The following is a 143,654-nucleotide window of genomic DNA, read 5'->3' on the forward strand; positions in this document are numbered from 1 at the left end:
CACATCCATGCCCTTCCTGCAGCCTCCCGGACACTGGTTCATTGGAATATGAACCAGAGCATGGGGAAGCAAAATATTCACAGTATTTCATAAGTAGCTCAGGGAAAATCTGACCTATATCAGCCAGGAGAGGAGATCATCTGTTCCCCACCATGACTGCTTTTCCACACAAGAGTGGAGTACCACTTTCCTGACCCTGTCTGTGTAGTGTATGGTTTTGTTGCATACTTTACTGGCCACGCACTGAGCTATTCTGAAGCAGTGACTCAGAGCTACATTCGCCCTTAACCTGACAAATCCTCTGTATAGATATAGAAAGGTTTCTTCCACTCTGGAAGTTGCGCTTGGGAGTGCTTGTCTCTAAACCTTGGGATTTGGAAGTAGAGCTTCCCCCCTAGTTCACATCCACCCTCCCAGGCCACAGCCAGTGAAGTTGCCATGACCTGATCTGCAGACAAACGTTTTCCCCAGGTCCAGGTTGTCTCTGTTCATGCTCACACATCCCATCTAATTTAGCTGAAACTCTTCAGAGAAGGGCTTACAGTCAAAACCTGGCAGACCAGTGTATCACTGTAGCACAGAAACCATTTTCATCTATGCAGTCTTTGGCAAGTTTTTCTTCTCCCTTCACAACTCTATCAATCATTTTGAATGATCTTCCTAGCATCTAAATTTACTTTTTTTTTTTAATTTTGCCAATAAGCATATATAGACTTCCTTTTTTACCAAGGTTTCTAATACGTTTTTCCAAGAGGAAAATGACCTTATTTTGCTTCCACCAGCTAATGAATATTTTGGAGTGTCTGAGCTATGCTAACCACAGCGACTGGGGTTATCACTGGGCTATGGGGTTTTTCTTTGGTGGCTGTACAGGTCTCCACTGATGGGATAGTTCCCTTGTAATGTGATTTGTACATTTTTGGCCTTTCATATATGTTTGGTAAATGAAGGTAGACTATTGAAATGCCCAGAGCATACCATTACACTTGAGTCAAAAGACACTTAGACAATGCAGACAGAAGAACTGAGCTTGCAAAGATGTGCTACTGTTTAGACTGGAGCCAGTCATGCAGCAGGTATTTGGTGGTGGAGGTGGCCTTCAGAGATAGTCTTTGGGTGATCAGATTTGCGAGGTGTTACAAGCATTGTAGCACATGTATTGTGGGCCAAAAGGCGCTAGCTCTTAAAATGCTTGCCAGAAGACAACCCCTCCAGTACCCTAATCATTACTAGCTGCAGTCTGATGTTGCAAAACATCTGGACCACGTGAAGGACAGAGGGCATCAGGAGGGTCACTCCAAGAGCACACTAGACTATTGCACCTATGTTCTGAGGATCATTCACCTGCAGCATGAACTTTCCCAGCTGGAAAAAACACTGGAAATATTTATTTGGGACATATGAAAGATGCCTAATTATATCTGTTAATATTAAACATGTTCATTTTAGGGCTACATGGGACTACAAAGATGATTAGAGGACTGGAGCACCTCTCCTATGAAGAAAGGCTGAGAGAGCTGGGCCTGTTCAGCCTGGAGAAGAGAAGACTGAGAGGCGATCTGATCAACGTGTACAAGTATCTGAAGGGGGAGTGTCAAGAGGATGAGGCCAGCCTCTTCTCCGTGGTGCCCAGCGACAGGACAAGAGGCAACGGGCACAAACTGAACCACAGGAAGTTCCACCTAAACCTGAGAAAAAACTTCTTGACTGTGAGGGTGACAGAGCACTGGAACAGGTTGCCCAGAGAGGTCGTGGAGTCTCCTTCGCTGGAGATATTCAAAACCCGTCTGGGTGTGACCCTGGGCAATATGCTCTAGAGGTCCCTGCTTGAGCAGGGAGGTTGGACTAGATGATCTCCAGAGGTCCCTTCCAACCTAAACGATTCTGTGATTCTGTGATTTCCAGGACAACTTTTTCAACTGTTGGGCTGGCAAATGAAAGGTATGAAGGGCTTCTGCCGAAACATTAAGACTTTCAACATTTCTAACGATTAATTTTTGGCAGCACTGTCTCCTTTAAATTTTGTTTCTGTATCTTCTAAACCAATAGCATCAAGACTTACTATGACCTTTTACAGGGGACAGAAGAATTCAAAAGGAAAAAAATATCCTGAGATCTTAGCCCTGTGATAGATACAGGCACAATCATTAATCTCAACCAGATTTGTTCCATAGTTCTCATTTTCAGGCAGCACATAAGAAGACATGTCCTGACATATCCTTCCACTGAAATTGCTTCATGCGTGCCAGGAAGAGCTTTTGCATCCTCAGTGCTTATATAATAATACATTACAGGTAACAAATTTCTCTTGCCAAATTAGAAGGATAATCCAGATCATTTCAAATAAATGTCACACTACCTATATCACAAGTGCACTACAAGTTAGCCTTTCTAGAAAGTACAGCCTTTATCTCTTTTTGGTGAACAGAACTTGGTGATCTTTATTTGTCCCCAAATCTGAATATGGAAAAGTGTGATTTGACAGATAAATAAGCTCACTCACTAGCTGTCTGCCCTTTCAAATTGGTTTGCTTATTCCTGGTGATGTGTGTGCCACGCCTGGTCTAGGTTTGGATAACTGATCACCAGTGACAGCACTGGCCCTCTCACTCAACTCCTGTATTGCATCAGTGTATTTAGATCTATGTCTCAGGGAAGCAGCAAGAACTGGATGCTAAGAGGAAGGTGACTTAGTCTACATGTGCTATTGTTCCTCCAGTGTGTGAGTGGTTTCCAGTTCTTGTGCCTGGGCTTTTTTTTGTGCCAGCCCAGCTATAATGGGCATGGATATACCTCTTCAAAACAAAGCTACACAGGCAGTAATTGTGGAACCAATCTACCCTTGGAGTTCTTAGGCAGTGAAGCAGATCAGGCTTCTTACAGAGATAAAATGGCCTGAAATTGTAGCACATCATAAAACATGGCCAAAAAATATAAATGGCGTATTCTCTCTCCATGATTCTTGCTCCTAGGGAAATTTCAATAAGACCCAGATGAAAGAAATTAGCAGAGAACTGGTTCATGCAGAGACACCTAACAGACATCCCACAGAGTTAATCTTTTAGGAGCAGCAGAAGGGATCTAGTCCCATTGTTCCTTAGAAGCCTCAAATGTATTCTTAGTTTTGTTTTGTAATAAAACAAAGCATTTACTATCAACCACATATGATAATCTTTTAAATTTTGGAAAAGTTTCTATTAGCCTTTTTGGAGTTTTCGCATTTTAAGGTAATGAAGTTTCTACAGCCTTTAAAAGGAGGAGGACCAGGGTTGAACAGGGAGATCTTAATATTGCCTTCATTTCAGGAAAGAATGCAATCCGGCTTATCCCTTATTAGATATAATAGAAAACACAGCAAATCGCAGCTGTGAGATAAACCACAGTTATCTAACCCTGTGGATCACAGACTTCACTGTTGTCTTAAAAAAGTATGTATTTATAACAGCGCTTCACTATCTGAGACAAAATCTTGAGCTGACAAATGGATTCCCTCTGTGAGGGTGGTTGAACGCTGGAACAGGTTGCCAATAGAGGTTGTGGAGTCTCCATCTTTGGAGATATTCAGAAACTGACTGGACATGGTCCTGGGCAACCTGCCCTAAGTGACCCTGCCTGAGCAAGGGATTTGAACTAGATGATCTCCAAAGGTCCCCGCCAGCCTCAGCTGCCCTATGATTCTATGATTTCCATGTGCAAGCCAATATAAGCCTATATGCTTCTGCAGGAAGCAGATTGCCTCCAGGGACCCAGTGTTGCAGCCATTCCCTGTGAATAACCTTCTTGGTTGTCTAAGTGCTTGAATATATGAAGGCTGTAGGCTCTGACTCTATGGCAGGCTAAAGTCTTCCAATGATTAGGACTAAGAATAGAGCCGATTTTAGACTGAAATTGTCTTAACCAGCTTCCACCAGCATCTGGGAGAATGAGAAAAGGGTCATTGCATTGATTGTGTGTGGAGCATTGCATGAAAACATCACTTGTGTGGGAGTTAAGCAATATTTGTATAAATGCTTGCAGTTAGCAGTAATAGAAGCCAGGTGTTACTCTTAACATTACCTTTGTGTTAACAGTCAGTGGGGGTCTCATCTCACAGCACGCTTTGGGTTGTATCCATAAGTGTCGCAGAAGCTGCTAGTATAATTCATGTGAGCAGAGGCTAACAGATACACATATGTTCCTGATCATATTCAGTTTGCAGCAAATTTACCACAAGAATAAGAAAAGGATTGTCCATAAACTGAATGAACTCCACCACTTCTACTCCTCATCGTTGTTTGGCATGAGATTATGAAGGACCATCTCTTGCTTTGTGTTTATGCAGAATGCAGCACTGTGGCATTATAATAATACAATTAGTAACAAACTGATTAATAATAAATATGGTGTCAAAACTAGGTGAAATCATCTGAGAATTTGTTTAGCCAGCATAGGCACAAAAGAGCAAGTCTAGTGTCCAGTAGAAGGCAACAGTGAATATGCAGTTCAATGTGCTTGACCTTAACCAACAAATCCATTAGCTTTGACATAAATGTAACCTGGATGCGTATGAGTAGAACTAATACAGAGGTGTGTAGAAAAACAGTGTCACAGATTAGTGCAAGAGAAGTGCCCTGCCAGCATCTGTGCTTCCTTGGTTTCTGGTGCAATCTGTTCTGTTACCATAGGGGTAACTAATACGACATGCCTTATCTATACATGGCTATCATAAGGACATCTCACCCCTATTTGTAACAAGTTCAGGGATCAGAGGTAATGCAGAGTGCCACAGAATGTCAGGATGCACCATCTGGCCTTGGAAACAGGGAAACAAAAGAACTTATAAATAGGCAGGGACCTCAGTGTTCCCTGGGACCACATAGCAAGAACATAGACAAACTCAAACATATACAGAGAGAAGTGTCTGCCCGCCTCCCTTTGCATGTGCTTCAGTCAAGATGTTTGTTCAAGACGAAAGTCAGTTGAACAATAAAACCCATATGTCAGCTGCTGAAGGGAAGTCTGGAGCCAAACATGCCAAAAAAATAGACTGAAACGAGACCAGTTCATCCTTCAGATGATAAGATTACTCACTCAAATATGCACACCACAACATCCTTGTTAGGGGACCAAACTGATATTAGTAACAGTACAGTACTTGGTACTTTGAACTTTTCAGATAGGAGTTGTAAAGCACTTTATAAACATTGAGAAAGCCTAAAAATATCTCTCTGTGAGATGGGGGGGACCGTACAGAGATTGCTTTGCACACTTAAGGCATGAAAGACACACCGTTCTATTACAACACAAAATAGAAGGCTATATCCACCTGAAAATGGGGCTTTTGATGAATTTTAATGGCATTAGACACAGATAGACTCCAAGGCCTCCATGTTTTCACACTTGCAAAAGAGGGTTCCTGTGGTCTTTTATAATTACATTTTAGTACTAAATATAATATAAAAAATGGGTTCAGCAATCCCCACTTCAATAAATATGTCATTATTTATTCAAAGTGGAATAGTGCCAGCAAGCTAAATGGAGAAATCCTCCCAGATGAAGGACAAATCACTAGCCCCATATCTAGGAAACCTACCCTAAGCTTGGGAAACACAGGTATCTAACTTGAATCCAGTAGTAGGCTAAAGTAGGGTCTCCAGAGAGACCATTGGACTGACCATTGAGTCTGAATTCCTCTTTATACTGGCCAAGACATCCTACCCTTTTATAAACATCTTGAGTAATACATTAAAACTAGCCAGGTTTTGTGCCCACTGCTCCATCAGGAGACTGCTGCAGTGTGTCATTCCTTCGAGGGTTGGAAACATTTTTATAGTTCCTAGCCTAAGAGGATTCATCACCAGTCCAGATGCATCCATCAGCTCTGTCCTTTAGCCTTCAACTGTCCCAATAGCTTGTGTCTTCTTCCCTCCCTTCCGTATGGATATCACATTTGCTGGTTTCCATTCTGGTGGCAGCAGCCTGGTGGGGTAGGTCTCAGAAATCTTTTCTGCCTTAGGAATGGGAAGCATGTCTGGGCTGCCATGTGGCTGCCTACAGGAGGGACGGTTGGGTCTGATTGCCATTCCTGCCCAAAGCACTTCACCCTAGTGAAGGTCTGTTTAGCAGGTAGCCTGCCCTATAAAAAGCTACAAGGCTGGAAATTAGTCTATCCTCTTTTGCAGCTGACTCCTTTATGAAAGGGTATCTGACGGTGGAAGTACAGCCACATCATGGCAAGGATATTATTAGGAAGAGAGAAGGGCCTGAGAATCAGGTTTTGAGGGTTGAGCTGAATGCCATGGCCAGCAGGAGCTGTATCTGGACATCGAGCTACTCCATGGCCAACTCCAGATCTTCACACAAACGCGAATGTGCACTGAAAACCTCATGAGAGCTGAAAGATCTGCCACAAATTCTTGATATTTTCCTGCTATTACTATGGCTGGAAATGCTGCAAGAGCAACTTTTATTAGCAGTTTCTTTGTTCAGGGCTACATTTATTCTGTGTTCAGGGCTTTATTCATCCCTCAAATAATGGAGAGGGAAGGAAAGTGTTGTGGACCAAGTTTGACAAGCCATGACTTGAAACGAAGTCTATGTACTGGGAGGTTTTACATCTGAGTACTTGAAAATCTTTACTGAATTTTTATCAGATTCATTACTTTTGGCTGGACAAATGTTGGCCTCTCATCTGTGTGTATGGGAAAAGTGCTTGCTAGCAGGGCTTTTTTAACATGTAACCCAAATTAATTAGATTGAACTCCTGACCAATCACTTAAGTATTTTAGTCTGAGATGCTGCAGCTTTCCACAGGAGTTGGAGCTTGTAGGCTTTATTTCTGTTTTCTTCTACAGACAGAATTTCCTAGCTGGGCTTCCTTCTTCAAGATGACCTGCTGCCACATGCACTGTTTGCCAGGAAGAGAGGAAGGTTTGTGGTCTACCCAGGGGCCACAGAGTGCAGAGGCAGCCCCATCCATGCGACTTTTGAATATCTCCATGGCTGGAGAGGCCACAACCTCTCTGGGAAACCTGTGCCAGTGCTCTGTCACCCTCACAGTCAAGAAGTTTTCGTTTCCTTCTTGCGTTTCGGTTTGTGCCTGTTACCTCTCATCCTATCACTGGGCACCACGGAGAAGAGTCTGGCCCCATCCTCTTGACACCCTCCCTTCAGATATTTGTACACCATGATGAGATCACCTTCTCAGTCTTCTCTTCTCCAGGCTGAACAGGCCCAGCTCTCTCAGCCTTTCTTCAGAGGAGAGATGCTCCAGTCCCCTCATCGTCTTTGTAGCCCTCCGCTGGACTCTGTCCAGTAGTGCCACGTCTCTCTTGGACTGGGGAGCCCAGAAGTGGACACAGCGCTCCAGGTGAGGCCTCCCCAGGGCTGAGGAGAGGGGCAGGATCACCTCCCTCCACCTGCTGGCAACACTCTGCCTAATGCACCCCAGGATCCCATTGGCCCTCCTGGCCACAAGGGCACATTGCTGGCCTCTGCTTAACTTGTTGTCCACCAGGGCACCCAGGTCCTTCTCGGCAGAGCTGCTTTCCAGCAGGTCAACCCCCAGCCTGTACTGGTGCATGGGGTTTTTCCTCCCCAGGTGCAGGTCCCTGCACTTGCCTTTGTTGAACTTCAGGAGGTTCCTCTCTGCGCATGTTTCCAGTCTGTCAAGGTCCTCTGAAAGGCAGCACAGCCCTCTGGGGCATCAGCCACTCCTCCCCGTTTTGTATCATCAGCAAACTTTTCATCTTTTTTGTCTGTAGGCACCTCAAAGAGATGTTAATGTCCCACAAGAGATCCTGATGCCAAGTTTGTCTATTAAAACCATCTCCAGTCAACAATCAGGTTTGCCACATGCCTATTGTCTCTCACTCTCAGGCAGTTGTGGCATTTCAAAGATTTGAGCTGGTTTTATTCCATGCCTTTTGCTCCTGCTACTGCTGTCCCCAAGTTCAGGAAGGGCCCTAAACGATGAAGGGAAGATGAAGGGGTGGGGACTATATCTTTTTTTTTATCTCATTTGGCAGTTAACCCTCTGCAAAACATATCAAGCCAAAGAAGGAGGAGAAGGGGCTGGTGGTGACATGTGAGATGCGGTGCCTTCAGATGTTGCAGCTTCCCTGCTACATTTCTTTTTCTTTTACATTTATATAGCAATCTTGAGTGAGTGAGTGAGTATGGTTCTGGATGAAAAGTAAGCAGCAAGGTCTGTTACACTCCCAGCCTTGGCACTGACCATCAGAGGTTTCTGGCTTCCTTCCTACTCTGCCTGTATTTTCATAGTCTCTTTAAACTGGCATAAGCTGACGTTGCTGCCAGAAAAGTTGTCCTGGCACAAGGGTTAGCATGGTGAATCCAGCGGGGGAATCTTATCCCAAATAAACTTAACCCAACAAAGTATTTTTAACCTGAGATCAGTTCTTGTCCTGTAAGTGTCTGTGTGTGAGCCAGCTCACAGTGGCTGTCAAACCAGCGCATCTCTCTGCCTTGCCATGATAGAGTCTAAACTCCTTGGCACAAGGACTGTGCTTCAATAACTGCATACAGCCCCTAACACAATGAAGCACTGATCTGAGCAGGGTCCTTGGACCCTATATAATATCACTGATCCTTCGGTGGCAAGGTGCACCTTGCTAATAACAACAGTAATGGTAAAGCAAGGAGCACAGGGTCTTAAGTGCTTTGTAACACTTACACACTTGGGACTGTATGGAGCTGGCAATGCAGTGGAGAGACCTGGGACCATTGCTGGGGAGGAGAAGGAAGGGAAAGTGCAGATCTGTTGTGAGAGGTTTGGAGACCTCTGTTATAAATAGTGGCCCCTGATGAGTGTTTGGCTGCTCTTGGGTTGACAGTGGGGGAGAGCCAAAAACGTTCTCAGTCGAAGACTGGCACAGGAGCTCTTCATGGGGGAGTTTTGAGGGAAGCAGCTCAGAGATACCACTGGAAAGCTCTTCTAGTCCAGTATGGTCCTGTAGGCTGCACCTCATCATAATATAGAAAAGCCACATGCCTCTTAAGATTTTGCTAAGAAAGAGCTGGTTTATATGGGCAGCGTCCTGCTGCTGATCTTACTTCTGTTGTTTTGGTTATCTAGGTCCCCGTAGGATTTCCTTTTAGCTGTACATTGGGGGGAGGCGGGGGGCGCGTCAGCTTCACAACTGGCACGAGCTGGTGTTACTCTGGCTGCACTGAAGTTGTTCTGCTGTACAGCAACTGAGGACTCACTGCCTCCCTGGGAAATGACTTGATGACCTATGTAATGTAAGCTGGTGGTCTCAGATAGTTTCTCCCAACCAATGGTGCTCTCTGACCCTTTTTCCACCACCCTCAACAAAGAGATCAAGGGCTTTACCACACGTGAAAACCCTCCCATGTTGTTCTGTTCCCACATGCCATGTCACAGATGAGGTAGATATCACAGGAGAGCATGTGCTGGGAAAGACTCGCTGTTGTCGCGGCCTCTGCTGAATTTGTCCTGGCAAAGAAGAGAAGGGCTCTGCTAACACTTTCACAGCCCTTGAGCAGCACAGGACATCTCACTGCTGCAGCTCCCAAGCATGCCACTTCCTCTGGGCGTGCAGGCAGGAAGCAGTGGTCTACAGCTAGGAGCAATTTTGGGTGAAGACTTAGCTCTCATGTGTTGTCTGTGTGGCTGCTCTCAGCGGGGCTACTTCCACTCCAAATGTGTTATTGCAATGAATAAATGAGAGACGGGTGGGGTTGCAGGGGCTGTATGGACAATAAAAGGAAATGCTTCTGCTCTACATATGCTCTCGCGAGGGGGGGTGTCTGTGTGTTGGAGAAGAGGGGGTGTTGTGCCAGGGAGAATACGGAGGGAGGTGTCTCCATGAAAACCAGAGGAGAAGGAAGTATTTGAGAGAGAGTGGGTGGGCGGGTGGTGGCAAGGGAGGGGGAAGAGGAAGAAAGAGGCTGTGTATGGCTGTGAAAGAGAGAGTCTGCATGAAAGGGAGCCGGCGCGGAGGGTGTGTGAGCATCGCCGCAGACAGGATGTGAGGCAGAATGTCTGTGTGTGGCACATGCAGCGCCTGCACCACGCTGCCCAACAGGCTACCCCATCCTGGATGCTCTCACTGCCCCTTGTGAGCCTGTGGGTGACACCAGTGTTTTACCCAGTTAACACTCTATGTGAAACCAGGGTCCTCTTCCAAAGCAGAAAAGTTGTGGTATGATAGCCTGGGGAGTACGCCAAGGTTCAGCAAAAGCCATCTATCCCTTCAAATAAATAAACACTGCATCTTTTCATAACCCCCTTAAGGGAACAGGGAGACTTCAGAGCCACCCCAGTGCCTGGTGGTTCAAGGAGCATTAGAGAAAAGCCCCACCTGAAAGGCTGTCCTGATTTTTGAGTCAACAAGCCATCTTCTTCTAATGATAAGGTATATTTACCAAATGTATTCACATATTGCAGGTCTACCATGGGAAAATAAAAGGAAAACACAGGAAAAGCAAAAGCCTCTTCCTTCATTGCAGTAGCATTCCAACGACCCGCTTCCACATGACTTTGACCCTTTGCAGTTCAAGGCTTTGTTTCCTCTGGTTTCAAAGCAGGCATCTTGCGTCGGAGACTGGCTGGTCTGCGTGGCTTGGACCAGGCTGTAGCTGACCCTCAACACCCCAAGGTACTAAAATCTGACATTTAAAATTGGACCCATCTCTAAGTCAATTTTCTGATGCACTGTTGGCATGTGCCAAGTAGGTTGACAAATAAAATGAACCCAAATGAGCCAAAAAGGAGAAAAACATCAATATTGCTGAGAAATATTCTGCAGAGAGAGAAAACATAGAAATAGTGACCAAGTAGGAGACTGTATCCAAAAATCCAGAGGATCATGGTAATTTGATACTTGCACTGACTTCATGAATTTGGAGTCCTTCCGAAAAATCAGACCACAGCAACACACATTTTGTCTTAGCCCCTGCATGTGATCTCCATGCCCACCTGTTATGGTTCTGGCTTGCAAAAAGGTTTCCGTTTGTTCTCTTCGTGAATTCCAGTTGTCCTGGATCAGACTCAAATAGGAGGGAAAATGTTAAAAAAGCACGAAGGGAATCTTCAAAGATCTTGAACATTTTGCCTAGCTGGTGATTTCATGGCAGGAATGACCTCAGAGGTGTGTTTGACTTGGTTCAAATTCACAGAACTGCCTCTTGCCAAAGATATTTTAAGTGGTCCAAAAACATCTGTAAACACACTCATCCAAAAGCACATGCTGCATACAATTGCAAAAACATATCTCATGTAAACTGACGTGCTCCTGATACAAGATGTGGGCTCAGCGCTCATAGTCAACCTATCAGAGCTATTTAGCACACAGCTCAGGTGCCCTGATGAACAACTTGAATGCGAACAAGCTCAGAGCATACAAGCTCATCAGCTTATAACCCATGCTGTACAGAACAGCTGTCTTCTGTGCTGTTCATGGCACTGGATCCCAGATGGGACCCTATTCCCAGTTTCTCTTATTTTTAGTAAAATCACTCCTAGGGTAAGCCATAAGATCTTCACTGCGCTCCTTACAAGTAAACCACTTCTATCAAGTAGAAAGGTATTCCTGGGGGTCCATCAAGGCTTTAATGATAATTCTCTCCCTTTGCCCCACTTATTCCCCTTTTCCTACCGGATAAGTGGTGCAGGTTCCATAGACTCCAGGAGAACTGCAAATGCCAGGGATGCTGCTGTATCAGGAGCAATTCCATGCTGGCCATGGAAGAGAAATCTGACTTTGCATCCCTTTCTATGACGAAAAGATTAAGAACAAGAATTCCTAAACAATGCACATATTTCATTACCAATGTTCCACTTTTATAAGCTACAAAACTGATATAAATCACTCCATCAATCACACTGCAGCTGATCCTAGTTTGTACCTAAATAAGAAGAGACTCAGGATCTGGATTCTGTTTTCTGTTACTCTGGATCTGTATGGGTTTAACTCCAGCTAAATCTCCAGTTACTCCAAATTCATACTTCTCTTGCCTAGAGCAGAGCTTGGCCCTGCATAGCTCATGGACTTTCAGCCTGGACCCTGGCTATTTACTAGGGCATGCAACATGTGTATTTATGCAATGTAACAGAATAATGTGTGTTGCCACCTAATAATCCCAGCACACCAATTAAATGATGTTTATGGATCCACTGCATCACCAGATTAACCTGAGCTGAAACCAACAGCATTCACACTAAACTATGAAGCTTTGTTCATGCTCACAGGCCTTGCCTAGCTCATCTACTGCCTCCTGTCCTCATATAGTATAGGAAAGACAAAAATACATGCTAGAAGCTGCATTTTTGTACTTGAAACAGGTATTTAACTGAACAGAAGGCAAACTAAACTTGAAATGAAAACCAGTCTCCTTCAGACAAAAAGATGCTCCAACAGCCAGTCTTATTATTAAATATTCATGCTGCAGTACACGAGTCCATGCCGCTGAGTCTGTTCACTGTTCTGTACCTATTGTACTAAGCATGGCAGACACAGGCACTAGTAGCAGTTATGTTTACATATTTCTAAGGTCACATTTACACGCTTCTAAGCACAAACTTGAACCCAAATGCTTGCTTTGTGCATCCCCAAATCATGAGAAATGTGGATATCCAGACCTGTATTCCCCACCTGACCTCTGTGTTTATGTGTTTGTAGCTCTGCGAGATTGAAATGGCCCCACATTTAGAAGCAGACAATCCTATAGAGGCCAGAACTGCCATCTAGCACTAATGGGAGAACTGGGACAAATGGTGACACTCAGAAAATGCAGTATTCAACGGAAGCTAAATCTCTGGATGAACACTAGGAGTTTCTTGACTTTATAGATTCAATGTAAAATATTGACAAAATATCATAGAATCATAGAACAATTTAGGTTGTTAGGGACCTCAGGAGGTCTCCTAGTCCAGCCCACCCCTCAAAGTAGGTCCAGCTAGATCAGGTTGCTGAGGGCCTTTTTCAGTCGAGCTTTGACTGTCTCCAAGAATGAAGACTCCACAGCCCCTCCGGGCAACTTGATGCTGTGTTTGGCCACCCTTACGGTGCAAAAATTTTTCTTAAAACTAATCGGAGTTTCCCATGTTGCAGCTTGAATCTGTTGCCTGACATCCTACCACTCTGCACCTCTAAGAACTCTCTGACTGTCTTCTCTTTACCATCCTTAGATATCATAATATTTAGGTAGTTCTGCCCTCCAGGTGACAAAATATGGAACGGAAATTGCAGCCATGTGAAAAGAGCAAAGAAAGGAGCTGGAAGGAAAGCAATCAGGGCCTCAGAAGAATCTGATCCTAGAAGCTGACAAAGAGTGGAAGGGAAAGGATGGAAATCCATGCTTTTTTTCCTGTATATTATGCTTCTTACAGCCATGAGTATTTGATGCTGGTTGCTCAAAACTGCTCCCAGCAATGACTGCAAAGAAGGCACAGGTTGATCCCACAGGGAGGCCTCAGTGCTGTGCCTGTCTAACATTCTTGGTGCTCAATATATGCAGTAAATCATTTTCACAAGCTGCTGTGCATTCCTTTCCATTCACACACAGGATGCACCCATTGCCTGTTTCTTTCTAATGGCTAAATCTTGTGTATGCGGCCGAGGCTGGAAACTGGCAAGAAGAATAGCCCTGTGAGCGTGGGCAGGGTGCTACCATGGCAAAAGCTCGTACTCCCAAAAGCACATATTTTCCCATAAATGGCCAGTCTCTAAGACACACTATGAATGGATAAGGGCATGGGGAGGAGCTCTAATGTCCATTTATGATGAGGGATCAGCTTTGTGACATGTTTGGGCAGCAAGATAATATTTTAGGTAGCTTCTCAGCCACTGTAACGTGCATAGATGGTGTTTAGGGGCACTGCAACTAGCGCTCAGGACTTAGGACCTTGAAGGACAAGGGGGAACCAAGCCATAGTGGTCACTGCTGCAAGCATTTTTCTCCCCATGGGTCAGTCCTGCTCATTGAGCCAATGTGCACTGAAGCAGAAACATGAATTTGGTTTTCACCACCTTCTTTGGGAACAGTAATCCATTGCCACATCTTGTTGTTTTCTCCCCAGGCTGGGGTATATAGAGCAACCAGGGCTGCTTTGGTCTCTGCCCAGGTGGTGGGCTGAGGAGGCTCCAGGTGGTTTCCATTTCTGGTCTATGGCCAGGCTGATTGCACACATTTGCCCTGTGGTCAATGAAATGCAGTTTACCCCACCTTCACTGAGGGATGAGCTACATGGTGCTCACCCCACAGGGACTGGGGCACATGGCAGGGGCAGGCACTAGGGAGTAATTCATGTGCTGCACCTTCAGACTCTCTTTTACTGCGTGTAAGTTATGTAGCGATGCCCTGAATGTCTGAACTAAGCAGTGCACTCCTGCTGATTGCAGTCTCGTTTGCGTGTTGACAAGGTTCTCTAGTTCTATCATCTGAATTAACTAAACCACGTTTAAGCAGATTATAACATACAGGTATACTTTAACAACCATAGCAATTCCTTTCTAAACCACTTTAGAAAATGCATAGCTTTAATTACCTGTTTAAACTATTTTTCAAAATCTTGGGTGCATAGTGAGAGTTGTAAAGGCTCCCTTAGCCCTCTAACATTCAGCATGTGTTCTCCAAGAGTAATGTGTATTCCAGTGTGTTATTATGGCACCTGTCAGCCACTATCAAGCTAAGGTTGCAGAACAATATCTGCTGTCATCCTGAGGCTGCTTAGGATGCTTCCATTGATTTTCGACCACACATTTCCCCTTTTTGGTCTCTCACCAGTAGTGATTGTTTTGTTTGGAAGTTGGGAACAAAACCCAGTAGGTATTTTCAATTTCAGGGAAAGTAAAAAGAAACACCCACCCCCCCTCCCCCACAGTGTGCAGTCTTCTTCTTTAAAAATGTGCAGGCTGTACTGCTTTTCAACAAGCCTTCAGCAAGAAGAGATGAAAGGCAGCTCTCAGGACCAGGTCTGGAAACAGGATTTAATCCAAGGCCACTAAATCTCTGGCTGCAATGTATGTTACAGTATGCTGAGATAGGAGAAGGGTGGAATCTGAAATGAAATTGTTACCAGTGAGTGGAAATCACCTGAATTTGCTGTGGGGCATCTCTTAAAGTTTTGCAATGGACCTTAACAAAGCTTTCTCTCCCCAGGCTTGTGGGCTAACTCACCACCACTTTAGGGCCTCTGCTGGTATCGTTTGCAAACCAGAATCCTCAGAAGACTTGTCCTTAAGTCAGGAATCAAAATGACAGGTCTCCCAACATCCAGGGAACTGCTGCGTTTCAGCTGTACTCAACAAGAAAAGGAATAGTGTGAGAAACGACAGTGCTGGTGATGTGCTCATTTCGGTTGGGAATCAGACTGTGAGTTTTCATCTTTTATTCCATCTGAGATAATACAGTCACAATGTAAATGGACATATTCTATCCCTTTCAAACTAGCTGTGTGACAACCAGTTCCTAGATAGACAATAACAAGAGCAGGCATGTGCAGAGAGCCTTCCTTGTGCCATCACCATTAAAGATCTGAAGACTGGTTCTCTGGTTCTTCCTGTCCTGCATCCCTTCCACATCTGTGCAAAGCTGTTCAGAAAACATGGCATTCCTAATCTGGTGGCATTCTCCTCTGAGGCTGCAGGACTGTAAATATGAAATAGAAACATGGCAAAGCCCAGTTAATCACTTTGCTTGAAATTATGACCCCAATCTCGTTCAATTTGTTCATGTGATTAATGTTTCATTGAGACAGAGGAACAGGGAGCAACTGGGGAGTTATCCCACTGATCTGAGTGGGTCATGGATATTTGCATGGGTATTTCCAGCTATATTTAGGGCTAAATGAAGGCTTAACACCAAACTGAAACTGGCTAGTTCAAGGCACGGAAAGGATGGAAATGCAAAGGATGAGATTCCAAAAGCAACAACACCATGGCCAAATAGCATATCTGAGGTGTTTTCTAATCCTGTCTACCTGATTAGTGGTGTGGCAAGGCACACTGCATGTTTATCTTGCAAATATGAGCACAACTCCAAGTTAAAGGTGTCTTTAAAAGATCTTGAAGTTCTCTGATTGTCTGGGTTAGTGCTGGGAAGGGTGAAGGTATCAGTGGGAGGACACTGCATGTGTTGTTGTGGATACATTTCTCCCCAATCTAGCAGCAAGACTATGTGACATCCCACCCTAACAAATACCGGCCAAGCAGTGAAGGGAGCTGTTGCTAATTGAGCCTTGATTCTTTTTTGCTCTTACCAACCTGTTTGCAAAAAAACTTTTCACAGAGCAGCAAGTCTATTGTTTATCTTGACTTTAGTAAGGCTTTTGACAGAGTCTCCCATAACATCCTCTTAGGCAAGCTGATGAAGCATGGACTAGATAAGTGAACAGCGAGGTGGACAGAAAACTGGCTGAACTGTCAGGCTCAGAGAGTTTTGATCAGTGGCACAAAGTCCATCTGGAGGCCAATGACTAGCGGTGGTACCCAGGGCTCTATTTGGGGGCCAATAGTGTTTAACAGCTTCATTAGTGACCTGGTGATTGGACCGAATGCACCCTCAGCAAGTTTGCAGGCAATACAAAACTGGGAGGAGTGGCTGATACACCAGACAGTTGTGCTGCCATTCAGAGGGACCTCAACAGGCTGGAGAAATGGGCCTTCAGGAACCTTATGAAGTTCAACAAAGGGCTGATGTGCTGCCACTGGGGAGGAACGACACCTTGCACCAGTACGGCTGGGGGCTGACCAGCTGGAAAGCTGCTTTGCAAAGAAGGACTTGGGAGTCCCGGTGGATAACAAGTTAAACATGAAACAGCAGTATACCCTTATGGCAAAAAAGGCCAAAGGTATCATGGGCTGCATTAGCAATAGTGTTGCCAACAGGTCGAGGGAGGTGGTCCTTCCCCTCAGTGTGGTGAGCTCACATCTGGAGTGCTGTGTCCAATTCTGGGCTCCCCAGTACAAGACATGGACACACTGACGCAAGTCCAGTGAAGGACCACAAAGATGATCAAGGGACTAGAGCATCTCTCATACGAGGAGAGGCTGAGAGAGCGAGGACTGTTTAGCCTGGAGAAGAGAAAGCTCAGGGAGATCTTAGCAATGTTTATGAATATCTGATGGGAGGATGTAAGAAGATGTAACCAGACTCTTCTCAGTGATGCCCAGTGACAGGACAAGAAGCAATGGGCATTAATAAAACACTTTTTCAGTGACGGTGTTGAACACTGAAACAGGTTGCCCAGAGAGGCTGTGGAGTCTCCATCCTTAGAGATATTCAAAACCTGAATGGACATGGTCCTGGGCAACCTGCTCTAGGTGACCTTGCCTGAGCAGGGGGTTTGGACTAGATGATCTCCAGAGGTCCCTGCCAACCTCAACCGCTCTGTGATCCTGTGACAGGACTACACTATATTTTGAAACAACTCCATAACCAGCAAAGGGAACAACTGTATTGGAGTAAAGTGGAACCCCTTGGCTGATTATTTTTTAATGTAGATGGGGCCAGAGATGTGGACTTGGGTCAATCTGAGATGCCTCCCATGTGATACTGCACAGCTGTATCTTCCTGCAGAGCACAATGATTTGGAATAACCATTGCTAGGCAATTTATCTTGAATGTCCTTTTGAGAAAAAAGTCTCCATTTTTTTTTTTTTTCCTTTGGAAGGGCTCTTTAAAAACTTGCTTTGAGGGCTACAGTTGATTTTGGTCTTTTTGCAGATGGGCTTCCCTGACGGAAAAGGCTGTTTCAGTGGAGCTCTGACATTCAGTGCCCCTTTGAAAGACATCAGGGACCTAGAGACCATTGATGCTGTCAGGTTTCCAAAACTGAATTCTTCCCTATAATATCCAGGCTTGAGGCCAATTTGGCTAACTTGGAGCAGTCGTATCTTTAAAAAATGCTCTATGTGTATTCACATTTCAAAAAAGGAAAAAAAAAAACATTGTAGAGTGATGGAGACAGGCAGATGATGGAGTGGAGGAACAAAGTCACAAACAAAGACAACCCAAGCAGAGATGTCCTTCCCAAATTCCATGGCACTAATTCTGCTCCATAGAGAGTGTATCAGCATTTATCTTCTAGCTTGATACATCGATTTCCTTTTCCCATATCTGATCCTCTGCAGAGCTGCTAAGATACTATAAAACAAACTACTCTGAGAAAAGGCAGCCTATTTCTGAGCCCTTTTTTATAAAGATTAACTGCTCTTCAGAAATTGGTGCACCTTGCTGATCTGTAAAAGACAGATATCCCAGTACCCCATCCCCATGCAATGAAGGTAAAGGTAAAGAAATATGACTGAACTCCATTAAACCACCACAGGGAGTATAATAAGTTGAGAAGCTCTAATACTTTTGTTAATTACTATAAAGAGCGTTACTCAACTCAGAAGTCACAGGAACTTGCAACTATAAGGAAAGCCTTTTCTGCTGTCTAGGTTAGGAAAGAAGTACTAGAATTTGGGAAAGAAATGCTCAAGAGACTGTATCTGGAGAGCTCCTCTGGAAAAGGCTGTGCCATTTTACTTAAGAGTAGTATTGCTGTAACTAGATAGCAGGCAGAACTCTATTAGGATTGTAGATCCATTTCACTAGGCACAGAAAAATATGAGTGAAAACAAAGGGTACAAAGCATCTTAGTGACCAATATTAATCATATCCCTCAGTGTCCATCAGTAAGCACTATATTGTATGCAGCCTTAAATTTGTCTGGCCCATTTGTATTTTTTGGCTTATTGGAAATGCCTCCAAAGGTATTCCCATTAGAATGAAAGCTGATGGGGAGCTGTGTGGGGAGGGATTACATGATTTGTAATATTCCATTAATACATGCTGGGGGGGAAGTAGCTGATTTATTTTTGCTTTTTAAAAACAAATCACATATATATTTCTTTTGGGAATTTCTATTATTTAAAAAGTATTCAAAAGTATCTCTTGGGTATCTTATACTGGAAAATATTTGTAAATGTTGTTTGGAGACAGAGGAGAGGTGTAACTACTGAAAAAATCTCAACTTTTAAAATCTTATATGCATAGAGAAACATAGAGATGAGACTACAGTGTACAGGCATCCCTCATATTTATTTATTTATAGCTTTTTAAATCTCTTGGTTTTGCAAGGCAGTCCTGTGCGTCTGCGATGTGATGCACTTTTTTAACACTTCAGGTTTTTTAATGCTTCAAATATTTGTTTGCAGCACTGAATCTTTAATGTGGAAGAGATCAAAACAGCAGAGATTAGAGTTCATTCCCCCCACCATAACATATTCTCCCCATAACATATTCTGTTCAGCACATCTCCAGAGAGGATTCTATAGCACACAAATTCCTCAAAGTGACGAAACTGTGAAAGCATCCCACCCTCGCTACGTGTTTACCTTGGAATAGTCTCTCAAGTGGCTTTTTTCTCAGCACAAATAAGACTTCCCCACATAGACAAAATTTCCCTGCAGTGCAAATAGAGAGCTTTCTAAAGGAAACTTCCTACAGGACAAATAAAAACTTGGGAAATAAACTTGGCCCCTTTTGCTTTTCATGTTGTCTCAATGACGAATGGTCCCAGATGCTTCAGCCCATGAGACAGCCACCCAGACAGATCCTACTTCAAGCAGCGCCAGTAGTGAAGGCAGGCAAGGAGCTTGGGCTAGTCTCTGAGGGCCTTTACATACCTCTCCACTCTGTTTATGATGACAGAAGCATTCCCATGATAGGAGCTTTAAAATTCTTGGAGCTAGAGCTCAGCAGAGCACCCCCTGGCTTTAGCTGCCCAGTTACCCTTAACCTGCAGTGAGACCTAAGCCCCTGCTCTGTGGGCTCTTTCGGAAAACCCCAGCCTTGTACATTATGGTCATACTAACAGATAAGTTAATGATAAAAGTCTATCAGCACAATTGGCACTAACTGGCTTCCCTGTAGAAAGGTCCTGGAAGAGGTTGAAGAAAAGTCATAAGGAAGGTAAGCAAGCCTTTCCCACAGCGAGATGGCCTCTCCCCTCCTAGGGTCAAGCACTAAAGGTGGACGATACGGGAGAGGCATGCGTATTTGATCCACATTGTGGATGTACAGTGAGTTCCCCTTACGAGGTCATCTGTCTTGTATTTTCTACAATGCAGGAAGAGATGTTTTAAAAAAAAAAAACTTTAAAAAATGATTGAGTTGCAAAGACACAGTAAATAAGTGACAAAGTGTTCCAAGCAGATATTTAATAACAAAGAAGGATAGAATGAAGGAAAAAATACAGACCTTGTCAGGGCACTTGAAAAGGGCTAAAAGATCTGGCAAAACTGGTGATAAATGATGGCATCCCCACAATTATTCATCTCATAGTCATTAGAAAGGATAAAAGCAATCAGCTGGATTTTTTTCCAAAACAAGAATCTGCATTGCTAAATGCCTTTACTCTTCTGCTAATGCTCCCTTTAAGACCCTTTGTGTTTCTTATCCACCAGCTTTACCACAGGGTTACAAACATGACTCGTACATTTGCTTGGCTTAGCGGGGAGGGCCAGTGGGTACCAAGCTCTCCATGAAAGGCACAAAGAGTGGAAAGTTGGACGCCTGCCACAGCAGGTTATTTCTGATCCCATGAAATGTGCTGCAATCATGGCTTTTGTCGATACAAGGGGAGCTGTAGGAATAATTTCAGAGAGGAATGTACTTGTCAGTGCACGCTTTAATTGTTTTCTGTAATAATTTCTGTAGTAATAATTGGTAGAATTATGGAATTAATATATGGAATTCCTCTCTGGCCAAGGACCCAAGGAGTCATTGAACAGTAGCAGCACCTAGTTAATCTGGTGACAGTGACTGTGGCAATCCTTATGTCCATTTCTGTAAAGTCATCAGGACTCCCAGCACAGAGACAAGCCCCGTCCCGGAGACATCCCAGTCACAGAGCCCTGGGCTTCCAGTCTAGATGCCTTCCAGCAAAGTAGGAGCCCCATTCGTAAGGCAGCCAACATCTGACCAGCCCCCAAATAGCTGACCTGGTCCATACTCACAGGCTCTTGAAACACAAGAGCTTTAGGCAGGTGGCTGAGGAGCCGAGCTGAGCTGTGCTGGTGGAAAAACGGTCCACGCCAAGGCCTTCCCGCACTAGGCTCTTGCCCGAGTTCCACCAGATTTGACAAAATTAACATGTTTCCTCCAAATGTGAACTGTTCATCAGCATTCAGGAAAAAAAAAAAGTTCAACTGGAAAATTTCTTACCATTATTTTTATATTTGTATTGAAAAAGATTGTAATCTGAATAAAGGTTGTGGACTCTCCCCCAAACAGTTGCGATCTAATTAGAGCAAAGACGAAGAAAAATGGAGGAAGTTTGAAAATAAGGGGGTAAAAAAGCCAGAAGGAGATGGGAAGAGTGAAAGTCAGGAAAAGGTCATGTCACAGAGGAAATGGCTGCAATTTGATGGTCCCAAATAATTTGATGTGTACTGCTCAGTTGTAACCAGAATCTTTCTCCCTAAGGAGTGGATGACCTGCTGTGCAGAGCCTGTTTTTTTTGGAGCTCTCTTTGGAAACAGGATGTAAGGAAGGATACAGATAGGCATAAGCAAAGTGGGAAGACAATAGGAGAAGCTATAAAACCAGGTGGGCAAGGCTACTGGTGATGGAAGCTGAGGCAAGAAATCTGGAGGTGGGTTGTAGGAAGACAGCACAGCAGGAACCATGTGTGACACTTTGTAAAACTACTTTCATATTCTCCCACTCAGGTGTCATAACCTGCAGGAGTGGCAAGAACAGGAATGTGGCTGTCTCTACCCCATTGGTTCTTGGCTCCTCCATGGAGTTTGCCCAGAATAAGTATCTGTTAGAAGAATTTTGTGGGCAACTCTTTTCCTGTCTTAGTCACTGATTCTGGTTTTGCACAATGCCCACCGTGGAAAGGGAGGTTCTGCACCAATGAGGGCAGTGAGCAAACCTGCTGGGCCCCCTCCCATAGGTTTGCTTTGCTTTGCTTTCTGATTTTCCAGTCTACAATGACTTCTACTTAAGCCCTGCACAGAAATGCTTATTTTTAACAGGCAAATTCTGCCATGCTCCCCCAGCACAAATCCTTTTCCACGTCCTATTTTTTATCAATGCTTTGAGCAAACGGAGATGACTGAGAGTCGAGCAGGCGGAGGGGTGGGTTCATCCCATCCAAGCTGAGCCAGGAGCATGCCATTCCTCCCCACTTCAGCCATGGCATGGATTTTTCCACTTTGCTTTCCCACCTTGAATTTCTCCCGAGGGAGCACAGGCTGGGAAGCGCCTGCCGGACTCTGCCGGACTCTGACACAGAGCGGGTCGTTCCCCGCGGCACCGAGCCCAGGAGGGATGCGCAGGCGAGGACGGGCGCTGATCCCCCCGTTCCACCTCCACCACCTCCGGATGAGCAGGGCCGGGAGCCATGGGCCGCTGGCTCCGCGCCCGCCTGCGCGCCCGCTGCGCGCCTCTACGCCCGGCGAGGCCCGGGGGCGACAACCCGCGCTCCCGCTCGGGGGCTGCGCCAGGGCCGGCTGCGCGGACAGAGCGGGAGCGCCGCTGCGCGCCCTCCGCGCCCGCGCGGCCGCTCCGCCCCGCTGCGCGCCCCCCGCCCCGCTGCGCGCCCCGCCCCGCCCCGCCCCGCCGCGCTGCGCGCCCCTCGCCCGCTGCGCGCCCTACTCGCTGGCGGCCGCCGCCGCGGCCGGAGCCCGGGCGCGCTGCAGCCGCCGCGCCGCGCACCATGCGCCCCGCGCGCCCCGCCGCGCCGCGCCGCGGGCATGACTGCGCGGCAGCGCCCTGACCTGCGCCGCGGGCTCAGCGCGGAGCCAGGCGAGTACCGCGCCGCGGGCGCTGCGCTCCCCCGGAGACGGCTGCTTTTCGGGGGCCGGGGGGCCGCTGCGCGCTCGTCCGCGGGGCAGCTGCGTCTCGGTGCCGGGAGCGGTGTCTGCTCTGCGCTGCCCGCGGAGGCGGCTGCCGCGGCGGGTCCCCTGCGCGCCGCCCCCCGCGCGGCGGGTGCGGGGGCTGCGGAGCCGGACCGGGCGCGGGGCAGGACGAGAGCCGGGAGGAGCCGCTTCCAGCCCGAAAGGAGGCGACGGTGCCTGGTCCCCCGCCCGGGGCAGCCCCAGGGCCCGTTTGGGGGGTGCGGGTGGGTGCGGGTGGGTGCACGCAGCGGGGTGTGGAGTAACGGCTCCGTTTGGCTTTGCACTGGATCGGAAAGGAAAGAAGCTGCGTTTTGAGAGCTTTATTGCTTGGGCAGATTTGCAGAGTGGGTTTTTCCAGAATGGTGGCAGAAACACAGAGCTTTGGCCTCTGTGTGTTATTTCAGGAGGTCTGTCAAGCGCGTGTTACTTTGCGTTCATGTCAGGGCATAACAACAGACAAAATAGTGCTTTTGTTACTGTGTCATATTTTTAGAATCACCAGGAAAAACTGCAGTCTCTGGCGTGAGGTGAAGAGTATGTGGCACTTGCTCCAGCAAAACAGAGAGCTTGCTGGTGGGGAGGAGATGGTCAGTCAGTACCGAATGGCAGCAGTGCATGGTGATTTTTTAAAATACAACAGAGCAAACAATAGAATATCATGTTAGCAATGAGGTTAGCCTGAAATAATGGAAAATAAAAGAGAAAGCAGCAAAGGTTATTCAGAATGCCAGTTTGAAATTCTCAAACTAATCATCCAAAACAAACAGTGGCTGGGTGGAACAATTTTCTTTAGAGGGAGTTTCCACTGAAATAAATAGCAAGTATATTAAAAAAAACTTTTGACCAGTTGTAATACTAATGGTGCCCCCTGTCTACAGGGGGCTGGTGGGGTCCACAACTGTGTTAGAAACACCTTGCAATCCAGAGCAATGTATTGTTGCATCTTTGCCGTCCGTTCTTTAGAGACCCTTCAGTTTTTATCTGAGAGCCCTGCCTGGAAAAGATCAGACAGGGATGTCCATTTTCCCCCTTTCCTTCCCTTCTTCTACTGCTTTAGGTGATCCCTTAGCGTTCATTTTCCTAATGGGATCCGCTATCTGCTGATGCCTTGGTTTAATACAGAAAAGCTGCTGCTGTGACATGCCAGCTCTGCATTACCTGTGGATTTGAAAAGCGAAGGTCTCAAAGAGTGTATCCTTTGCCTCTGCGTCCTGACCTGCTGTTGGTCCGCACAGCCAGCGGAGGAAGGCCACAGATGGGTGCTTCTGCGAGAGCACGGTGCCACTCCGTTGACTGTGCACTCTGGGATGCGAGGAAACACCTCTGGCGCTGCACCTGAGCCTTCCCAGTGCTTTTTTTTTTTTTCCAATGACCTGATCATTCGTTTGTCCAGCATGACTTTAATTAATTAAGCCACTTTGGTAGGGCTATGTATATAAGTGGTAGTGCTTTTGGTCATGGGCCAACTGCCCCGCAGACTTGCTGAGACCTGGCCCAACCCATGCCCAACTGAGTGGAAGTTCCTGGGTGGATTTTCTGGGCTCCTTCTGCTGTTCCAGCTGTGGCCTGCTACTCTCCAGGACATACCTGAAAACAAGTTAAGCATTACTTTGGGAGCCAGAGAAGGTCAGGAGGCCATTTTGATAGGCATAGGTCTTGGGGAAAAAATACAAGGATTGCAACTAGGCAGTTTTCTCCAAAATCTCACTACTTGTACACTACTTGTGCATTTAATTTGATTGAGAAGCCTATTTGTTTAACGCCCTCTAGTGATGTTTTAAAAATTAGCATAGATTCCTTTCAAGAGGAAAACAAGCATCAAAGTCTATTGGTTAAAAGATGTAAATTTTCTGGAAGTCAGCTGCTTCAGGGAATCCCTATAGAACATCAAACCGTATTTTGGAGAGGAGCATAACCATGCTTTGGAAGAGTGTCTCTAGACAGGGAGATAGTGACAGTCCCTGCCTCCCCTGCAGATTCTCAGCGGTGATCAGTGAAGCTCTTCCCTTCATCTTCTGAAGTGGATGTTTGCTCTTTGTGATTACCCATAAGGGAACCTAGATCCCCTCCTTCTTGTAACATAGGAGGTGCTGAATTTTATAGAAGTGCATTTCCTTGGTAGTTTGTACATGAGCACACCAGAGCTGCTTCCCACAGGACCCTTTTCGGAAGCACTGGCTAGTGATTATTCTGGTCTGCTGAGACTGGCTTCTTTATATAAAAACTGCATCTTGTTGTCAGAAATGAGGAATGTGGCTACTGGGCTAATTTGTGGCTCTGATGCAGAGCTGTTGTCACAGGACAGCCTTTCCTATTCCCTCTTAGACAGTATTACACTAGTGCACCTTATTCTACCTTCCTATCTGCCGCAGGTTCGCCACTCCAGTTATTTCATCCCTCTCTATCGTGCTAACGCTCTCACAAACACCTCCACGCGCCTGTACTTGTTCTAATTGCCTTCATTCCCGTATTACATGCTCCTCCGTGCTTGCCAGTGCCACCAACACAGCATTGTCTCAGTAGATCTGAATACACACGTCTCTACAACCTCCTAGAGCAGCACATCCACTCACACTTTACTGCGGCCTGTGTGCTGCTCACAGCTGTGCTGATCACACCTACATCCGGACTGTAGCCATCACATACGATCACCCCTAGAGGCCTCCAGAGCACCTGAATCAGTCTCCCCATTTGGCAGTGCTGTTCAAGAGGCAATCAGCATCTGTTGCCTGAAAGCTGAAGCACAAATGTCATCTAGTAATGGTACTCAAGCATGGTGCACATCTGAGCTACATGGCTATGCTCTCGGATAAGACATGAAAGTCTAGCCTGCCAGGTCTCCCCCTCTCCATGTCCCTCTGGTTAGGGACTTGGCTTTTCCTCAAGATCTTCTCTTTAATTTGTCTATTAGAGCATCACCAATATGATTACTTAGGCCCTGTACAATACATGGAAAGTCTCCTTAGCAGCGCCTTCTCCATTTCTGCTAAAGGTTGGGATTGTGGCAATAGCTATGATTAAGGAAAAAAAAAAAAAACGAAAAAAAAAACCCCTTGTGTTTGTTTTCCACTTCTCCTCCACTCTTTCTTCCAAGGGATGTTAGAGCTCAGGGAGGGAAAAAGGACTGGCATAAGGATGGGTCTGTTAGGGTACAGGGTGTCAGCCCCCCCTCTACTTCTCCCCACAATGCTGATCTTCCCACATTCCCCTGAGAACAAATGGCAGGACAGATAAGGATGTGAGAGTTTCCAAAACCTGGTGCCCATAATTGGCCCCTTTGAAAACAGGTAGGTGGAGTCCGGCCTGTGGCATGAGACAGAGAATCTGAAGCAAAACAGGATGTTTTTGTGATTAAAACTTATTTTAAAAATTCCTGTCAAAATGTTTGTTTTGGTTTGGTTTTGAAGTTGCCTGCAGCTTTTATTGGGAACTTTGAGTTCCTGTGAGCGTGTGCACATGCATTTGTGTGTGCATGCCCATGTATGTGTATGTGCACATGTGCTTGCACAGCGAAAATAAATGAGGAGGCTGCTATTTAGCCTCAGGACACTATTGTGCCTAAGAAGTAATAAAACCAATAGGGACTAACAGCTGAGCAATGGAAAAGGTAAACCCCATCTATATAGCTCTTCTGTAAATCTTGCTGGACAATTGTTTTCTGCTCTGGTCACCTCAAAATCAGAAAGGTTCTATCAAATTGTAAAATATTTATTGACAACCCACAAAAACGCTCGTGACTGGAGGGACAGGTTTATTCATTGTCATATGTTAAACACAGTTGATAGGGAATGAGGTGTAAGGGACAAAGCAGGAAGCCTTTGGGATCTTCTATAGTCTATCATGTGCCCTATATTTGGCCTAGTTTCGGCTGATCCTGTTTTCACACTATTTCCCATAGGGTTCTACACAGCAAAAATGCCTCCTTGACCTCATCTTGCACCCTTGCAAGGAGTTATGAACAGTCCTTATCTTGTATAGCCTTTGTCTGATTCATTGGAGATGCTGCACCCGCTCCAATCAGTCCCTGGGGTGAAACTGTAGAGCCTGCAAAGCACTGGAATTTTATCACTGTCTTCAATGGAGCAAGAAATTTTCTGCCTTAATCTTTCTCCTCCTTGACTCATCTATGAGATTGTGCAGTAGCTTGCAGCAGTCACTCCCATGGGATAATTTTTACAGACGCTTGTAAGGGACTTGATTGGAATAGTTAAGTTTCACTGCTTATCTTCTTCCACGTCTTCTACCATCAAACTGGAGTAGGTTCTTTCGGTCCATGCAATATAACTTGCATTGGTTCATAGCAAGAGCTTTTTACTACAAGATTGTGTGTATTTCCTCATTAGTCTCATTTGGCCAGTCATCTTCAGTCATCTCCATCCGCTGGCTTCCAGGTTATTTGATCTCTGAGCTCTTTGTCCCCTCTGATTAGCTTTTCTCAGCCTACTCACATATCTCTGGGCTGTGTTTTCAAGCCCCTACTTCACACTTTTTTTTTCACATGGCCTCAGCTGATATAATGTTGCTGCTAACTGTCCAGCCTGCCTTTCCTTTCCTGACCTTTGCCCAGCTGCTCAGCAATGTCTCTCTCTTGGCCTCGCTCGCTGTTCCACCCTTAATGTCTTCCTGCAAGTCCAAAAAAGTTGGAGCAAAAAAGTTTAATTGCTTCAGCCACATTCTGCTCTTATTTACTCAGCTCATGTAACTTTAGACTTCCAGCTCCACTGAAGCTGGTGATGTTTGGATCCTGGTTGGAGGCTGGGATGCCTTTTTTTTTCCATTTCTATCGCCTGCAAAATTCAGGGGGAGATTGGATCCTACAATTTAGCACCAACCTGAGGCAAGTTTTGAGGAGGCATTCCAAAGTGGATGTTACTCATAAGTATGTTGCCAGTCCTGATGCTGACAGGCAGATGAGCAAGCAACAGAAAGAGGAAACTGCCTTTCATGGTGTATGTGTTAGAAGAGGTACTGTTGATTAACTCATTTTTCAGCCAACCAGTTCTGAGAGTGCCACTTAACAACCCCAAGGCTGTATAACACTGACAGGATGCTTATAAGGTATAAAGGGATTAATGTTCAGCCCTAATGAAATCCAGATGCGCAGAGCTGCCTCTTTTCAAGCTCTTTTCCACTGCCAAGTTGTGAATAAAATGATTTAATCATTGTAAATAATGAGGCACACCAGATTCACAATATGCACTAGGTTTCTAAATTCACAGGCACCAAGGCCATTAGGTTGCTGCTAGCAGTCACCTGGTGGAGAGGGCTGGGTCACCTGCAGACCCTCTGCTTGCAACACGATCGTTCATAGGATGGCAACTTGGGACCTTTCTTGGGGACCACAATTCATGCGTGTAGGGCTGGGGGAAGCTGGCTTGGAAATAAGCCTGCTTCTATCCCTGAGACAAAGTCAAAGCAGGTATAAAGGTGGTGGGTGTTTGCTCAGTCTGTTCCAGAGGTGTCGGCGGTGCCACAGCTGAGACGCCGAGGCCTCGGCAGCTCATGGTGAACTCGTGTCCTCCTCTGGGGTGGCAGGAGGGGGAGAGGTGAGGGTTCGTACTCCGGTGGTGGAGTGGTGACTAGAGATGCATGTCTCCTCATTGAACGCTGTCTGCTCGTTGGACCTGAATTTTTTACTGCCTCATAAAATGTTTGTAGTTAACATTTTCTCTTTCTTATACAGTTTATATTTTGTTATTTCACATGCCGAGTGTGGGTACTTTGCATGCCCAGCACTGATAGTTAATCTGGGTCCTAGCAGGAGCTGGACCTGAATACTCGAGCTCAGGGGCCTAGATTTCATAAGACTGAAGTAATTCTGTTAGTGGACGGATACAGTTGTCTATGCAGGAGGAGTTTTAAACCAAGGAGATGGGGAAAAAAATGAGGTTCTTTTAAAGACATGAAGGAATGTGTTACATTCTTCCGTTCCTCAGGTTTGGCTGCTTTGCAGGTTTTTTATTTTGCCAAAGCTTGATTCAGTGAACTATTTATTTGCATTAAAAAAAAATTCTTAATTTACTTTGGCCTCAATGATGAATTTTTACACTGTGAAATCCAGTAAGTTCCCTCCTGATGTTATATATACATCCAACTTTACAATAGGAGCGTCTATTGCAGAGTACCAGCCTTCATTAAATGGTGTTAAGGGCATTTTAGCAGTCTCCTCACACTGATTTCCCACATGACCCCTATTGTTAGTTGCCCTGTAATTGTTTGGTACTCTATTCATTATCAGAGCATGCCACAAGCTGACGCTAGAGATCGTAAATGTAAATAAATTGTAGAGGCTTTCTGTAGAACTAGAAAGGCAAGAAAGTATTCTTTGTGATAAGTTTTTTGGGTAACTTTTGGCATTGGTTCAAAGGAAGGAAAAGGATGAGAAAGAGTCCCTTTACTGTTAGCAGGGGCTATAAAGTTCTGCAAAAAGCACAAAGGGAGTCCATGGAAGTGGATTGTCACCATGGGAATAAGCATGGCAGCAGAATCCCAACAGTCAACAGCTACGTTATCTGGTCATGGTCATGGTCTACATGGTCAGCAAATATTTCAAATTTGCTCAGTTAGAACCAAGACCTTCAGGACTTCATGACCTTCAAAAAAAGATCAAGGTATTTTCCAAATAAGGTTTTACTTTTCCCATTGCTTTTGGCCTATTCAGCTAGCGCTAGAAGGGGAAGTGCTGACATCTTCCTCTAGCAGCTGCTAGTTCTTTGCCAATGCAGAAGCGTGACGTTCAGAAGTATTTCTAGATTGATGTCAATATTTATTGATCTCTTCAGTGTCTATCAACTAGAGCCGCAGGGCGGCTGCTGGGAACTTCACCTGCTTCTGCCACCCGGAAAGCCGCAGGGGCTGTAGGGAGGAATGCATCCTCCAGAGTGAAATATCCCTGTTTGAAAAATACAAACAAGGGTATAAAAACCCCTTTCCAGGTTAGGAAGAAGGTGGAAGAGGAAGAACTCCCTTGGCTCTGTGAATGGAAATGAAAAATCTAGAAGAGAACTTAACTGTTACAAACAACTGAGGGCCTGGACTGCCCATCGCGTCTCGACTTTGGTCATTCCTGTCATTATTGTTGTTTTACACACCGTGCTTTATTGTTGTTGTTGTCCTCTCAAAACATATAGACGCATACCGTTGTGCTGACCTTCCAGTTTACAGAGGAAAGAAGACCCACAGATATTTTCCAGCAGCAGAGTTGCCCGTAATTATCACAGATTCATTCCCCCAGCACAGCATCAATGGGCTGATGCTTGGAAATAGCAGGATTTTTTTTTTTCTTATATTTATGAGTTATCACTTCTCCATCTGCAGTATTAGACACTGTAGTGAGGAAGCACAGAGCTCCAGCTGGATACCCAAGTGCTACAGAGGCACAAATGATGAGCAGGAGCAGTTTGACCTTGTTTTTCTGCTCAGAGCTTCTGGGCCCCTTTTTAGGAACCTGTTCTGCAGTTTGAAAGCCAGTTAGGAATTCCGCTTTGTTTTAGGACCCTAGGCAGTGTCCACTCTTGGTGGAAGAAAATACCATGCAAGCAGTGGTGTGTTCAGTAGCCAGAAATGCGGACCCAAGCCTTGATGATTATCAAGTGTCTTAACTGGGGGTCCAGCCTAGTGTCATTTAAGAATATAGACCATTATACCTGCTTTTGGGACAGATCAGCTTCAATTTGGAAGATCTGCGGTGCTCTTCATGAGACAACAGTCCCCTCTGCTTTTGAGAACATCCTTTTTCTTTGCCATCCTTTGTCAATATTGTTCCAGGGATTCTGAGGAAAGAAGGCCCTGCAGGCACAATTAATTCATGGAAGCGGAAAAAAAAATGACATGGAACAGATTACTGTGAGTCAAACTAATCCCCAGTCACCTCTGAGTGGAAAACCCGGTCGGCCTTTGGCAGCCGAGAGCTGTTTCTCCCCGTCCCCCTTATATGGGATGTTGTAAAATAAACCAGCAGGGTTCCACTTCTTGGAAGGAGAAGGAAGCTTGTTTCAAAGTGTGTCCTTGCAAACTGATTTAGTGCCATCGAGCTCTGCATATTTTAAGAAACGTTTGGGTTTGGTTGGAGCTACTTTTTAGCAGGGAAGGAGAGGGAAGCAATTAGTGAAACAACATGTGAAGAAGAGCTTGTGTAAAACAGCTTAGATAAATATTTACATCCAAGTTTCTTAGCTCTGAGTTCACTTTAAGCCCAGCTCCATCTCTCTGAGGGGACTTGCATCCCCAAATAAAATACTGGATTGTGGCCACCCAACGTTATTTATACTTCCTCCTCTGATGAGTTAAACTAATTATGGATTTAAGGGAGGTCAAAGGGTTAAAGTGGTGACTGGAGAGTTAAAGGCTCTGCCTAGCATTTGCAAGGAAATATTGCTTTATCATATGTCTGTGCTGGCAAAATCTATCCCAAGAGCCCAAAAAGGCTGCAATTTTTTTCCTCTCATCAGTGCCCTGAATATTTGCCCTTTTCAAAGTGATGTGAACTATTAAAATATAAATGAACAGCCACATCTGTCCTTACCTGACTTGAAGCAATATGGAAACACTAGGCTGGCTGGATCAGAGCAGTGTGACATTAGCCAGATAATGCAACGGGCTGCCAGAGTCTCGAGGCAACAGGAGCCGTTAGGGCCGTTAGCACAGTACTGCATGGGCTGTTTGCGTGGTTAGTACTGCTCCTTATGGGATGAGTCATCTGTGTTATGGAACAGGTTCTTGTACCTCCAGTGGTAGGAAATGGACCTGTTTGTTCAGCCAGGCTGGTGATGGCGCTGGTTTCTAGCTATCAATTCCCAATAATGTTCCATGAGATTGATCTCCTCTGAGTCTGTCTGCTCGCATACGTTGTTAGTCTGTGCGCTTGGATAAGTGCCTGGGGCAGGAACTGTCTGTCTTGTTTTCACAGTCAAAACATCGCAGTAATGACTCTGGGGAATATACCGTGTGATTTGAGAAGGGAAACCTGGCTTCTAAGCCTAGTTCTGCCACTACTTTTCTGCATCATTGTGGGTATGTTACTGAAGTCTTCATTATGAGCCATTGTTTCTGTTTTCCAAACAGTCACCTCTGAAGCTGGACTAGAGATACATGGCATAGTGGTAAGGAGCTTTGGTTGAATAGTGGTTGTAAAGCACTTTGAAGTTCATCACCTGGAAACTACTAAGGTAAAAACAAGAGAGTTCTATCAGGAAAAGCAGAAAGTCACTTTATTAAGGCTACCAGCATCCTGGAAACGGGCTGTATCCATCCTCTTGTAGCACTGGTAGTTATCGGCGGTCCTGCAGAGTTACAGCTGTAGCCACTCGTTTGGCAACCTGGTCGTGGGCTTGTGCAGCAGTGGGCATTCCTCTAGACAGATAGAGTTTGTTTGTCTCCCCCTGTGCACCAGCCCTGAAATGTCTCTGGAGCAGCTGTGAAGGCCTGGTGTACCTCTGATGCACACATGGCATCTGTTTGGGAGCTGGGAATGGGCGGTGTCACAGTCCGATGTGTGGCGCTGGTCCTACAGCTGCTAGAAGTGTTGCTGTCAGTGGAATGAGAAGCCAGGCAAAGCAGCTGGTGGGTGAACGCTATGAGCTGGGTTTTTCAGTCTGCTTCGTTTTCTCCTGGCTATTCTGAGTAGTGGGAAAAGGCCCACCTGCTGTCTTGGGATGAAGTATCTGACAGAGGCGTGACGTCTGCCTGCAAAGCCCAGCTCCACTCAGTGGCAGGGTGCAGAGCAACTGCGGCTGTGGATGGCAGTCCTAGAGGTGCTGCAAGCTAGGCACCAAACAGGCGAAGTACATTATTTCTTGGTCTGGCTCCCTCTGAAAATGAAGCATGTCACACTAAGGACCTGAGGGTGCACCCTGCCACCTCCACTATTGTCTGAGCTTGATGGTGAATTGCACCCAAGATTGGCAGGGAGAGCAATAACAGAGGCTAAGGAAGTTCTTATAAGTTTTATAAAAATCAAGAGGCAAAGGGACACCTCAGCCCCATAGCTGGTGTGTCACTGGCCTGCAGGAGCTGATGTGCAAATGGTGGCTGATGTCTTTGGGGCCTGGGATTGTGGGGAGAGGCAATTGGCCAGTCCTTAGCGATGAGCAGTGTTTGCCTGGTTGCCCAGTCCCAGTTAGGCACTGCAAGGGGTGGTTTTGAAACCCAGGTTAAGCTCCCTTGGCAGCCCAAGCCCGGACCGGAGCGCTGAGGGGGAAAGGTTGGATCTGCCACCTTACAGACCAAGGCAGAGAGGCATGTTGGCCAGGTGATGGCCCATTTAACTCTATTCAACCTCTAACAGTCACCTAGTGATTAAGTTGTTCCAGGAAATACGCTGAATTGCACAGGAAAGGAGCATGTTCAACTCTCCACCCTGAGGTCTCATGTGCTTTCTAATAAAGCCAGCCCCTGCAGGCCTTATACTCATGGCCTTCATATGCTGACTTGGAGGAAACCAAGCACAGAACAGATGTGGGAGATCTCCTCTCAGGAAACCGCCTTCCCCTTTCTCCCATCAAACCTTTCAAGCATGTTTTCGTCACCTGAATGTCTCACTCTTGTCTTCGCCTGCAAACTCACTCCTTCAGCTGCATGCCTTACAGCACGTGCTGCAGGTACTACTAACACGTCTGCTCACATCAGTTACTGTTTTCTAAAGTCTGATAGGCATTTCACCACTAGGGATTAGATTTTTAGGCATGGCATGATTTCAGGATGTCTTCTGTAGGCAGTTAGTACTTGAACAGCTCTGTTACTTCCCAACATTTCCAACTAATGTCCCACTAACTATTGCTGTTACTCCAGCGGCAGAAAACACAAGACTCTTCTTACATTAGTATAACTCATTGCATAGTTATTTCACACTACCGTCCTAGCTAAATTTGCTATGTTGTTAAAGAAGCATTGTATAAAAAGTCCCTTAAGCATCCAGTGAGTTTGGATGGCTCTTTCCCTACATTAAATGAGTATAAAGCTTCAGACTTCAGTGCACCAACACTGACTTTCCCCTGCTGGCCCTCTCTACAAGCCCCTGTCCCATCCTAGAGGTGCTCGGTGATGTTCTACCAGTCCCCGGTCCTCCCGCCTGCCCTCCCTCCATGCACACCCCGGGACCTCCGTCGCTGCAGCCTGCTCCTCGGGGCTGCGTTTCCCCTGGCAGCTGGGACCTCGCTGGAGTTGCTTTCATGCTCAGGGGCCTGGGGAGCAAGAGGCAGGGAGGAAGTCTCAGGCAGGCAATCTGGAGCAGGAAGCAGCTGCTGGTGTCAGGAACTGGTTCGCACAAAACATTTGTCAGAGGGGCTGTTCCTGCTCCTTTCTCCCCATCAGGTTGTGCTGGCCTGCCTGCTGGGTGGCAAGTTGGAAGGAAGCTGATTAACAATGTCTAATCGTGATCACCATTGTGACAACGTATTTCTTCTAAATATAGTATCTTCCCCTGACTGAGAACTGGGCAAAGATGGGAAACCAGCACAGGAACCAAGTCACTGCCCAGGCCTTTGTCTCAGTCTAAGGACTCTTAGACTCTCCAAACTCTTCCCTTTTAAGGGACACATGCTTAGAGGAGAATTAGAGAGGGTTTTATCATGGAATCACAGAATGGTTGAGGTTGGAAGGGACCTCTGGAGATCATCTAGTCCAATATCTCCAGGGAAGGAGACTCCACAACTTCTCTGGGAAACCTGTTCCAGTGCTCTGTCACCCTCACAGTCAAGAAGTTTTTCCTCATCTTCCGATGGAACTTCCCGTGATTCAGTTTATGACCGTTGCCTCTTGTCCTGCCACTGGGCACCACGGAGAAGAGTCTGGCCCCATCCTCTTGACACCCTCCCTTCAGATATTTGTACACCATGATGAGATCACCTTCTCAGTCTTCTCTTCTCCAGGCTGAACAGGCCCAGCTCTCTCAGCCTTTCTTCAGAGGAGAGATGGTCCAGTCCCCTCATCGTCTTTGTAGCCCTCCGCTGGACTCTGTCCAGTAGTGCCATGTCTCTCTTGGACTGGGGAGCCCAGAAGTGGACACAGCGCTCCAGGTGAGGCCTCCCCAGGGCTGAGGAGAGGGGCAGGATCACCTCCCTCCACCTGCTGGCAACACTCTGCCTAATGCACCCCAGGATCCCATTGGCCCTCCTGGCCACAAGGGCACATTGCTGGCCTCTGCTTAACTTGTTGTCCACCAGGGCACCCAGGTCCTTCTCGGCAGAGCTGCTTTCCAGCAGGTCAACCCCCAGCCTGTACTGGTGCATGGGGTTTTTCCTCCCCAGGTGCAGGTCCCTGCACTTGCCTTTGTTGAACTTCAGGAGGTTCCTCTCTGCTTATCTTATTCTGGGTGGCAGATTGGGCAGGGAATCAAGGCTGAGAAGATGACAAGTCCTCCAAGGAGCTGGTGGCATGATGGGAGAAGTAGTGCAATTGTTTGCAGTGATCTAGTAGCTTTTCAAACCAGTCTCACCCAAGATGAGGCTGGGAGACAGTGGCACAGGCAGATTAGGGGACAGGTACACACAGGGCTGTGGCTGCCTCCCCATTGGGGGCACCGAGTGCCCTGCAGTGGGTTTCCCCAACAGGGACAAGGGAATGACTCCGAGACAGCAGTCTTTGGAGCCCTGGGTAAAACTGCTGGTCATGGGGTTGGATTCAAGTTTATATGTTTACTCAGGCAACATGTGAAGGCTGGGAACAAGGGGAAGAGGACACAGCAGCCAAGTGAGCAGAGCACGTCAGAGGGTGGGAGGATGTGTAGCAGCCGGTAGTGCTAGCAGGACGGAGGGATGATAGTCCCCATGGCTTCCTCTTCCTTCCCCGCTGCTGGTAAATCGTTCCAGCTGACTGCGTGTGCTGTTCCTCCTGCTCTTATATTAGTCCTGAGCATAATGAGAGAATTTCGTTTATAATGCTTATTATTCAAACACTTTTCCCTAAACTATTTTAAATGCAAATCAGCATAAAATGGCAAGCCCAGTTGTTTTTCAACTCTTTTTACCTAATGCCAGGTTTCCTTTTTTGCAGTGAGACCATCTTCCCTCCCCTTTCTTTATTGCTCTCTAGTTGGATTTTCCAACGAGAAGTGCAGATACAGTATATATAAGCATGTGGTGAGAGCATCTTATGCTCACATAAACAAGGGACTTAACGGAGTAAAAGGCAGAAGTGTCTCACATTGTCTCACATTAAGATACTTCAGGAGGCATGCTGCTGCTAACATAAATTTGTTATTAGATGGAAGGTCAGCAGCAGTTGTTTTCACGTGGATGGATCTGAGCCCAAGCTATCGGTTAATTGTTTCTGTACTCTTCAGTCTTAATTTTTTTTTTTTTTGCAAAATTACCTGAGAGCTAAATAACAATGCTATGTGTATGCAGTAACTTTACTGTGTTTAAGTGAATCACTGAAAAACATGCTTTTTCTGGAGATCAGTTAATTAATAGCAGTGATCAGCTAGCTGCTGACACAACATGCGGATGCTGCAGGGAAAGCACGAGCAGGTAATGTTTCACAAAAATCCACCAGAGAATGAGAATAGTATCAGCCTTGTTGGCTCTGAGTGTTCTGTAATGCTCTAAATAATCAAGGATAGTGTGGCCCACAGTTTACTTCCCTCTGACGGCACCTTTACCAATATAATACTCCCTAGGTGATTTAAGCATTAGCATGCAATTGACTCCAGACTTATGAACAAATATATTACAAATAAAATCAGTATATGATATTCTTTCACCATCTTCACATTAGAAAGTGGACTGTATGTCTAAGACTTGGGTAAAGTGACACTGACAGGCAAATTTTCCGTATAAAATAGTACAAGCCAAGATGGTGTGGGAGAAACAAATTTCCCTGTGGAGCTGGGTGCCTCCAGCCATACCAGCAGCATTTTGCAAGGCTTGCAATCTTTTCTTTCCATTTAGCAGCATACAGAGAACTCATAGCACAGCATCAGTATGCTGGGAATAAGGGTAGACCTGAATTAACCCCCTCCCTATACTTGATCCTATTGCTTTTAGCGCCTCTGAAAATAAATAGGGAAGCCAGTCCAGTGTCAGGTCTGAAAGGTGAAGTTCTCACTTCCATATGATGGTTTCTAATAGAATGCAGCTTCAAACCTCTTTAACCCCTGCTTGTCATGGGAACAGAGTCAGTGCATGGACACATTAAACATATAGGAGGGAATGGAAGGAGAAGGGATTGAGCAAAATTCACAGCTCATTGGGGTAGCTGGACTTTTCTTTCACCACAGGTTAAGTCTGATGGCTGAATGTCCCAGATCTGGAGTCACATCTCAATTTTTAGACTCTGTCCATCTCTAGCAACAGGGAACATTGTAAAATCTGTGCACAGAGCTTCCTTCATCCAAAAAAAAAAAAAAAGTAGGAGATGGCTGTCGTCCTTTCCCCAGCAGAGAATGTTTGAGATGGACATCAGCTAGCTGGCTGATCTTCCTTGCTTTGTGTCCAGTCCTCGTGAAGAGCATGCTAATGCAATGGACTGCAGGGTGGCATGGACATACCAGGCTAGTTTTAAACCTGCTAGGTAGCCCCATTTCTTGGCGGAGTGTGTTAGACTCTGCAGCGCTCCATGCTGCTCTTTCTACACCGCTACTTGTTTTCAAGCTAGCTGCGAGTCTCTGTTTCAGTGAAGACATACACAATGGCCTGAGCCGACCTGCTCCAAAACTTTCCAGTAGTGTATTTTTTTCCCTGGAAAATGCACATTCACTGAAAGCAAACATTTCATGGAAATGCGCTGCTTTGGAGGAGCCTTCTTGCAAAATAAAGGGAGTGCTCTGAAGGAAGTCTTCCTACCACACAGGATTTTAAAGCTTTCTGCTAGGCAACTTTCCACTGGAAAAATGCCCTTGTTTCTTGTCAGCTTTCCTACTCAGCTCCATGCTCTGCAACTTTGCAGCAGCCCTATCATACGGATTAACCCTGAGAATTTAAGTCCCACAGATCGGTCACATCTTACCTTACAGATGGTCCTGCAGCCAAGCAGCCCAGGACTTGCAGAGAGCCAAGCCAACCACTCCTTGGCCATCTAGTTCCCATGTTTGGTCCAGAAGCATCAGGGTTTCTGGCCTGATATAATCCATTCTGTCATAACCTACAATCCTTATAGCACCAGCAGCTTGTGAGTGACAGAGACGTGTTTCCCTGCTGCTTTACACTTGATCCCCAGGGATGAGTCTAACCAGGCAGTTTCATGCTGCTGATAGTGGAGCGCACTGATCTGGTCAACTCTCAGCAGCCACTGGGGTCAGAGAGAGTGCATTGCATTTTTTTGAAGTACAATGTATTGATGTTTCTGAAACATTTTAAATAATTAGTGTTTTGCAGGAAATTTGAACTATTGAAGCAAAAAATCTTATTTCCATTTCTAAATCTGAACTAAAGCAAATACCAGTATTCCAGTGACACATATGTACAAGCTTTGACCTGCTCTCATCAGAAGGAAAATACACCTTGTACTAAGCAGGTGTCGTTATTTTTCAGTTCCATCCCACTTTCACAATCTGAATAGTAGCGTTGTGGCACAGAGGTCAGTGGGGTAAAAAAAAAAAAAAAAAAAAAACCTGCTCATGTTGGCCAGCTGAATCGATATTGTAGGCCATACATGGATTTGGAATGAGGCGTATTAGACTCACAACTTTTCCCCATTGCCAAGAAATACACAGCTAAAATTGGCAGCTCAGGGATGAGTAATGCACAAACACAGTCCAGAGCGTTGCAAGTGCTCGAGCACTTTCGAAGTGTGTTGGCTAAACTAGTATCTGTTTCCACAGCAACAGAGCAGCGAGAGATCATGTCGTGTCCCTTTGACACAGCTCTTGAATCTGAGTGCCTGGTTAATGTGAACAGAGCTAACTTCCAGCAGTAGTATTCCCTGGCTGTGACGCTGCGGGGCGCAGCAAAGCTTCCTCTTCATCTGATAGCAATGCTGTTGTCATGAGGCTGTTACACCTCCTGGTGCACAAGTGAGCCCTGGGCTGTAGACCTCCAACAGCAGCCTCCACCAAGCCACCTCTGAAGTGCAGCCACATGGAGGGTGGGCAAGGGGCCTGTGGCGGCCCCAGAGAGCTCTTCTGAGTGATACAAAGGCCTTACAGCATTTCCTCTTCATAGTGAGATGGGAGGTAGAAGCTGGAGCTGACTGCTTGGAAAAGCGCATGGGAGTGAAAGGAAAACCAGCTTGTTGCTGGTGGAGAGGGTCAGTGAGTGGTTTGAGTGAGGGTCAGTGAGTTCTCATTAATGATAAGAGTCTGTTAGAGCCAGTACAGTATGATATTTCAAGCTTGTTAAAAAAGTGATCTCATGTATGTTAGTAATTAACTGTTAGTTAATTACTGGTTAGTAATTAACTGTTAGTAATTAATTCACTGGTGTAGATCACATGAAAAAAGTGCAACATAATTTCCTGCTCTTGTAGGACATAGGAAAATTCTTATACTGCATTTCAAATGATTTCTTGATATCTCCAATGATTACCTCAAAGAACACAGCTTATATTGCCACCATCAAGTTATTAAGCTTTATCGTGGCTGCATGAGGCGAATAAAAATTCTGCTTCACTTGCTGACAGAGAAATGGAAGCACAGACCAGGAAGATTACTTTATTTTTCTCCCTGTGTGTCTTTAGCAGCAAAGCCAGAAAAAGAACAGAAGAGTTCAGCGCCACACAGCTGTTAACCTATTAGTCCATAATGACACTCACTTGTAAGGCAAGAAGGCTGCTCAAGAGGCCAGTTAAGGTACAGCTTCCCCCTTGGGGTCTGGGAGCCATGAAAGCCCAGTCAGGCTCCTGCAGAACCCAGCAGCATCTCACATGGGGCTCAGCATCCCAGAGGAGGGCTAATCGGTCAGTTCCCTGCAGCAGAGCTAGAGCAGAGGTGCATGTGCTGAATAAAGTGGTGAGTCCTGTCCTGTAATAGGGAAAGTTAAGAGTGAAAAATATGTCAGATGATACAGAGAGCTGTCATATGTGGTATTTAATGTCCTTCCATTAGTGACGTCTGCCCTTAAATGTTGATATCAAAAGTCATATGATATTTAGTCAACGTAGTGTTCATGGGAAAATGGCAGTATTGGGGACCTGGGGTTTCCTGGTCCAAGAACTGGAAGGTCAGGTCAGATAGGGTCTAGTATATTTTCATAGACCCACTGCACCCAGCATTTCAAAGTTTTCATTGAGAGACATTTGACCAGCTCTCCCAATGAGAAGGTTGAGAACTATCGAAGATGCAGTATGAGCGCCGTTTCTACCTCTGGCAGAGTATGATTTTTTTTTGACATTAAAATGACATTGGTCTGTTTGCCTTTTTCTGACTTAACTTCACTGCCTGGTGTCAGCATGTTTGCTCTTCTGTCACTTTGGTCACATTTTTGGTACATTTTGGTTATCCCTCTGATTTTTTTTGCAACAAAGCCATAAAGCTGTGAACTCTTGAAATATGCAGGATGCAGAGCACTTTTTTAGGTCACTGGAATAACACTCAACGTGTCAGAAGACTTTTGACCAGTAACCTCTTGAGGAAACGATCATCTACATTGGCTAGCCCATATAAACAAAATTGCTTAAAAAGGGGCACACAGCTAGGCTCTCCCAAGAAGAGGAGGAGGAAATGATCGACTGTTTTATCTTGCATGTCTACTTAACCCAAAGGCAGAACAATTTATTCTTCCTCCACTAAATATACAAATCAAGTCAGGTATACTAAATGTGAGAATATGTCAATTAACTGTCTGCCCCATTCCCTCAGTAAGGTGCCGCTTGTGTGGCCATCATCTCAGTGGTGTGCTTCCAAGGATGTGTGACCGGCTGGGTCACACAGACTTTGGCTGAGGGCTTGGACGGCCATTTTCTAGTTTGTCTGGGGTCTATTTTAGGTCAGGCAACTGGACCTCCGTGCAACTGACAATCTCAGTATTTTATTTGGAGACTGAGTATGAGGAATAACTTGTGTCTTGTAGTCACAGCATTTCACAGGAAACCCAAGTCTCTACCTTGGTTGTGAGACCTTCACTGATAGGCCAGTGGCTGCTGGAAGAAGTGTCAATGAAAAGGTCACCAGACTCCTCTGGAGAAATGCAATGGGTGGACACAAGCACGGCTTCTTGGAGGGCATGCTTGCCATCATTCAGAAATAGTCTTGAAACCATTCCTAACGATCAGAAGAAAACATACACCAAAACATTTTCTCTACCAGCTGAGAATGAAATCCTGACTGCCTAATTTTTCCCCTGTTTATTCTGGGTAAATTGTCTGGCTACACTACACTTATTTTATGTACGCTGTTGGTATTCCTAACCAAGTTGTACCACAGAGGAAACTGCAGTTCTGGGGAGACCAGAATGATTCCTTTACCTGCAGTAAGGTTTTTATGTGCCGTGGGATCCTTGGGAACAGAAGACATTGTCACTTGCAAGGTATTATTGCAATGCCATTCAAGATGGTACCACAATGTCCCTGGCCCAATGATGCCTCAGGTCTCCTGCATGCCTGCTGTGTTGGTTCAAGTGGCCTCTGCAGCTGACAGCCGCCCAGGGTTTCCCACCACACCCACCCTCTCTTCCTTCCCAAAGATACTGCATGACGGCTGCTTTACTGTATCATGTTTTGTAAGAACATTTTATCCTACTAAGGCACCTCTGAAAGCCAGATGTTCCCTCTCAGTATGGACTCTCCTTTTTTAAAACAAACATATTTGAGCTGGTGTTATTTTTATTCAGTTCTCTCTGTGAAAAACCCTAAAACAGATTTAGATCTTTACTTGGCAAGGTCAAATCAGGGAATGAGGGAGAAATTGCCATCCATCTCTCTCTCTGTCTATATATATATATATATACATGTAAACAAAGAAGCTACTTAAAAGAATGTTACTGATGTTGCAAAGCTGGGCGTTCAGGCTATAGGAAATGACTTAATTAAATTGTTCTTGCGACCCCACTCCAACTTTGAGCTATTTCATCATATACTTTTTTTTTCACAAGGTCATCTGTGCTTCAGAGTGCACAGATGAACCTGCTCAGGCAGTGAATCAGGGATCTGTATTGCAGTGAGCTCTTGCCTGTAGGATTCCCTGGACCTTTGTTGCAGAAGTCAAAGGTGTCTTGGAAACGAGATGGGACATGAGTAAGCGTGTGCGATGCCTCTCTGGCAACTGGATTCCTCACCAGCCTCTGCCACAGTTTCCTTTCCGAAGCTTGGTAAATCACTTCCATCAACTTTTGAAGTGGTCACAGGTCATCACCTTTTCTTAATTTTCTGAATTCCTGACATAAATCCCAGATTTATAGACATGAGGAACCCTTTCAGCTTCAGCAAAAAAGAGCAGGAACCGTGCCTCAAACAAACAATGCCCCCGGCCAACCTTTCTGTCTGCTCAGAAAGTTCAGATCCAATGTGTTGAAGACCCAAATTAACAAATCACTTTGTTCTTGGGCTTTCCCTCAGTGAAACTGGGATAATACCTTCCTCTGACATCCTAAGAACATTGTGACAATGTGGTTAATATTTAAGGTACTGAGCTCTAATAACATAATGTGCTCAGAGTATTAATGAGCTCGCATGCAACAGGCACATTCTGCATTCAGCACAGAGTTTGAATGGTTTACAGTTAATAAAAATAACTCTCTTTCTCTAAGGGACCTCTCCTCAACCAGCAATGCTGATTTCTCTTATTCTTAGGTTGCTCCGTACTTCAATATGTTCAGAAGTTGAGAAGTCGATAATTCTCAGAATACTCTCAACTTTTTGCTCTAACACAGGCACATGCTGAAATTAGAAATGAGCTGTGCAACAGATTCTCCCGTACTTACTAAGCATGAGCTCTTTGTTTAAGGATCTGTCTCCCAGGTTAAAATCTGGCATTTTTCTCCAGCACAAAATTCATTTAGCAAATAAAGAGAGACCTGTGACCTTCATGGGTTTATGTTGACTTGGATGCTTACCATGTCTCACTGACAAGTCTCACCATTATAGTCACCTCATTTGTGTGTCAGACAAGACTTTGTGGCTAAGACTGTTAAAAATAGATGAGTGTCTTGAGGTTACATAACCTGGAGAAGGGCTTAATAACAGTCTATTTGCTGAATCTGAAAGTCATGGAAATTCAAGATAAAGAAAAATCTATTAGGTATTCTCATCCATTCCTTCAGACCATAAAATATTGCTCCAACAGTATTGTATGCTGTCCATAACTTTGTCCAGTCCAGTTTTAAATGGGATTTCCATACCTTTCCTTAGAAGACTGTTCCACTGTCTACGAGACGTCAGTGCTAGGAAAATTTTCCTGACCTTCAGCCTGCGTTTTTTCTCTGCCCAGTTTCATACTTTGAACTTTGGCTGTGAAAACGGGAAGCATTTCCAGTTAGGAAAGTCTTGAGTGTCCCACATAAATGTGAGAGTCGACAAGTGTTTTAATAGTAAGGAAAGGAAGGAAGTGTCTCTGAGAGCACAGATTGTGGCCTTCAGTGGTGAGATTCAGTGTATGTGAACAGATAAAAAGAGAACTTGTAGAGTGCGATAAGCAAGGCTGCTTCCCAGGTGGCCACACTAACTGGAATGTATTTTTCTCTTACAGAAAATGAAGCCCATAGTCCAAAGAAGACGATCTACCCCTTCTGCCATTACTAAAGCTCTCAGCAAGTCAAAATACCATTCCAGGTATACCTTTTTGACCCCTTATTTTCACCTCTCTGCATATACAGACCAAACTCAAACTGCTTTTCTAATTCAGTTCACAATATCGAGGGTGATTTTTGTGCGGACATTTTGTGTGGAAGATTTTCTCTTTTGCTGGAACATGCTTTAAAAATGTAGTACAGAGAATGTATAGCGCCAGACAATGATCTCTGTTACAGTGATGTAAACCAGAATAACTCCAGTGAACTTAGTGGAGTTACTCTGGGTTTGTAGCTTTGTAGCAGAGATAAGAATCTAACCCTTGTGGAAAAACAGCCGTAGTGAAGGTGAACTCTGTGTGCCACTAGCTGCGCACTCGATGCTATTTCGTTAGCCATAGCAGTCTGGTTCGAGAGGCCAAGAGTAGGTTGCCAGTGACAAGACATTGCTGTTCCCCACGGTACGAGAGGCCTTCAGGGAAAATGGGGTGGAGACATCTGCAAGGTTAGCTGATTATTTTAGAAACAGAATTAGGTCTATGTGTTTGATGCCCGTCACATCCAGGTATAAATACACCTGAACAGTATTGCACAGCGCAGAGACAGCCAGGTAAAATCAGGGACTACAAACAGCATACAGGTTTCTATGGTGTGTTTCTCTGTTGTTGTAGTTGGGATAAATTAGCTCTTACACTTCTCTTATTTATCTAAGTGGGGTGATTGCACTGGCAGCGCAGGCATCATCTGTGCAGCCCCAAGAGCAGCGCTGGGACTGGCTGATGAAGAGCCCTTCCTCCATCCCTTGCAGTGCGGAGCCATTTCCTGCATCAGGGTATGAAATGCTCTGTACAGGCCAAGTGTAACTGAGTAACAGATCTTCCAGTTTTCCTGACAGCTCTCCTGGCTTTTCTGTCATGTGCCCTCATCACCATCAGCCCATTAACTCAGCAAAACTTTCAAGCAGAGCCATGTTCAGAGCTTGCAAGGCCGTAGTGTGGCTCTGTCTGTGCTGTCATGCTTGGTCTCCAGGTAAGAAGAGGACCCAGTCTCCTGAATTGTCAGCCGGGAGTTTTTCCCCAAATTCACCCTCAGCTGGAAGCCCACACTGCCTCCCTTTCGCTCGGGCAGGGCACTGTGCCTGCCAGGAAGCCGGTGTGCTCCTGCCTGGCAGGAGCGAAGAGCCCCAGCTCACAGGCACAAAATCCAGGGCACTTACAGAGATGCAGTGACTGGGTCACTCATCATCACCTACACAAATGCATGCACTGTTGGGGAGGCCACACCTCCTGAAAAGAATAAGAGATTTTCCTTTAAATATATATATGGAGATATATCCCCTTTGCCTGCAAACAGCAGAAACAGCACTATTCCGGCTCCTCTTGCTGGACTGCAAAGGAGACAAGCTTCCCTGTGTCATTCTTGCTGGGCAGTCAATGAATGTTTAGCTGATGGATTCATTGCTGTTTAGTCTACCATCTCACCAGCAATGGGCAATGGTATGAGAAACAGAAACAGAGGTGCCCCAAGAAATGAAACAACTGATGTCAGAGGAAAGAGAGACAGAAACAAACTTTGGAGACAGAAGCAGCCCAGTACAAACCGTTACGTGAAGGGCTCCTCTGTGCTGGGACATCAGTGCCAGCAGCATGTGGCTGCGGGTGAGAAGCAGAATTGGGAAGTGTCAAAATAGAGGACCTTGGTGAAGAGAAGCCCTATATGGGTCTGCCTGTGCTCTGCCAACCTCGGTTGGTTTGGGTGAGGGCAGAGTCAGACCCTGGGCTCTGACTGCAATAAGGGACTGGGATTTACTTTAAATTAAAGGGAAAGAGGCTGTAAACTACCCTCAGCAAAGAAGGATCTGGAAGGAGCTGTTCCAGGGAGAGGAAGGTCAGGCAGTAATACTGCAGTACTCTCAACAACTGCCACAGGCCTTGTTGAGAGAATGACAGCCCTGGGACAAAAATACCTGCCTTCAGAGCAGGTGCAGGACAGCAAAGGTGTATCAGGAAGGTGCAGCAGGACACAGGCATGGTATGGCACTCACTGCCTCTCGTAGCGACGCTGCAGCTGCTTCCATCCCACGGCTGGGAACCGTGTTTGGGGGGAACAGGGAGTGCTAAGGAGTCTGCCGGCTCTCTATTAGCACCATGTAGCACGGCGTCAGTTCTGGTGATTTGACGGGAGAACTACTAGGACCTGGCCCTACTCCAGGAGACTCATGTCCCCTGTCAAATGACAGCAGCTTTTCCTCACTACCAGCTTGCGCAGACGGGTTAAGTGGTGACTGTGATGGGAAAAGCTCCTTCTCTTGCCCGCAGCTCTGGAGCCATCCAGTGCTCTGTTGATTTTCATTCCTTCAGATACATAAAGCATCAGGAGTGTTGACAGATAGAGTCAAGTACAGACATGCCAGACCTGCAAATCTTCTGCTGAAATATCAAGTGCTAGCCATGAGCCAAGCTCCTTGGTCCTTTGGTGGGGGCCAAGCCCTCTTCAATTCCATCGCCTCTTCCTCCTGCAGCACCGTGTAACTATTAGACACAGAGAAGGGCATCCCATGCTCCTATCTGCCTTGATCTGATAATGATCTTATAAATAACATTTCCTGAGGGATTTGTTTAGCTTGTTTTGTTTTTCTTTATAAGAAAAAGATGACAGCATTGGCCTGATTTGCATTTTAGTCCTGACCAGCCCTCCTAAATAGCACCCCTTTTTTGTGACCTCATAGGTAATTGCTGCCGGGTACATCCTGCTTTTCTGAAACGTCCATTCAGGAGCCAATCTCGTAGGAGCGTTCAAAACAAAGGGCAGAATTTGTTTTCGCTGTGTTGTCTTCTGACCAAGTGATGTGGCTTCTTTGCCATTCTTCCCCACCCCCAACTTGCACTTTAAAAAAAAAAAAAAAGGAAAGAAGAGAAACAAATTCTTGACTTTATTTGGCTGGAGAATATCCTTGTGAAGGAGGGGAGCTTTAAACGTTTTTCATTATGGATTGCTCTGAAGGGAGCTGGTATGATGCCATCTTTGCTTAGGCCGCCAGAGTATTGGTGAAATTTTTTGCTCTCCTGCTGTTGTGTTTACAAAGCTGTGTAACTCCTTCAGTACTAGGAAATCCACTGCCAAGCTTGAGCGCTGCTGTGGCTGCCACTGCTTGAGTGACGCACATGGGAAGCTTTTAACAGCAAGTTTAAAGGTGGTTTTTGTTTTTTTTTCTCATTTGTGGTGGCAACGACTGTGGAAGCCAAGAATGCACTTGCTGGTGGTGGAGGAGGGAAGAGTGGATTTCTGCCTGGGAGAGTGCAGGTGTTTCTGTGACTGGAGGATGATTTTTCAAAAGCAGCTAATGAATAGCTTTCACCTCTGTCCCGTGAAATCAGAGAGGCTTATTTCTGGGGCCAGTGGAAATTGAGTTGGGCTAGCAATGTTGACAATACACTTAAAGCTCATGTGATTTTTTCATTTGTTAGTGTTGAGACTTCACTCAGACTAGAGTAGTGTTGCTGAGGGGTGGAGGAAAGGCAGGTACCTGTCCACCCGCGCCCTTGCCTGCAGACAAGATACGCGTTGTTGTTGTTGTGTATGCGTAGAGACAGGAGGAGCTCTGTTTCTTTCTGTCTACTTAAATCTAAAGCCATTCCTGAGAGATTAGCAAATCCACTCAGGGCCAGGCACACAAAGGAGGTCTCTCAACAAAGAACTATTGCTTATTTATTCAGTGCAATCCCACCTCCAAAGCACGGGTGGACCCAGGACGTGGCAGTGTGGACCTGTCGTACTGCCAGGGCCGCAGAGCAAGCCAGGGAGCAGAGCGGGGCTGGCAGGGCAGGACACCCCCAGGAGCGCTGCTGAGGGTGCTGGGAGGAGAGCGGGCAGATGAGCACCTGTCCCAGCTGGGCAGAGCACAGAGAGAGGATCTGGTTTGATCCCAGTGACCACTTGTTGACTTCAATCAACATGCATCAGTCATAATTTTTTTGGGAAATGGTCAGCACCTAAATCAGTCTTAGTAGAAACACAAGTTGCTGGATTTCAGCCAGGCAAACCAGAATCAGATGTCTGGAATTAGATGAATACTTGCAGTTCATTTTCTTTGCACTAGAGCCCTTGCATTGACGAGCAGTTCAATACAGACAGAAAAGATGGGTAGAAATGACAAAGCCAGTCTCCATTAGGTTTCCCTCCCTGCTCCGTGCTGAGTGGTGCCACGAGCCAGGGATTGCCAGTCATGTTCCATCTTCTTTTTGAGTCGCAACTTATATGCCTTTGTAAGGAATAAGTGTTTTGCTTGAGTGAGAAATGACTCAAAAATGAATATTTCAGTGGCTTAACCCCTCCGGATTTGGTGTAGGCATTCATATTGGCTTGAGGCTGATGAAATTAATTGGGGAGAGGCAGGCAAGTGCTGTTCATAGTTGAGAGCAATAGGGGCGGTACTGGGAGAAGCACTACACTATCAAGCTATTCCAAAATGAAGTCATATGTGTCCAGTGTTAGTCATGAACCCATATGGGAAAGGCTTACTGACAAAATCATATGATTTTTCTTCCTCTTCCAGGGAAACTACCCTCTCCTCTTCCCATTCGGACAATGGGCTGCCGAGTGGGGTGTGCAGCAGCCCAGGCTCTACTTTCATCCTGGACGAGCGAGTACAGCTAACCATGGGCCTGCAGACCCAGGAGAGACACTTGATCTTGTTCAATGATGTGCTGATCATAGCCAAGTCCAAGTAAGGAATTCACACTCGCTCATTTTCCCATTACCTCCAGTTGACGCTGGACTCAGCTATTTGTGGAGCAGGCCCCAGAACAACCCATCTTTTCAAACTTGGCTCTAAAATGTGGCATCCCCTCCCTCTCACCTCAAGAAATTCCTCTTGGTATTAATGTTTCACAACATCTTCCTGAAGGAAAAGGTTATCTAAGTGATTTTGCCCTTTTACTTATGTGATTTCTTGAAGAAATAGCGTGAGGGCAGGAGGCACTGAGTACAGAAAACCAATTCCTGGTCTGGCTACTTCTGCCAGGGTTTCATGTAACACATAAGGGAACAGCTTGGGTGACTTCGGTTATTAGAAAGACAGCATAGTCAGTAATTAGCCTGATCACCATCTGCCTGCATGTGGCTCTAGTGAATCACACTGCCCAAAGCCGCAGCTGTCCCACTGCAGCCGCCAACCCCAAAATCAACTTGCAAAGCCTTTTGGTAGTGCCTGCACATGCCCAGACATTTAGTTTTTGTGGGCTGTTGCCGTTGCTACATCTGCGTGACTGGCAGGTGGTGTGACCAGATTGTGGTGATCTAGATGTTAAGGTCTGGCCTAAGAAATACGTAATTTGAATTGCAGATCCTCCTCCAGCCTGAAGCTGAAAAAGCAGGTGCACCTGAGTGAAATGTGGACCAGCACTTGTCTCAGCGAAGTAACAGAGAAAAAGATGAGTCCTGAGAATTCATTTGTCATTGGCTGGCCTACCACCAACTACGTTGTCACCTTCAGGTATCACATCAGACACCAGTCCTCCGTTTGCAGCCTGGCAGCTGCCCAAGTCCAGCAGAACATCCTGGAACAGCACATTCAAATGTGCCGTAGCAAACCAGCTGTGCCTTTATGTAACCTACAAGTATGTTGTTTCAGCAACTGCCAGCAGTCGCTTCTGTACAAGATTAACCCTAGTTTGAGAATTTTTCGTTATGAAGAACAGGTTAGTTATGCCAATGGAAAATGCCAGATGGCCTCGTGCCAGGATTGAATCCGTTATCCACCACTAGTATGGCATGGGCAGCTCCTAGGCAAACCTTCCTCTTGCAGTTATCTGCCAGGCTGTCTTCAGCCTGCAGCAACAGCTTGTAAAGATGGAGAAGTTCTTCAGGATGGGTCTGCACAAGCAGCACAGTCCAGGACTTGCTTAGTCTTTGCTAACCCCTAAGATAGAAAGGTGGGAGAGCATGGAACAGGCTAGATATCAGCCACATCATGTCCAAATGCCGTATAAAAGGCATTTGTTGTGCCGGAGCTAATAAGGCTCACCAAAAAGCAGGTGAGTTTTTAATTGGCTTGAACACCGTCTAGACACATGGCTAGATTGAATCTAAAGCTGGTTTAGCCACAGGAGGCTCAGGTCTCCATTAGCTCAGGCTTCTCTGTTCCATCATCTGCTTTGCAAGGCAGAGAGGCCATCAGTCTTCAAGGGTCCTTCTGTCCCCAGGGGTTCTGCTGATACAGCTGGACAGTGGGGCTGGTCTGGGCAGCTCCTGCTGCTTCCGTGGGGCAGCTGCCTCCGTGGAAAAAGAAACAGGAACCACACTCTCATTTCATACTCACTGTCTCATCATTTTCAAAAGCCAGGCTAGTCCCTCCTGAGTGATTGATTCCTGGCCTTAAGACTCATGCTCTGACATGTAAGCGGACATTTGGGTTTAATCCAAACTCAACAGCAGTCCCATTTCCTTCACGTCACTGAGACCTGGGTAACCTATGTTGGAAGCAGAAGCCTCTAGGAACTGCAGACTTTGGAAAGGAAATAGCAGTAGAAAAAAATAGTAATTAAAGGTTGTTGCAAAAATATTAAAGGCCCACAAGATGAGTTAACCTGAGCATCATAGAAAGATATTCGTATCTGAATGCTTGTCAGCCTTGGCAGGAAATGTAGTCCAGTTTGTTGCTGGGGTTTTTTATTATTGTTGTTGTTATTCATTAAAATAGAACAGAACCAGGAAAAGACTGTGCTTTTGTTCCTGGGCTTTGCAGGAAAGAACTTTGACTTACAGCTATATATAAGTGAAATGGGATAGAGTTCCCAAAGACTGTTAACCACTCAGCACTTATTTGGTGATCTGCCTCTCTTTTTATCTCCAGCTCAGCTGACGTGAAGGAACGATGGCTTTCCACATTACTGTGGTAAGTGACACTCCCTTCATCCTCCTTCTGGGTGGCTCCTCTACAGTCTTCAGAGGAAATGTAAGATGCTAGGTATCAAATCACCTCTGATTTTCAGAACATTAAGTGCCTAGCTACCATTTGAAAAAAAAAAAAATCTCCTTTTGAAACCTGAATGTAGAATCCCTTGATGAAAGCAAAATTGATTGTGACAGTCCAGAAAAGATTAAATCTACTAGAAGATAACATCTTGCGGGTACCTTTTTTACCTTTGGAGCTAGATGTTGGCCTTGCTAATTGCTATGGAAGTCTCACAAATGATATTGATTCTTTAGGTGGTTTTTTTTGATTTGATCAAAAGTTCATATTTCTGGCATCTAGAGGCTCCAGTTTTTTTCTAATACTATGATTTTAAGTGTTGTTTCCAGTAGCATCCAGGCAGAAGTGTTTGTGTAGGTACAGAGAGGGGAAGAAGTTGTCTCCTGATTTGTGGAGAACACCATTACCATAAGGATGCTGAGGATGCTGGAAGCTGTTACTGTAGACATATCCGCATTAAAGTAGCGCAATGTGGGATTTTTCTTTCCTGGGGCCTCAAAGAAAGATGAATAAGCCAGTAAGAGCATATGGCCATGGTAGGAACTTTGCATGTTGTTATTACTAACATAATTAATCTTTATTATTATACTGCCAAGGAGCAGATCACTTGGACCTCTTGGATCCAAATCTTAGGGTTGTTCTCGAGTTCTGTTGGGAAATTATGTTCCTCCCCTTTCCTTTGACATCCAGGCATATCAGTGAGACAAAACGGAATGAATATCTGAAGACTCTAACCCTTCAGATCTTTGTGCTGGATGCTGATAACTGTTCTTCTGTAAGTAAAACTAAGAACCTGCTCATCAGACCAATACCGCATGGAGAACCGTGAGGGGGGGAAGGCAGACAGGGCTGTGATGCTGCTGATGATAACCCCATATAAAACACAACTCCCACCTTCAAAGGTTTTAGAGAGTGTGCAGCTGCATACTTCCTGGTGGAAGCTCACTCGGAGAGTTTTGTTTAGGATATCAGGAGGTAGTCAGACCCTTACCAAAGAGCAGTTAATTCTTAAGATTATTCTTGGCCTCTGGCTTCTTTCCTTTTTTCCTTCTGCTTTACTTCTGCTTTACTTCATAATTGGTGATGATTTGTGGTTGAATGCCCAGTAATTCCTATTTTCAGTGCAGTAAGTTGAGGATATTGATCGTGAAAGAGTCACTGGAATGTGTTCCTGTCTCTTCATATTACTAGCATACATTTCTAGGCTTCATGCCAGGCTTGGTGGGACACCTTCACCTCTCGGAGGTGACTCCTCTCGGAGAAGGACCGCAGGCACTCTTGATTTATTAGTGTTGTGCCATGATCACCCTTTGGTGTGACAATGGCACTACGTTCAGTCAACTACCAATGTGATCAAATGCAGCATCTGAACACTACCCAGTTCCTGTGATTTCCACTGGCTGAAGCCTTGGGATGCTATAATAAACCAGTGATAGAAGTAGCTGGGAATGGTTTTCACACTGCATAGCCATCGCCTTTAACAATGATTCCGGTGTAGTTTGAATTAGCACAACTCTTCTAACCATCAGCATTTAGTAAAGGCAGTCAGTAGACAGACTCGTGACATTTTCCCCTGATTTTCAAGCTATAAGAAACTGCAGTCAAACGTCATACCTTTTTATCAGCTTAACTGTATTTTCTTTGTTTTCCTTTCTAGACTACCACAGTCAGTGTGTCCAATGTGGAAACTGTAGACAGTGTGATCAAGAAGACACTTGAACAGCTTGGACTTCCTGTAAGTGACTATTGTATAGTCTTCCAGGTCTTAGCTTGAGAGGCTGGCAACATCTGGTTTATGGGATAGTGCAGATGTGGAGAAATCTAGATTTGCCACAGTCAAACTTTAAGGCATTAATATTCTCTGGACTACAAGATGAAGCAATCTGGTTGTGTGGCTACAAAAATCAGAAACACAGAAGTGCTTACATGCCTACATTAAATTCAAGCCTTGTGTAATGAAGTCCTTTGGATTTCAGAAGACTTCAGTGCTCGTGCTCAGCATTAGTCTTGAGCCAAACTTGTCAAGGGATTATTAATGTAGCCCTGAAATGACTGAGCAAATCAGTGCTGTTATCAGACAAATGCTTTCCCATTCTCATTTCCCTTTTCCCAGTGGTCCATCAATTATAGTATTTAACAGGGGGCTCTCATAGTGTCCCAGTAGTTTAATACCGAGGAGGGCTGAGCAATGTAAGGCTGAAATAGTCCTGGGAAGCCTCATTCTCACTGCATATTAAGAAAAATCACTTTGGTTGCGTCATATGCTCGTGTACAGTTTTATGAACACAAGGCTGATCATGCTTTATAGCTCCCCAGCCTTGAGACAGAGAGGTGAATCTTTCTCACCTTTCTTCAGCTCGCAGAACATATGAGGACAATACATCATACAAGCGTGGCTGTGCTTTGGCTTGCAAGGGGATGTAGGAAATACTTGGGACGGTAGGAACCCAAATGGGAAGATTTGTAAACTGAGCTGGCAGTGACAGCTAAATGCATTGGCCTGTTGAGGGGAAAATGGTATTCATAAAGGATGCTGACATTCCTGAGCAAGCACTGGGACTCCACTGCTGGTGCTTTGCTCAGTGTGTCAAGGTATTTCCTGAATCAGAGCCTACTGGGTGGACATTCAGGAAACCTTAATGTGGGTTTACATCCTACCAGCTCCCAATCCCTCTGTCTCCTGAACCTTTCCCCTTCCGCTGCATGTCAGACGGGCACGCCTGGCCCTCCCAGCCACACCATGGTCCCGGAGATGGCCACGCGCTTCCTGCCCCTTGGCCCGCTCAGCCATTATCTCTAGCCGTTGCTTCCTGCCTGGTGTGCAGCCTCTCGGACCCTCCTTCTGGCCCCCTTCACCTAATTTTTTTCTCTTCTGTATCTCACAATTTCCAGGGTAGGACAAGCGACCACCACCTCTGGGTGATCTCAGGAAAAGATGACCCTGCTTACCCTCTTATTGGTAAGAGCTTTTCCATTTCTCTCAGTTCCACCACCACTGGAATAAATGATAAATGATACTGGTACGTATGCCAGAGAAATATCTCAAACTGCATTCTTCCCTAAAAGAAGCAATGATGGGGGGGGCTGTGTCAGCCTATTATGTCACTTGGCTTATGATCTCAGGATCCATGCTTAATCAATGGACGGTAACATCTTGGAAGTTCTTCATGTTCACCTCCCTTTTTCAAGCAAGTTCCAGGTGAGCGCCCCTATGCCACTCTTCAGTAGATGCTCTGCATATGCAGGAGTCCTTTAGGCTGGCCTGAGAAGCTTTATCTATGCAGCAGCTGTGGTGCAAGGGGCTGCAGGCAGGGCATGCCTTGAGGCCAGCCCGCTCCCGTCCCCATGGCTGCTGCTCAGAGGCTGGCCGTCCTCCTCTGCCTGGCCATGCAGCCTTCCTCTCCTCACAGACAGCACCTGGGGCCTCCTCACTCCACCATCACGACGTGGTGACAGAGGCATCCACCGGTGTCTGTCAGGCATAGCAACTCCTGACACCTTCCAGCACTTCGCATTCAGGCCCTACTGAAAGCAAAACAAGTCACTGCAGTTAGGTTGCCATTTAGCAGGGACATGTTAGGTCCAGGTGAAAGCAATTTCGTAGCTGAAGGAAGCAGAATTTTTAAATGGCTCCACTGGTGACTTTTAAGCCTCTAATTAAGAAGTTAACACATTTATCCCCTTTTTTGGGTTTTTTTTTTCCATTACATTCCAGTTCACAAACAAGGAAATTGTTTTCCGTGCAAGATGTCATGTCATATTAAACACCTAATTTGTTTCATAAGGCTCTTTGGCATTGCTTTCCTCTGTATCTCCACTTTAATCTGATACTGATCTGATCTCACAAGGAGACATGGGCCATTTAGGGCAATGCCCTTTGCAGGCTGTTTATTTGAAAACTTCCTTTTTTTAACAATTTCTTTTTAGGTTATAGACGCTTTTAAGGCTTGAGGGAAAACAGATGTGTATGTATTAGAGATTTGAAGACAGCTACAGCGGAGGAGAGTTCTGGAGACTTGTAGGAGGTGACTGCAGAAATACAAGAAAACATTTTAAAATGAAACAAATTTTATCTATTAAGTGCTAGGCATTCAGCACAGAGATCACTGCAGCTGGAGTTTGCCGATGATGATGATGATAATAATAATAGTTTTTATTTGTGCATTTTCGGCAAAAACAAGACAGCAAAACAAGATTAAATATACAAATAAAATTAGGCAGCATTTTTACTTTGGGAAAGCGTGCAAAATATATCTCTTGGTTTTTGCTATAGTAATTCATAACAAATTGTATTATTATGTTTGATTCGATGATGGAATCATATATAGGGATGGAGTATTAAACTAAAATACGAATCAAGCCTGAGAACTTTTTCTGAAATTTGGAACGCTTGAATTAATTATTCTGAGAATGTTTTGTGGTGTTTTAGGTTTGTTCTTCTTTTTAAATACTTTCTTGAGAGTTTGCACCTCAATCAAGGACCAGGCCAAAAGATCGTGAGGGTCCTGTCCTCGTGGCCTTTCTGCTGGGTCAGAGCGAGGTAGCACTGGTGGTCCCGACAGGCAGCTCATACTTGCACTAAGCAGCCCACCATTTAGGATCCAGTCAGAGTGCAAGCAAAGAAGTACTCTCTGATTTACCCAGCATCTAAGCTAAAGCCATTAGCTGCATGTAAACTGCTACTTGCATCTCTGGCAGAAGTATAGATGGTTTAGCCCTTGCGCAGACTATTTTGTCCTGTAGCGTAGTGCTTAGTTAGTTATGCAAAACAAATAATTTCTACTTTAATCCCACATTGTCTTTTCAGCAATAGCTGAATGGATACATCCCCAGGCTTCCCAGGGAGTTTCTGCATGTTGGTTTATTAAAGAGATCTCGCTCCAAGTACCAAGTTGTCAGACTAAGCCTGTTATTATGGGGCTCATTAGACTGCACATGCTTATTTGTAGGCATTGGTGTTTTCCAAGTGCTTCTGGCACATGCTTATTTTTTGTATCTATCCAGGACACGCTATACTGTTTTTGTAGGGTAGTTCCTGAACAGAGCAATGCTTACAGTATTTTGTTAATGTCACGGGGCTCAAACATAATAATAGTGGTTTCTTATATAATGCTCTGGAGAGCTGCTAAAGAAGAATGGCTGGCCAGGTATAACTTGATATACTTGTTTGTAAAGCAGTGGTCACATGTAAGCGCGGATGTGCCCTGGCCTCTTTATGCTTCAGGCAGAGGTTGTGAGAAACGTTGCTTTAAAGCCCAGCTGCAGTGCGAGCCACTGGATATGGCTGCTTCCCCCTGCCCGGATTTGGAGCTGCTTTTGCATAGTTCTGCACCTTTGCTTGCCCCTTATGCCCCTCTTTTCTCAACAGGGCACGAGCATCCTTTCAGCATCGCGTTGAACTGTCTCCGAAACTCCGTCGACCAGCAACAAGGAACCAACAATAACACCCTCCTGGCTGACGGGACGGAGGCTTCCCTGCTTGATCAGCTCCCGAAGGAGAAACAATGTCAGTTTGTCCTGAAACCCAGGCTCCAAGCTTCAGTGCAGCTGAGGAGAGGTAGGGCCTGAAATAATGTCTTATGACCAGGCAGAGACTGCTGCTCTCCATGGCGATGCTGAAGTCCTCCTACATGACACGCTTGTACCAAGCGACTCTCACACCTGAGTGTATGCAAAGAGGAAGGAATTGCAGGGGAACTAAATTTGTCAAAGCTAGTTCAGGACTAGCTTTCAGTCCTTGAATAGCTTTCAATAGCAAGCTATTCTTACGCTGAATGGGCAGCAAGGCTCCCTGAGGAACTATGAGTGAATAACGGTTGTGCTGATGGTTGAAAGATGAGCTAGTGGTTTCACTGCTGTGTATTGTCTGACCATCCCCATTAAGAGTGTACTCATTCACCAAGCAGTGGTAGAAAGTCCTTGTGTTGCTGGGAACCCTGTCTGCAGCTGTAGATCGTTTGCTGGCCAGTAGGAAGGAGAGACACATATGTAACAAAAGTCTTTGTTTTGTTTCAGAATCATTGCAGAAACACACCAAGAGGAAGAAGTCCTTGATTGACTGGGCCCTGCGCCGCAGTACCAGTACACCCACGGGCAGTCCTCCTTCCCAGTCGCCCACCACCCCACGGAAACTCTTTGGCCTGTCTCTGTCCTCTGTCTGTCCTGATGGGATCCTTCCCAAGCCAATCATGGTAAGGAGCAGCCTCGGCTCTATGTCCTGGCATATATTTTGTGTGAACTACCTGTTTAGCCGGGAATTTAAAATCACCTGTGATATTTACGAGGTTATATGGGGATGAAGAACAGCATTTGCCTGTGGTTCAGATCTAGCTCAGCAGCAAGGATGAAAGCATCCCTTCTTGCACCCTCTCCTGCATCATCTCTATCACTTCCTGCAGAGATATCCGTCCTATTTCAGTGAGCATCTCCGAACAGGTCATCACAGCCTAACAAGGGACAATGTCAGTGGACTAACAAATGCTACACAGCCTAGACCTCCTCCATTACAAGAATCAACTGAACTCACACTTGCCACAGGATAAGAGCACCCACGTGGACTTTTGTCCCTGGTTCAGTCATGATAAATCTTACCCTAAAATTATGTTATAGTATGTGAGGCATAATACACTCAAGCAATAGGATGGAACATTAAGCTTTTAAGTATAACTGAGCTTTTTCTTAGGATATGCTGCTCCTGCTGTACCACGAAGGGCCCTCTACCAGGGGCATTTTCAGACGCTCTGCCAATGCCAAGACTTGCAAGGAATTGAAAGAGAAACTGAACTCTGGAGATGATGTCCAGGTGGATGGAGAGTCAGTGTTTGTGGCTGCAGCAGTCATCACGGTATGTCTGGCCAAATAACTCAGCTGTCCAGGCTAGTCATACCTCCTTTCTTTTTGTAAGGAAGCAACACGAGGCTTTGTTGGGAGGGAAGATTTGTGGGGGGAACAAAACGTTTTCCAGCCAATGCGTTGTCACCTGATGGCTTGGTCCATCTATGCGCACAAATTCATCTGTCTGACCTGAAGGTGGTCGTTTTAACATGTAGATAGGTACATTGGCCCTAAGGCCAGCATTTCATTTTTCACCTCCCTGTACAAAGCAGCCTCCTGCAGCAGAGTGTTGTAGTGTCTTACCTCCAAGATAACCATGGTATCTGTGCACAAGTTATCGCACAGTGCAGAACAGCATGCCGGAGTCTGGGCTTAGCAATTCAGATGCTGCACTCACATAGGCATGAAGCCTTATGGGGACGGCACCACCGCTGCTCTTTGTCCTTTCTGGACACACAGAGGAGGCAGCAGGGAGACGCTGAAGGACTAGTATCATCTGAGTTTGACTGCCCTGCATCCCTCAGCAGAGAAGTCATGCTCAAAGGTGGCCTGTACTAACTAGACCCTGATCCTTCACCCTCTAATAGCCAACAAGCACAAGAGAAAACTGCTCCTGAATCTGTGCGGAGGGGTTATGCGAGCTTGGGGTAAGACCCAAGCTTTAGTAAGGAAAAGCCTATCTCTTGCACTGGCAATTAAATCTGGCTAAAGCAATTCAGGAACCTGAAATATCAATAAACCTCCCTGTTTCTTGCACTTCTTAACCTAGTACAGCAAACTGTTCACTGGGAAGATAAAGATATTCAGACACTTTCCAACACAAGACACATGTTAGGTTCGTCCCCTGAAAAAAGTGACAACAGTCTTCATTGCTAGAAGTATTTAGAACAGGGCTATGCACAGCCTTAGATATTAGTCCTTTGACTGCTATAATATAGAGAGCAATCCTGTTCTGGAGAAGGGGCAGGGCATAAGGGTTGACTGTTCACCCTTTTCCAGCACAAACCGCAGACAAGGCTCTGCAGCGCTGCAAATAAAAAGCCCTGAGCTTCGTAGGAGTGGGGAGGGGAGGAGAAATGTATTTGCGTCGTGTCTTATTTTATCTTGTGCGTAATATGAATGAACACTGACTTTATGCATCATGAATCCAACGCAAGAAATTTAAAACTGACCAGACTGCTCTGCATATATATATTTAATTCAGGATTTTCTCCGAAATATACCTGACAGTGTTCTATCCTCAGACATGCACGGACTGTGGATGGAAGCTGTGGACACGGAAAATCGGGCACATAAGATTGAAGCCATCAAAAGGTTTGTGAAAGTCTTTGTAAAAGCTTCTCTTGGCGGGAGAAGGGGAAGCATATGGCCTTAAGCATAGTCATCGTGTTTTGGGAGACTTCTTATGCAGCTCCAGGCCACAGCAGAGCTCTTGCTGTTTGCCAGTGTCATTGGTCAGAACATTTTCCTTTCAGTAATCTTTTATGAACATTGTTAACATTTCTGGCAAACAAAAAAAGTCATTAGAAAATTCTTTTCTGATGACCAGTTCAAATTACCAGAACCAGCAAACTGAAAAACCACAGCAATTCAGCCACCAGGAGTACATCAGATATTAGTGGAATTCAATCCTTAACAATGGTAAAAAAATTTATGTATACAAAACGAAGCTGATTGATTGCCATATTGGCAGTTAGAAGAAATAGCCCTTCCAGGGTGGTGGCTGGGATGCTGAAATTGGCTTTACTGCCTTAGAACTGCTGCCCCGAGCAGGGATGGTCTGTTATCATCATGTGGGATATGCAGCGGAATAAATCTTGTCCTGTCGATGGCTCTGCTCAGTTTTTGAACCTGGGTCTCCTCCCGTGTTGTCTCTGTAGGGTGGAACACAGGCAAGGGCATTACCTCGTGTGCGTTCCCGGCTGGGTGCTCTCTGCTTTGCCGAGACTCTGTGGACAACTTCCCTCATTCCCTGTGTATCCGTCCTTGGTCCCTCAGCCTCTGGAAGCAGACTGGCTGGGCAATATGGATGTAAACTTGTGGCTCCCAAGTTGGTGGAGGGGAGTGACAAAAAAGGCGAAAGAGGGCAAAAGCTTTGGGAAACAATTTCTGATATTCAGAGACCAGATTTTTAGGTACTACCCTGTTTTCTTTTGTTCCCTCTCTCTGCACAGTCTCGTCAGTCAACTCCCGGAGGCCAACCTCATTTTACTCAGACACCTCTTTGGAGTCCTACATCACATTGAGCAGAATTCAGGCGTGAATCAGATGAATGCCTTTAACCTGGCTCTTTGCATAGCACCCAATATGCTGTGGCTACCTAGTCCCACTGGGCCTGAAGAGGAGAGCAGGTCTACAAAGAAGGTAGTTTTTTTGTAGGTTTGGTCCCATGATGGTCTTTCTCTTATACAGCTTTTTATGGGCACAGTGTTCCTTTTGTAGACTAAAAGAAGGCATAGAATCAGCGACATTGCCAGCTAAGCAGCTTCATCCTTTTGCCCACCCAGTAGCACCCATGCTGGTAGGGGAACTTAGCTGCTCAGTTTATCCAAGGCAGAAGGAGAAGCTGTGGCTGTTTTACCAGGTGAGCTTGCCTTCTGGGCAAGCATTCACAAGATGGGGCAGCTTATGCTAGACACTGACACTTCGGCTGGATCTAAAGCGTGTAGCAGAGAGAAGCTGAACAATGAGCATGACGGTGCATCAGAGGGGGAAAAAATTACTTGTGGTTTATGAGGTGTTGTGAATAGTAAAGAAAAACACAGAACATGCCATACCAGGCTCACTTTATCAGTCTGTGTAGTTCACCTTCTTGCCCCAAGTGTGGTTAGTACAGAAGTGTTGCAGCTTCTTGCTGCTTCTTGAGCAAAAGGATCTGTAGGAAGTGACATCTTTGTCCGAAAAAAGGCATCTTTGAGATGCATCCCAGAGCTGATTTGACTTGTTTTATATAGCTGGCTATATGTCCTTGAAACTGACTCCAGGAATTCATGTCTTTGACAGGTGGCCATGTTAGTGCAGTTCCTAATTGAAAACTCAGCAGAGATTTTTGGAGGTGACATTGCGTCCTTATTTCAAAGACCAGACAAAAAGAAGTCCAAAAACTTGGAGGAATCCCTAGGTAAGTTGATGGTGCTATGTCTTCCAGAAATGTTTGAAACCTTTTAAAAATAGGTGAACTCCTCATGTGAAAGAGTTTAATTTCCCTTCACCTCTCTACTAAGGAAAACCATTGAAAAACAGTTGGGTTTGGTTTTCCCTTTCCTTCTCAGGCACAGGAAGGAAGCAAGGAGAAAGCTGAGGGCTGAGGTTCACCACCTTGAATGTGTCCCTGAACATGGTTGTCTTTCTCCGTGGCTGCTGTGCCATCTATTCCAGCCCTTTCAGCTTAGAGTACCACCACAGGAGTTTAGAACAGCCTTAGCAATGCATATCTCAGCAACATTTTTCTTCCAAATTAGCTTTCTAAAGTTAAACCAAGTGGTTGAATGGAAAGAGATCGAGTCATCTCTGTTAATTGTCTTATGAATGCAAACTAGCCGTGAAAGCTCAGGTCATCAAGCCAGAGTTTTTGGTGTTGTTCCCAGTCCTGCTCTAGTCTCTGGGAAAATCATGAATCATCTTTGTTTTCCTATCTGCAAAATGGAGTTGATGATTGATAGTATTTCCCTGTCGTGATTGTAAGGCACTGTATTGGGTTAGGAGACATAGGCAACAGATTAATTTGCACGCTCTGCCCCCAGGCATAGGCTTGGCTCAGCATGATGATTCCTCTGATGAGCTGGAGTTTTCTGCTTGTGACCCAGAAGTACCAAAGCACCGCCTGGTGCCTGAAACAGATGCCATTTTTGAACCATCCAGCAGCTTGCTACTGGATGAGAAGCAGGAAGACTGGGACTTGTTCAGTGAGATCACAGCTTGTTACCAAAGCAAAGCTCAGAAGAATGCCAGCGCAGACAGCTACGACCTCCTGGAAGAGGAGGGCTCCTTTTGCTCCATCGGCTCAATACGCTCCCTCAGTCCAGCCAGGGATCGGTGCTCATCAGAGCCCAGTGTCTGCCTTAGCTCCCAGCTGCCTGCCCAGAGCCACGAGCCAGTGGCTCGCCAGTCCAGCTGTGATGCCACCATCATGCACAGCCATACCGACTACATCCACAGGCTCAAGCAGTTGCAGGTGGAGAGCCAGAAGTTGATTGATGAAGGCCTAAGCCCTGGGGTGAATAAGGCCAGGCAGAACTTCTGGCAATTGCCTCAGACCAGCTCTGCAGTGAAGAAGCTCAGCCTTCAGAAATCCAGCCTGTCCAACAGGTCCAGCTTTTCTAGCCTGTCATCTACCACCACCTCCCCATCTGCTTCCTCGCTGAGCTCCTTAGACAGTGCTTTTTCCTACTGCTCAGAGTCATCAGCTATTAGTCCCACAGATGTCTCATCCCTGCCCTTCATGTTTGGGACATCTGCCAGGCTCCATGCTGTGTCCCCCAAGGTTGCCAAGAGGTCCCCAAAAGAGTGGCACAAGTCCCTGACATCCCCTTTACCTTTACATCCCTGTGACCTGGACACTTTCCATGAGTGTGAACCCAAGCCTGCAGAGTGCAGCCGGTGCTCTACGGAAGTGAAAAGTTTTGCATCTGTCAGCAGAGCAGTCACGGGAAGCCTGCTGACCGATATTGACTGGGAAGAAGAGGAGAGACAGCTGAGGTGTATAGGGGGCCCTGTCCCAGGGCTCAGGAGCCTGGGTTATTTCAAGGAGTTTGAACAAAATCCCGAGCACCCAGCTCCCAGCCCAGCTGGTGAGAAAACCCCACAGATCAGCCACCAGCAGCATAGGGAGAAGGCAGTGAAGCACATTGAGATCAAAAGTATTGATGCCTCCCCTCCAAGCCAGGAAAGCATGAAGCGCACCAAGATAACTTTTTACATGGCCCCAAATAAAGAAAGCCCTTGGGGGTCTCCAGTGGAAGAAGAAGAGGAGAGATTCATGGTGAACACCAGAAGCAGTGTCCCAGCCAGCAGCAGCAGTGAGCAAAGCCTATCCAAGAGCTTACAGACTGTAAGAGTCCATATCCCTCAGACAGTTTTCTACGGGCAGAACACCCCCCTGGTCCTGCAGTCCATTTCCAGGCGCTACCACCACAGACCAACAACCCCATCCCAGCAGACAGAGCACAAAGAAAGCCCCCAAAGTGCCTCCTCTCCCAAGGAACTGGAGAGCAAGCCAGTGGAAACAGCGCAGGCGCCAACCCAGAGCAAGGGCTTCAACACGTTCAGCCACACCATCCGTATCATCCTCCCAGCTTCCATTCGAAACACTGTCAGGGAATATTTCAAGCATGACGAAACCAAGAACTGCCACGCTACAGAGGCAGAAGCAGTAGAGAATGAACTCCTTCGGAGCAGGGTGGAGTGGCTCAGGAGCCAGCCACCAGCAGAGATGGCCACAGAGGAGTGTGATACAGTGGCATTTGCAGAAGAGACATTTGTCTAGAGAGACAGATGTGGGAGAACTGAATATTTTTTTTGTGTATGTGCAGCAGAAAATATTCTCTAAGATATGACCAAGGTGTGAAGAATCTAACAGGCTGTGTGGGGGAGTAAGTGTAAAGTGACACTAATGTGTAAGTAATGCTGAGGTTTAACATTTTGGGGGGCTGGGGTGGGTTTTTGTGTTTTTTGTTTTTTTCTTTATACTCTTTTTCTACTGAAGACACTTAACTGACTGGGTATTGAGTGGGCTGAATGCCACCAGACTCTGTTCCTGAATTAGCTGACCTAGAGTCTTACTCCATTTCTTTTTAAAAGGGGGAAGGGAGAAATTCTGCTTTCTTTTCTGCAGTCATTATTAGTGTGTGTGTGAATGACTGGAGAAACGAGGCAGCTAAAACTCCATCAGAATTAGTGAACTGTCTTCTTTAAGCTTGCACAAAATTCTGCACTCTTCACTGTCCGTCACCACCGTTCATCCAAAGGAACGCCCTTCACCTCCATCCCAGAAATCACTGCTACTTCTCTCTTCTCACCTTCCTTTTGTCCCACGGTGGTCTAGTTCGCTACCTGTGTTCATTACTGCTTGAGGCTGTGCTCCAGAAACACCAAACGGAGCCCAAGGCCCAGCTTCCATTGTCAGAAGCCATTGGTAACCTCTGTACTCTGAGATTTCTTTTTTTTTTTTTTTCCAATTAATTATGCATTAGTTCTCTTTTCTCTTACCTCCCCCAAAGCTAGCATTTGGCAGAGCCACAGGTACTACAAAGGACACTAGCTCAGTCATTTCAGCAGCGCTATGAACATGTATTTTCTGTGGGCTCCTCTGGGAGTAGCTGGTCCTTCTAGTCCTGGTGAAAGATGACGTTATTTTTCTGTAACTGATGGTGAGATTTCAGAAGGCCCTTTTCAGAAGCACTGTGGATAGTGATCCTAATCAAATCCCTAGTCATGTTGGCCAGGGGGCATTAAGTAGGATTTGGCTTTAGCAAGAAGTCAAGGAGTCGTGGAAGTAGTTGCGAGTGTTGTCAAGTGGATGCTGAAGCAGAGTCCCATCTGGCCAGAAAGCTGTCAGCCCATAAAGCTGAGACTATCCAGGCTTCAACAGTACTAATGCTGTCTCAGAATAGTAATGAGTTCCCACTCAGCAAAGTACATGGCCCGGTGTGCTCCAGCAGTGCTCGGTATGGACAAGTGCCAGGCAGGGATGTGCTAACAAGGCAGCTTGTGTTGCACCACTAAAGAAATGCAGCCAGTGGTCTCCTGGAGCATCCCTGTGAGTCCACTCAAGGAAGCTCTCCGAAGAGCTTCAGCCATGGTGGGACTTGCTTGGAGGGCTGTGATGCTGCCAGCTGAGCTTTAACAAGAAGCTGAGGCAGCCACATGAGTTTGTCAGGTCTTAAGAAAGCAATGGGAAAAGTCTCAAAGGTTAGGGATGTTTCATTTGAAAGTTATGTGAAAGTTTTCTAAGTTGGTTTCTCTCAGAGAGCCACCCCTTTTACTCAATTAACAGTGAATGGGTGAAGAAGGACAAAAGAAATACATGAACCGCAATGACTGAAAGCTAATCCTTGTGGAGCAAGTGCCCCCTGCAAGCAGCTGAGTGTCTGCCATAGTCATTCTTGGAGCTATCGAACACCTGCTGTGGTTCACCTCTCCTGTAGATGGGGAAGCCACCTCCATAAAATGGCCTACTAAGCACCAGTTGCCTGCACTGATCTTCCACATGCCTCTTACAGTCAGTGGCTGGAAGCTGGGCCAGTACCCCAAGTTCATGCCATCGAACTCCCCGTCACAGGCTGAGGGAGGGCCAGAGCAAAATCAGAATTCAGTTTGGTATGTGCAGAGTTTTTAACTCACCAACTGTGGCACCCTCTGTCTCAACTCATCTTGGTGGCCTTTGTATGATGAAAGGTGTATATAATTGTAATGCAAACCACCTGCTATCATTTCCCTCACGTATGAACACTAAAGAGGCATTCACGGTCTTTTTTTCCAAAGCTACAGTTGTAACTATTTCAATAAAAGAGACACAAGTCTGTTTGTCATCATGGTATGGTAATTGCATTTCGTTCCCCTCACTCTTGTTTTCCCTCTTCTGCACTTGGGGGGTGGGGGGGGCCGTGCTAGCAAAGCACTGACCTGTGCCACGAAACATTTCCAAGTCCTCCAGCACCCATCCAGACTCTGGGCAGCACCCACCTGCAGCATGGGGCCGCACAGCCGGAGGAGTCCTGTTTTAGCTCTCTTTCTTCTCTGTAGCCCCTTCTATTTGAGCTCCTCGCAATGGGAACGGATCTGCCCACAGAGCATGAATGGGAGGTCGGTAGATAACATCACTGCTGTTTTGACAGAGAATATAAAAACCCTCTCCACCCAAAAAAGAGCTAGCTAAGTATGTATGGATCTCCTTCCCAGCTGTTTGAATGAATGGGAATTACCACTATGTCAGGGGGGGGTGCAGTTAGCCTGGCACCGCGGTATTTGGGTAGTGCACTGCGGCACCCTGCCCTGACAACCCTGCAAGCAAGGAGGGTTTTTTTTTTTGTTCCTCTGTTGCTGAGAACTTAAGGCAAGATCCCACCCATGGATGCCTTGGGGCTGCAGGATACCTGCCTGGCTGGAAACTGTTTGAAAAGAAAAACTCCTTAATACAATACGCTGCTTTAAGATGAACTGCAGGGCTATGGAAGAGGCTCGCCCAGCACGCTTGAACCAGATGCTGCAGACTGCAGCTGCAATGCCTAGCTGAGAGCTCAGTTCCTGGAGCCCAGTGTGTAGCTTGCAGCTAAGGATCACGGTGATACCCACATGCTGGAAACAGTGAAACTCCTGTCACCTGGGTCTAGGCCTAGAAGTGGCAGGCAAACCAAATCTGATGGGATTTTTAGGAGCTATTGTAAAATGAGTCATCTTCAGTCATTAGTCTTATTTATGTCTTTCTAGGAAGGTGAAACTGCAATAAATATTATGAGAAAAATCTATTTGTACTTGGAAGAGAAATTAATCTGTACTCTAAACATGCTGAAAGATTGTAAACTGACTTAATGGCTGGGCTGGTCTCAGTTTAAACAAGGAGGACCCGGACCAAATGCAGAGTAAGAGCTCCCAGTTTGCATCACATAAAAGAATTAAGAGCCATTTAGAAAGAGACCTGTTTAAAGAAATGTTGGAGGTGGGGGGAGGCAAAACTCAAATTTTTTTCCTCTCGTCTTAATCTGCCTACTATGGGCCCATTTCCTTGGGGAGCTGTTCTAACTCAGCTCTTTATTAATACATTTTCTTCATTAAAAAAAAACCAAAACCACCTCTCCCAAAGTTTCTCGGAAAAGATTAACACAAACAACTGGTCGTGGGCACATTGCAGCATGGCAGAGGCAGCCCTGCACTCACCAACTGGGCTACACTGCCCATGTTTGCTACTCCACACAGACCGCAAAACTTCAGTTCCAACCCGGTGTCCAGGGAGATCGAGAAAGCTATAGGTTAAGTAAAACAGCTACCTCAGCAGCAAGAAAATGTATAGCTTCTTCACCAAGGTTTTTGCCAAGTTTCATGAGCGTGTGATTGATGATACTGTCTTTAGCCTTTTGCTAGGAAGGCTTCACGTTGGCATCAATAAACTAATCAACAGTGGGATAAAGACAACTTCTTTCAGCAAGGAAAAGGGCATCTTGGTACCCATCGCTGTTTCAGGGTCAATATTTTAACAACACTATTTTAGAAAGGTTTGGACTGATGATATGCTGCAGCTGAGTGTCAGAGACAAGCTGTGGCCTCAGCCCGGTGCTAGATGCTAGCCACTGGTAAGGTTGATCAAGCTAGAAACTTTGCACTCACCAAGATTAGCAGCTTGTCCTCTGACAAGGGCAAGGTCATCTCATCACGTAGCACAACTAAGATGGGCCTGAAGAGACCTTTATCTGCTCTCACCAAGTCCAGAAATATATGAGAGGGTTCTTGTCACATAAGAAAAAAATTAACACCAGCTGGCAGGTCCCCAGAACAGTGAGCACTTGCTGCTTCACAGCTGTGGCCAACCACAGTGAGAGACACATTGGCTGGGGTCTTGGATGAAAACTTGCTACAGGTGGCACAGTCCTTCCACTACTAGTCTCCAGGCGTTGCACTTGGAAGATAACCAGCCAGCCATGCCAAGAAAGGAATGAAGCTGCAGTAAACACGTATCCCACCCTTACTAATCCCAGGAAACAACACCGAACCCAAATTGAGTCCCTAACTTGGCTCCTCCACAGCAGTAGGGAGCCAGTCCAGCTTTCACCCTACCTCTTTCCAGGCAGGAAGAGAAAGGGGAAGACTGGCCTATGCCTGTCCCTCTTAGACCTGGTGGTGAAGAAAGGGCTGTACCCTGAGTCCAGCCTCTCTTGCCAAGTCCTCCAGCCATAAGAATATTGCCGTCTTTCTTTTTGGAGCATATATTGCTGAGATACTGCCTCATCAAGCTGTTTTTCCCAGAAAACTAACTCTTCAGCTTAAACCTTCTCTTCCTCTGCAGGTCCCACGCTGTTTCCTTTTTCAAGTCCTAGCAAACAATTCTAGTATTTGCTCTGCATCCAGAAAATTACTCACACTGAGGTAAGGCAATCAGTGCTTTTCCTCCCTCTTTCCTGCCCCTTCTCCCAGCCACACAAGAGCCTCTGCCAGTCTGAAGTGGCTTGAGGGGTCATGGCAGCGTGGGGCTCGGCTGGCTGCTCTCCAGGGAGCTGCAACCATCTGGCAAAGGGGGCCTGGCAGCTTCCTCCGCAAGTGCGTTTGACTCGATCACAAAGCCCCCAGTCCCTGCTTAACCTATGCCAGGGTTTCAGTGGATTTCCAGCTTGCTAAGGTCAAGACATCTGTGATCATTGCAAAAGCTACAGGGCAGCACTTTTGACCTGGGGATGTGGACAACATGCTGGCCGAGGGGTAAATTTTGCAGCTGGCGCTACCACCAGCCCAAGCACCCTGTTACCATGCGTGCCTGCCCATTCCCCTACTGCAGATGGCTGCTGAGTGGCGACACTTGTTAATATTAACTTTCCAAAGGTACTGGTTTTAATAACCTCGCAGCACCAGAAAAACCAACAGACACAGGCTGATCTTACAAGCACGTATAGCCTTTCTAGTTGTCACTAATGGTCTGGGGTGCCAAAGCCAGGGTGCTTCACAGGGACACAGAGACCTTATCTGCCAGCTCAGGGCTAAGGTGCTGAGATCTGCAGCACTCCTTTTTCATGAGCCCTGGCAATAATGCAAGTCAGAGGGTCTAGCTCACTGTAGGCCAAGATGCTCCTCACATTTATGCACCCAATCCTACATCCGCTAAGTTAGCAGAAGTGTTCCCCTTGCCTCCAGGCCATCAGCATACGTGTAGTATACTATTCATAACTTTCCTAGGGATAGAAGATCAAGGAAGCTTGTGAGCAGTGCCACCATCTAGTTCAGAGGCAGATAAGTGCATTGATATAATGCCCCACCTCTATACCCCAAATCCTGGCTGCAGTGTGCAAGGGACTGGGCCACAAAGACACAAACGTCCCAGAGCTCCTGGTTTCTGATGAGAAGATAACACCAAACTGCTGCTTTTAATCCCTAGAAACTCAAGACCACAAGTATAAACTGGCAGCTGGAGAGGCCCAAAATACAAATTCTGAGTTAATTTGTGTGCAAGCACCCTGCTTTCCTGTCAGTGGCTGATAGGCAACACCCAGCCATCACCCAGGCCATGCATTGCTGAGGCTCACTGACGCTCCCACATCAGCTCGCATGTGGGCTCTCAGCACTCCCATCAGCGGTGGGTGCCCTCAGGAACGCTGCGCTGCAGCTGACACGTCAAGATGAGGATAAAGGAGAAGGCTCTCTGGAAATGAATTTTAAGGTCCAGTCAAATATTATTACAACCTACATTTCTGTTTGTGAGAATGATCTCCTCACTGAAGATTTTGTGAGCACTTTATTGAACCAACTTTGATACCTTCCAACACCAACTTAATACTCAAACAGATAGGGCTTTTCATCTTCAAAGTAGTTTACATATATTAGCTAATTAATCTTTGAGAAGGGAATTGCTGCCATTATCCTCTCTACATTTACAGCTGAGAACACCAGGACAGAGGGGGAAAGGGGTTGCCTGAGGTCACAGCAGTAGGACAGAGATGAGACGTCCCCACACACCATTAGAAACAGCTTTCTCCTGAAACACCTCTGTTTTTCACCTCTCCATTCAATGAGCTGTGTGTCTGAATTTGCTGGATTGAGCTGAGTAAGCTGAAATTGCTAACAAGGAAACAGGCTCACACTGTCCCACTGAGGCTGCACTATGACATTATGTGTGACTATCCTTACCTATAAGGACCATGGGAACAGATGTGTTTATTCATGCTCAGGAAAGCAATCCCAGTCCTGGGCCAAAAGTGAATGGCAAAAGGGCTTTAAAACACAGCATCATGGAGCAAACACACTACTTCACACAGTGGTAGTAGGTTCTAACTCTCCCTCAGCCTATTCATCCTCCCTCCCCAGTAAAACCATGCCCAGTTGTTACGCCTCCTGCGGCATTCCCCGGGAGAGGATGTAGCATCAGGGTAAGCGAGAGACTCTGGAGGGGACTGTGCAGCTATGCCCCCCGCAAGCACCCCAGAGCGCGTGTGCAGAACTGCCCTGGGCTGGCAGAGCAGGTGCAATCAACTTAGCTTTGACTTCCCAGTAAATATATATTTGATATGTATTTGATTCATCCTCTGTCACCTAGTGGGCTCTCTAGACCAGCACTCCTGGGAAGTCCAAGGAACACAATAACAAAACCCTCTAATAGGGCCCCTTTCCTCTGCAGGAGCATACTCTATCCTCAGAGTTCATAGTCCCTATTACTGATCTGCACATGCTGAGAAGCTAATCCGTGACACTTTAGGTATCTGCTTGATGCCATTTTTCTGTTGCACGCTATATTCAACTGGTACCAAAGGCCCACGCCATTCTCAAACATGCACGTGAGATGTGCTACTCAAAGAGAGGGAGCAGATGTACAGAGAGGTACTTAAAGAATCACCAAGCAACCTTAAAAAAGCTCCACAGCAGCCAGCTTGCTCAGAACAAAGGATACCAAACATGCGGACACTTGGCTTTCTGCCCTAGAAAGACCATGTTTTCTGTTAACACACAGCCCTCAGACTTAGACACAAACGAGTTTCCCTACTCTCTGCCCCTTTTCTAGATCAAAAGGAGAGATTTAGTCCAAGTTGGCCTGACACATACTGAAAGCCCAACCTGGCGCCCAGCCGGACACAGCTGCTCAGGAAGACATGCCGTGTGGTTGCCATCCAGGAAGCAAGGAGCCTTCTTGACCTGCTCCTAGTATGGATCAAGGCCAGCCAAGCCCAGCTCATTTGAGTTGAGGAGGCAGTGACTCATGTACTGCAGCCCTTTCTTGCTTCTGCTTGACGTGTGTGCTTTGCTCCCTTATCCTGCAGGCTGACGGAAACCATGATGGACATGCTCAGGGGCAGCTATAGTTATTTATCACAACTGTTTAATCCCATTTCTGACTGTCCTACAGAGTCAGGAAAGCCATGGTATACTCAGAAAGGATCCTCCCTGCCCTTTGCAAGTAGCAGTTTTGTGCAGCCTCCTCTGCTACCTCATGTCGCCTGGAGGGACAGACATGCCACAGAGTGGGGCAGGCTATTTTTGCTACCTGGATATCAAAGGAAACAGCTCACCCTAGAAACTTATTATTTGAAAAGCAGGCATTCTCTGAGGAGGAATGTGACAGTCACTCAAGCCTTTCAGCCACAGCTATTACCCTACTTGTTAACCCACCAGGAGATGCCTTCATGCCTGCATGCAGAGAACAGACACGTTCAGCAGCAGTCTGTGGTCCAGGTTTGACCTCACAAGCAGGAGAGGGCTGAGAGTGGCACTGCAAAGCCCCAGATCATCCCTGCTTTGCAAGGGGATATTGGCAGTATGAGGAGTGGGGCGAGACAGGAGGAGGCACTGAAGCTGATGGATTTACTGCTCTTATTTATCCCCTCTGCAGCCTATGGTACATCCTAAATCCTTATTTTATTCTCTTTGCATTATTAGAGTAAACTTGAGGCAAGTTAGCCAGAAGGTGGATAAATCATGAGTCCAAGGAAATTCAAGTTCAGATCGCATCCCCTTCTCTTCTGCTTGCTCTGTGTTCAAGGAGCCGCTGATGTGCGGAGAGCTCCACCTCGCGTCTGACGGAAGCCCTCAGGAATTGCCGTTCCTCTGCCCACCGCATTTAGGCCAAAATCTGGCACCATCTGCAGTGCTGAGTGGTGCTGGTATTTGATGCTAATAACTACAGACCTGTGAGCCTGGAGGCGATCATGTTCTGGCTTTGCTGAATTTTGCCAGGTGGATCCTGGCTTCCAAGCCCACACAAACAGAGTTCAAACCTAGATGGTACTGGGTGAAAACTCCATAAGGAGGCAGAGCTAAGAGGTGGTCCCAGACAAAATGATTTAATGTAATTGCGTGGATTCTGATTTTTAAAAGGTCCTTTCCACTTTGCACCAGGATGCTTAGTGTCTCAGTGACCTTTTTAAATGCAACTTCATCTGTTTAATGTACTAATGTTAAAAAATGTAAAAATGTAAAAAGTGTTGGTTCTCCTCGGCCTGCAGTCCCTCAGGGCATCCCCACCCCAAGCAAGAGTTATAACTAGACCTCTACTGCTCTGAAAGGTTTCCGTGCAGGATTCAGTTTGGAAAACTTCCTTACAGGTTGTAAGTTCTCTATATGACTCAGATAACAAGTTTGAAATGTTCACTCAACACAGGGGAAAAACTGAGTCAGGTAAACCGGGGCAACAGAATATTATACATAAAATTACATCACACTCTTTCTGTTGTAACTAGGCCTGTGTTGCCAAGAAAGTGCATCTCATAGCTCTAAAAACCTGATTATTAGAATTTTATTTGACATATATGGTACTACAGAAATGAGAAAATTTGATATTTGGAGAAAGTAGCAAATCATGGCACATAATTCAGTGACATATAATATCTCACATCCATAGAAAGTGGTTTTCTCCTAGAGGAAACATCAGCATTTAAATGGTTATCAGTCTGTTCTTGCTGCCCAAACTAAGTTAGCCTATGTCATCAAGCCAGTGCTGATGCACAGCCAAGTATTTGGGACAGCCATTTCTTCCTGCCCCTTAAATTGGGAAAAAAAATCTCTCTGTGGTTGAATAGCCAAGGCTAGCAAAATTCCCAGTAGTTACTTAAAATAGCACATCCTTAATTTTAAAGGGAGAGAGTGACTCACATGCAGCACAGATGTTTGCCATCACCCACCCAGGAAAATGTAAAGCCATATGCTTTAGTCCAGTTGCATTCAGCAAAGCACTTAAGCACTTATTTAACTTAAAGCATGTACTGAAGACCCTAATATTAACCTTTGTTTAAATAAGAGATCTGCTGAACAGACATGCATGCTGAATCAGACCTCCACTGTCTACTGCAAGCTAGACACAAAGCTGGAGCTAGCCGAAAGCAAAGTGCCACCACCACACTGAAAAGAAGGGAGTGGGTTGTGCAGGATTCTTCTTTAGTTACTGTTTGCTTTGCTTCCCAACTTCCAGCTGCCTCCTGATGTCAGACACCTCCATTGGGACCTGCACTGTCAGACCATCCATTGACTTCTTAATGCACACCTGGCAGCCAAGGCGAGATCTGAGAAGAAAAAAGACATTAAGTGAGTTTCATCCATTCCCACAGAAAAGGAAGAAATACCCCACCCACACTGGCAACGTCTGGTCCAGGCTGGGTTTTCCCTAGCATTCCTATTAAAGGTAAGAGACCATACCCCAGAACAAAGCAGTTCTAAAGGCACAATTATAATACGGAATAACTCCTGTTTGCTTTCAGAAAGGAGCCTTATAAGTGCTGAGAATCTATCTCAGAGGCTTTGAGTATCTAGTACAATCAGCAGGAGCACTTACGTCTCAGTGAGTCCATAGGCCAAGTCCAGCATGTCCATCTCATCGTCTGAGATGGCATCCAACTTTTGGAAGACGTCCCTCTCAAAAATGAGGTGACAGGTGGAGCAGGCTAATGTCCCTTCACATGCACCTGGAAGAGAAGTAAGGGAGTAACAACACATCAGAGAAAACAAGAAGGTGAGGGAGAGCATCTTTGGGAACAGTGGGAGAATAGCTCATCTGACAGATGTGCAGCCTGTCAGAAGAGACTCCAGAAGACACAATAGACAGATACAGACTTTAGCCTGCTTCTTCTCCACGAGGATCCCAATCATCTTTCAAATTAGTACTTCAACTCTGACCAAATAGAAGTACTGGCACAGGCCACTGGAATCCCAGCAGTGATGGAGTGGTAATCACACTGCTAGGTCAGTGTGGTAAGCCAGCTCAGCAAGGGTTTCCTGGGGAGGAGACCCTTGCCAGCAAGTAGACCAACTCAGGGCTACAAGATCAGCAAGTCAAGGAAAGCTGATTGAACAGCAAAAGTGCTGATGACCAGATCAGCAAGTGAGGTATTTGCATCCTTCGTATGCTCCATGGTCTCAGCAGAAGATAGCAGCGGGTGTACACTTGCAGTGTACCCAGGTACCTATTGGCCACTCAGCACACACACACAACCCCAAAGACTACATACCCTTGTGTAACACCTACCAAATCCATCAATGGCCAAGTTTTGATTGACAACCACTTCCAGCAAAGTCTCCCCTTCTTTAGCTGTGGCAGTGAGTTTCTCTCCATCCCGGTTTATAAAATGCACCATCACCTGGTCTGCAGAGCTGTAAGACAAGTTTCCAAAGATCAGAGGAGCCCATCCCTTCCTGCAGCCCCACTGCTGAGGTCTGCTGGCTGAGTGCCAGAACCATGGCACTTGGAGGGAAGCGTTCATACAAATCCCATTTCCTGAAGGATTACAGTGCACATGCCAGAAAGAAGATTCAGCTATCAGTTCTCAGAGGAGACAAGAAAACTAGAACTGTTCAAATCCAAACTGACCCAAAACATTTCCCTCTTTATGAAATTTGTCTTGGAATAAATGTTTGGCTGTGAGTGCAGATGCCCTGCACCCACTGTCTCTGCTTGCTCCGGCTGGAGTCAGAAGTGTTTGTAGGCAGGTGGAGCATTTGCATATCCTGGGCCTGGGGTATTAATCCTGGATGGAGTGAAACGATAACAAGTGCTGAGGATCACATATTAATCATTCAGGAAGGGTTTTTGTCATTCACATTTTTTGTGTCCTCCTTCCTTCCCAAGGGGATTAGTTGTTGGCTGTTCCTTTCCCACTCTGTTCTATCACGAGGTGTTCGTGCCTTCCCTGTCCTCAATCACTGGGAGCCTTGCTGTGATAAGAGAAACACTCAATCCTAGCTTGCGGGGCAACACCTCTGACTAAACGCTTCCAAGATTACATGAACCTTGCTCAAGAGAAATTGCTAGTTATTTTTCACAGCCTGAGGGATTTAATCTGTTAATGAGCTGCAGAGCAAGGCCATCAGCATCTCTCAGTGCTGCTTCATGGAAATCGCATCTACAGAGACGAGGATTTACAGCATCCACTTCATCTCCTCCAGATCTGGCCCTCTCCACCAACATGGACAAGGTGCCCACCATGAAGAGCATTATGTCAGGGATTTCTCTCTAAGAAAGTATATTCGGAGGCTGTTTGAGTTATTTGCTGTGGGAAGCACTAAGCAACAAAAGAGTGATCTCCCTTAGCATACATACCCAAGCCGTCTCTTAGAAGCAGCAGGTCCCAGTTACCCAAATCCCACCAGCGGTGTTGACACAGGGAAGCAGCCTGGATGTAGAGAGCATTTTGCCCAGAATGTTTCAATGTGACGCTGCCCATTTGCCCACTATCTCAAAGCCCAGGACTTTCTCCAAGTCACGGAGTCCGGGTCCATCCTTTCTTGTAAATCCAACAATGCAGACAGCTCTCCTGGTTCTCTAGAAAGAACAATCCCCATCTCTTACAGCCCCGATAAGCTCCTGAGCACTGGAAGTGTTGGTGCTGCCCTGTGGCCTTGCTGTTGTCATTTCTGGCATAAGAAGAAAGATCCACAGCCTTGAAAATAGAGCTTGTTTTGCAGTGAGAACGGACCAAGTTCACAGTCCACTCTTTTCCCGCTTGCACAAGGCTGAATGAAGCAGCATCCCACTTCTTGTGAAGAAAGCATTCTTCTGCAGGGTATAAAGTCTGTTAACACCATATTCCTGCAAGCTCCAGGGCCAGAGAAACACACAGTGAGAGCGACTCAGAGGTTCTGAGAATTTCTAATACTATCTGCTGGCTTCTTGCAAAATATTTTGAATACACTTTCTGAGTATAAACTGTCACAGCCAGAGTCACAAGTTACAGCAAACCCTCTGACCTTTCCCCACTCCGGCTGAGGAGCAGTGCCCACACGATGGTGCCTACCATTATCCACGCCAGGCACTCGCTTGGAAAGTCAGAGAGACTGGGGGGAGGATTGGCTAAACATGAATTGTCCCTGGGACAGCAAAAGCAGCTGCTAAAAGGCCTTATCCTATCTGCTCACACCTCTCTGCTATTTGGCAGACGAAAATGAAGCACGTAGCGATCTCTGCTGATTTCCTTTTAAAGTTGAGCACAAAAATATATAAGGATCAAAATTAGGCAACTTCCTTTACCCTCTCTAAACTCACGAGAGCCAATGTTGAGGTACATGGGATGTATCTGGGTGAATAGGAGACGGGGGGAAAAAAAACTCATAAAAATATGATGGAGAAAGAGGCAAAAATGTTTCCCTCTTTAAAGTTTGCCAGTGTGCTCATCCCTCCTCCCAAAAGCCGGAATCGTCATCTAGATCTGATCACATTTACCTTCTGACAAAAATCATAATTTCTGTACATCTTTAAGTGACTAAGGATGCTATTTTTTGAAGCTTTGGCACATGTATTTCACTAGCAAGCCTTCAGGAGCAGAAAATTCCAAATTATCTGTTGAAAAGCCGATCCCTATGTTCCATCTACATTTGGAAGTGGAGGAAAGATTTAAACAGTATTTTTGCCTTCTCTGTTTTTTTTTTTTTTTGGCTGCAACTTGACTCAGCTAGCAGGTGCAAAACAGAGCAGCAACTGCTCCTTCAGAGGTGGTGGCCAGCTTCCTGTTTTCCAGAAAGCTTCAGTCAGAAGACAATGCCTGGACCATTATTCTTCAGCATGGTCCCCTGGTTATGAGAACAGTTGTGAAGTCTGCAGCGAGACCATGCTGCAGAGGGAGCAGTTTCCCACATGTAGCATGCAAAGAGCACACTGCAGTCGCACAGGGCCAAGCAGACTTCCCTATCTCCCAAAGCACACTCAGCCACAGAGCATCTTCCAAGACATTTCAGTTTCCCTCATGGTGAGACCCACAGACATTTCTCTGTAAACAAGCAATTTAATGTTAAGACTAGTTCTCAAATGTCAAAAGAAAAGAAAACAAAACAATCCTCTCCCTATTTTGATGGACCAGACCCATTTATTCAACTTTTATGGCAAATAGGCAGGTTTCTGGACAATGCTGGTTTTACAGTTATGAGTGAAATTATTTGTTACACAATGGGAATGGTAAAGTCATAGGACTTCAGTTAAGGCTGCAAGTCAACACATTCATCAACAGGATAATACAAGGCAGCCGCCTGCAAGCACAGGAAACAGGACCCAACAATCTCAGAGGCTGCACATGGACTTATCGGCAGAATACTGCATTTATGTTGCGCCTGAGGCCTCCAGAGCATCAGCCATCATCAGGACCAGGAGGATCCCTGCACAGGGCTCCCATGGACCTTAGGAGAATGCATTCCCGCTGTTTCTTACGGACACAGCCCTGTTTCAACTGCTGCTGCAGGTGAAACGTGCCCTGAAACGTGCCGGAGGCGGCACACAGGGTACTAGGTTAGATATAAAGAAGTACAGATGCTATTGCCACAACCCCCCATATGCCTTCGGACAAGCCTGCATGCAGCACTTCACCCCTCGAGGTAGCAGACATGACAGCAAGCGCTCCAAGACCATTACGTAAAAAGCGCTGCTAAGTAGCTTCTCTCTATTTGCTGTCTGCAGGGGAAATCTAAGCTGTCTGCACGCCTACAACAGGTGCCTCTGCTGGCGGCATAAACCCAGCCTGTGTACTCCCCGTTTTCACTATTCTGGTCAGTCACCTCCCGCAGACCCGCTAGCACATGGCCTAGTCATCTGCATGCCTCCCCCCAGATCAGTCCCATGCTCACATCCTCTCTAGAGGCCGCCTGCCATGGGTTCCCAAGGCTTCAGGAGCGCATGGAAAGAAAATTCGTGCCTTTTGTTTTCTATTTGTTTTTTGTTTTTATTTGAAGTTGATTTGTTCATCAGTTTTTTTGAAACTACAGAAAAATTACTTTCACATTTTGTTATAAAAAGAATATTAAACCAAGATTTTAAAAACAAAGCAAAATTAAATCTCAGCAATTTTGAGATGTTCAGGCTGAATGATTTCATAATGCATCAATGTCAGAGGACAATTACTCAGAAAGATCTTACTTAGGAAAGATCTTAATTTGGTGTGACAAGCTCAGCCCCACAAATTCAACTGCATACCAACTGATTAGACCCTTCTAAAAATCCCAACCTTTCTGTGACACAGGGAACTAGTGAAGGGGGTTTCAGGAAGGTCATTCCTCTCCCTCTCAATGTTTTTCCCTAAAAGATATCTTCCAAGGATACATGAAACAGCAAGGTGCCTAGAAGTACTGCCGGAGATAACTTCATAAGCAGCAAACCAATTAGAAAAAAATCAGTTGATAACAGCTCTTCATAAATCCCATTAAACAGGCTTATCAGTATAACTTTTCTCTAAGGTCAGATAGCAAAATGGTCTATTGTGTTTTCTGCAATGTTGGCTGGGCTCTTTTTTCTTGATGTACTATAATCTCTACTAGCAGGCTACAGCCTGACCCAGATCATGTTTGGGAGACCTACAAATTCCCTTCATTTTGCCCAGAGAAATGCAGCCTCCTTCCAAATTATGCTTAAGGAACAGATAGAGGAAAGACTGGCAGGGAGATCCATGGCGGATTTTGGTTCTACAGTTCCTGCTGCAGAAATACAAATGAAGCGTGTCTGTGTCAGTAGCCTCCCCTGTCAGCCTCGTCCTTCCCTGCAGGTATCTCAGCACCATTCTCCCTCTCTCCCACTCACTTCCACAGCATTTCTGTGCGGCTCGCTAGGGAGTATACCATCATCATGAGCAAATTCACCAGAGTCTAACCCTACCCACATCTAGAAAATCCAATAACGACTACGTAGAACTGGGCTTTTTGCTTCCAGTTGCTATTCTGTTTTTAAACGCATTTGATGCTAATGAAATCCCCTTTCATAGTCCAAGCTCCTTTGCTCCTCACTTTTATGCCACTCGTTTTATTTGATGTAGCTACTCAGCTGAGTGAAGCGCTGCCTGCTCCTTGGAGCACTTACATATGCAAAGAAGTCAGGTTGGACTCTTCACCCCCAGCCATCAGCTGCTGTGCTGAAAGTTAAGGCATGCCCTTGTGGGTCAGACCAAAGGCTCACCCTGCCCACTACCCTATCTCCATCAGAAGGCAAGAGCATGTATTCAGGGGAACCAGGTGTGAGCAGTTTCCTGCCATATCTTCCCAAGCCCCCAGCTCCTGGTGAGTTCAAAACTAGAGTCAGAGGTTGTATCCGGGTCATCACATTTTTAACAGCCACCAACGACTCTGAGGTGAGGAGGTAAGGCTTATCTTATACTTGCAAACAGTCCAAAGACTTACAGCAGAATATAACAGTGAAAATGTCTGAAGGCTAAGGGAGAAACTCAGGAAATCATAGGAGCCATCTATGGTAGCAGAGGAGGCTTTTTAAAAGCTGAACAGATAACCCAATGCTGAAGGATAGCTAAAGGCAGTGGATATGAAGTCAGCCCTTAAGCTGAGCTCATATACAGACCACAGGCTTAGTTTGACATGCTTTAGTGTCTCAGCTTACTCAGATACATGGGGGTCAGGCTCACCACAGAGGGGCATGGGACAATATCAGCTAACCAGGGGCCTCTGCTGTGCACCCAGCTTCAGCCCTGCCGAGCAGGCCACAGCCAGCGTTAGTGCTCGTGCAGTTTGACTCTCTAGGCCTCCTGGGTGAAGCTCTGCCCAGTCGCAGGACAGGCTCAGGAAAATAAAATGAAGGAATACCTAAAGGGTATATTCATAGCTTTTCAAAACCTACCATACTGTCAAGGACACAGTTTAATGAGGTGCAGGAACAGAAACTTGTAGGTCATGCAGCATGACCTATTCTTTCCCACAACAGCATCCTCATAGGCCCTTTTACATGACCACCTGGGAGTCCTCCACCCTGGCAGGGACCAAATGCACTTACAGGGGTTTCTAAACCTGAGTTTCTGGCCAATTTCCACAACAGAGTCCAACCACCACAGCAAACTGTGCATCCCATCCCCAGCTAGCAGTCTCAGCAAAGCCCAGCACAGGTCACAGGACTCAGGAGCCAGGTGGGACACAGTTACTGTGGGCTCTGCAGCCCCCAGCGCCCACCTCCCAGAGGATGCAGCCTCTACCCCCAAGGCAGAGGACCGGAGCCACCTTCTCCCTCTCCCTGGTAGGAAGAGCATGCTAGCAGGGAGAGGGAGCTTGCAGTATGGCTTCTTCTGAGTTAAAGAGGGGATTTTGCTCCCTGGGGCTGCTGTCAACATCAGCTCACTGCTCTGCCTCCACAGCAGTGGGGACACGACACCTGGAAAACTCTGCACTGTTCCCAGAGCGGCCCGATGGTCATCCCAGCTGACGCCTTCCCCACGGCAGGAATACAGCAGATGGTCAGCCCAGCTGACTGGCAGGCCTTGCCAACCATCTCATCCCTTGCAGGCCAGTAAACGGGACCCTCCAGTGCATGGACTCGTGTGCCACGTAGTCACCTTCATGCTCCCCTACCCATGGCCTCTTTGCTCCAGGAGCCAGGGAGCAGCCCCTGACAGGCCAGCTCCCAGCACCTTCCTCCTCTCAGCTGGCAGCTGCTGATCCTGCTCTGCCTCATTCACCGTCTCCTGCCCACCCATGTCCTGCACCTGCCCCTCTCTTCCCCCTTCCAAAGAGCAAGGCAGAGGTAGATGATGGTCCTTCTCGAAAGGGCCCTTCCAGATGTGGTGAGGCAGAGTTCAGCTTTTTACTCACCTCGATTCCCCAGGGCCATCCTGGAGCTTTTTTGTGGAGCTGAAGCCTCTTTCTGACTGCAGCTTAGGCAGCATGTGATTCTGCTCAGCCACCCTGCTGTGATAAATAAAGCGAGTTTTGCTCACATTCAGTCCATTTAGCAAGGGTCGCATGAGCCCTGAGATGCCCTGAGCTATCATGCTAGCTAAGCCTTGCTTCGTGCCTCCTGGGTTGTCTTTGCAAGGCCGGCCAGAGTCAGAGTTATAAGTACAACTGAGGAAAAAAAATCTAGGACAGCCTCCCAGGGGGCGGGGGGAGAGAGGGAAGGATGGAGGGAGGGATTGTGCTGGATCTCACTGCAGTCCAGCCCACGGTGGTTGTACTGGGCCACAGGAGTTGGGTGAAGCATGTTAGCAAGCATCATCTCCACAAACTTGTCAGCAGTAAGACTCAGCTCATTTTTTCCTTATACATTTCCCTTCTAGAAACGAGTCTAAGTTAGACCTAAAGCCAATTCCAGGAGCAACATTCATGGCGATGTGTAACTCTACTGGGCTGCAAAGTTTGCGATGGGCGAGCAGGAGCGGTGAGCGCCTGGATGCTGCTGCCTCGGGACGGGGTGCCAGCGCTGCTGCGCGGCGAGAGCGGGACCCCGGGGTTTGCTCTTGACGCAGAGGCTGTCCAGCCCTGCCTTGTGCGCCCCAATGCTACAGGTTCCCAGTTGCAAAATGGAAACATTGCTTACTTTGCAGGATGGTGGAGACAACAAGCCAGTTGGTTTATTTGTTAAATTATCTGCTGAAAAGTGCAATAGAGGCATAAATAAGTATAATTCATTTCATGTTAATTGATATTCAGTGTTAATGAGACTTCTGGAGAAGAAAACGCCTTAGTTTATTCCCAAAAGCAGTGTCACTAATTTAGTCTACCCTCCTCTCCAGAGCAAATCAATTTGCTCCGGATCCAGGAGGCTCTACTGCTACAGCAGAGGATATAGTTTAAGTCCCTGTTTTGCTGTGAAGTTTGAGAATAGCATTCATCTCAGGAGTCCGAATTATCCCCCAAATACCAAATTAATGGTTTATTGTTTGATAGGATGCTTGTTTTAATCAATTTTTTGATGCTTAGAGATGGCAAGAAAGCTGCCTTCTGCCAAGAAGCAGTTGCGGCCCATCCCTGGGAGCAGCAGGGCGGGGGCTGATATCAGTAGCCAGTATATGCAATAACCTTTGGAGCTGGACTCTTCAATCAGCCCCTACAAGGGAGAGCAATTGCAGCACAAGAATGAGATCTTGCTGGAAAATGTTCCTCTCTCCACACACACACACTCCCTCTAAACTCATAGTTTTGCAGATATCTGGGAATTTTTGACTTTTCCCTCTGAAAATAAAAATTTTCTATGCAAAGCTTTCAGGATGGGAGAGTATTTTCCATAAAAGGGGGGTAAGAGTTGAGAATCCCAGTTTTCTGTCCAAGAAAGTTTCAAAGGGAAACGTTCAACTTTTCAAACGCACCACCAAAACGGTGAAGTGAAGAGGAAAATCACAGAATCTAACATGAAGGATTTAAAAAAAAAAATTTTCTTGAGGGGAAACCTACCCAGTGTTTACAACCACCTGTTTACTTCTCTCTGTGCCTGTTGCATCTGAGAGAGCAGCACTGACAGAGGAATATTTTATTCCTCCTTGCCCCTGTTTTGCTGAGGCAGGCTCAGCAGGACCATCCTGACACAAGGAGGCATGCAAGAGGAACATGCAGTGCTCTGCTACAGAAGGATATGAGCTGAGATAACGTGGAGCACCACAGAAAAGCGAAGAGCAGCAAAAAGCTATCCTCAGCTCCACAGCTGGATTTGCAGGGCATCACCAGCCAGACTCTCCTTGCACCTTTTGCCAGTTGTGGGTGGTGCTTCCCAGCTGGATATGTGATGGGCACAGCAGCTAGTAACCTCAGCCTTGCAGCCACCATGGCTTGCACCAGCCCCACTCCCCCATGCATGCATTTTATTCTGCTGCAGGACTCACCCCACCGGCTCCTTCCAGACCAGCAGGTCTGTGAGTTCAGGGAGCACGAGATGAACCTCTGAGTATCACTAGGGTTTTAATGTGGGGTGAATGCTAACTCTGAGCCTACTGATGGCTAGAAAGCTGCCTTCTGCCAGGAAGCAATTGCAGCACATCCCTGGGAGCAGGGGGGCAGGGGGACGATGTCAAAGCAAGGAGGCCACACAGCAGGCATGGGTGAACATCAGACTGAGCAGCCCAGGGTCACTAGGATTTCACAGAAATTCAATCCATCAGCCCCAATCAATGTAAAAACGTCTCTGTTCAGATCATTTGTAGAGCAGCGTTTGAAACTCCCCTCGTCCCCTGCTTGCAGGCAGAGGAGAGGTGGCAGCGAGGCAAGCGGCTGGTTTCATCTGAAGGCAGCTCCAGGCAATGTCCCTGCTCTGTGGTCCCTCACTCTCAGACTAGCTTTCGCAGGCGGTTTGCTCTCCTCTACAGGCTGCCCTCAATATTTTGGCCTCAAACCCAAACTCTTGGGCCTCAGCTCATCCCTGAATTTAAAATAGCTCTGGGCAGCCTCTGCCACTGAGAGATTCTGCCCAGTCCTCCCTCAGCTTTCCAGGCACCATCGAGGGAAGATGTAGGTGGCCCAATTCTGTCTCCCAGGCATTCATTCAAAAGGAAAGCCAGGCTTGCAATGAGAGGTGCAAGGAAAGGGGCCAGAGCACATCCAAACAAACTACCAACTGTCTTATCTCTCCAGCAAACCTTGAATTGAGAGATATGCCTGATATATGCACAGCAGTTCTCACGGCAAGGACGTGCGTGTGTTTGCCTGGCACTGACCCCTCTCCCTGCCAGGAACTCGGAGCACAGCAAGTGACAGGTCAATGCCACCAGATGGGAGAGGGGCCAACACCGCAAGGAACGTCGGGTCCAAGATCATCACACCCAATCCCAAGGGGAGTCAGGAGTGCGTAGGGGGTGACTGTCCCTTGGCTAAACCAGGAGCAGTTCTCCTGGAGCAGGGAGCGAACAGGGCTTCACACTAGGTGCTGAGAGCCTGTTTTAAGGTCTTTAAAACAGAGGGCAAAGGAAAAAAGCAAGACCTCTTTCTCCCTGCTTTCCCCCTACCTAGCAGCCAGCCTAGAAGTAAAATGCAGCCTTTCCCAGGCAAGCCCTTGTTCATTTTGCCCAGGACAAAAATTGAAAGCCGTGCAAACCCTCCCACCCTCAATAAACCGAAAAAAACCCTTAAAGCAAACAAACAAAAAACCTTGTGCTTTGACAAAGCCCCTCAAAGCGTTGCTGTGGCAGTCAGCACACACTTCAAGGGAAAGCAGGTACAGCAGAAGTGAATCCTAAGCTTTGCTTCACAGAAGTTTCTCAGGAGCCAGATGTTCACCAGCACATGCACACCTGCTTGCTCACCAGCAGGTCATGTTCTGCCCCTGATGCAATGGCTGCGCCTATGGACCCGACGACATCTCAGCGCACACTAGAAGGAAGTGGTTTTCTAGCCTGAAATACATTGCCCAATCTCTCACGCACTACAGAGGACAATCTCCCCCTCCTCACTCAGCCTAGGGACTCTCAGCCAAATGTCCACAACAGGCTGCAAAGTGCTATTAACTCCACCCTGACCCTGATATCTGTATAAGAAGCAATCAGACTCTGATCCAACAAGAAATTACTCAACAGCATTGCAGCCTCCAGAGCCAGAGCCGGAAGCACACTCAGACTTCCTGGATACCAGACTCAGCTCCTCTGGCCACCATTCGCATTTCAGTCCTTCTATGGGCATGTTCAGCAAACACGTAGGCATAATCAGCACACGACAGCCTTGCTGGCGTCTGGTTCCTTCAGACACAAGATGCTCTCTGCAAACAGCTCTAGCCAGAAGAGCTCTTCTGCTAACCTTGCAGCTTCCAAGACACCTTGGAGAGAAGGTTTAAAATTACTATATTAGCCTACTGCCTCCCTGAAAGCATATGAAAATCCTAGCTTAATCATGTAGTTATTAATATATGCATTAATACAGTTTTAGTGATGCTGTGCTTCTGGGTTTGTGAGAGTAACTCCACTACTGTTTGAATCAGCGTTTGATAAAACCCCAGATGTTTAATAGTGCAACTCCCAAAGGAAAAACATCCAGAGGAGAGTGAGGGGAACTGAGCAAGCAGCTCCTTAGTATCACTTGTGACAAAGCTGAAGGTTAGCTCCATCTTCCAGCACGGAAGCGGATCCATCATTAGCTGGAGCAAGCAGGGCTGATCCACGCTCTCCTCCAGGTTAGCGCAACAGCAGGTGCTCTGGGCACCAGAGGGCAGAGAGAGGGAGAAAGGATTCCTGGTTGGCCTCCAAGGATGAGGGGAGATGGATCAAACACATACCTAAGACAAAGATGTGCTCGTTAGAACTAGGCAGAGCTGCACAAGCTTCGCCACTGCCAAGAGGTAGCCAAAGACAAGCCTGTGCTGTTGCCGAGGATGAAGTCTCAGGAGCTTTAAAAAGAGCAGCAGACATGCAGAGCCAGGCATAACCAAGGATACCAGAGTCTAGCCTTCATTCTTAAATAGCAAAAATGGCCTTTCCTGACCTCCTCCCAAGCCCATCTCCTCACCCAGCACAAATATCCCTATAACTAGATAGAAGCTGCTTACATACATAACATTAAAGTCACTGAACAAAATTCCCATCCCCATCATCCCCATGAAAACCCGTTAATCACCCTTTCCTCCTCCAGAACAAGTTGCTAAGACAAGCAGATAGGACAACCTGTGCTCCAGAAAGCTGGGCTAACATAGCCCAGCCCACCAGTTACTGCTCTCTCCCGTCCACTGGGGCAGGTACAGAGGCGTGCTGAGCCTGAGCCTCCAGACAAGGTGTGCACATCGAACATGCTCAAGTCTCAGATGCTGACTGGTCTCAGCTGGAGGGCTGGGGACAAAGTTTTGAACATTGTGCCTCAATTTCTACATCTGTCAAACAGGACTACCATTTGCTTGCTCTGACCCTTCGCTAAGTGTCTCCTAAGAGGCTAAATACAAAAGGGCTAAATTTTCAGCTCTAAAAGCAAGAGGGCAGTAAAGCCATCATTACAGATGAGCTAACCTTGCAGCAAGGAAACAAATGAATTCGTAACAGGGCTTCTGCCAGCAGCTACCCCAGCACCTGGTGATGTAGCTGCTGTCTAGATGGGTGAAGGCCACCATGAAGTTACAGTGCCCTTGCCACGTCCTTCACTCACAGCTGCAGATGCTTCTCCTTCAGTCAGTCAAGGATGTGTTGAAGATGGATGGGAGGGCATTACTGCTGCATGTGAGGTAAGATAGCCTTCACTGCAGCCTCCCAGCTCAAAACTGGGATATTCCACATCCCCTTGACCCTCCCTCAGTCTTGATAGAAGAGCAACCCTGGCTTGTGTTTCTTTAAAAAAAATCACAATTGGAGGCAATAGATTTGTAACTTTCCAGCAAGCTCTGCTCACCAGAAAGCTGGACTGATGGCATTAAGACCTACTCAGAGGAAGTGCATTTTAGTCCCCTCCAGAAGCTTTCAATGTTTTTTTTTTTTTTTCCCAGTCTCACCACTATTCTTTCCTTGACACCTCCATCTCATTCTTTCCTCGTCTTTTCCGCTTTTCATCCTGCCTTCTGTCCTGACAGTTCCTTTTAAAATTACTAGACCTTAACCCATCACTTGGCATTAGATGTTCATTTAGGCATTATCCTGTACTAGGGACTTGCATCATTGTCCACAACGTGCATTTAAATGAGAGCTGCAGATACCTGCAAGACAAAAGCCAGACTCTCCCTAATACTAGATGCACTGAGGCTGAGATTCTTTCTCTTACAAACAAGCTGATTTTCCTGCAAGGGAAAAGACATCAACAGATTACACACGGAGTCAATTTGCACAAAAGCACACAGCAGTTCTAGGCTGACGTCTGTCACAGATGACTTTCACTGTCCTCTGCCAATTAAGCACTCTGGTTATACACTGGCATAAGGTGTTCAGACTATGTGCACAAGGATGAAATTATGCGCAGCTGAGAAGGCAGCACTCAACAGAATAGCAACACTGATTGTTCAGGGCAAACAAGCTACACCTTAGTAATTCTGGAGATATTCTGCCTTTGCAGATGTTTGAGCAGCTGCCATGCAACAATCTGTGATCAACATACCTTACCCCGTATACTGCATTATCCAGCTTTGCAAGCTGTTTGAAAACAACTATTAGATGCAGAGACAGCTACTTAATGATGGAGAGCCACTGCAGTATGAGACACTGGAGACTGAACTCAGCCTCCCACTCTGAAGCCAGATAACAGGTACAAATAACAGCTCTCAGTACTAGCTAACAGCAGAAATGGGGAAACAAAGCTTGTTTTGCATCTCAGACTTCTCTGCCATCTCCACAGCCCAAAATAGACTTCAAGAGGATAGTGTCGTCAAAAGTTAAAGGGTCCTATGCTTACAAGATGAGAGCAAAATTTAACCTAAATTACTTTTCTAAGTCGCCGTTGCTATTGACAGTATCCTACACTAGTTGACCTGAACTGATAAGCTTGGCATCGGTGGGTGTTTACATCCTATTATTGTTCAGCACAGAAAAAGGAAGCAGCCAAAAGACTAGATCCGGCTTACCCGTTCATGGGGGATCTAACACCAGGTCAAAATGCCTGTGCAAAAAAATGTCTGTGCTTCCCTCCTGGTGCATGAGTCTGAGGAAGTGAGCAATAAGGTTGTCATCCAGCTAGAGCAGCACCTACGGCACGTCATAAAACAAATCTAAACTGGGAGAGCAACCTCTTGTAATTCCCAGTCTTGGAAAGTAAAAACAAGAGAAGGAAAAAGCAATCAAGAGAGGAGACAGTCTTACTTCTAACAGCTGCACTGCACTCTGAGCAAGGGGATTAAATACCCTGTGCCAAAACCATCAATCCATCAGGCAGATTTATCTCAAGGAAACGTAACTCTACAGAGTTACTTCGGTTCATCTTTACATTAGAGGTTTTAGTAAGTGGCACTGCCTAATAAAGGCACGTTTCAGACCCTAGCGAAGGGCAGTGTCTCAGGTCCTCAGCTCTCGTAAGTGCCTTTCGTCCACCAGTCTGCCCCTGTCCTCCAGAAAAAAGAATCTTGGCCCCCCAGCACTTGCAGGTGTAGCCTAGATTACACTTGAAGTGTACCACAGACAGAACAGCAAATCCAGCTGAAGCTATCCACACAAAATATGAGTTAAACACAAACTTTTAATTCCCAAACAACAAAATACCTTCCAATACATAAGAGGAATCAGGGTTTGTTTTTTACCGCACAGAAGCGGCCTTCAGCGATTAATATTTTGCACTGCCATTCCTTCAAAGACAAATTGAAAATAGCTCTATCTAACTATGCTCGGAGAATTACTGAGCATCTTCAGTCTTCACAAACGTAAGCAAGAGAGTGCAATGAAACCTAGGACACTCATGCAGAACAGTAATCTGGCTGCAGGCACAGTCATCAGACACTCAGAAATGTAAGCACAAGCTGGAAGACATTGTCCACCTGGAAGTAACCACAGAGTACCATTTGCAAGAGCAACCAGTTCAGACCAACCTTCACTTGAAGATGACAGCATAGCAAAACTGAGGTGCACATGTAGTTCGTCTAGTGGTCTCCAGGTTTTGGGGATCCTAGAAAGCGAGTCTTCCTCATTCCTTCCTACAGAAATTGAAGCCATTCCAAGCCTGACAGGAATTGCAAATCCTCCCTTGCTCCACACTTCAGAGACAAGGTAAATCTAATGTAATTAGATATTTAAATACCTAAAGAAACATGTAACATCTGAAACATGAACATTTACATGTTTCTAAAGAAACACGAACTTGTTTATAAACATTTACAGACATTTACAAGTTTCTCCCACAGCAGCAGATTTCTAAGCCCTGGTGGGTTTTGATGAAAACTCTTTATTTCAGTTGAGCAAGCATGAGGCAGAGGTTGTGTAACAAGCCCCTCTTCGCAGCCACATGGAAAGCAAATAGGAATGAAGGTCACAATCCATTAATCCTCGTCTTTGGGGGTGGAAAGGTGAGAGCAGGCATGCTCTTCCTTCATAAGACTCAGTCCCAAGACCTCAGGAAAGGCAGCTACAGAGACAGCCAGGGCAAAGCAGCTGCTGTTGAAATCCCAGGGCACGGCTGGACCAGGGGAGACCCGTCCACGGGTCTCAGGCAGGTGCCGCGGCCTGGTCACCCTCTCGAACACCAGCCAGGTGATGCTGGGCACCCGGGGAGCTCGCTGGCAATGGATTCCCAGAGCCGGGTCTCCTCCCTCAGCCTCCCCCAAGCCCTGCCGAGCAGCGGCTAGCGAGTTAAATCCAACAGAAATTCACGTTCCGCTTCTCCGCATGGAAATCTGAATTCCAGTGTTAGCTCTGCTCCAACACCTTGAGGGCCCCCCACCAAGCGAGGACAGTGGGTGTCATTCAAGCAGCCATTTGCCTTCTTCAAAAGTAAGCAAAACCTCCTGGTTTGTGAGAAGACTGACCTCTAAGATACCACATGGCAGACATGTTTAATTTGCAGACACAGAGCTAGGCTCAGAGAAAGCCTTAAGCAACCATCCAGACACTTTTTCTGTTGAATTTCTCTAAACTTTATTGGCACTGTAGGAAGAACAAGGTATGGATTTTAACAACTCCTCCAAACAGAAAAAAAATACCTAACAGAGGCTCTTTGCAGATTATCAGATGGACCCATGAAATACCCCACAACCCTAAGGAACTCACGCTTTAATAAAAAGTGGGAAAACAAAACAAAATAAAAAACCCCACTCAACATAATTTACAGCAATCAAAAAAAAGGAGGGGGAAAAAAAGAAAAAGAAAGAACAAGCCAGGTAAACATTTGATAAGATAATTCCCTCCCCCCACCCCCAAGAGGAGTATTTATCCAATTAATCTGGAACAGGGAGAGGAAGAAAAACTCACTGTATTCTAACAAATAAAAAAACGTGTCTAGAAATCTCACTGTAATACTGAAAGCTTCTTACATTAGTTTTCTTGCAAAATATCATCTCTTTACAATACAGTATACATTTCCAAGGGATGGGGAACCATAAAAGCATCCTCCAACCCATGACTAATATTTTCTAATTGTGCATAGCTAGAAATATTGAAATCAAATATCATTAGATACCACTGTAATATAATACTGGTTAAGAGGGTAGGGCTGAAACAACTACACAAGGAGCTAGGTGGACTCACTGGCACAAGCCGTTCTATTCCCATTTTGGACCATTTGGAATTAGAACGATTTAAAAAAAAAAAAAAAAAAAAAAACACTATAAACAGAAGTCACGCCAGCATTGTAATACAAGAGTTCAGCAGTATTATGTGACCCATCAAAGCAGAAAGAGGTTTACTGGTTTATTATTTGAACACATATTCCAGGCACCGCATATCTTCTCATTAAGAAATTGTTAAAATGCAATAAGGGCTTTTTTTTCCCTCCAGATGCACCAGTAGTTGCCATGGACAGAGCAGAAGTGCTGAGAACCAGCTTTAAAGCACCAGAACAGAAGTGTAATGGTTGTTTGTTCCCCAATAATGAGACTCATGTAGAGCCAGTGCCAAAAACTCCTCAGCAAAGAAATATGCAAATCACTTCTGACAAGTTTAACTACAATCTTTCATTGGTGACACTGAAAGCACTGGGGCATGTGTTTTTGGCCAGCCAAAGGCTTCCCGTGTCCACTCGCCAAAGACACGCTGCATCCAAGGCAGAGAAGGGGGCTCCCATGTGACTTCACTGGACATGTAGAAGGAGCACGAAGCGATGCTCCTAGCAGAGGTTTGGTTGGTTAGCATCATGTGGATCTCCACACAGACTTGTACTGCTTCCAAAAAAATACAGCACTGGTTGTTGCTAGCAGCCCAAGGAGTTCTTGGGGAAATACTGCTGTTTATTAACACTGACATGAACATTTATTTTTGGCACACTCCCCGTTACCTTTTTCCCACAGAGTAGGGAGCTGAAAGTGCTCTAACATACTCAGATGTTTTCCTTCTATCGGCGCTAACAGTGATACCGTAGAGACAAGAGAGGCATCCACAAAACTGAGAAAGTTGTAAGATTTAGGATCATGCTAGGCAAGAAATTAAATTATGGGCTAGCCTAATGACTTCGCATAGGGACAGGCTAATCCAAGGAGGGCAAAGCAAAGGAGAACTCCATTTTAGATGGAATCCATTTTTAAGAGGCCCCTTCTAAAGTTGAAGACTTTAGACAAAATCCAATTCAACCCTGAGCATACATGGCTGTTCCTTCCCCAGAAATGGAGGAGAGGATTGTGGGTAGCTACAGCACAGACAGGAGCTTGGAAGACAGGATGTCAAGGGCACTGGTAACTGTTACAATCAGCTCTCAGGATAAGTCTCCTTACAACCTACTAGGGTCCATTTCTAACAGACAAGAGCCCTCTGTTTTCAAGGCTGCAAAGGGGCAAAACGCATCCTTCTGGGGAAGGAAAAACATCTGAGCCAGGGACATGCTCAGATGGTAATGCTAGCTAGCGAGGATTAAGGCAGCAACTGGACAAATGCTTCATGATCCTCTCCCCTCGGATGCTGCTGGAAGCTAGGTAGACAGATTCAAACTTGTACATGAGCCAGATACAAAAGTAATTTCTGGTCCCCAGCTGCTCATCACTTTTTATGATTATATCTAGTTTAAGCAAAGACATCTGAGCTACAGTAGATCTATAGACAGTCATAAGGCACCAATGACTATGTGTTAAAAAGGCCTCTTCTGGACACCTGAAATGCCATTCACACAACCAGGAGTACTCTGTTTTACAGCCAGGGAAAAATAGCTACAACAAGTTTTAGTTCTTTGCGTTTCTGCCTGTCCCTCTAGGTTTCCATTGGTGACCCCAAAAATGCAAGGCAACGTTCTTTAGCTATTTCTGCTTCACTGGTTACATTCAAATCAGACAAGTGACAGTGAACAAAGCAATTTACCCAGAGGAAAACACTTCTGGAAGACAGGGAAGTTGATGCACCAAAACACACTTCAGCAGTGGAAATATTACAAAGGCCTCCACATGATTAGGAAATTCAAAATTTCATCATTAAAAAAGAAAAGCTAACACCAGCAGGATCATACAAGATGTTATTAACACCACTGATTATCTATTTCGCCTGCTTAAGTTTTAAGGTCAAAAGCTTTGGTCTTAGAAAAAAAGTCTGTATTATACCATCAACCCTTATTAACCCTACCTCGAGCCTCCCCTTCTCAACTACACGAGGCAGACCCTCATGTAGAGAGGGTAAAGTCAGATATTTAGACCCTGGCCACTAAGCTTAATACTGAAGTTTGTGCAAATTAGTAGGAAGGCACAGTGTCAAACTGTAGCAGTTTAAGTAATTCAGTCAAAGTATCTGGTGGCCTCTTTACCCAGTGGAAGAGAACAGCAGTACAGCTGTTTCAATAAGCAATACAAAACTAAATGCAGTGAGACTTTACCCAAAGCCAAGCAATTTCAAATTTGGACCAATACAAGTTTGCTTTCCCCAGCCACCCCCAGGAAGATGTAGATGCTGGTTTTTCCTCTGTTGCTAAACTGCAGCACTTGCCCAAAACTCTATAAATAAGACCATGGTCACTCTTCTGTAGTGGTTCCAGCGCAGCACGATTACGAGTGAGTGATGGGAGAGGATGGGAAAGAGGGGAGAAGAGTGCAGGGCAGCAGGTGCAGGGGAGAGTTTACATGGACTCAAACTCATCAATGCGCTGCTTGGTATTGCCCTGCCGAATCTGACGGAGGGTCTTATACTTGTCTCGGCCCAGCCGCATGTTCTCAGCATGGATCATGTCGTTGGCTGTCTTCTTGGTTTCATCCCGAGCGTTCGCCAGCTCCGAGGAAAGAGCCTTTGGAAGAGGGGAAACAGATGGGAAGGGGTTAGCACATGCCATACTCTCAGGAAGAGACGCCCTCGTCCAGCTCTCCTAAACATTCAATGCCCATGGAGACAGGAAGCTTTATTTACATAAGTTGATATCTTTCCCTAACATCTGAAGGTAGAAAGCATCAGGTATTCCTATCCTGTTTATCTTTGTCTAGCACAAGAAAAAGAAAGGTCAGTCTACTTCAGAGGAAGAATTGGAAGGTCTGGTGGAGGGATGCCTAAAAGACATCGAGAACATCTTGCTGAAATACAGCAATTACTAACCTTTAACCACTAAAGCTTGCTGTGGAAGATAAAAGGCACTTCCGTCAATCTGCCTGCGCAAAACCACCCCAGCATGAGGCAGAACAAGCAAAAACTGCTGCAGTCAGGCAGGCAGGCAGGTAGGTAGGTAGGTAGTAGGCAGTACAATAAAACAATTGGGAAGAGTCAACAGCAGGACACTGGTGATCCTTATAAAAAGGAGGCGAGCGTTGATCCCCCCATGCTGGGTCCTAGCAGGCTGCTCTCAGGGTTTGGCAGTGCAACCTAGTCGGACAGTTACAGACAGCTGCTTGATAGGAACTGGACCAAGTCCTCCAATTCATAGCAGCCAGGGCTACAAACAGCTGTCAGATGGTTGGCAAGACTCACACGAGCATGCTACGTCTAACAGATGCTGCTGCTTGGCACTATTTGAAAATGCTTCAGTATTACCAGTGAAATGGAAGTAAAGTGCCAGGAGACAATATCTCCCATGCTCTTCTGCAGTTATTAAGCTAATTGGCAAGATCACGATTCCTTTCTTTCTTAACAATGATACCTGCCAGCTGTATTAATGGCAAGAAGAACAGCGGCAGCACCCAGACACACACCCTCTCTCTGCTGCCAACTTTTTACCTTCAAGTGTTTCTGGACCCGTTCATTCTTCTCCGCTTCAGTGGTGCGCTCCTCCTCACTGCGGTCCTTGATGGTGGCCTCCGACCGCAGCTCAGCACTGGCCTCTGCAGCATTCTCATCCTGCTCGTCATCATGCTCATTCTCAGAGTGCATGGGCTCAGTGACGTGGGGGGTGCTCATGGCAGTCTTCAACTCCTCTTTGGTCTTTTCTAGGTCCTCCTGCACCATCTGCGCCTGCAGTAAGACACACCGCAGTGGGTTAGACAATGCAATCCTGAAGACAAGGTTTCTTTGCAGTGCAAAAGACTTCTGTCCAGAAGTGCACAGAAGCACTACTTAGTGCATATAGCAATCCCTGCAGCTATTGCACACTACAGTGATATGTTCCCAGTCACCAATCACTTGCAAAACCTTCTGCTGGCTAGCACTTAAGAGGTTTGAAGAATGGTTACAATTCACAGAAAATGAGTCAAACTAATTAGACCAACTATTTCTACCTGGAGTTAGAATAGGGTGCTCATTCCACTGGGAAGAACAAAGCTGTGTATCTCCAATAGCCTAAACCTCCAGACAGCCAGTGTAGTGTGGCAGGTCACAGAACAGAATAAAGAGCAGCTCCAGGAAAAAATATTGCCATTTGTTCGGATTCTGCTTTACCTTCTGTTGCCACTCCTGGGCCTCACTCTCCTTCTTCTGCCTGGCTAGCTCCAGCTGCGTGATCCTAGCTGTGAGTTCTGCCATCTCAGCAGCCTGCAAAAGAAAGGATTTTAGTGTGGACAAAACCCAAGCATCTGCTAAATGAAGTGTTTAGTCCAAGCCCTGAAGGATAAAGCTTTTTTGTATACTTCAGTCCCACTGATATCTCCATGATGCAAAGGAAGAGGAAGCCAAGAAAGTTTTTGCAGAGCTACAGATCTCTCTTCTTTGAGCCCAAGCCAGAGAAAGCAATTAGGGAGCTCCACACACTCTTCTCGACACTGCTTACAACAGCGTGCAAAGAGCACCACAATCCAAATCTACCGTACAAATATACTTGCATTTAGGCACAAGCTCATCTGCCTGAGGCTAAAAACTAAAAGAACCAAACCATGCCTCCCACTATATTCATAGTCGGGTTTGCTCTGAGAACTTAGATCCCTACCCTGCCACTATCTTCCTTACCAGATTTTCAGCTCATCACTTACCAGTTGTTCCTGGGTCTTTTGTTGATCATGGGATGCTTTCAGGAGGGCTTCCTTTGCCTCTTCTGCTTCTCGGCGTTCTTTAGCCAGTTTCTCTGCTTCCTCCTGAGCTCGTTTCCTTTCCTGTTCCAGCTCCATGGCTCTGCGGGTCTGTTCTTCCAGTTCTGAAAGAACAGCAGAGTGCATTTGAAGAGAAATCAAGTATAGAATGGCAGTAGAAGGTGCCCGCACCCCTTCCTCCTGGATGCGGGCTTCCCTTCACAGGAACAGGTACAGGAGACATGCAAGCAATTCCTCCCCTTCACGTACAACTGGAGCTGGAAGACTTAGATGCCGGCTGATGTGACAGGTACTACGCTTCCTGACTTCTTCCTCTCACAGGGGTGCTGGGATAAAGCTTCCAAGCCAGCACATGAACAGCTACAAGGTACTCTGGCTGTCAGAGGCAGCCTGGCTGCCACCCATCTCCCTAATGCAAGCCATACTTCAGCAGTTCCAGACCTGATCTTCAGAAGGCTAAATCAGTTCTGCAAAAACAGAGCCCTAACGCCACTTAGCACACAATACCGGAGTGCCAAACGCTTCAGCAAAGCTCCTAGCTTTACTACTCAGTAACCCTTCTCACTCAGAATATGCATTTAGGAAATACTCTAGTATTCCCACATTACCTTGCTGAGCTTTCTTGGTTTGCTCCTCAATTTGCTTGAGTCTCTCCATTAACTCCTCTTTCTCACGTTCAATCTTCTCCTTCTCTTTTTCTGCCAACTCCCTCTTCTTCTTCTCATTCTCCAGCAGGGCTCTGATGAGGGGGAAAGTCACAATGCAGTTTAGCATTAACAGCTACTCAGCTGGAGCACTTCCTGGTAAAGCTATGAGCATACCAGAGATGTGCACTATAGCACTGAGCTGATCAGCTTTAATCCAGCTGTATCCCTTTAAAGGGAAACGCAGACAGAAAAAGCCCTGCTGACGTTTATCTCAATGGGGCATCCATAACAGCAATGTTGCCAAGAGAAAATGCCTCATATCAAGATTCAGATGAGTCCAGTCAAATAGACGGACATATATTTAACTTAAAACCCTGGCAGTGAGTCACCCTTGTAATGAGTGCTATTTCCATCATCCTGTTAGATCTACTGAAGCAGAAAGCAACCTGCCCTATTTTTGGCTCAAGCAGATTAATAATAAGGTGCTGTTAGCAATTTTGCTAGCACATGACACTACTGTGCAGTGATCAGCCAAGTCCAAGTTATGTAGAACCCTACCAACCTCTCCATCTGTTTCTGATGCTTCTCTTCCCGAGCCTGCGCTTTCATCTGCTGTACCTCAATGGTATCTGGTTTACGTCTGCGCATGTAGAGCTCATGGTTCCCCATGCAAAGTGCCAAGATTCGCTTGTTAATCCGTAACCGAGGGGCGTAGAATACAAAGTCCTTGGAACAAGGAGATGGCAGCATTAGACTTATTCCTTCAGTAGAAACAGCCCTCTGTGAATGCAATACACCTCAAAACCCTGAATTTCCTAGAATTGTTAGGCAGCTTTTCTCACCAGTATTTATCAGGGCTGGTAATGAGATACATGCCTTTCAGGAATTAATTTCAATCTGATAAATGCACACAGGGCAGAAGTGCCCGACTTGCCGTTACAGCATGCTGTGCTTCACTGTAAAGCAGTTCTAGTACATAGAGTATTATATCAAGTTAGAGTCATGGTTTTATTACAAACATAATCACGGGCTGGTTCGCCAGACACACCGTAACTATGACTTGCCCCACCTTTCCTCCCACGTGGTTATTTAATGCAATGGTCTTGCCAACCACATGAAGTGTAATGTTTTGTCTTATGCCAGAACGAGTGTTAAACATTATGTCTTGTGGATAAATAACTTAACTTTGTTCTGTTAACAAGGAGCAACAGCAGCAGAAAAACGTATTCCAAGCAGCAGTGAAACAAGCGACCAGAGGAAGAACAGAGGTGTCAGCAGACACAGGAAAATTAAGCACCTTGAAGATGAAACCGAGCTCAATTATGTCTGTTAAAAATCTAGAAGAAAAGAACGTGTTCCTAGCATACCCTACAAGATGACGTGAAGCTTCAGTTTCAAATAAGGTGACAAACACTACACTTGAGGAAAACTGCAGAAGACTTTCCTGCACACTACTAAATCTGACAGGCTGCATAGGAAGCATTCACTTCTAACATAGGTCCCTCAGATGTAGCAGCAGAGAACTGAGCGGCCTTCAGAGAACCAGAAACCCTAAGCCAAGAGCCTCTCCCACCGACTTTGAATAGCTCAAGGTTAGGCTAAACAACTTTCTCTTCTCCTGGCCAGAGCTAAACTCCATCTACCTGCTATTAGGCCCATTCTGTGCATACTGCCCTGAACAGATTAGGTAGCAAGTAATGCTGATATTATTGATAAAGAGACTGCATGCAGTAAAAAGCCTGATCATTCAACAGGAAAAAAAAAAGTTAAAAAAAAAAATAGTTCAAATGTTGCATCTTACTGGTGCTTTCTTGTCAATAGGCTTGATAACAAACTTCTTGTCATTGAATGAGATATTTCTGATCTCACTCCAAGGGAATCCAATTTTCGGCGTTAGTCTGCAGAAATGGAAAGGAAAGGAGATAGAAGACCCAAGTCATTCCAGAGTCTTGACCTTTAATGCAAAGCCTAAAATTCTGCCAAATCAGCCCTCATGATATTTTAGTACTCTAATACTGACTGGAATCAGCAAATAAAATTGGAGACTTGTAAACATGAACTACAAACATAGGAAACAGTTCCTCAGCACCCTCTCCCTCCCTTTTTTTTGCCCCCTCCAATAGAAACTGTAACTGAAGAATGCATCTGTGGCAGGAAAACTTGGGATGCAAGTGAAATGAGCTTGATGAGATTTGACAGCTTCTTCAATTTTTTAGTCCAAAGCAGCATGTTTTATGAAAGTGTTTCCTCACATCAACTGTTTATGTAGTGGATTAACTACTGGATCTTTCAGGCTATGTCAGAAATGCAGCCAAGAATGACACAGAGATAGTAGGGTTTAGTTTAACATATTTGACTTTCAAAAAAAAAAAGATTTTGAATATTCCTTTGTACTGGAGAGAAGCTGAAGGCAGTGACAAAAAAAGAGAGGTTTTATTACCTGTCATTCTGCTCGTAAATGTTGAGTCCAAGAGCATCTACACCTAGCCAGAGTTCAGAGCCCTTTTTGTTCTTAATGCTGAAGTAGTTCACACCATACATTTCCAGATCCTGTGCAATTTTCAGGTACTCCAACACAGCATCTTCTCTGCAACATGCAAAAAGAAAGCAGATATTCTTTTCTCAGTCCATATAAGCCATTAGAGCAAGAAGGTGCTATCTTCCTACGTGGATACAGCAGCAACAAGCTGAAAAAGTTCCAAGTATCATCCTGGAAGATAACAGTGGACAAGCTCAGCAAGTTTAGCTTTGTTATATTATGAACAGCCAGCCAGTGTAGACTAGCAAGGGTAGAGGTACGTGAACCTAGTTATTTTTCAGCAGAATAACCTGAGGAATGCCAGCACCCATCCCGGAGTAAGCTGTGGATTTGTACACTGATGTTATGCACTAGCATATTCATACTACTTTACATTCAGCAGTTCCACATTGCATCAGTTACCTAATCATTCCTCGATGTTCCTCATGCCACACCTGGATCCTCTCCTCCCACTGGTCCTTGTTAAGTTTGTGCTGCTCCAGAACTCTGGAAAGGAAACGGAAGCGCATCAGAAGAGCGCATGGGATGTCTGAGACCAACCACTACATCTACGTACGTGCCGTCACATCACTCCTGAGCAACACTTCATTGAGTACTCCATTAGCACACAATTCCTCCACACAGGTGGTCCAAGATATACTTTTATTACAAGGCTAGCTAGGGACACAGGAGTAAATACTCAGACTTCTGTCAAACGACAAATCACACTCAGTTGTGTTTCCTCTTGTACCATTACATGTTTATTTTTCAGAGCTTCTCCCACTACTTCTGATTAGAGTTTCTTCAGCAGCAACGGGATCTTTAAGATTAAAGCTCTTAAGTGAATACCATTCCTCATGCTCGTGGAGAAACACAAGGCTGGATTTCATTCTGTGCAGTCCAATCAAGGCCAAAAAATCCCCAACCCTTTAGGGCACAGAAGCTTAAGACTACTAGGTAGTCACTTACCTCTGTGGGAGCAGTTTATCATTAGCAAGGTAGCCAGGCTTGTGTGCCTCTTTGTTAAAGTCTCCATATTTTGACTGGACAGCATAAGAAGCCAGGAGGACAGCTGTTTCTGGAGGGCAATAAATGTCATCATTCAGGATTGCCTCCTTCACTTGGAGGAAGAAGAGGCGCTGTGTGATGTCCTGGATCAGCTCTTCTGCCACATCCTCTGGGTAGAACTTGGCACGGAATTTGAAGAGCAGGGGGCTTTCTTTGCGCACATCCTGTGCCGTCACCTGCGGTGACAGAATTTATCAGATTTTACAGACAACACACCAACTGAAGGGGAGCAGGTTTATGGAGAGAAGGAGAATACAAGCATGCATTAGAAAGAAAAACCTCCTTCCCAGTGCAGAAGTGAACATGCAGAGAAGCAGGGATTTTCAACTCCCTGCTGTTAAACATTGCCTCTCCTCACCCCCTCTCCACAGCATTCATGGCAAGCCACAAGTTCTAATCAGTGCTAGATAAGCTCCTCTCCAGGTTTCTCTCCAATCAAGAGCACCACATTAGCCACTATAGGGAATAATAACAGATCTGTCTGGATAACAAACAGGACTAAATGTGGGAAGAACAGATCGGGCATCGTGATTCCTCCTTCCCCGGGGCGGGAGGGGGGAGGTCCTGAAGAAAAGCAATGCCAACTCATTAATCTTGTATTTCAGGTTTGCAGAGAAGCAAGAATAGATCCCTAACATGAAGACTAAGTCTGCACCTGTCCTCCAAGAGATAGGAGCCCAAAACAGATGACAGCTTGAAGCATACATACCTTTTTGTTCAGTTTCAGCCATGTTGAGAAGCCCTTGGTGTCCTGATACTGAAGTCCAAAAAACCAGACCTCTCTTAGACCAATTGTCTTCACAACCTGCAAGAAAGATTATTAGCAAGAGCCCCTGCCACAGGAGCTGTGCTCACTAGCAGCAGAAAGCACAATTACAGATTAGGACACCTGCCTTTCTAATTGTCTTCGGAACTTGTGTTCTGCTTCCCCTGCTACTATGCCAATACAAAGATACTAAGGCACCTGAGGGGTCCCAAGTGGGAGTACTGTATTCACCCGTCTCCTTCACCTTGAAATTTTGTTGCTTTCTAAAAGCCACAGCTGGAATATCGTTTTGTTCAGCCATCTATAAGCCAACACACATAGCCAAAATGAGATGCAAAGGATGGACAGCTGCAATAGCTGCCAGAAATTAACACTTCAGCTCCATTTTCAGGTACACCCCTCATTTGTCATGCAAATGCACTACTTCTGCGCAAGCCATGAATAGCACTGATAGGATGCATGTCCTAAGCTGTGCTATTCTAAGATTTATACTTTACAGTACCTATAACTATAGACAGGCTTTTCATGCAGCTGCTTAACGAGTGGCACCATGAAGAGGTACTGCATTAAGTCAATACACTTCCCTCATGTCAGGGCAAAGAGCCCCGCAGGGATTACCTGCACTGGTACGTAAGCTCTCTCCTTAGTCATGTCCTTAGCACGCTATAGATGCTGTGTAAATAAGAGTTAAGAAGGCTTTACAGACATATTGTGACATCAAGAGCCCACCCAATGTGGGGCAAGACTACTGCAGAATAATACTATTTCTGGTAGAAAGGAGGGGGGAAGTTTCTTGATAGAGCTTCCTCACAAACACAAAACCAGAGCTTTGTGCTCTGGCAAGTCTGAGGCGTGCCACAGGATTGAGCAAGTCCAGACACTGACGTTCCCCCATATCCCTCCAGAAGCCTGGGACGTTCTTCTTACACCGGTGAACAAGGGGGAGCGGTGGGAGGGGTGCGTCATCTGTCCCCCAGAAGTTTACCTGTCACCTCTATTACTAGACAAGAGAGGAGGAAGACAATGACACTTCTGTTTTTAGAAGGTCTACACTGTACTTAGAGGACCGCTTTTACGCACTGCCCAGACCCTGTGCTTGCTTGCAGCTCCCCTCCACCAGAGACTCAGGGTCTTAACAAGTTGCAGAAGAGGATTTAGTGCTGCCTTGCCCCATACGTATGCTCTCTATCCTAAGCCCCTTCTTCCTTCTAGATTACTTCCTCACTGAATCCCAAGGAAGCACTCTGTCCCCTTCCGATGTGATCGATGGCATTGGCATGATACGACACATTAAGGATATAGATTCCCTGCAAACACATTACTAGTTAGATTCTTTACGGCTTGGGTCAGAGCTTTCTTCTGGTCTGACAAAGCAGCACTTGGGCCCTTGCTCCTTTCAGGCACACAAAGCAAAGGGAGCTTTCATCAGAGGCATGCCATTAGTAGCGCACATATGCATACAAAACCTACGCAAGGCTGGTAGTCTGTATACATCATCCTACTAGAGTCCATGAAAGTATTCACCCTGCCCTTGTTGGAATATGAACTGGAGCGCTGCCTCAAGTCTGCAGTAAACACAGGGAGAAAGTGGGTCAGATAAACCTTCACTTGTGACTTGTATGTGTCACTCAGCAGGATGCACTCAGTTAAGGGGGCTTTCAGAGGAGCATTAGAAGTTGCCACATATGTATTGAAAGCATGTGGTACAAAGAGAAGTAGAAAGGTTGTCCTGAAGCTTAAAAAAGGCTCCTTTCTCAGCAGCATTAACATCTGAATGGGATGAGAGCTCACCCCCGCTGCTGCATGTGTCTGCTTGCCTCACTTTCATTTGTCAGCAGCTTAAGCCTGGGAGTTCAACACACTGAACTGCCAGCAAGGAACCAAATGGCATCACACTGGGGCCCCTGCACAAAAGGACTTTTATTCCCAGCAGAGAAGTCTGCACAGCAATAGCAGCGGCAACAATAGGCTGGACGGAGAGGGGGAGACAGCAACATCATGCCCTCAAACTGCTTTCCGAGTTCCATTGAAGGGCAATGCAGTTCCTGCTCTGGAAACGTGAGCTGTAAAGCAAGGCATGTTCTTGCTTGTTACCTGAGCATGGACCTGGCCCATTTAGCCTTCATCTGAAGCTGCTTTCTAAGTAAGTGCACACGAAGGTAAGCCTCTGTCAAGTGAAGGGAGAGGAAGGAGGAGAGGTATTCCTCCTCTATCCTTCCCACCCCAGCTTTAAGAGGCTATTTAGTTCCTTTTGGCAAGGGAAAAAGAACAATCCAGGAGGAGAGCTCTCTGCAGCCACAAGGAATCTGGCTGGCAGTTAGCAGCCCAATTATCAGTCTGCTTTTGCTTGGGGGCATACAGCATTCAGCTTCCTGATTAACTACAGGGGTTTCAGAAAAGCAAACAATTATTGGTAGTGGCTATGGATGGATGAAAGCTGGCATAGGGGAATACTAAGAGTACTCCTTAACACAGACCACTTTACTTAAATACTCAAGTTTAGTCTCTAGGCTGGACAGAGTACCATCTTCCTCCTGCCAGGGAGGACATTTAGTCAGTCCCAGGCTCTTGTTTAGCCTGCAGTACAAGGCTTAAGTCTTCAACTGGCAACAGATTATAGGCAACCTTTAATTCTAGCTGTCACACACTACCTTGACCAGCTATAACAAGGCACTTCCAGCACCATTAGCTTAAAGTGACACTTGCTAAGTACTTAAGTCCCTCTTCCTCTACCTTCAGGGAGGAGGTACATTTCTAGTAACCCCGAAGCCATCTTCACTTTTTAGAGATAGCCTGGGCATATGACCAATACCATTCTTTTCAAATGTTTAGAAGAGAAAATGTAACCTGTTCTCCTGCTCCTCATTTTTCCTGCTCCACTTTTCCCAGGTCTATATGACTTCACTTTTTTCCACTTCCATCCTTCTCCTGAAGCATGCACCCTTCTCCCTCCTGACTATGTTCTTGCCACTGCATGCTGCCGCAAAGCAGGAGAGCCACAAGTAGGCTTCTTAAACGTAGGGCTTTGGCATTAAGATTGGGCTGATGATTGCCCTCATTCTCAGCCCATAAAATACACCACCACACTTGCAAACAAGCGTGGAACCTGCATGAAAGCAGCATCCACACAAGGGAAAGACTAAAGCGTGCAAGCGGAGGGAAGACACACCACTCTGGCCAAGTCACTGCTCCAAAGACCAGCACATCAGGTTATACCATAGCACATAAAGTTGAAGTCTTGAATCTCACCTGCTCTACTGCTTGAAAATGAAAAGGGCCTGTCTCCCTTTCTGTATCATGGGCAAGTCAAACACTTCTGTGGGAAAAGCAGGGTACCAGCAAACCACTGTACTGGAGGAGCTCTGAACTGGTGGCACACCTAGTTTCATACGCCATAGTTCTTCTATGCAGGCTAGTAAAGAGGGCACTTAGCAGGTAAGCGTTATTTAATCACCCTGCTCTTACTGACATTCAAACACTCCCTGCCATTGCACAAGCACTCTTCCTTGATTAGACCATGTAAGTGCAAGTAATCATCAGCAGACCCAGGTGTTATTTGGTTTCATTTCCTCATAGGATTTTGGTGGGGAAGAAGGGGAAGCCTTCTCTCAACTACTGTGGAAAGCTGAACACATTATTGACTCAGCCAGTGATTTAGGTGTTCAGGCATGTTATGCCCAAATCAAGTGTGGGTGGAAAGGAGTAGAGGTAAGAGTGGAATTTATAGGAAGAAAGCTCCTTTTAGTTCAATTGAAAATGAGGAATAAATCACCAAGAACGTGAATAAGCCCAAGAATGAAGTAATTCAGGACAAGCTACTATCACTTGTGCTGGTTCTCTTCTAATCTTCCTAGATTTAAACTGTCCATGCAAGACTACCATGCCTCCAAGCATTCAGATCATCAGATAACCTATGAACAACTACTCTCCTTTTAAGCCTGTTCTTACTAGTTCACAGCATATCATCTTGCTTAAAGCCCAAGTTTCTCAAATAATTTGTAATGCTTACAGAAAATTAAAGAACTTACGCCTTAGAGGAAAAGAAAAAAAATACTTTTTGCTATAAGTGACACAGTTTAAACTATTTATGATTCAAAATAAATAAGATGTGTTTATCGGATCGTTGTTAAGTTTTTCCACAGGCCAAATGTTGGTTAATTCCTCAGCAGCTTGTTGCACCACTTCGGCCATGTGAAATTAACTTCACCCTCCCTTGCAACAAGCACTGGGGAAAACCTGCATCTCTCCCCACTCCCAGACACACACACACACAAACAACAGCTACAGCCACCCTGGGCATTCAGGGACACAACTCAGCCAGATATTAGACACCGACGCTGTCCTTGTCAGACACCAGCTTGATACATCCTGGTGATTTTGTTCTGCTTTGAGCGCTTGTCCTCTGGAATGACAGCTCACTGGTTGTATAGGGAAGAGACTCTAGATATCCAACACCTTTCTCCCTAGGCACAAGAGAGGAGGTAAGTCTGGTAACCTTGAGTAATGGCAAAATAGAGATGCTTTGAGTGTCAGGACTGCCTGCAACTTTTCTGTGTTGGAAGGCCTGAGAGCTCTCTTCTACAGAAGCAGCTGAATGATCAGGTCCTCCAACTTCCAAGCTGGGCTGTGCTGTGGTTACAATAAGCAGTCACCTGTCCCATGTTTTTGGAAACTTTCCTATTTCCATTATTCTGCGGAAGACTGATTCAAATATCCACAAAGCTGCAGAGCAGCCTGCTAGCCTTCCCTTCAATTAGAATTCAGCTTGAAAAAAATCAGGCTTAAACTTATGGAAACCACAGTTCTTGCATCATCCTTGGATTGCAAGGAGCTGAAATACAGTTAGTGTGGCTCCAAACTTATTACCTGCCTGTTAACCCTGACCTCTGTTTTTACATCTGTTACCCAGGTAGCCACACACATTGAAAACTTTCCAGAAGACCCATTAATGGCTACACAAAACATAGTGGTTAATTACAAAGGTTCACTGAGCACTGCTCTCAGCAGAGCATTTTAAATTTGCCAGATAGTCGGTTCCCTTGTTTGTTCCTCACAAAACAGTTCAAGACACTCAAGCCGTTAATTTGCATTGCTGATGTCCAAGCAAGGCTTTAGAGCCATGCATAGGACTTGAAGTAAAAAGGCAGAACAGAGCTTCAGGGGAGAACCAGCTTCCGCAAAAGAAGTCTCTAGTCTTCTGCTTGGAAGAATGTGTCCACTTTTTGCTGTTGTTGCTGCTCTGAAGAGATGCACTGGGACTATTAACTCCCCATAGGAAACATGAGGTGTTCAGTAAACCACACAGGAATTGAATTTACTCTCCGACTTCCTACTGTGATCAAGCTACGTTAATGTAACCCCTTTAATTAAAGAAACTAATATTTTTTGCGGGAGTGTAAAAAAACAAAACAGAAACACACACACACACACAAATGAATTTTAATTCTCTGAAATAAAGTCAGTCTACTTAAGACCACTGGAGTAAGGGTAACCCTGCCTGGACACTAAATACTCCATATTCAGTACGGAAAAGAGCTATCTAGCTAGGTACTGAGTACAGAGGTGCAGATAAGAATGGGCTTAGGTACTTAAACAATGTTAGCTTTTAGCTGCTGTCAGTTATGAACTGTGAGGATCTAACAATAATAATCCAGCTAGTTCAGATACCTTTTTTCTAGTCTTCCAAAGCTTCTTCAACCTATCTCAAAAGGAGCACAGGTTGGGGACTGACCTACTGGAAAGCAGCTCTGCCGAGAAGGACCTGGGAGTCCTGGTGGACAAGTTAAGCAGAGGCCAGCCATGTGCCCTCGTGGCCAAGAAGGCCAATGGTATCCAGGGGTGCATTAGGCAGAGTGTTGCCAGCAGGTCGAGGGAGGTGATCCTGCCCCTCTCCTCAGCCCTGGGGAGGCCTCACCCGGAGTGCTGTGTCCAATGATCTCCAGAGGTCCCTTCCAACCTCAACCATTCTGTGATTCTGCGAGTGTATCTTGCACTTATATCAGTAATGACAGCAGTAACTGCCAGAAGGCTTACTATGGTTTACAGTCCCTGATGAGTAACTGAGAAACCTCTATGATGCTAGACAGAATGCAAACAAATAAGCTAATTCTAGAGTAGTTTCAGAGAACAAAAGTCTGGAATCTTTGTTGCTACGAAGTCTGAAGGTGCAAAACACAAGCAGTTGCTGCAGAAGAAACACTACGTTATTTGTAGCTATTGGTACAGATCAACTACAACAGCAAGTACTTTCCTCAAGATTCACCATGCAGCTGAAGCAATACTTCTTGTGGGCTGTTCACGGGGATTTTGCACGTCCTCTATCGCAAGAGGACCCAACTTTAAAACTTAAATGTAAATAACATTTTTCCAGTCTCAAATCATGGGGATACCAGTATTTTGATAAATGTTTGCTCCCACAATTGAAGAGGACACATAATTGCTTTGAAAATTAGCAAACAAGACAATTAGGGATCTCCACAAAATTATTAAAAAAAAAAAAAAAAAAGCATCCTAAACACAGTGTCTGAATTTCACTGTACCTACTTACAGGCATCTGCAGCTAGTAATAGCTATTAAATATCCTGTTTGAAGAGGAGTGCAACAATATTAGCTCCTCACAGATCACTGAGCTATTAATCTGCATTAGTAAAATTGCAATAAGTTGATCCCTTGTGTTTAAGTCTTTGGAAATGTGTCAGATTTGATTGTTTATTCCACTTTGGAAGATGCAGAGAAACTTGAGGGTAGTAGCAAGGGTTAGAGAGCCATTTTGAAGTTTCATTTTAGCTTTACAAGGTCATTCCTATTGTCTTCCTGTCAGTGATCCTGCTCCCTCATTGTGATAAGAAATAACTTTGATATCTGAACAAACTTGGGAACAGCATTATCTGAGCCCAATGTGAATCTAAAACTTATGGCAAACTTACTGTTTAAGTATCTTAGTGTTCCACTTCCAAATTCCAGAACTCAATTTAAGACAGGTTACATCCATTTCTTCACTAAAACACTGAACCAGAAAAGTATGTTCTTTACAAATACTCTTGAAAATGTCTGGAAATCTACTAAACCCAGATTAAGCTTGGAGTTCTAGTTGGTTATGACCCACATGTTAAAGACTTACAAAATTAGCTTCAGGAGAAACATCAGCAAAGCTTTTCAGCAAAGCTGAAAAAGTGTTTCATTCAGAGCCAAGTTATGCTTCAAGCAGTTGCCTACACGTACTTACACAGCCTGTTCACAGCAGCAGTGCTGCAGTGCATCCCCTTTCCACCTCTGCTGCAGAAAAGAGAACATGCCACCATGCAGCTGCAACGCTCCAGACAGGCACCTCAGAAGAAGCCACTAAAAACTTTCCCTTGGAAAAGGGACTGTGCCAAGGACACAACACTAGTTTTATTTCTGTGGGGTTTGTGCAGTTTGAAGCAAAGCCACTTTGGTATTGGTGGTGCTTACTGTAGAGTCGCTTGTTTATCAAAGGCTTCAACACTTTCTTTTTTTAATTAAAAAAAGAACACCACATCCTGTGTTTGAGAACCTCTTTATGAAGCTTCTTTTCTTTAGAAGCAAGAAATACCATGGAAGTACAGAAACCAAAAGGAAACTTATGCATGCGATGTGATCCATGGGCAGAGAGCCCGGCACCATCAGGCATTCATCTCATGAGCACTGCAGAAAGCCTGAGCACTTCTCCACTGCCAGGAGAAAGCTAGTACTGCCAAGGTTATCAGCTGGCCTAACTAGCACATTGGATAATGAGATCCAAATGACTCAATGAACTCTAGATTAGGCCAAGGGAATGAACATAGCGTGCATTGGCTGACGTTGTCTCTCAAGAACATGTAACAAAGACAACAAATCAGAGGGGAAGAGGGCAATCTCATTGACCGCTGACCAAGATTAGCTACGCAGCTTCCCATTAGTTATCCTATGAAGAGGTGAATGGAGCCAGTAACATCACTCGTTTGCTTCAGGAGCTGACCTCATACCTGAGCTACCTTTCCAGGAAAATGTCTCAGCTAACACTTGTAAAGTTTCACCTTTGCAAAGGCCAATTGAACTCCCTCTTAGGTCATTTATGCAAAGTGAATGTTTCAAAGGCAACTTCCATTCCACACACTGATTCTGAATTAACTTCCTGGCATTTTATGCTCTATAACAGCGGTTATGTTTCCTCCTAAATGCCAGTTAACTGGTTCCCTGCAACTGCATAACTTGTTTGTTTCATAGGGATCCTGAAAGACTTTACAATGCATCTCTGCCCTGTATTGATTTCTCAGCAGTTTGCTGAAAGCATCTGGAAGATACAGGGTCTATCCCTTATCTCTTTTGAGTAGGGCACAGACTGCACTAGTCTTCTAAAGCGCTGAGCAGTGGGCCTCACCACTTTAGTACCTATTCCAGTTACGTAACACGAAGCCTTTTAGCGCCACTCTCCTGAAGAGCCACCCTGTCTCACTAGCACCATCAGCAGCAACATACAATCAACTATCATTGTTTGGGTCGCGTACATAGAGGAGTGCAATTCACAGGCTAGTGCATTTTAGACTCAGCAATAGGTGAAAATGTCAAAGTAGATGATTTTATGAAAATTCTCTTCTTCATGTATAGAATAAAAGTGGCATGCTTCTTTGAATTATATCCCATTTGAGGCAGTTTGATATACTGCAACAGAAATTCAGTAGTGACTTTATGGCAGAGACATCCCCCAAGAGACTTACTACTGTAAGTCAAGATGACTATCAAGATGATCAAAGGGCATTTGTTGCTCCCTACACTTTTCAACTGCTACAGTAGCATGCCAAATCTGTATTTAACAAGTCTGATAAAAAGAAATGTTTGAGACATTAGATGGTATTTCTACTCCTCTACTACCCTGCTGTTCTGGCTACGTACCTGAAAGATCACATGCGTAAGCAGCAGCACACTGCAGAAGTTGGACTACTTGCAGAACAGAAAGACAAACTTCAAAAAGGAAAGCTCGAAAAGCTTCAGAACACGGGAAGGAGATTCATGTCCTTTTATAACTTAAAGTTTCAAGCTTTAGTTTCTTCAACTGTCTTTTAAAAACTTATTGCTAAAGGAGATTGTTCCATTTTGCTTGCCAACATCATTCCAACTTCAACATAACGAAAGCTGCATGCATAGCTTACTGCACAAGCTGGTTTTGGCATCTGACAACAGCCATGGCGCATAGCTTTTGCCTCTGCATAGAAGAGTCCCATCAAAAAAAGAGAGTTTGTAAGCAGAAGGGAGAGAAGAATGGCATATGAAGAGCTTGAACAGTCACCCCCACAACTGGCTACAGCAGCATTTCAGAAGAGAAGAGGCATGGCCTGTTTTGGCCATGCCCAAGTATCTTCTGTTTTTAGGCACTGCTTTTTCAGTCATTTGATATTTCCAAGCAAGCCTAACTTTTTCCATTTGGGAGGGGGGCAGGGGAGGAGGAGAAGGAAATAGAATGTGTTTCATAGAAAAATGGTTTCCTATCAAAAACACCTTAGAATATGGTCTTGCAGGTACCACAACTCAGTATCCAAGAGGGGCTCCATCTACAGCCAAACAAACATTCAATCGCTCCCCTTCCATTCAGCTGATTTCTCCAGAATATAGGTGTTTCTAACTTGCCCCTGCCAAGGGTACCATAGGTGCTAAATGAGAGGATTGTCTCTGTAGGAGAGTTTTTAGCCTATTACAGTTTGCCATTAACCTCCCTAGCAACAAGCAGTCAATTTTTGGTTAGGCTACTGCTTTTATAAAAACCAGTAAGTTTCCACATGTCCCTGAGAAATTTGAGACATGTTTCCATACCACTTCAACCACAAGCCTTTGCTGCACAAACAAGATGAGTTCTGGGTTTTGCTAGAGGAACCAGCCGCTCTCCAGAGACTCGCCGCTTTCTACTACGAAGCTGTCAAAGAAAGTTCTCCGTTCAGCGCATTCACTTTCTGGATCAAGTGTTCCAAACCAGGCTCCTGCATATTTAATCATTGCTAGGGAGAAATTTACCAAGGTGAAGGGCTTCCCTACAGTCTCCCTCCCCATAAAGCTTTGTTTTACAGGCCACAAAAGACTAGCCACGCTTATTCCACAAATAGCTCAATGGAGTTGGAGTTTCTGATATAGTTTAGAGGGATTTGGTCAGCCTCTGTTGTCAGCTTTAGCACGAGGGAATAAACTGTCAGACTAGTGCCCTACAAAACCACTGAATTCAGTGCATCAGATAAGCCAGTCAGTACAGGGCACATGAACTCAGAATCTGAGTAGCTCTGGCTCCTAATGAAATCTGCAAGATCCTTCTGAAGAAAAACACACACATGCACACATCCCAGCACGCATTAGATTCACTGCTAGACATAAAATATAGGGAAGCATCAATTAGAGTGAGCAGAGAGATGCCGACTGTTACAGTTTTATTCCATAGCTGAGTGCCCTTTTCTATTACAGCTTAGCTTTGACCCCGGAAGCTCATGAAATTTGAGGAAAGGCTTCCTAGGAAGGCTAACTGCTTACTTTCGAAGTCTGAAGTGACAGATAAAGTACTTCTAGTGTCACGTTTTTCCTTAACCTGTGGCTCTTAAGAGGACAGCTATGCCCTTCAATGAGACTGCATGCTTTTGGTTCCTCTGAAGGCTTGTTCTGGAGCCACACACTGAAGCCACCATCTCTTGGACTTCAAGATATCCAGAGCCTAGTGCTGGAAGGACTGAAGTACACATGGAGAATTATAGGCTAAGAGAGCACAAAGCATGCCATTGCGAAGCAAATCTGGTTTGAAGTCAGAGAAATAGAGTTCATTTTAAGTTGGGGAAGGAAGTACTGACTAAACAGTTTAGTAACCACAACTCATTGTTAAAAACCCTGATGTAAGGCCCATCAAATGGGTACAGAGCCCCACCCATCTATTGCATTCACCACCCAATAGATCTACTGTCGCAGACAGCAAAGGAGCCTCTGCCAAATGTTGGAAGGAATAAGGGGCTCGAAAGAGGATGAAAGAGCAAGGAGGAACCAACAGGGTTCAAGGTCGGAAACAGAGTACTCGAGAAGCTGCCTTATACAGGGTGTTAGGGACATGGGGGAAGGGAATATGTTTTCACATCACAGAAGTGCTTGAAGATTTTGTGACTACAGTCTGTGTGCAGGCTGCCTGAGAGGCCTGTAAATCACAGTGTTCACTAAACCAGGGCATTTTTGGGAAAGCTTTCCAGGCAGCCAAGTGCAGAGCATTAGGCAAGTGAATTACTGTTACCTCTCCATGTCCAAGGTACAAGCTAGCTCTGCCTGGGATGACAGAAAACAGAACGAAATCTCACTGATGAAAGCTAGAATTGGTTTGCCTCCAAAAAAAAAAAGGGGGGGGGGAACCCGACAACAGAGGGACAGGACTTCAAAGCTATCTACAGCAGTATCATAACGTTAATCTTTCCCATATAGGAGACGTACTAAGCAATGCAATGCTTTGCACACTAGTCTCCAGTCAAACTACATTTCAGTTTGCTGCAGAAAAGGATCAAAGAGGGAAAAACCATCAGCTCCCCCTGTTGCAGTCCCATACCTGTGCCCTGCACACCTAGGAAAGCAGCATGCTAAGGTATCGTAAGGCAGTAGGTCATTCACTGCCAGTGGGGTAAGCAGCACCCTCCAGTAGGCACAGCCCATACTCAAACTCTTCATTGAATCCACCAGCAGCAGCTGAGGAATGCCATTTCTCCCTTGGTGGAGCTAATATTTTTGCTAGTGAGCTAGTACATGCTGGAGCTCAGCAGCTAGTGTTGAGGTATGCAAGGTGGAAGCAGTGACAGATAACCTGGGAGAAGACAGACTTGTACAATCCTCTGGTCTCAGTTAATCCAGATTTTTGTTTAAACTTGCAGGCATCCAAATCTGGCTTGAGGTACCTCTAGCTGATCATCAGCAACTACAAAACCAATTGCTATTTAAGCTAAAGCTGTATAATTGCAAGCTTAGGGGAGGGAGTGGTATAGGAAGATACCTTTAATAATAAAGCATGCTGTTACTATGCTGTTTACTATGCTCATAAGGATATTTCTAGATCCAGCTACATCGGGGCAGCAGCAGACTTCTAACAAAGTGGAGTAGCATCTGCCTTGTTCTGTCACTCCAAAAATTCACCTTAGCATTTTAACTAGACAGGAAAGAGGAAGATGGGAGCATTTCTACCCAAAAGCCCATTCACCTACCATTACTATGGAACTTTATCTCTACAGCCTCAAACTGCTCTTCCTCATGAAGCCATTAACTAGATAGAAGCTTTCCAGAAATCCTTTAAATCCTATTCAGAGTGGGCAAGTAAGTGCAGGATAACAAACATATTTATTCCACCTTTAAACACAATAGGTGGAAACAGACACTGCCTGAATGCTACTGAGCAAGCTGCCTGCACTGTAATAGTTGTGTAGCTAGAAACTTTGGTAAAAGTTAGTAGCTTCCTCTTTTCCTAACTCAGATCTAATGGTTCACTCAAAGCGAAAGGGTACTCTAGGGCAAAAAAATAATAAAATAAAATAAAAAATCAAGACATCTTAATATCCTTCTGGGAAAGGGTCAAAATCAGATTTCACACCAGAAAGTCTATATGCTGCAACAGCAAAACCTTAAGATAGCCTTACAGAGAAACTCGCCCTACCCCCCAAAAGCCTTGATGAAGGCAGCCACTGCTTAGCACCAGTATCATACAGAAAATACTAGATTAGCAATTGCCGGAGCACGTTCTAATTTAAGGCAATCAGAATACAGATAGCTATAACCTTGTTCTTATACATCCCACCATGGGACCCAAGACCTTCTCAGGATGAGACACAGTGAGCAGACTATTAACCAGACAGCAGCTATTGCTTAGTGCCCATTAACAATGTCAGCAGGGAGAATAGCTCAGCTAGCCTTTTTGCAGGAACTAATCTAGACACTGGCTCAGACATTTGAAACATACTGGGTATGTGCCAGCTGACAGCGTAAAAATTTTTTTAAGAAAGAGAAGACAGGAAAAAAAAAGTGGCTAAGCTACAAGACCTCACTTTGCCTAAATGCTCTAAAGAGTGAGGTCAGCAGGTGTTAGTTTTAGAGGGCAGCGAACCGAGACAGGAGGGTGGAGGAGAACAAATAATTAAGGGTAAAGTCAGTATAGATGAAAGCACAGCACTTTATAAAACCAAGGAAAGGAAAGTTTATGGAAGAGTAAGAAGCCTATAGCAATCTGTTGAGAATGGGCCAGGAGATGAGGCGATTTGGTTGCAACGTGTCACCTGATCTGGTTACAGTGGAGAGCAGCATTTGCATCTACACGGTTGGCACAGAAGAGCTCCCCCTGTTCATGTCTTTGCCTCCAGATGATCTTTGATATCTTTGATAACTAAATACCAGAGGCTCCTTGTTATTGGATCCTTTCATCACCTCACACTCAGTAAGACTTGTCATATGCTGATCAGTAAGTTTCATAGCCCAGTAGTTTAAGATGGCTCAAGCCCTGTCCTGATATTAACCAAGCAAGTCTAGTTATTTACTATAGGCTCACTGGAAGCACTCATGTTTTCGTTTGGTATTCAGGTAGCTCTTTATGCAAAGATTAAGAATTTGTTTGAGCACGTCCATACACCAGAAGTACCTGCTCTCCCCCTCCCCAATAACTGTAGCCTCATTTACTGTGGAAGTCTGACTAAAAATCTCTTCTGCAATAGGGAAGAGCCTTGGATTTCCCATCAAGAAATAAGCAGGCCGGTGTGTATTTGTATTCTAGGGCCAGAATGAAAAGTTTCCCATTGTGGCAGAAGCTGAATAGGTACTTCCTTCACAGTTTCCTTAATTATCCAGAGCCACTTATTAAACTGCAGGTCAGTAACAGAAGCTAGGATTACCTTCCCCACTGATCCACTGACATAGCAGTAGCCTCCAAAGTGCCTTAATCCATCCCAAAGATGGAACACTTGACACCCCCACATGTACTGCCAGCTCCCTGCACTCCCGAGCCCTGGCAGAGCAGTGCTCTTTCTACCTCCCTTCTGAATCACTGCTGTGTAGGTCTTGAATCACGTAGTCAAAGCCTACACTCAGTCACGGGTGAGGCTCCAGGACAGTCATTTCAAGATTAGTCCTATCAAGAACCAAAAGCACTACATGTGTATGTGTATGTGTAGCACTACAAAGAAATCTTGTGTGCTAAACAACAGAAAACGGCTTAATTCTTGTGGCTACAGCACTCATCCAAGCAAGTCTATGATACGCGGACAGTTTCAAGAAGTGGTGTACACTGGACCTTTTAGAAATAGCTTACATTTATAAGTTAGCTTTAGACATAATACATTTTCTTTTCCTCTGCACTTGAAGCTACAGTATTTCTTTAGTTCCTCTTCCCTCCCTCTCGCAACTCCACCTACAACCCAGGCCAGCTGAAGCAAACCCTGCCTCATTTACATTAGCAGCTCAGAAACTTAGTTCTGCAGTCGTGTTTGTTTTCTCCCTTCACACAATGTTTACCATGGAAAAACAAAATAAAACTTCTGTTTAGACAGGTGCAGTGTGAAATGCATTGCAGAGAGGAGCACATACAGCTGGTCAAGAGCATGACACAAATGAGTGAAATCAATTACTAAGACATGAAAAGTTCCCATACAAGAAGCATGATCCGATGCTTCTCAAATACAGACAAGTTGCTCAAGTCCAAGTTTGGCACTACAATTTCAGTTTGTGCTCTACGTCAAGGGCGGCAAAAGCTGCAAAGCTGCAGATGGACACGAGCTGACTGAAAAATTCACTTGCAGAGTAGAAATACCACTGAAGTCAGTAGTAGTGCTTTTTTAGCACCAGCTGCTTTATTTGGATAACTGTGTCAGAAATTAGATATAGAAAAATAATCACAAAGAAGCATCCAACTGAGGGGACCCTCCCCCCCCCCCCAAAAAAAAATAATAGCTCACCTTTTGATGAAGTTGGAGTATGTTAAATCATGTTATGGAAGCATATTCCAATAAAACTAACTGTGGTATGTTGTGCACATGAATTCTAGGCAGAATCCAGCACTCAATTCCGTTACCAAATGAATCAGACTTCTTTTAGCCCCATGTGATCTCAAGTCTGGGAGCCACTGACCTATGCGATAATATGCAGACAGCTGAGAAACTACAATGCAACTGAGCACCTTCCTGAAAGCCTTACTTGCCTTTCCCGTTGTGAAAGGGTGTTCTTTACCAAGAGACTAGGATCTCACCCTGCTCCCCTTTCTCTCAGGGCTGGGCTGCAGAGAGCACTGCGTTACCTAGTGTTGAATCACCCAGACGAGTATGAGACGAAGTAGCAGCTGTTGTGGTTAAAAATAAAAGAGTGAATAACATAGGTTTCTGGACCCAAATGAGATAGCTGACTTCCATGGGTAGGTCAGCCCTCAACTTAACTTTCTTCATTAAAACTGGTGCAACGTAAAGCTGGCCCCAGAACATCTAGCACTGCTGAACCACACCCATGTTGACATGTCTGGTCTGGCAGTTCCTTCACCTTGTCATTACTCTAAGACTCCTTTTCCTTAAGCTATTAACTTGTTCAGATTCCTCTCCAAGTAGCAAAGGCTTGACCTCTTCCTCAGTGAGCTGACAAAGCCTCTGCTATCTGCAAGACAAGACTGCCTCACTCGCTAGTGAAACAGATGCTCTGAGGGGAAGGCAGTTGCCTAGATATGGCCTTTGGGATTACAGCCTAGACATTTAGTGGGGCCTGTCAAAGTTTCAACAGCTGCAATTGGTAACATCCCTCTTCAGCTGCTCCAAGTTTGGGCTGCACACGTCTCCCTGCTTCTGTTTGGCCCAAAGTAAGAGGAAATCTGCCCAGCCAGTGAATGCAGAGGAAGGCTTAGGCACCCAGATGAAGACAGCTCAACACAACACAGTACATAACTTTTTTACAAAGATTTCCCTCAGAGCCTGATGGCAGTATCAGACAGAACATTGTTTCACCTGCACTTAAGAGTTGCAGCAACATTTGAAACCCCAACTCTGCTTCTGTTCCAGAGACCAACTGCTCTTTGAAATCCATTATACAACACGTGAACATAAGCCAACCAACGAAAGCTTAGCTCCCCTACAAGACAGTTCCTATTTTATGAATTATCACAGACACCTACTGCTTTCCAATCCTCCTGATGAGATACAGCAACAGTTGAGTTTCTTAGGGGTCAAAACAGGCTCCAGAACTCCCGGAGCTAAAAGAGTGCATTAGTTTTGAGAAAAGTATGTAATTTTTGATTATGCTGAGTTCTCTTGAGGATACTATACTATTGTTTAATCTTTGAAGCCCTTAAGAAAGTGTTTACTATTGTCTCAAGGAAATCACATCATCAGTACCAACTGTAGGTCTTCTGCAGCTCCATCACTTACCTGATCAAAGAGTTGCTTCCCTGTAGTGTTGGGCTGGATGGCAAACTCCAGCTCAGCATCCATGGTGGTAACGCGCACACTGATCTGGAAGACAGAAGATGCATCATTACAACACAGGCGCCAAGTAAAGAAAAGCCACATCTGTCTCCAGCTAGGGACCAGCTCCCAAGCCTCCGGAAGCTCCACTGCCAGCAGTTACAAGCCTTCTGCCAGAAAAGCATTCCCAGCTCTTAACAGTTTACTAGGAGAACATAAACCTTCCTGTTTTGCAGGATAAGAGTTTATTCTACCCCAACTAATATTGCCACATGCGAGACAGTCGGTTACAGTTTATGAGCTTAGCTTTCTGAGCATAGAATATCTCAGCAGCTTTCACTAAAGTAAAGATGTTCCAGACCTTGATGCACACAACCAGACATCCAAGTTCTTCCACTTGAAGGACAAATGTCAGAGAAGTCCCAGGAAGCATTAAGAACTTAGCCTATTGCAGAAGGCCAATGGATATAGAACAATATTGTTCTAGTCTCCATGGATATTTGGGCAAATAAGGCACAGTCCCTGGCATACTCAGAGGGCAGGATGCAAAACAGACAGAATGCAAGGATGACCTTACGTGCTAAGGCAAAAAGAATGCATACTGAACTAACACATGCACTAATAAGTGCAGACACTTCACAGGACAGCAGAATAATCCCAAGACAGCCATCTACTGACCTCCAGGTCCTTCTGGAAGGAGGAAGATCTCTGTAAACACTGAAGAAATGATTTAGGTGTAGCTTACTATGCAGTTAAGATTTCATAACAATATTAGGCCTCTGACATAAAAAGCAAGACAGACATAAGATCATGAATTGTCATTTAAAAGACACGTTCTACGATGCACTATCTCAACGGTGAAGTCTTGTAAGCATGTTTTCACATGTAAAATGAAAGTGAAAAGGGAACAGCAGCAAGGAAGTTTGCAATTTCATCTCACAGAAGCAGGAAAACATCAGTACATCTTAAGGACACGCCAATAGTTTAACCAGCAAAGGCTCTTCCCCTCAAAGGCGGCTGTAAAACAGTGCTGATCCTATTCACAACTCCTGAACATTGCTGGAAAACCTTATGCAGATTCTTAGGAATAGACAGAAACACTCCTGCCTGAACATGGGGATGACTGCTAAGTTTTGACTAGGCTAATTTTAAGGCCCTCAGATACACCAAGGTGTTTGAGAATTCATTTCTATTTGCATTCCCATCAATTGAAAAGGGAAGAAAAAATGCTTTACAGCTGATGTATACAAACCAGAAATAGTTTTAGAACAAACTGTGTTCTAACGCTTTTCCATCAAAGCAAAGTTTCAAAACAAAGTTATGCAGTCGAGATTGCCAGTGCACCAATCCCCAGCACACAGGCACTACATTCATCATTCTCTTCCTTACCAACAGCCAAAATAGCCTGCACCACCAAATCCTGATTTATTTGCTCTTCAGTGCAACCAATCCTCTTATCCCTCCCTGCAAGCTTTCTCTTCTCTGGGCAAAGGGGGAGGGCAGGGAAGGCGTATGCTGTGGACAGTTTTAGTAAAAACTCAAATTCAAATTTAGACTAGATTTTAACCACATGACACTAGAGACTAAAAAAGCAAGAATAAGCAGAGAAATATTCAGGGAACCACCCAATACTGCTATGAAAGCAGCCAATTCAGTTCCCCTTATTTCTACTGAGTACATGGACAAATTTCATATCTATCTATTTTACTTAAGACATCAGAAGAACCTACAATGCAAAGGACCTACAATCAAATTTGTTCATAAACAACAAGGACTTAGGTAGTTAAGACCGAGTCAAGTGCAAAAAGAGACTGCTACACCCAAATATATCTCAAAGTTTTGCAATAAGTCTACTGCAGCCTGGTACTAGTCACACCACTATTTGGTAGTTGGTATCACCTGGTGATGAAGCTAGGGGTTTTCTCGTTCTAAGTTTAGCTACAAATCTAAGCATATCCTATAAGAGGTTAAGGTAGGCTTAGCACAGCAAAGTTGAAGACAAAAAGAGTTGCAGTTCTGACCGTAGCAGGGAGATACATCAGACCATGTTGGAGCAAAGATAATGAACAAACAGACCAGGAATAAGTTCTTTTTGAAACCCTCTGAACCTTCTGACACAATGAAGTTGAACTGAGAAACAACCATCCCATTGAAGCAGTAAGGGAAGAGCAAAGAGCGTGGACTCATAAGCTGTCAAGCTTTGTTTTACAACCAGCAGCTTCCAAGAGCATGCAGTTGTCTTAGGATTTCTTGCTATACCTTCCCATAGCTAGTCTCTCCAGAATCTAGATGTTGACAGCCGGCAGATTTTACAGTGCTTTGGTAAACCAGGAATCTAACTGCTTCCTAGAATTGCTGAGGGCCCCTTTAGCTAAAAACTTTGTTAATTATACTTGGAAGTTGTCTCTTGCACAGGTAGCCAGAAATTGCTGACTTGTACCTCTGCCTTGCCTAGAATACACACCAGTGAGGGCGAAGGTGCCTGTAAATCACTTCTAAGTATAAGATGGGTTACACTAAACAAGCTGCTAAGCAACAAGTTTTTTTTTTTAATTGTTTATTTTTAAGTCTTTCTTTTTCTCTTTAACCACTGTTACTGCACCAGTGACCAAAGAAGGAAAATAGTCCTTTTGCTCCACTGTTTAAGGATAAAATCCAGTAACTACTGCTGGCTGATAACATCTGCACAGGTGATTGAACACTAAAACATCTGCGCGTGGTCAAAGTGCTAGAAAACAGAACTGAAACATTTGTGGCCAGCTCTTTCCATCTTGGGCCTGAATAGCTTTTAAGCAACACTCCAAATCAGAGCCTAAAAATTAAAATAAAGCTGCTTCAAAATAAGCATTCTTACAGAATATGTAATTCATGCAGAAATCTTATTGTAAGACGTGGGACCTTATTTTAGTGTGCCAACAAAGATACATGTTGGAACCAGCAAAATTCCTTCAGTGTCACTCACTTAAGAGCACTTATGCTACCTTACCAGTTATAGTCCTTCAATTACTACATTTAGTAGCAGGAGATTTACATTTGCCCCTAGAAGAAGCCCTTTGTGCTCAAGATGAGCAGCAACCTCAGGATTAGGAGCAGTGACGAAGTCTCGAATGAGATCTGTCCTCACAGTTCAGGCTGTGCTATTTCAGAGGCTTGCATGAGCTAAGATACCACAGGAAACATGCTTGTGCTTTACAGAACCACACCCCGGTAATGTTAGCTTCCCTGATCTGAACAAAGTTATAACAACACATTAAATAGAGCACCGATGTTAACCGTCAAGGGACTGATTGAGGGAAAGCATGTCCTGGGATGCATCAGTGACATTTTAACCACTGGTTTTGTAGCAATTTCATATTGGGCTGAGAAGTAGGTTGCTGTAAGTTTGAGCTTTGTAAGCCTTACTGGTGTGGAAACAACATACAGGGAAGAATTTTTTTCCCATATGCTGCTAAGCTGTTTTTTTGAGCCACTTGTTGTGACTCGACAAAGCAAAGTGATGATTGCACCGTTTCAGGTGGTGGGAGGCACTGCTCTCCACTCCCAGTTAGCCGATAAGAGACATGAAACAACACCTCAGAGCAGATGCAGCCTAAGTAGGGTGTTTTGTTTCAGTTCAAGAGCTTAAGTCCTGGTGCAGAAAATCCAAATTGGTTCTTCTAGCACATAAAAAGGCTGAGAAACCAAGGACCCAGGGAGCTTGGTTCTGAAAGACATCCAGGGACCACCTTACACCGGGGAAAGTCAATTTCACTGTGATCTTGTGTTCTGCCTGCAGCTCTCAGGGGCAACCTACATATCAAAAGATCCGTGGACTGCTTATAATCTCTCCCTGAGAAAGCAACATGCAGTGCCTGGCACTGACTCCGTTCTCCTGATTCATCTGAAACCTTACTTTTACTGAATCACCTTACTGAGGCATTCCCAGCTGAGCACTGCCCAATATGGAAGTTACACAAGAGACATACAATAGATAAAGTGCTATACTGGGAAAAGCCAGCATAATCCAGTCCCACCATAACTTAGACTCTTCTGTTTGCTTTGTTCCTTGTGAGTTACCCTGCCAAGTGCATTAATCTAATTTACCAATGTTGATTCTAAGCAGGAATAACCTCAAGATTAATTAGCATTAATCTTTCGAACTTCGTATTTCCAAACCATCCAAATGAGGTTTCCCTAGGCTAAATACCCTAGCATCTATGAAGTACTAGGCATAAGTTTGCCTCATCCCCATGAGAAACAGCAGTAGTGTTTGTATGAGAGCTCTCTTCCCAGCTCAGAATAAAAACTTTGCTTCCAAGTAACAGTGCAGGAATGGTAAACTGCTAGTCCTGATAGTCCTGAATCAAAGGCACTGTACAGTCCCTTTCTCTGCAGGCACTGCCTCTCCACCCCATAACAAGATAAGGGATGACTGAAAAATCCAATTATTTTCCCAGGGAAATACAGCAAGACCACTAAACTGAATGCTCCAGAACGCAGCCAGGCAGACACGGAGACTAGGTAAGGCTGCAAAAGAGCCAAACTGATTCCCCATTAACGCCTTCATTTGAGGACTGGCACAGCCATCAGTATGCTTACTGTTTGGTTTGTGAGCAGAATAAACTGCTCCTCAAAATGATAACCAGCATGGACTGCCAAGCATACACAATTCCTGCTCTGCAAGTCCAGACAGGGAAGGCACACTCCTATCACTAATATCAAAAGTGTAACAGTGAGAAAGACATTACCCCCCACTGATCAGAGCACAAGGTCCACAGCGCCAGCACTGATCTCTAAGTACACTACACCCATTTTCTGAAATTGGCTGTTAGTAAACTTTTGTCTTAAGCCCTCAACACTCAGGAAGTGCTGTTGGAGAACCTACTGAATTTCATCATTAACAACTTTACCAAAAATACTATTCTAATGCAGTAAGTTAAACTGAAGTTGTATTTAAAGCAACCCACTGAGCTCATTCATCTTCACATTTATAGTGTACTCAGAACTGCATCCAAACATCTGCCACCCTTGAAATTCTACTTAGATCTTAAACTAGCAAAAGTTTTATCCTAGTAGCGGTCCTCTATAGAGAGGCTTCATTTGTTTTTCCATTATCATTTAATATATTACTTTGCATACAAACAGCTAACAATATTGCATGAAGTGCTTCCAGAGGAGTCTACCTTGCATGTAAGAAGAAAACTTAAATATTTCGGCAGGGAACTTTATACTCAACAAGCTAAAAAGTCCTCAAGAAAAAAAAATTAACTGATTCATTTCATAACAACAGTTACAGGAAAGAGCCAGAAACCTAGTAATTCTCTCTCTTCTCTATTTGAGGAATTGCTATTGTTTTACCAGTCAAAGCAGGGCTACAGATTCTCCCTACCACAACCCGTTAAAGAGCTTCCAGCTGCCAAGCACAGCAGTTGTGGCAAGGGCAAGACCTCCTGCACAGACAGAGCCTTTTGCATGGATTGGACGTTGCCCCAGTGCCAAGCTCCTTTTGATATTCAAAAGCCTTCACAGGGTACCACCACCTCTTCCCACAGCAGCGTCTAGCAGATGGCAGGAGATAGGCACCCGGTACCACTGTTAAGATTTACAGCAGGTCTTCTAAAAAGTTTTAACTTTCCCCATACACCTTCCAGTCCTGCTTTTCACCTGAGATTCTCAAGAAGTTTTACTAGTAGCAACGGTTATCAGTTATTTTTCAGATCTTTGAATGAATCCTATTAATAACCTGCTGTAACTACTTCCTAAGAGGATAGTTTATAGGAGTATATGGAAGGACAAACAGGAAAGACTGACACCATCATATTAAACAACAGCTGTTATTACTGGTACTAGTACTCCAGTATGTTAAGCAGTGTAAGAAGCAGAACAGATAATTGTTTGCCATAAACTTTGAGACAGGAACAGAACTAGGAAATTAATGTTAGAGTAACAGGCAGAGTCAGCACAACAGAGTATCACTTCTACAAAACCTTGACCTTGAGTTATTAAAACTTCTTTCCTCCCTGGATTTCCTGAATGCATGGAGGCTGTTATACACTGCTAGCCTGTAGGCTTCAAGCCTCAGATACTAATGTTTCCCAGGTTTATGCCACCAATCAGACAACTGCCAGAGAAAATTGCACTGTATTTGGGAAAAGTCATACTTCATCGCTCATTTAACTGCTATGGAAAAGGAGCAAGCCTAATTGAAGAGAAATTCCAGGCCATTCCTTCATCTTTATAGACCCTATATATTTTAGGGCATCTGTTCACCCAGAAGTTACTGTAGGGAAAGATAGCAGACTAACATCATGCATCATGAACCACAGGAAGTTCCATCTAAACCTGAGGAAAAACTTCTTGACTCTGAGGGTGACAGAGCACTGGAACAGGTTGCCCAGAGAGGTGGTGGAGTCTCCTTCGCTGGGGATATTCAAAACCCGTCTGGATGTGACCCTGGGCAATATGCTCTAGAGGTCCCTGCTTGAGCAGGGAGGTTGGACTAGATGATCTCCAGAGGTCCCTTCCAACCTCAACCATTCTGTGATTCTGTGATCAGTACCAACAGTCCTAACCAGAGAAATATGGTAAACCCAAGAAAGTTGCATGAAGAACTCAAGATCTCATCAGCACCCTAATAATCTAAAAATCTGCCCAGTTTTGGCTTTCAGCAAGACTAACAACAGTACAATGAGAATTGCACAACTAACCTAACCACAAACTCCCAAGTGCTTCCCAGAGGTCAGATGCTTCTCAGCACTTCTAACGGAGCAGATCCGCTAACCTGGGCCCTGCCACCTTGTACACCCAATGCCCTGCTGAAAGGACAGGAGCTGCTCGCCGACCCACAGAACACACCGTGGCTTCTTGCTCTGCTCAGGTCTAAAAGGATCCACAGAAGTAAGGCTCCCACCTGCAGCACCTGCAATACTCACAGACATCTGGCTCTTTTCCGAGTGCCAGCGCTCCTCTGAGAACAGTCCCGGGTCCTTTGTGTGTCGAGTGAGGCTGGACTCAGGTCATATGAAAGTGCTTGCAATTTCTGAAGGGATTACATTTAATTAAACCAAGCCCCCTTCTAGCAGTCTTAAAGGGCCTTTTCATAGTCCTAAGCTCATCAGAGAACACAACAGCAGCAGGCCCACCCAAGCCACCAGCCTGACCCCCACGCGCTGCAGCCCAAGGAGGAAATATTAACCCTCCAAACGGCTGCCTGGAACTCGGCAGCCCTTCCCACCCCCACCCCTCCATTCAGGGCCAACAACATCCCTCATCTGACTGAGGCAGGGAGCCACACAGGCCACGGAAGCTGCCCCGTTCCCACCCCACTATGCCGTTTTGAATAAATCCACCATAATATAATAAAGGAGGGGCTTGTCCACCTTTGAGGCACTCAGTATCAGAGAACCAGAAGTACCACTTCTGTGCTACATAATACGCATTATAAAATCCCCCTTCCAGGCATTTATTCTGTCTTTGCTTTGTTTTGGTAGCTCGCTACAGCCAGTAATAGGAACTCCCCTCTTACAAGAACCTCTGATGATTTTAATGCATAGTCTGAAGACAAAAAACTGATATTACATGAAGACTGAGCTTTTTTGAACATATAGACTGTAGTCATCTTCAACTGAAAAACTAAAAGGGGACACAAGCAAAAATCATCATCTTAAAGCTTTTACCTTTCATACAAGAAACCCTTAAGACTTGTCCTTTCCCCACGCATCCCCTCTGCCTTCCTTGTGCATGTGACACCACAGCATCTTAGCTGATTTTGCAGATGTTATGATCAGTTATTCAACTGGGGCTACTTTTAATTTCATTTCTGACAAAGCCAGAGAGATTTGGAGTTGACCGCACCCTTCAATAATATGCTAGTTATAAATGTGTCCCTACTTTCTGCACCTGCTCTATGTTAAGAGGTGACACAGGACAATTAGCTGTAGATTGAGGACCAAATTTCTGAGGATACTGAGCTTCCTAGGGATCTGGTAGCTTACTGCCTTTCTTACAGGTTATGGTACCTTATGCACCCAGCCACCATTTAAAGTTAGTCTAACATTACAAGTGTCAGATGACTTTACATGAACAAGAGGCATGTGGCTGTCATTACAGCATTAAAATCGCCAATCGTAAGAGTCTTGGACTCAACAAGAATGGCAGGTCTGAGGCTTATAGTAAAATCTCATCCACGCTTCAGAGCCATTTACTGAAAGAAATGTGAGTTCATATCTATAAAACTAAATTAAAAAACTTGCAGAAGGAGGACAGGCTTCCTATTAAGCAACCAGAGGCAAGCAGAGCATGGGACTAGATACTTGATCTCAATTAATGGGCTCAACCAGTATCTGGAAAAAGCTGAGCAGAAACATCAGCAGCAGCACTGTGCAAGCACAGAAAAAAATTCCACTTACGAGCTTCAGCAGCAAATATTTTTTCTGCCCTGTTCCCTTATCCTCACCACCACCACCACCGTTGTAGAAGACTAGGAGAAACTGTACGTCCAGTGTGCTACAAAGTATACATCACCAGGCTCTAAAGCTCAAAAAGAGTGAGGAGCTGGTAGCATCCTCCAGTTTTACTGGAAAGTACATACTGCTGCTGAGTGACCTAGAGAAGAAATAGCAAGATTATGGTCAGGCAAAGCACTCCCCAGCTAAACTACAAACGTGATCCAACATGCGTGTAACCACCGGCTTATGGGCAAAGCACTATAGCCCCATATGCAATACACTGCTCTATCCGAGGTGTACCATGTGTATTAATAGGTCCATTTACAAAAATATTTTCTTCATTTTAAGTCAACAGGTAGATAGGGCTGAGCACTGCACCTTCAATTAAACATATACTAAGGTCAGTGTTTGAATTAAAATTAAGAAAACAGCAGATCACTCTGTGGCAATATGATTGTTGTTCACCCTACTTGCTCCTATATGATAAACTGAAGGAAAATTGGGAGAAGGCACCACCAGTTCACATCTCGGAAGGACACAAGTACTGGCAACTCTGGTATCCTCCGAAGCCAGTAACGGTGCAGCAAGCTGTGCCCTGTTCCACGACAGTACATGCTAACCCAAGGTGCAGCCACTGCAGCCTCCCTCTCTCCAGCTTCACTATCCAGCCCTGTCCCCACCAGCACGAGCACTAACAAGACAGGTCAGGGAAGTGATCTGGCTAAATATGTGGTCCTGCTCTTTCCCTGTGAAGGAGCACAGCAGCAAGCCGGTTTAGAGGCAAACCCACTACGGAGCCACACTTTAACAAAGCCACATTACAGCCATGTCCCCCTCAACGCTCCTCTGGTTACCCTAAGTCACGAGCAAGGCAAGATGGCCCACGGGGGAAGCAAGCTGCAGCTTTCACACAGCTTCTGAAGAGCCAAATGTTTGAGAACAGCGGGGCTAAAAAGCTGCCACAGGAAGTGAGCCACAGTAACTGCATTCAAGACTGAGAAAGTTTGCAGCTTTGAAGAGCCTACTTGCAGAAACTGAACTGAGAAAGGGTGGAGGAGGGAACGCCTGAGCTGGAGGAAACCAGACGTGCCCTGTGACACAAGCGTGCATCTGACATTTTATCTCACTTCAGCAGAGGCACTGAGGTGGGTGTTGCCAGTGCAGAAAGTTTTCTGTCCACTTCTTCCAGAAAACATACCTTTACACTCATTTACTATCATCAGCAGGTCAGAGGAGAGCTGGTTACAGCATTGGGGCCATTAAAATAAGAGCTGTGCTGCAACTAACCTACTCTAGCAGTTGGTATCTAACATTAAAGTATTTTAGAAGTGCCTCTGTCCCATGCAGAGCTTGGAAAGCGGAGAAATTTTGCCCTAGCTACTAAAAAGGTTCAAAGTAAGAAGCTGACTCTAGCATCCATTCCAGCAGCATTTCCTATACGAACATTCCGATAGAATTTATAGCAAGCATTTTAACAGTTTTTGAGAGCCAATTCCTATTCCTGAAAAGGATAAGGAAAAAAAGATTCATTGAATTTGCATGAAAAATCTAGTATAAAATATAAGGCTAAAGCAGTTAGTTTCAAAAAGGAAAGACAGCGATTTGTCCTAATACAAACCCTACCACACTGCAGTGTTAGAGCCCCAAATACATATGTGTGTGGCTGTTGCCACAGGAGATTATTTTGGAAGCTATGGTTAAAACAGCAAGTAGCTTGCCCACATAAACATAAAATAGAACTCCAGAAGGGTTTTTTCAAGAAACGCTAGGACTCACCAAGTGATTTTGCAAGTTTAACTCTGCAGAATTTCTGCTTTAATGGCCAATGTTTACTACCTGTTTAATCCTCTGCTTGACCACTTTGTGCAGACACTGTCCTTCAGCCAAGTACTAATCAGAAGAATCTTGAGAAGCGCACTCCTCCTGACACAAGGAAGTGTTTCCCCTCCTTTTCCTTCACTCCTTTCGGCAGTTCATGGGAATATCATCTCAATATCCATCAGCTGTTTTTATTTGGCAAGAATCAGTGCAGTAAGACTGCACTGAATCATATTCAATTACAATTCAGCATGTTGGCAGAGTGACCAAACTCCCTCAAGAAATCTCTCCCAGGTCCTTCTTGCCGTAGCTGTGGATTCTTCTAGCTGAAGAGAAAGACCTCTCTACTTATGCCCAGCAATAGCCATCTATAACAGATGTTTATGAAAATATGCATTCTACGCAGTTAAAGACTCCTTAGATTAGAGGTGGCAGGAAGATGAGCAGATGAGCTGTACGCTAGAACTGAATGCCATAGGTTAACAAAAGCAAAAAGAACAAAGATTAAGTTATTTGAAGAGGCATATCAGTGAAGGATCCATGCTGTTTGTTCCCAGCAGAACAACCTCTTATTGTAGAAAGTCTACCTGTACTTGAAACCGAGCAGTACTCCAGAGCAGTAGCAAGAGCTACTAGTTACCATGACCACCCTTATCGGAAGGGCAACAGAGACAGGCACAGATTCTGAATCTTTTCTCTACCAGTGCCTGTCTGTGATAGGGCCATGGACAAGATGGTCTGCATTTCAATTCTTCCTTCCTATGAGGGATCTCCTCACAAACCTATCATCAAAAATTAGTTTAAGCACTCTAAAAACAGTGTATCAATATGCTATATCATCTTACTGTATCATCTTATTCCATCAACTATAGCATTTAGACCCTTACCACTACTGCATTATTCCCATCCTCCCATTATGGGATAGATTTGGGCTGCTTAACTCCCGTTGATAAGGAAAATTAATTCTTCCATACAGCTCCTGGTAAACAGGAAAGCTCCTATGAAAAGGACAGTTTCCTTGAAGACACCTGCTGCCATTTCAGAGGTCATGCCTTCAGAGCAGAATAGCATAGCAGTACTTTGTTGCTTTCATGGTTCTCAAGACCAGGTGTCAGAAGCCACGACTCCCTCCCTGTTGAACTTCCCCTAATAATCTGAGGGGTCTGATTATGGGCAGAGTTGAGCCTCCCTGCAGGACTTGTCCACCAGTCCAGATATCAGTTACCCACATTAAGTCAGGGAGTCTAGTTCAGGCATCATCCTTACATAGGCCAAGGCTTCCCCGTTTCAAGCAGTGGAGAACCAAACTTGTTACCCAAAGGGCAAAGCATCCCCATGAAGAGCTTTCCTTGGCAGCATGTTCACACAACTCACAAGAGGGCTTCAGACAAGTCTATCCCATACTCAAAGGGGCTGATGTTTTCAGTTGCCTTACTTGAGAGGCTGCCTTCAGCCAATTCTCCCCCACCCCTCTGGAGAAAAAAATCTGTTATTTTCACAGTCAGGATCTTGAAGGTACAGAGCTCTCTCCTTCCAATAGCGCTAGCAAGCACGTACTACTAATGTAAGAATACAGAGCCATGAAAGGCCTGGTCTATGTCAGTGCTTCTTCATGAGTTGGAGAGTCGGGGATTTCACGACTCTGGGGACATCATTTACCCAATTTATTTAGTGACTAAATTTGGGGTCTCAGGCAGCTTTTTCAGGAATAAAGGTTCCGCTTTATAAGAGTGTTACTACAAAGTAAGTCATTCAAAAATGTATACATACATATATAAAGGCAGACAGGGAATTCCCCTACCCCTCTTTCCCACTCTTGCCCCCCAGCACGGCTTCCAACAGTTAAAGTCATTATGGACAAGTTTCCAAATTAAAACTACTTGGAGATAATTCCTTCCTTTTCAGCCCAGCAGACAGTAACTAGCCACATCCTTCAACAGCACCTATTTCAACATCATAGCTGCTACTAGCTTGCCACCCTGTTTGGAAGGCAAACAAGTTTCAGTTTGACAAGAGAAGCTGCAAGATAGAGTACTGGGCCAGTAAAAGAAGCCATGGGTGGATCCCCAGATTTACAATCAAGTCCAGGGATTTGTATGTCACTTACTACACAAGTTATTCGCAACCTTGTGCAATGGGTCAATTCCTCTATTTTTGCCATTTCCTCTCTCATAAATAGATTCTTCACGCCCCGCCCTTTACTTTCCTGTAACTCTTCCAAGCCATAACATTGCCATTTGCTATTCCTTTAGAGCCAGTTTGAAAAGAACCTTTAGAATAACTATTTTTGTAGCAATTATTTGGGCTAAGTGGAGCAAACACCCTTTATTAGTCAAAACCCAGAAGCAGATTTAAAATACACACATGCCCACACACAGTCCTTCCCTCACAACATTTTGATCAGAGGGCAAAACCTCAAAGCAAAATCCAGCCAAATGCAGTTGCCATTGTTCAAATTCTACACTCTGGGCAGCTTTGAGACTTTTTTACACCCATTTGCTCCATGCACAATAGAAGGTGCTATTCTCTGAAGAAACAGTGCATATTTATTATGGCTTCTGAACCTTAACTGTAGGGTTGGTAGTTGCATTTCACATGTCTGAGCCTAACCACTTCCCTAGCTAAAGCTCTTCAACTTAAAGGCAGTCAGGAGGGCAGTGGGCATGTCTGAAATGCCAGCATCGGTATGTATGACATTCTTCACGGCCATTGCCTGCACCTCCCAGGCAATCCTAACCACAGGTCACAAACAAAGAGCTTGTTCCACCCCTTCCCTCAAAAGGCATGCTGCGCACTGGTGCTATGACTGGCTGGTAGAGCGTTAGGTGAACTGATGAAACACTTCTCACCACCACCCTGCACTGGAAACAGTTTCAGGGTTTCTGAGAACACTCTTAGACGGCAACTTTTTCACCTAAACTCAGCTTAGTCTAGTTCTTCCCTCCTCAGCTTCACTCCAAAGCCAGGGGATTTCCCAGTACTTTTTATCAGCTGCAAAGGAACAGTACAAGGAGTTAAGCAGACAAGCTTCGTAGCCCAGATGTATCTTCAGGTGGCCAATAAGCTTTCCAAACCTAGTGTCCAGTGGACGTCTGCCAAAGTTACAAACAGCTATTTTGCTGAAAGTAGCTTACGATCAGGGCAGGATGTTAACAAGTCAAGTGTGAGCTGCATAGGGGCAGCATGAGTATAATAAGTACCTGAGGGAAGGAATGGTTTAATCTGTAACTTGTGAGCCTATGTAAAGGGCTCTAAATCCACCTACAGTTAGAAATTGTTTTAAAAGGTAACTTCTAGAATTGAGGGCACTTTAAAAAGACAAAAAACCACTAGGCTCAGAAGATCTGCGTATCGTTTAACAGGCTTCACAAGGGAGACAGCATGAAGACCGCAGCCGTGGCGGCGAGCTCTCCCTTCCTTCCCATAGGATTCTAGCGTTTGAACGAACAAATCAGAAAGGTGCTTATCTGTTGCATGTGATTTTCTGTTCTTCAACCAACAGACACATGACATTTCAGTTCACAGATGACAGAAAAAGGGCAGCTAAACACAGGTCTGCCTGTTGGACACAGCCAAAGCAATGCCTGGGTGCAGCACGCCAAGCTCTTGGCCAGCTCAGTGCTCACTGAGCACCTGAATGAGGGCCAGACTTTGAGGAGCTAGAACACAGCCTTGCTGCAGGACCCAGCTGCCCAGACTATGAGCCATCCCTCCAGATTTAACTGCAGGCAGAGGCAAATGTGAGGTAAAGCTGTTTCATCATCCTGTGATTTTCAGTCATTTATCATCTCCAGCATGCCAGACAAATCCTGCAATTTCCTTTCAGTACAGGGTGTCATTTGGGAGTGGCAGCCTCTTCATATCTATTTAGGTCACAGTTCCCTAAAACGCAGGATTTCCCTGAAACAGCTCAGTTCTCCACTTTTTTTCCCCCTAAGGTGCAAGTTTCCCCACCCACATTTGCTTCCCTCTCCACCCAACTACTTTAGGTTTTAAATAGCTCTGTTGGGACTGTACATAGTTTATAAGAGACCAGCTTGTGACTGCCAAAGTACCTTTTTATTTTAAGCTCCATCTAGTTCAAGCACTTGAGCTTTCCTAATATAGAGGAGAGTGGCTACAGCACTGAGATGCACAGAACTGCCTGTCCCAAAAGGCTTGGGAATGGGGGTAGAGCTGCCTGCGGGAACCCCCAAAGAGCAGCACCAGCACACCACGGGTGCAGTCCCACCACCATTGCAAATCGTCCCAAAGGGCCTGTCACCATGCTGCACGTTCCCATTGCCTTCTTTGGATCAGTATTAGCACTCACATGACTGTGCAACAAGCAGGACCAAAGAATGAATCAGGCTGAAAATAACTCTTCTGTTATTTTCCCAGCAGAATCGGTTCACTGGTCCCCCTCACTGCACTGAGGCAAGGACATTAGTACGGTACAGGTGATACAGAAGGGGAAGGGTAAGATGGCTCTGGGCACAACTGCACAAGATAGGCCAAGCTATTTAACTGCTTCTTATTCCTCACTCCCTGGCATTCCCATCTTACCCTTTGTACTTGCTCTGGTACTCATTCAACCCCTTGGTGAGACTTTTTCCCAATCCAGCCACGCATGCCCATGTCTCTAACCCAGTTTTCTGCTGAGATAGCAAAACAGAACGGATCCACCACCGAGTTGGACTATCAGAGCCAGCGCAAAGCAGGACCTCGCAGATGGGAGCAAAGCCTCCCCTTTTCAGTAGCAGCAAGCCATTAAAGGACTTAAACATGGAGACAAGTTGATCCAGTTTATTAAAGGCTGCCATTAAACACACACTCCAAGTCCACGTTCTCATACACCGCTTTATAGACATTGCTGTTCGAAACCAGGCTATTTGAAGAGAAAGCCTGATAAACTTCAGGTATCATTTAACATCTAGATACACAGGGGAAGAGATTGCTAAATGGCTGGCAATCCCTCTGGTTAAGGAAGAACTAATAACATGTCTTCCTTTTAAGCACAGGCGCATCACACACCACCCTTACGATGCGCAGAACTGGCAGATACTACTTAGGCATTGTGTAGATCAGGCAGACAGCAGAGGGTGCCATAATGAGACCAAGTAGTTAAGAAACGGCTATAGTAGACGGTATCACTTTGACTATTTCAGGTGCAAGAATAAGTAACATTCTGAATCATGTTGCCATCTTCGGGCAGGAAGCCTTTCACAGAGGCCCTGACCTAACTGAAGAAAAAAAATAGACTTCTGAATATATGAAAGCACTTGTTTACCCCTTCCACTCCAGTTAATTTCTTCCTTTAACCCTTCAGGGAGTTCCAGCAAAGCCTATTAAAAAAAAAAAAAAGTTATAGCTACCTGAACAGTTTTTATACCTGGAAGCCTTTGATGAAGTCTAGATGTCCCTACAGTTTTGCAAAAAGATAGGGTTACAGTTTACAGAACAGAATAAAGCTTTAGGTTTCCAGGACTGCTGCTGAGTCTAACTATTCCCAGACTGCTACAGGGATGCATCTTCTGAAGCAGTGTAATAAGCATTGCAAGGAGGCACCTATTAATTCATCAGTGTCTCACTACCCTTGGATTCCAACAGTTTAACATGATCTTCTGGCCTATATTAACTTCTTGTGGAAAAGCATTTATAATAAACTGCCTGGACATAGTCAGAGATGCACTGTATGGTTCAACTGCACTAGCACAGGGAATGGATGAGCCAGATACTTTCAATAGTTACTGGGTTTATAGTATATGTTCCTTAAAGAAGGGTTTGCTTTTGACAGATTTTTATCCTTACACTTGATTAGCTCTTTTACTTTCCCCCACCTCTGTGCTTCTGAAGATGAAGTTAAGAACCTCCAAACACCTATGCAATGCTCCGCAGGTTCAAGTACTTTCAAGGTTGTTTGTCAAAAAGTCAAGAACTAAACAAAACAAGACCCTGAAAACCCAATCTAACTTAGAGCAGTTGAATCAACTGCTCCGAGTATGAGGTTGGACCAAATGACTTCCAGATGTCTCTTTCAGCTTAACTTTTTCTATGATTCTATGCAGAGGCTGCAGAAAGCTACCCCATGTTAGTTTAAGTCTTTATAACACTCATGGCAGGAACTGACTTATTGTATCAAGTAGGCAGAAGCAGTTTCCCTACATGATTTACAGTTTAAGTATGTAGGTCCTTTACACCTCCTCTACAAACAGAGGTGCCTTCACTATCCTTATGCAGCCAAGCGTATACAGAAGCAGAACTGTCAATAGTCTTCATAAAGCTAGAGGTCCAAAATGAGAAATACAGCTGAGCAGGAAGAAAAATTCCCAGATGCTGAGTAGGGCTCCTGCATAGTTCAACATACACACAAATATAACTTATGAAAGCAAGCAGCAGAAGTTACTAGACTAACCAGAGGCAAGGAGCCTGCGGTGCACTGTTCCACAAGGGACATTCAGGGAATCAACTTGAGAGCTTAGCTCTTACCCAACCCTGCTGTGTAGAGGTTGGCCTTTTGTTGTGTGGGTTCCCTCCCCTTCTTCCCATATGCCAAGGAATAGCAGCATGGGACTGGCAGACTGTGATCAGAGCCTGGGGCTCCTTTAGCATTCCTGCATGCAGAGACCTCACACTCAACTGCACATCTCCAGAACACTGGAAGCAGTAAGGGCAGCTAACTATTTGTCTTGCCTAAGCTTGTTGTGAAAACAGATGGGTTCGCATGAATGCATCTAACAGTCCTTCCTTCTTTCAAGGAACGGCAGACCAATGAAATCACTTGTTTTATGAGATTTTTCTGAATCCCTTCAGATCCGAATTATTTTCGAAGCGCCTTCCAAACACTACCAAATTAAAGCTGTCATTGTAATATTGTAAATATATCTCACTGAAAGTCTTCTATGACAATTTTTTGAGACCAAAATGTTTGGAGATAGAGAAAGAGGGATAAGCATAACTCTAAAAAAGCGAGTAATACAGCATACAATAGCAAGATGCATAGAAAAGGGTAACGTAACACACCCCTCCCTCAAAATGAAGGAAACCAGCTGACTGAGAAGCAAGCTATGATTTCAATGAATCTTAAATTCAAAATACCTTATAGGAATTTGAGGGGTTCAATGTCCAAAAACAACCAACTTTTTACAGTGCAAGTGAGAGACAGCTTTCAAAGCTTAGCCATGGGAAAAGTGGCTAGTCACCCCTAAATAAGTTAACTTCGTCCTTAGGGGCAAAAGAGACTTTGCACAGTACTTGGTTCACCTCTGCGCAAGACAGAAATTCTGCATATTAAACTTGTCAGAACTTAAGCAGTAAAGGGGAAGCAGTACAGACTTTAGTCAGATTTCTATTTGATTATTTAGCATTTGTCAGAGCAACCACGAAGATAATGTCACACTTCCTGTGTATGATGCTGAAGCAAGTACTGTTCAGAACTTCATCTCATCTTCAGGTGATTGCTCTGATGTTCGGGTGATTTGGAAGCTACTCAGTCTTTGTTTGCTCTGTCTTTTGGTCTAGACATTCAATATAGACACTATAGTGATATACTCTGACAGTTGAAATTGTAAATGTGCAAATGTCACCCTTCATATGAAAGGCATCTCCACCCTATTCTATTGGGTGTGCAAAGGGATACAGGCACCAAGTATAATATAAAGTTAATGAATTGGAGCTTGCAGTCGGCACTCAGCTTGAGATGTTAGTAACAAACCACCGAGCAAGATAACGCAAAAAATTGGGTTTTTTTTTTTTTTTGAATCTAAACTCACTTCCACATGTATGACTGTCACCACAACACCCTATACATATATTTTGCCCATCAGTGCAGAAGATATCAGTTTCTAGAGATTTCACATGGCCTGTAACACTTGCAGCAGCATGCCAATAGACGAGTGAGAAACTCCCAAGTCGTTGGTCTTCAGTTTAGGGAGGTTTTGTTTTTCTAGAACTTATTGCTTCCAGGCCTGTAGGGGGTTGGTCCAGAATGCCATGAGTTTGAGGTGCAGTTTAGGGCTTTACTAAAAACACAAAGATGACTTCATAAAACACTAAACACTTTTTGATTTTTTTGAGCATCGAGTTCAGATGAGAGGTTATTTGCTGGCCTTTGGGAGCAGAGCGCTAATGTTACAGCAACAAGGAAAGCCTGCCCACTCAGTATTCTGGGAAGGAGTATTTTATTTTACAGTCCAACTCCCATGAGCATAGCAGCACAACAGAGCTACAGGTTGGAGGGCTAAGACATACTGCTTATTCAAGTATTTTCTTGTTTCAGTGATATAATATTTTATGGAGCTGAATAAGAACTCTCTCAAAGCCCACCACCTTCCTGACCATAGAATCAGAGCTTTCAGGTATTACAAGTAACATTTTCAGATCACACTATCCAAACTGCTAGTAACCTTACTCATAGCACTTGTTTGAGGCAGCTCACAAAATGAGCAGTCATGCATGATATACAGTTCATTCATACAGCAACTTCTGGATCTCTAAGATATAGCTGATATTGCCTAGCATATAACCATTTCACTGCTCTTACACTGCTTTCTTTATTTTACCAATGCAACCAAATTCAGCTGCTAAGAGTTCCTTGGTGGAAGACACAGATACCGCAACAACAAGAAGTTGCTCACACAGCACATTTTCAGAACTAGAAGAAAGGTTTCTCATCTTGGGGTGATCTCAGGTCCTGATATTTCAGTGAGGATAACAGTAGTCACAAAGCTCTGAACACAAAGACTGGATTTGATCTATCTCAACTAAAGTTCTCATCATCCACTCAATACAATAGATAAGAAAAAGAAACACTTTTGAAAAGTGTTTTACATTTCCTTAACATATAGACAGATATACGTGGGGCATATGAAATAACCAGATGTTGGCAATATAGTTACTGATGTTTGAGCTTTGGAACTTTTAAGTCTGATGTAGAACACAGTTATCTTAAATTTGATATACAACATATGGTAGTTAAACTACATTTGTAGTTTAAATAACAAAAGAAAAATTGCATGTCTTGATTTTGCACCTTGCTGTGGCATAGACGTTTTGAGTATTCTGTTGTCTCAGCTGCACTATAAGCTACGGTACTAGTGAGTTTCTCTCAACAAATCCACCTTTTAAGGCAAATTTTGCTTTCATGACACATACAATTACCAGAAGATCTATTTCAGTAGTCAGATATTAATCAGATCAGCCAGCTAGAGGTTTTAATGGACAATACTATCTAATTTCTTTCAGACCCCAACAGAAATAAAACTCATGTTACAAGTAAGTTGAATAGAAATAAATTTTTTCATTATAGGACACAATTTCTCAAGTTAAAACCTCTTACCCATCCAAAGACAGAAAAATAACTGATCTACCTTTAAGGAAGTTGCAGGAGCAGAGTTCATTAAGAACCTTGAACTTTCGAGTTTCCACCTTCAGAAAAACTACTCTAACAACCTTAAAGCTGCATGTTCAAGACACAACATGAAAGCACGGAGAAAAGAAAAAGAAAAAAAAAAACTAATCTAAAACTATATCCATGCCTCCGATATCCAATGGGGAGGCAACAAGAGCAGATAAGTCTTTCTTCAAAATAAGGAGGAAGGGATGAGAATGGAAATTTTCTTCCAGTTTCAAGTTCACTTTAAAATACTTTCATACAGTTATAATAAATATTATGCAAATTTATTGTCATTCTTCTGTGAAAAAATTGGATTTGCTGACCCTTTTTTGACCAGGGGTCACTGTTACTACCTCTTTTTTTAGGCTATCAATGTATCTAGAGCATCAGTTCATAGAGTCAGTTTTGCTGCACAGATACACCATTGGTCAACTTCCGCAAGGTTGTACACAAGAGAGGAAGCGTTTCTAAAGATGCCTGTACAAAGACTTCTGCCCCTTGCTTCCTTGCACATGAACAGGTCAACCATTCACCAAAGTGTCTGCGTACTGCTCCGTTAAGTAAACCCTTCCTTTTAATACATATGTACAAATCCCTCCAGGTCTATCATTTCTAACTAGACAGAGGTTGCACAGTGAGTTGTCATACTAATAGAACAACGGTTTTTCTTCAAGAGGATGCACTGGAGCACTAAGTTCTGTGTGGTTTTTGTATCGCTACTTTAACGTTGGGCAATCTGATGTTGCTTGAATTTGTCAGCAATGGAATTGCCTTACTTCCTTACAAGGTGCCTTCAGAATAGTTTGCCATAATTCTATAAGTCCTGTGGATTATGATCCTCCTACAACAAAACCAAGTCCTGAATTTAATAGAGAAAAATACTGAAATAATGAGAACTGTCTTGTCCCTCCAGCAGCCAGTCTGAGAACACACTTAATATATTGAGTTAACAGATACAGATTATTGTTTTAAATCCACTATTCTAGAAGAACATATTCGGAAGGTGAAAAAAAATACACTTAATTATTCTCAGAGGCAACATGCAGAAAAAAACACCCTTCCAGGAAAAAGGGGGCGAGGAAGCACGTTGAGAACCCTGACACTTCATCCTAACAGTTTGTCTAGCATTTCCGTTTTTGCACTGCAACCAAGCACAGCATCAGTATTGGTGAGTCAAGCTCAATAAAGTTTAAAAGCTATACTAAGGAGGTATTTAGCCCAGAATGCCATGCTTCATTAGACTGTGCCATATGTAAGCAAGTACATTTATTAGAGGGTGTTACAAAATGATTGATCAGACTAAGAGCAGATTTTTCCTCCACTTAGTCACTTCCCCACCTTAATATATCTCCCAATCCAGACAGAAAGAAGGTTGTGAATCATAAGGGCTTACCAAGGAGAAAAGAACAAGTTAGTGATTTACAGACAGACAAGAAAAATGGCTCATGGCTGCAGGAAATAATCCAGTTTTTCCTTTAAAAAGAAAATATCTGTAGCACATCAGAAGGCGCACAATAGCAGAGCTGCAGTTCTCCAAAGTGCTCCATGCAAGATTCTCTGACACTGGCTTCACGTCCAATGATGGACAGCCTAGGCTTTCCAGTTTTCACACTCTATTACACTGCTGAAGTCAGTGTTCATCTAAGACATGAACAAGTTGATCAACAGTCCTGTAAACTTGCAAGAGAGTATAGATCAGTCTGGACCATGCAAACCGTGCCGTTCTGATCCACTAACTTCAGTTATCCTTTCACTGATCCTTTCCAGTCCTGCACAGAGCATTGCTGCTGGCAGAGAAGGGAGCCTGTGTCTCTCCCCCGTCTGCCATCCAGTTCTTGCCTAATCACACATTTCTCTATAGAGCTGATCAGATTCAGAGTTTTTTCATTTTTTCCTCCTTTAGGGGCACCTCTGTGCTTTTGTCTGTAGCTATTAGTCAACTAGTAATGGCCAATGGGAGAGAAGACTGGTATTGCCAAATACTCCTATTTCTTAGCCCAGGAACAGGTCAAGAACAGAACAATGTTCCTCCTTCCTCCATTTGTCTTTTTGAAAGTAGGCTCCTCAGGACAATTGCAGCTTCAGAGGTGTTGAAATGTGTTAAAAAAAAAAAAAAAAAAACTTTTTGAACAAGTCATACCATTTAAAAAAAAAAAACACCACACACACACACACTTAAAAAGAGGGTTTCCTCCACATTTTAAAACCAGTTCAAAAAGCTACTATACATGGGTCGGGAATTTCTGACTATCTCACTACTCCATTGGAGGATTACACATTCACAAAAGTGAACATACCATTTCATAGCTGCACAGGAAGGAAGTAGCATTAGATCACCTCCCCGTGCATCTAGTTATTACCGCCATAATTATCTCTTTCCAATATAAAGGCCCAACCTTCTGCAATTTCAGATTTTTAAATCTCCAGACAGTTGCAGTTGATCCTGTAGCTTTATCATCAGGAAACCTGACAATAACTGTCTCTTCTCCACTGCCAAATATTAGCAGCACAGTCTATTAAGCATTACAGTAAGCGCCAGCATTAGCTATGGGAGTCAGAAGGGTAGGTTTTGGCCCACAACTTCCAGAACAGCTGAGTGTTCCACCTAGAAAGCAGCCAGTGGAAGTGCTAGGAAGAGGTTTACCCCAAAAGGTACCTTCCCATAAATCTGGAAGACTCGAGTCTGCTTTAGAAGTTTCAGACGGGATAAAAACAAACTCCTTTGATGTAGTATTACTGGCTGCACTATGCAAACTGCTGTTCTCAAACATCCCCAGGGAAAAGCAAGCAATTAACTGGCTGTTTACTAGTGCTCTTCATTTACATCAGTTAATTGCCCTGGATTATTCCTGGATAGGGAGGGACTTCCTCTTTTCCAACAGCGTGTCCACAACAGCAGAGAGTCCCCTCACAGGGTGATGCTGATTTCTAGTATAATCATTTAGCAGGCATACACACCAGACACCTGAGAGGGTGGAGGGAAGCTTTACAGCGCTGAGAGATCTCGGATCCCTTTTTCAAGCAGACCCCTTTGTAGTCCTCAGAGCAGTGATTAAGCACAGATAACAACAGCTTTATTGTGCAAATTCAGGGAGGCCCCCTTGCTGCACAGAAGGAGGAAAAAAAAAAAAAAAAAAAAGTCAGCCAAATAAGGCTGAGCTGTACCAAGCCAGGAAAGAGTCCAGGAGATGACGTCGACATTAGAGGAAGCTTTTAGTCAGTTTCCTTTATAACCTGGAGCTGGGCCAGAGCTACCTCTCCCGGACAAGTCTCTCTGAAGAGTATCAGTTAGTCTGAAGGGGCTTGCAGAGCCTAGCAACTCAAGAAGGGTCCAGTCCCATCCTGTCCCATCCCGTCCCCCTTCACCCCCAGCTCCACAGCAAGCTGAGACAGAAGGTCTTCAGTTCACCAGCTGTCTCGCTTGTGGCTACCTAGGGACTTCAGTGCGCTCTGCATAAGAGGATTTCACTTCACACCAGACATTATACACAAAACAACTGAAACAAGCTTCCTCTAGAGGCAGCTATGCCATTTCCTGCCCAAAAAAAAAAAAAACCACCCCAAAGGAGTCCATATTAAGACATCTTATGAAGCATCCCAGCTAGAGAAGCAAGAAGTGTAATTAGGTTTCAAAGGTGAATAATCAGAAGAGGCAGAGTCACCACAAGGAAAGCACTGCAACCCCTTACAGGTCCAAAAAAAGAACTGCCTGTTGTTGTTAGGGGGACATGGTATTTGCAAGGAGTGAGTGATGACCGGTCCCAGAAATTAGGCACTATTTTCCCCACAGGAAACCTTCTTACAGTAGAAGTAAGAGATCTAAAGCTTTCCTCAGGCTTCCGTTATCATGCATACTTCATTAACCTAGCTCATCTGCCTCAAGCAACAAATCAAGAGGTCAAAAATTAAAAAAGGACTCAACATATTCGATTGTACGGAGCCCGTGGCATGACAAACAGTCTTAGCCCTAATAATCTGTCATGTTAAGTAGTTTAAGAACTGGATCATGACTGCCACTTCACTTCAGGTGCTCAGAATATCTCATGTTCATTGCAGTTTGAAGCCACTATAACTGATGCTTTCTGAACACTGCTAATTTGGTACAAGGCTTTCCATAAGACAGGGTAGGAAAAGCAGGGTTACTGTACTGAATGAAAAATTTGCTTCTCAAGTAAATAAAAATTATTTGGTTGAATCTTTCACGCCTACCACAAACCCAAAACTATGTGCTCAGTTTGAGTGTTAAAAGCAGTGAGCAATCCTACCTGCTCTACTCTACCATACAGTTCCAAGTAATTGAGGTTTATCCCTGGTAAGGTAACTTTTCCAGGTGACTACAGAGTGAGCTTTTCCCCAAGCACAACTGGTCAAGGAACGTTCCCTAACTAAGAATCAGGAGAGACTTTATTACCACTCCTCAGCTAGGGGCATCACTCCTCCTAGCTGATGGACTATATGTACACAGTTGTATATTACACTTTCAGAAATGTGATCTGGCTGCATGTGTTTTTAAATATGAATTTGCACTGACTTGACTCCAAACCTATCTTAACTGACTGCTTATGGTGTCAAACTAGGTGCCACTATGTAGTTTAAAAGCAACAGAAACAGACTTATCTGTTTCTCAGCTACTTCAGTAAGGTCACAAGTTTCTATAAAGTTTTCCTAAATATGTCTTCTGAAAGTAAGCACTATGTCATACCATTATGTAAAAACTAAGTGAACATTAAGTTTGTCAGTGGTATTCTTTTATCTCCTGGTTTAACTTCAACAAAGAAAGCCCACAAGTACCAAAGAGAAGTTTTTGTTTGCTGTCACCAGGATTAACAGCTTCACCTACCCATGAGGTAAAACCCTGTTATTCTTGCAGCATCTAAGGAACCAAGCTGATGAATACAACACAAGCTAGGGCATAAAGGCTCTTCCTGGTTTGCAACATCCTATGGCAGCTAAAAAGCTACAGATAATTCATCGTATACCAGCCCAGTAGTTTACGTGGATCCACAGTACTTTCAGCATATTCTAGCAATTGCTGCTTCTGAAGTACAAAAATCACCTGAAATTCCTGGACTGGGGCACAATGGATTTCTTGATAAAGCAAGCTCTGAGAGCTTTCAGTTGCACCTTTTTATTGCAATTCAATCTATGTGATAGTGCTAAAAGAAAGATACAATAGACTGAGTTTGTCTCACAAGCTAGCACTCCTGTCAGACCAAAGCCCATCTCACTTCAAACAGCGCTGCTAAGCTTCCCAAGTTATACTGAGGAAGGGAAAGAAAACATCTGAGGTAAGACAGAGGGTGTCTGCAATGCTTCTACTGTTCCTTCATAGCACAACAGGATCCAAATCCAAGAGACCCGAAGTAAAGAGTCCATCCCTTACAAGTCATGGTTCCCATCACTGTCTACCCTCCCCCCAATCTTTCAAGTCCTCTACAAACTCCATAAGAAGAAAGGATCATCCAAACATACAAGCAAAACGCTACATAGTTACAGCCTTGTTACAGGGCTTGGTAGCAAGCTGCTACAGATCAAGAAACTACTTATCCAAAAGATTCTCGTGGTATCTGCCTGGGTCTGGCTACCTTCCTTCAAGCAAGATTCATGCAGTTCCAAAGAACAGAGAAAAATATGCTTCAAGATAACTGCAGTTAAACTAGGAATTAGGACTATCCATTTAAGCCACAGACAAGGTCTTTGAAAGTGCTAATGGCTAACCGCTATACTGAATTTTTGAAAATATAAAGGGAAAAGGCAACAGCAGAAAAGGAAGATTAAAAAGATCTATAACAGCATAAAAGAGTTGAGACCTATGAATCTCACTATTTTTTGCTGCACACTTCATGCAAGTTGATTTTCTCTGCAGTAGTACTTTGCCGTAGAAGCCTGGAGACTGCTATGCTAAACATCAACATTAATTGTGCTAACAATATGGGGAGTCCAAACTTGATTCTGCCCTAGTTTGAAGGTTGCTGTATTCAAGAGAGTAGGTCTGATTAAACCCATTTCTCTACAATGAGTGAAGACTACGTTACCTAAAACAGAACTACTCAAGTCCTTGTAATAGGACATCTAAGAGAATTGCATGCACACTTCATACATGTCAGATTCTCACATTTCAAGTGCTCAGTGGCATATCCATTCCTCTAGCCACTAAGCCAGTATATTCACATACAAAAGTTAGTAAATACTGATACAGAAAGGCTGCTTTTTCTATTAGCTAAAAATAGAAGAAAATATCAGCTCATTAAACAGACAAGATTGATACAAAAAGGTCACTTTCCCTCCCACTCTTCCTTCCCACCAACTCAACTTTTTCTTTTCTTGGTAATAAATTCAAGTGATTAACTATAGGCTTGGACTAGCTGCAGCACAGCAGCTCATTCGCTTCTGTCAGGATTTGGAAGTGAGTGTGGCTTCCAGCTCTACCAAGCCAGAAACAGCTCAAGGGAGTGACCAGAGCACCAGCCAGTGGGTGCAAGATCAAGCCTACTCGTGGCCAATAAACATTCTCACAGGTGGGAGTGAGACTTCTCAGAGTTTGATAATGGCTTGCAGAAGGCTTTTTAGCACTCAAGCTAACTTCCACTCCTCTGCACTACAAGGTGGGAGGAGGAGAGGGAAGGGAATTATATGCCCTTTCATGTGTGCTTTAGCTGCTTATATCTTGCAGGCTTCTCAGAACTAAAAAAAAAAAAGTTATAAACAGGAGTTAGTTGCTTACCTATACCAGTACCCTCGATAAAATAATGAAGCTGAATGGATATTTCCTGTAGAGAGCGGCAGGATCTGTGGGCCTGTTCATAATGGACTTTCTACATAATCTCCAGCAACGAAACCCCCCATGCCTCAGTCACAACTGTGCAGAGATGTGCTTCACAATAGCAAGCCACGTGCCACTAGTTCAAAGGTTACCAGAGTTAATCTTGGATTTCTATTAATAGTGTACCAAAGCATAGTGCCACTTTGACCAAATCTCATGCAGCAAACTGGAAACCTCTATCTAGATGTGTTAACATTTAGCCTACTTTAATGAAGAGTAGAGACTCAGAACTCAACAGGTTTTGCTGCTCATACCACGGCAGCACCCGCAGCAGCATGTTCTGTGAGCTTGGTGAGATGAATGATAAGAGCTACCAAACACTTCAGACAAATGTTTTTCCTGCCCAGCCAGAATTGTTCCCTGGAACATTTCCTCCATCTGTCTTCTTCACAATGGATTTATTTTTGTGATGAAGCCCACATATAGCTACATCTAACTACTCAAGTTTCACCCATATTTGACCCTGGTTAAGGAAAGTCACTTGCATTTTACTATTTTGTTAATTAAGCAGCTATTAACAAATCTTAAGCTAGCACACTAGTGGTCATGTTTCTTTCACATAGAGAACTGATTACACAGTTATGCCAGCATTTCCTGTTCCTACAAACCACAGCTCAAGTAGTAGTTTTTAAAATATTATTTCAGTTGAGTCTGCAATTAGAGTGGATGAGACAGGAAACTGAAGACTACTGGTTTTTATAACAGGAGGCCTGCAGCTCTGTACTCCAGTAGACACACACATCTGAATAGCTTTCTGCAGGGTCCAGAGCATATGATATATAGTGTTAGCGTAAAGCACTCCAACTTCTTTATCTGCCCCAGTACTGAAAGCAGAACTACTCTGTAAGAACAAGAAAGCCGTAGACTGAACACAGGCATCCAGCCTAGGGTGTTGCCTCCAGATTCAGAGGCTACAGTGAGTACCTTGTAACACAGTGTCAAAACGCTTGGACTCAGCCTGTTAGTAGGGGAACCCTGCCCACCATGGCTCTCTGCAATATGTCAACATTTTCTGGTTGATTCACACTAAAAGAAGTCACTCATCACAGCTGTACTCTTCACTGACTAAAAAGTCTCAGTAGCAGTTTACACAGAAGTCCCCTCATCTGAGCCACTTCCACTCTTTTTACTGAACTTTTGCCTTTTTTAGGAAGAGGTAACTGTTCACTAATCATTAGTGATGTCTGAAGAGACTACCTTTTTTAAAGCTTTAGAAAATATTGTCTTCTTAACCTTTAAGAGTAACTTGAGGTTGATATCCTTTAGGATGTCGATGTTTTAAAATACACACACATACACGAATGCACATGAACCCAGCTATTGTCTCAGAGTGCTGGCATATAAGACAGCAGGACAAGCAGAAATCAGTTAAGCAGGCACTTACTATCTATTGTAAAGTGATAAAATTAAACTATTTGTTAAAAAAAAAAAACAGGGTGGATTCTGTTTCAGCTTCCAGTTGTAGGGCTTTTTATTATTATTATTTTCTGTTAAATGTAAACTATAGACTCATAGTTTACATGTTAGATGTTCTTAAGCCATTTTGGACCATTCTTAGCGAGGAAATGTCCAGAGCCTTCCAGCCTGCTCCTTCCTGTTTTACCAATGAAGGGCAAGGACCAATTCTTTTGATTCCAACCAGGAGAGATTAAAATGGAAAAACCCATGCTCCCTATTAGTCACTAAAGTCCTGCTAGAAAAGGGAGAGTCAAGTACAGACTTGACAAGACTTTCTGAAGTACCAACATCTCTGCAGCCAAGAAATACTTTGAGTCAAGCTGGGACAAGGCTCCCTAGC

General features: G+C 44.9%; 3 protein-coding genes across 4 annotated transcripts in view; 1 reads left to right on the forward strand and 2 right to left on the reverse strand.

Annotated features, from left to right (window-relative positions):
• The first annotated feature begins 22,670 nt into the window (after nucleotides 1–22,670).
• On the forward strand, nucleotides 22,671–64,797 carry LOC104145671 (rho GTPase-activating protein 20). 2 transcript variants are annotated; one of them, XM_068956967.1, is made up of 15 exons: nucleotides 22,671–22,770; nucleotides 43,417–43,499; nucleotides 48,012–48,182; nucleotides 48,801–48,950; nucleotides 50,310–50,351; nucleotides 51,120–51,204; nucleotides 52,087–52,164; nucleotides 53,322–53,388; nucleotides 55,798–55,986; nucleotides 56,445–56,620; nucleotides 57,112–57,273; nucleotides 58,468–58,577; nucleotides 59,438–59,627; nucleotides 60,267–60,384; nucleotides 61,007–64,797. In XM_068956967.1, the coding sequence occupies exons 2-15, from the start codon at nucleotides 43,420–43,422 to the stop codon at nucleotides 62,746–62,748; spliced, it is 3,360 nt and encodes a 1,119-aa protein (XP_068813068.1). In that variant the 5' UTR covers nucleotides 22,671–22,770; nucleotides 43,417–43,419; the 3' UTR covers nucleotides 62,749–64,797. The 2 variants fall into 2 exon arrangements, with proteins under 2 accessions (XP_068813068.1, XP_068813067.1); XM_068956966.1 differs by lacking the exon at nucleotides 22,671–22,770 and adding an exon at nucleotides 39,994–40,106.
• Nucleotides 64,798–71,668: 6,871 nt separating this feature from the next.
• Nucleotides 71,669–80,150, reverse strand: LOC104145670 (adrenodoxin). The gene is made up of 4 exons (XM_009677306.2): nucleotides 79,941–80,150; nucleotides 73,408–73,532; nucleotides 72,718–72,847; nucleotides 71,669–72,448 (listed from the first exon to the last, which is right to left on the reverse strand). Exons 1-4 carry the CDS (start codon nucleotides 80,117–80,119, stop codon nucleotides 72,328–72,330), a joined length of 555 nt encoding a protein of 184 aa, XP_009675601.2. The 5' UTR covers nucleotides 80,120–80,150; the 3' UTR covers nucleotides 71,669–72,327.
• Nucleotides 80,151–88,545: 8,395 nt separating this feature from the next.
• MSN (moesin) overlaps nucleotides 88,546–143,654 on the reverse strand; it is a 56,461-nt gene continuing 1,352 nt past the window's right edge. The window contains exons 2-13 of the mRNA XM_068957714.1: nucleotides 115,381–115,464; nucleotides 98,945–99,040; nucleotides 98,137–98,411; nucleotides 97,591–97,674; nucleotides 97,090–97,236; nucleotides 96,451–96,547; nucleotides 95,212–95,375; nucleotides 94,611–94,741; nucleotides 93,946–94,106; nucleotides 93,419–93,511; nucleotides 92,762–92,995; nucleotides 88,546–91,844 (exon numbers count right to left, since the gene is read on the reverse strand). Of these exons, the coding sequence (XP_068813815.1) occupies nucleotides 91,680–91,844; nucleotides 92,762–92,995; nucleotides 93,419–93,511; nucleotides 93,946–94,106; nucleotides 94,611–94,741; nucleotides 95,212–95,375; nucleotides 96,451–96,547; nucleotides 97,090–97,236; nucleotides 97,591–97,674; nucleotides 98,137–98,411; nucleotides 98,945–99,040; nucleotides 115,381–115,464 (1,731 nt within the window). The 3' untranslated portion in view covers nucleotides 88,546–91,679. The remainder of the gene's footprint in view (nucleotides 91,845–92,761; nucleotides 92,996–93,418; nucleotides 93,512–93,945; nucleotides 94,107–94,610; nucleotides 94,742–95,211; nucleotides 95,376–96,450; nucleotides 96,548–97,089; nucleotides 97,237–97,590; nucleotides 97,675–98,136; nucleotides 98,412–98,944; nucleotides 99,041–115,380; nucleotides 115,465–143,654) is intronic.

Source organism: Struthio camelus, chromosome 11, assembly GCF_040807025.1.
Source record: "Struthio camelus isolate bStrCam1 chromosome 11, bStrCam1.hap1, whole genome shotgun sequence".
Taxonomy (NCBI): domain Eukaryota; kingdom Metazoa; phylum Chordata; class Aves; order Struthioniformes; family Struthionidae; genus Struthio; species Struthio camelus.

Bases quoted from the DNA above. Each gene is read 5' to 3' on its own strand.
- LOC104145671 (XM_068956966.1), top strand. From the start codon at position 40,080: ATGAGCGCCGTTTCTACCTCTGGCAGA. The intron at 58,578-59,437 runs GTTTGTGAAAGT...CTCTCTGCACAG, and splicing joins AAGATTGAAGCCATCAAAAG to TCTCGTCAGTCAACTCCCGG. The intron at 59,628-60,266 runs GTAGTTTTTTTG...TGTCTTTGACAG, and splicing joins AGAGCAGGTCTACAAAGAAG to GTGGCCATGTTAGTGCAGTT.
- LOC104145670 (XM_009677306.2), bottom strand. From the start codon at position 80,119: ATGATAGCTCAGGGCATCTCAGGGCTCATGCGACCCTTGCTAAATGGA. The intron at 72,848-73,407 runs GTAGGTGTTACA...CTTCTCTTCCAG, and splicing joins CTTGGCCATTGATGGATTTG to GTGCATGTGAAGGGACATTA. The intron at 72,449-72,717 runs GTAAGTGCTCCT...TTTTCTTCTCAG, and splicing joins GCCTATGGACTCACTGAGAC to ATCTCGCCTTGGCTGCCAGG.